At 38.9% G+C, this 144,179-nt stretch overlaps 1 protein-coding gene across 2 annotated transcripts; it reads left to right on the plus strand.

The window, feature by feature from the left end:
• Positions 1-2,333: 2,333 nt before the first annotated feature.
• PARP11 (poly(ADP-ribose) polymerase family member 11) lies at positions 2,334-71,293 on the plus strand. 2 transcript variants are annotated; one of them, XM_037064707.1, is made up of 8 exons: positions 2,334-2,528; positions 46,369-46,497; positions 47,332-47,452; positions 49,763-49,838; positions 52,870-52,942; positions 53,022-53,152; positions 67,864-68,015; positions 69,739-71,293. In XM_037064707.1, the coding sequence occupies exons 1-8, from the start codon at positions 2,511-2,513 to the stop codon at positions 70,053-70,055; spliced, it is 1,017 nt and encodes a 338-aa protein (XP_036920602.1). In that variant the 5' UTR covers positions 2,334-2,510; the 3' UTR covers positions 70,056-71,293. The 2 variants fall into 2 exon arrangements, with proteins under 2 accessions (XP_036920602.1, XP_036920601.1); XM_037064706.1 differs by lacking the exon at positions 2,334-2,528 and adding an exon at positions 26,691-26,818.
• Positions 71,294-144,179: the final 72,886 nt, after the last annotated feature.

A 144,179-nucleotide genomic window follows, 5' to 3' on the forward strand; every position in this document is an offset into this window, starting at 1 on the left:
CTCCGACCACCAACTCAGGCAACCCAAAGTCTTTTAGGAAATGAAGACTAGTCCCAACCACAAAAGGTTGAGGACCTAGTCCCAATCTTTCTAGTTAAACTTGCTTTGTAAAATTCCACTCCACCTTTGATGAAGAGCTAATTCCTAAATTACTTAAACTGTTACTGTTCACTTAACAGAACTTGCTTAAGACAATTTTAAAAAGCACCATTAACAATGGACCTATTTCATTAATTATGAATAAATTTTAATCCTAAATAAAAGAATAACAAATTGAACCCAGGAGCATAGTCAAAGACAAATGAATACATGATGGAGAGTTTATTTCAAGACTGTAAGGATACGTTGAACATTTGGGAATCTACTAGTATATATTTCATTATATTAATACGCTGGAGTAAAAAATAAATACAGTTATCAAGTTTATGAGAAAATTGATTAAATTTAACATCCTTTACTAATTAAAAGCTAATAATAAACTAGGAATGTAAGAAAATTTCTTTAAAGGCAATTTAAAGAATATCTAGCACCAAGGAGGGGCAAATGCTTATCTTACTGCATTAAAGACTGAATGCCCATTATCTGATCCTCCATCCTTCAAAAATTTTCTGAGGTTTCAGCCAATGCAACAGGTAGGTAGAAAACTGCATTCTTTGTAGGTGATGTGATTATTGACATAAAATTCAGAAACATCAGCTGACAAACTACTAGGACTAATAAGAAATTTTCACAGTATGGTAGGATACAAGATTACACAAAAGTCAATAGTTTTCCCTGTTCATGATAACAAAAAAACCCTATAAAATATCTAAGAACAAACTTCACAAGAATTGTGTAAATCTACATAAAAGTTTTTTTTGGTATTTAACATATAAAAGACCTAAGTACATCAAGACATGTGTTCCTGAATAAGAGGACTCGTGATTTTGAGAAATTGGAAATAGCATTAGGAGACTTGCTTTATGAGAGAACAAATATATTACCAAGTTATAATAAGTGTGGCATAGCACAGGAATTAGCAGAGAGCCAGTAAAATAGATGAGAATGTTCAGGAACAGATACACAAAAATTTAGTTTTTGATTGATGGTGGCATTTTAAAGTGGGGAAGGAATAGATTATTGAAGAATTGTTATTGGGGTGACTGGTTAACATTTGGCAAAAAGTAGACAAAAAAGTAAAATGAAGATTCTCTACCTCAATTCATTTGTAAAAATAAATTAGAGATTGAAAATATACATAATATTTTTAGTATAGTTTGGCAATATGTATCAAAGTTTGAGGTTTCCATAATTTCTTATTGAACAGTTCCATTTCTTAGAACTTGGTCCAAGGAGGTAAATGGACAAATGTACAGAAATGTTAGTACAAAAATGTTTACTGCTTAATTTTTATGAGATAGTAAGAAATTAAAAACCACTTAAATGTCTATCATGATGGATTACTTCAAATGTGTGTAACATACATACAAATTACGGAATGACATGAGTCTTTAAAATGACTTTACAATGATGAAATACATTTATGTGTATCAGAATGAAGACTATCCACATCATATTAAGTGAAAATAATGTCATGTTTTAAGTCTGCAGGTACTCTTTGATTTTTTTTTTTAACATGCGAAGGTATAGAAAAGCCCAGGAGGATCTATAGCAAACTGTTTCTTTTCCATTTCCAAAGGGTAGATTCTACTTTTTGCCTAGAAGATTCATCCCCTCTCTTAGCTCTTTTACCCAGGTAGCTTCAGTATAAGTACATCCTTAAACTTCTTATGGGGAGGAGGGGATGGGAGCAGACATCTCTCCTAGGTAAGCACGATCTCTTAGAACCCTGTACTTGCCATGTTCCCTATACACCATGCTGCACCTTTTTATTTATCTGCATTACTTTTTGCTTTTTTCTTTATACTCTAAGCTCCATGAGGGCATGGACTCCATTTTGGTCATTCTTATTCTCTGGAGAGCCTAGCAGTGCCTGACAAACAGCTGCCACTACTTGAGCTCTTGCTCTATGCCAAATACCGTGCTGGGTACTTTAGATTGTAAAGCTTGCCCCAATGTCACTGCGTGTACTGGGATCAATTACCAGGCCCTACGCTCAACCACGGAAAGAAATACAACCAACCGTGGCTTGGGGAGCATTTGACGGGGATGTTGCATTGGGGATTTAATAGTAAAACGGTGGTTGGACTAGAAGCCTTTTAAACTCTGTTACAATCCAGATACTCACAAGCCCCTCCCATTACAACCCGCCAGCAGAGTCCGGAAAAGAGCGGGGCGGGGCGGTGGGAGGGGCAAGCTTCCGGGGGGAGGCGGGGCGGGGCCTGAGCTTTGGGCGGAAGTCGGTGGTCCAAAGACGCTGGCTAGTGACAGGGTGGGGAGAAGGAAGGCCTGCCTGCGTAAAGGTTGCCTCTCCATCCCTTCGCTCTCGGGCACCCTAGGAAAAAACCAACACCTCGGACCCGCGGCTAGCCCCTTCCACCAGGCTCTCTCCGATCTATTTCGCCACCGTTATGTGGGAAGCAAATCCGGTGAGCAGCGGGGCGGGACGGGGCGGACCCAATGGGCGGGGTTGGTGGGAGGGGGTTCCCAGGAACTGCTCCCTAGCGTCTGCTTGGGGTTGGATGTTGGGTTCCGGGGTTCGGAGATCCCGGCCCTTGCGGCTTTCCACTCCTGCCCTTTTGAGTTGTGTAGATGGCCCGGTGGGTTCTCCGACGTTGTACTGCTTTCCTAATAGTTATTTTACTGGCTGTGTTTTCTCCGCCTACCTCCCTTCACCTTCGTAAACTTTGTGTTTTGCTTTCAATTGGAGCTTCGGACCTGTTACTCTTCCTTTGCCTTAGGTGTACTTGCCAGTCCCGCCCATCTAAAGCTAGGGTATTCGACCCCCGGGTCTTGAATGAGTCTACAGGGAACCGTCACTATTTCCCTTCTAGGTGGACAGTCATTTAAAACTTGGGGGAACCGAGTGTATGTTCTAAGCCTCTGGATAGTGAAGTTCTTAGATGTTTCTTTTTCAGTGGACAGAACTGGTGACCTGGAATGTTTCAACTGAAAGTTTTGTCTCCATCCTTGTTTGATTCCGGCATATGCATTATACCTGCATGTATTTTTGTTTGATTCGCTTTTATACATTTATTTAATGTACAGCCCTCAAAGAGTGCAGTCTGATTGCCAAAAATAATCCCTCAAGCTCTTGTCAGAGTTGAAATCGCTTAGTAACATGGCAAATGTACACTGTGCTGACTAGATAAATGGCAGAGTCACATTTCAGCAAATTGTTGGACTAAATATGTCAAACTACCCCATATACAGAGACATCTGCCTAAATTTACTTTATAACCCTGTTTCTATAATTGCGAACACTTTTTTGGTGTAATTAATACTTTTCTTCCATTTCTGGAATATATTTCCAGATAAATTACAGAGTTTATCGGTTAATTTGTTAATTTTTAAAGTATTTGTCCAGCAGAGACTGCTATATGTATTTGTTGGTTGCACAGTGTAGTTCCCTCCCAGTTCATCATGTAACAGTGATCATTTGAGATTTTTTTTTTTGGTTTATACGTATAGTCCTCTAGTATCAGGTTACATCAGAGGAAAGTAGTTGCTGGTATTTGATTTTAGCAAAAATCAAATATGATTTTTAAAATATGAGAAAGTGCTGTCTGCATATATATTAAGTTTCACTGTCATCAACAACCTTCATTTTGTATTGTCTGTGTGTGTATGTGTTCAGTTTTTGTTGGCAGTCTTCCTTGTCTTGATTTCTCTGTAACAAACCTTTTAGTCACCCAAGTTCATGTCTTGCTCAAAGTCACATGTTTTAAATCCTCCACTATGTCCTAAGCTCCATATGAGCAAGGATTTTTGTCTGTTTTGTTTATTGTGGTATTCTCAGTTTAGAGAACAGAGCCTGGCACACTTAATAGGCACTCAGAAAATATTTGTTGATTAACAAAGGTGATTGTACTGAAGAGAGGCCTTTGGTCTCACTGTTTATTCTCCATCCTCCATTACATATACATCAGCATTTGCTATTGGGTCATTTGTATGTTTGTGAGGATTATAAAAGCATTAATGAATGTGTCATATATTTGGTTTGTTATATCCTCTCTCTCCTTTGTAAGAAATGCTGTTTTCTCTGTTATAACCCTAACACTTTTGCTTGATTTCAATAGATTGATTTTTATTAAAAGTAGTGAGCCTTCTGCATAGAATCCCATTTCTTTTAACCCTTAACTGGAATGTGCCTTAAGGCTACTAGGTTTACATACTACTAACACTGTTTGTTTTCATATAACCATATAAATACTGACAACAAAGTTTGGTTTTAAAAATACAGACAACATTCCACATGTGGATTTCTCTCATAATTTGTTAGTTTCTTTTAGTAGAAGAGGCATTTGGATAGTCTCTCCAGATGCACTCATGGAATGAAAATTTATTTTAATGTTACCCTAAGCCAAACAACTGGGAAGGTTTTTTAAAAAACACAATGATCTTAAAAGATAAATGCAGGTGACTTTTGCATTACTCATCAATTTAAATCACTGTTTATCATTTTTTCCATTGAATGAGAGAATAAATACTATATGAAAGAAGGTCATTTGTAAACTGCCTTAATGAAGACTTCTGCCTAGTTTCTTCCTGTACCGTTTTGTTAGCATCCTTAGTATGCCACTTGTGATTTGCAAAGATACCTCCTATTGCAAATATACCTTCTGTGTAGTAGTATATTCCACTCACAAGTGCTTTGAGGAAATGTTACACTGGGTTATGTGTAGTTTCACTATAAACATCTTTGCCTCAAGCGTTTTTGTTACAAGCATTTTCACAACAAACATTTTCACCACACAGCTCATTGGCAGTAAGACAATTTCACCATAAAAGGTAAAATAATTACTTGACGTTTTGGTTTCATTTCTTCATGATGAATCAACCAACAATGTATTTAAGCTAGTTGTCAGTTTGGTTTCATTTCTCCATTGGCAAAGTTCTTGTAGTACTCCCATTTTTATATTATATAAATCTTAACTGGATTGCATACTATACTAGAAAATAATAACATATCAGTTTTTGCATATTTTTGGTCAGTATAACAGATCCCATCAAAACTACCCATCACAACCAAGTTTACTGAGCTGTGGCAAACATAACAGAGGCAGCTACTAATTCATAATAGTCTTTGAGAACGTTATTTATTCTCCAAGTTCTGGAAACAGTATCTCTCTTAATGAAAGAAGAAATTTTAGTGAAAAAAGAAAAAGTGCAATGCTGAATGAGGAGACAAATTAACACCAAAAAAATGTGTACTTGAACAAAACACTTGGACGACAATGTATTTTCATTTTTTGCAATGGTCTTTTTAATCTTATTGCTTTTTCATGTTTCATTATGTTCTTCTTAATGTCTCCCTTTTAGTTTTTGTTCTTTTATCTTTTATGGTGAAATTTCCTATGGTTAATTAGTTGTTCGGTGAAAATGCTGTGGCAAGGATGTTTACCATGAAACCTACTGGACGTGTGTACACTGACCCTGGGAATAGTAATATTTAGAGGCAGTCGCCCCTTTAGGTAGAAAGTCTCCTGACATAGTTTGAGTGTGAAAGATTACCACTGAACTCCTAGTATTTCCTTGGTCAGAGGGGAGGACCCAGAACAAGATAATCCAGGAGCTACAAAAACTTTATTTAAGTACACAATTTCATTTTCTTTTTGAAGAAAGTCATGAGGTCAGTGATGATTCTGTTGAAGCCAGTCCCTGACCTGACACCTTGAGGTAAGCATAATGTCCCTGCCAAGACAGACCAGATTGACAGAAGCAACACGCACACTCACTTCTTATATGAGCTCTTGGCAGTTCTTCATCCACCTGGGGGACGTAGCTCTTTACTAATATCCTCCAGTTTAGGAAAGTTGCGACATTTGTAGAAAGGAGTTGGAAGGGTTGCCATTGTTGCCTTGACTCTGTATACCCTGGCTTCAACCTACCTGTCTCTGTCTGTGATTGTCTTATCCCTGTTTATTGGGGTTGGAATTAAGTAGATCATTATTACATATGAGGGAGTTTCAGCTTCTCTCTGTCACACTGATGAGCAAAAATGAAAAATGAGCCCTGGCTGGTGTGGCTCAGTTGGTTGGAGCATTGTCCCGTGAACTGAAAGGTCAGGGGTTTGATTCCCAGTGAGGGCATGTGACTGGGTTGTGGGTTTGGTTCCCTGTCAGGGGGTGTTCAGGAGGCACTTGATCATCAGTGTTCCTCTCACATTGATGTTTCTCTCTGTCTGTCTGTCTGGGTCTGTCTATTTGTCTCTCTCTCCTTTTCTGGAATCAGCCGATATGCCCTCAGGTGAGGATTAAAAAAGAGAGAGAGAGAATGAAAAATTATAAACATCTGTTCAAGATTACAAACCATCTATTACAATAGTAAGGCTTTTACACAAAGTGGTAAGCCCTTCTAAAATTCCTTTATACTTACTAACTCATACGGTTAGAATAATCTGATAGGTTAGCTAAGGGAAGGGAAATGATTTTCCCAAGACCACTCTGGTAAGTAAGCAACAGAATTTGATTAGTCCCCATGTCCTCTTTCACCCCATTTCATTGCTTAGTGGTAGCAGTGATGACAGTTGTATGCTTGTGTCATGCTTACCTGCTAAGCCACCTTTTTCTCTGTTATTTTTATCTTCATACCTGCTTCCAAACTCCCTTGAAACTATGATTCTTTCTCCTTTTTTGGGGGGTCAAACTTCTTGAAAGAATAGTCATATTTTTTTTTATCATTCTTTACTCATACCTCAGCTGCAGCCCCACTTCTGTCCCCAAGCCTTAACTTGCTGGAAGGTTACCAGGAACCTTTGAATGACCATATACAGTGGCAGCCTTTATGTCTTCAACCTCTTCTCTCTTTCTGTAGCATTAATGCTTTTACGGGTGTTTGCCATCGCTCTCTTTTTTGGTTTTCCTGAAACTACACCTTTGATTTTTTTCTTTCTATAATTTATCATTGAATCATAATCTTGACTTGGCTGCACTGCTTTTTTTTTTTTTTATCCCTGAAATGTTCTACTCTAACCTTTTGTTTGTTTGTTCCTCTCAGCACCTTCTGTTTGTTGAGCTTCATGACTTTGGATACCACTCTGGTGATTACGCATGCCCAATGTGCATCTGTAGTCCTGACTCCTTTCTTGAGCTGGGTGGTGGACAATTCTACAGGCTGTCCCTCGGATATGTCTAAACCAGACTCAAGTTATTGATTTATTATTTTACTCAGTCAACAAATATTTAGTGAGGTAGCTACTACATATAAACCACCATTCTAGACACTAGGGAGGGGTTTATAAATATAGATCAAATCAGAGCCTAACCTCAGGGGTCTAGTATTATATGTTGTGGGTACAAAGTGATCCCAGAGGGTACCTGGGGTACTAGGAATGTTTATTGAAGTTACATTTGAGGTAGGAGTTAAGTTATAGAAGTAGATTTACAGGAAGGTCAAAATACCAAAGCCCACATAAGTGAAAGAATGGCAAGTATGGTTTGGACAAAGTGAAGTGGAGTGGACAGAATGCATATGTGATGAGCAAAGTCTCAGTATGGGTATCCTCAGAGAATGAGGATGAATAGTTGTGGGCAGTGGTAACTAACATCTATGTAATCTCTCTTTTAGTCAGGCAGTATATTTTATAGACATACTCTCAGGCTGGAGGGAGGATGAGGGTAGGATATGTCTGGAAATGAAAGTTTTGTTGAGGATATAGTGTCTATGAAAATGTATTCTTAGCATCAACATACAATCAGGGGCTCATATGCTAATATCTTTATCTTCTTGTCATTCTTTATAATTGTTCTAACAATGGAGTTAGTTTAGCCAAGCTTGGAGTGCAGTGTGACATGCCAGGGTTTGGTGCCTGGGGGCAGTGCTAAAAAAAGTACGCCCACACTTAGGTTATCTAATACTTTGGTGAGGTCATTTGGTGAGGAATTCATACATTATTAGCCTCATTTTTTTAGTGACAATAGAAGACTCAAAGTTCAGTGAACTTTCTGGATAAGGATAGAACCAGGTTTTAAATCTAGAATTTTCTGGTTCCAGAGCACATACTCTTTTCAGTCTATCATAGGACTTAGTATGAGTGAAAAAGGACCTGTGAAGTATGTCAGAGAGAGTCAGCAAAAAAGGAAGGATTCCTGAGCTGCAGGAAATCATGACCTTTTTGTGACATTAACTTCCATGTTTTTAGAACTTTTTTCTACTGATAACAGCACCTGAGCAGGGATAGAGAAATAAGGTAGTCTTCATAGGATTGGCATGGCAGGTACAGCACAGGGCCAAGGAAATAAGTCTAACAGTTTTTGGTTATCAGGGAGGAACAGAGTTTAGGAGGCTGGAGGCCCATGTTTGTAATAGAGGTTTGAAGGAATAAAGTGAGACAGTATGTTCAGTGTGACCCACCTGGCGTAAAATGGTCAAGTGAAATGTGGAGGTATATTGCTTATGCAACTCCCCCTGTCAGAGTTAGGCCTGCTTTTGAATGTCTGATGGCACTCATTGATTTATTGAGCACCTGCTATATGCCAGTCAGTTCTAAGTCCCAGGGTTTACAGTGGCGAACATAACAGACTAGACCCCAGCACTCATGAATTTGCTGTCTGATGCAGGGAAGCAGATGTTGAGCCAATAATTACACAAATAACATTTAACTTCGATTGTAGTGAAAGTTCTAAAAGAAAAAGTATACCATGACAATGTATAATGAGGGGAGCTAGGATAGTACCAGGCTGGGAGATCAGGCAAAGCCACTTTTACAGAGATCTGAAGGATAAACAAGAGTTAGTCGGGTAAAGGTTGAATGCAAGGTGAAGGGGTGAAGGGGACTTTTTTTTTAAGATTTTATTTGTTTACTTTAAGAGAAGGGCAGGGAGGGAGAAAGAAAGGGAGAGAAACATCAATTGTGCTTGCCTTTTCCATGCCCCCTGCTGAGGACATGGCTGATAACCCAGGCATGTGCCTTAGACTGGGAATTCTCAGGCTGGCACTGAATCCACTGAGCCACACTAGCCAGGGCGAGGGGTATTCTGACAGCAGAAATAGTATGAGCAAAGACCCTGAGGCAGAAAGCATCTTGGTGTTTGAGGAACAGAGAAACTGTGTTTGCCTGGGACACAGTGAACCAGAAGATGGCATCAGTAGGTTGGTAGGAACTAGGTTATGCCTGGCTTTGTGGCATATGTTTAGGATTTTGAACCTTATTCTTAGAGGAGTTGGAAGCCGTTGAAGGATTTTTAGTAGGAAGTGACATGAACATATTTGTGTTTTTAAAAAGATCATTCTGGCTCTGTGTGGAAAATGAGTTATGTATTAGACAGAGAGTGTGATGGGCAGAATAATGCTCTCCTTATCCCTGTCCTAAGCCCTGGAAACTGGCAATATGTTAGGTTATATAGCAAAGGAAAATTAAGATTGCTAACTAGCTGACCTTATAATAGAGTGGTTATTTTGGATTATCCAGGCAGGCCCAGTGTAAGTATAAGGGTTCTTAAAAAGTGGAAGATGCCCTGGCTAGTGTAGCTCAGTGGATTGAACGCGGGCTTACAAACCAAAGGATCACGGTTTGATTCCCAGTCAGGGCAAATGCCTGGGTTGCAGGTCAGTTCCCAGTGGGGGACCCATGAGAGGCAACCATACTTGATATTCCTCTCCTTCTCTCCTTCCCTTCCCCTCTAAAGATAAATAAATAAAATCTTTAAAAAAAGTGGAAGATGGAGGTTTAAGAAGTGAGTCAGATGTAACTCTGGGAGAATAGTCAAAGAGACAAAAGGGTGCTGGTTTGGAGATGAAGTAAAGGGACCACAGGGTAAGAAATGTGGGTAGCTCTTAGAAACTGGAAAATCCAAGGAAGTATATTCCCCTGTACAGCCTCCATAAGGGAATCAAGTCCCCCTTGATGTTAGCCCAGTAAGTCCCCTATCAGACTTCTACAGGAATGTAAGGTAATAAATTTGTGTTGCTTACATTTGTGCTAATTTGTTCCAGCAGTAATTGAACACTTTACACAGGTGCATCAGAAAGGCTGTCAGAAGACCATGTAAGAAGCTATGGTGTAGTCCAAAGTGGAGATGAAGGTGACAAAATGGATCAGTTCAAGTGGCACTTTGAATGGTGAATGTTAGGTTTCTTGCAAAGGCAGCCAGAAAGGAAATGTTTTCACTGAGATGGGAGGATTAGAAAAGGGGGAGAGATGGTAAAGATGAAGAGTTTGGAGCCTGTTACAGGTTTAATGTGCCTTTGAGGTATTCAAGTAATAAAGTCAGAGGCAATTGGATAGGTGAGTCTGGAGCTCAGAGAAGAAGGCTAGGGTAGAAATTGCAGTTTAGGTCTCAGCTTATATATAGATGGCTTTTAAAATCATGAGAGTAAGTGAGATCCCTAGGACAGTGTTTCTCAAACTTTCGACACCCATTTAAACCAACAATTTTAAGCAATAAAGCAGTATTTTAAAAATTAGTGATGTTTGGCCCTGGCTGGAGTGGCTCACTGGATTGAGCATGGGCCTGCGAACCAAAGGATCATGGTTTGATTCCCAGTCAGGGCACATGCCTGGGTTGCAGGCCAATTCCCAGCTGGGGATGCATGAGAGGCAACCATACATTGATATTTCTCTCCCTCTCTCTTTCCCTTCCCCTGTAAAGATAAATAAATAAATAAATATTTAAGAAATAAAATAAAATAAATTAGTGATGTTTGTATTATCATTGAAAAGTATGGTATTTTTGCAGCCTCTTACAAAGTAAGCAACTAGCTTGAGATATAGGTTAGACCCAGCACTTTGATTTTTTTAACATATTTTATTGATTATGCCATTACAGTTGTTCTAATTCTCTTCATTCCCCTCTACCCTGCACACCCCCTCCCCCACCATTCTCTCCCCCTTTAGTTTATGTCCACGTGTCTTACGTTCTTTAGATTCTATATTTTCTCTACTATTCTTGCCCTTCCCCCTGTCTATTTTCTACCTACCATCTATGCTACTTATTTTCTGTACCTTTTCCCCCCTTCTCTTCCTCCCACTCCCCTGTTGCTAACCCTCCATGTGATCTTCATTTCTATGGTTCCACTCCTGATCTAGCTGTCTTCTTAGTTTGCTTTTGTTTTAGGTGTGAGTTTGCTGTCCTTTCACTGTTCATATTTTTCATCTTCTTTTTCTTAGGTAATCCCTTTAACATTTCATATAATAAGGGCTTGGTGATGACGAACTCCTTGAGTTTGATTTTATCTGTCCTTTATCAGTCCTTCCATTGTAAATGAAAGCTTTGCTGGATAGAGCAGTCTTGGATGTAGGTCTTTGGATTTCATGACCTGGAATACTTCTTTCCGGCCCCTTCTTGCCTGTAATGTCTCTGTTGAGAAATTAGCTGACAGTCTGATGGGAACTCCTTTGTAGGTGACTGTCCCCTTATCTCTTGCTGCTTCTAGGATCCTCTTCATCTTAATCTCGGCTAATGTAATTATGATGTGCTCTGCTGTGTTCCTTCTTGAGTCCAACTTCTTTGGGACTCTCTGAGCTTCCTGGACTTCCTGGAAATCTATTTCTTTTGCCAGATTGGGGAAGTTCTCCTTTATTATTTGTTCAAATAACTTTTCCACTTGCTCTTTCTCTCCCCCTCTGGTACCCCTATAATTCAGATGTTGGAGCATTTAAAGATGTCCTGGAGGTTCTTAAGCCTCTCCTCATTTTTTTGAATTCTTGTTACTTCACATTTTTCTGTTTGGTCATTTCTTCCTTCCTTCTGGTCCACCCCCTTGATTTGAGTCCCAGTTTCCTTTCCATCACTGTTGGTTTCCTGTGCATTTCCCTTAATTTCAATTAGTTTAGCCTTCATTTGTTCCTCTAATATGTGACTAAAATCGACCAGTTCTGTGAGCATCCTGATCACCAGTGTTTTGAACTGTGCATCTGATAGATTGGCTATTTCTTGGTTGCTTAGAGTTATCGGCTCTGGGGCTTTGCATTCTTCTTGAGCCATATTTTGGACTGTTCATGCCTGTTACATATGAGGAGCGGAGCCCTAGGTGTTCACCAGGGTGAAGCAACCCAGTTGCTGGGTTGTGACGCTGTATGTGGGGGCAGGGTCCAAGAAGGGAAATGGTGGCCCCCCCTCTGCTGCTTCCCGCTGCTGGGCCTGTGAGGTCTGTCTCACTGTTCGCTCCTTTGCTGGTTTATCTGTGCGAATCTGTGACCGTGGTCAGCCTGCCGCCTTGCACCCTCACTGGGGTCCGCCCTTTACTACCCCACACCTGGGATCCACCCATGGCTACCTGGGTGCCTGGGTCAGGAGATCTTTTCTGCCCAACCCTGCTCCGCTGCTGGCTCCGCCCCTCTTGCCGGTCTGGCTGAATGATTCGTTGTTGTCGTTGTTGTCGGACTTCCATATAGTTCAATTTTCTGTGTTTTGGCTGCATTTTTGTTACTGAAACTTTGTTGACTTTAAACTTGGTGGTTCAAGGAGGCACAGTGTTTCCACCTACGCCTCCATCTTGGTGGAAGTCTCAGCACTTTGATTTTTTCAACCCGATATTTTTACTAAATTAAGAAACCTCATGCTTTAATTATAGATTTTCAAGATTTGCAACTGGTAACTGGTATTTGCTAACTGTCAGATGTTATGGAATATACCATATTTCTCAAGACTGAGAAATTAGGGGAAGACTTCTCCTTGAAGACTATTCCTAGTGCTCTATCAGTTGCCAAATTGACACACTTATAGTATTAAATAACTATAGGGATAAAGGTTTCAGCCAGCCTGAATGTTTGGAAGATAGGAGTATAGGTATCATTGGTGATTCTTAGATTATTTCAGTCTCTGGAGAGTATCCGTTCTTGCTTTGTTGTAACATGTGAGAGTATGTATATATCCATAATAATAATAAAATCAGTCTCCTCTGATGAGTAAAGAAAACCCTCAGATTCTGGGAAGGAATCATACTGTAGCAGTTGAGCTATTTGCTGCAGCTTAGTTTGGTGACTTTGAAAAACCTGGTGACTTATCATCAGTATCAAAAATTGGGGTACTTGGGGATATACAAGATGGTGGCAGAGTACCTTGCATCACCGTCTACTTGCTCCCAAACACAGACAGGATGAGCAGTTAAAACACAGAGTTCAGAGTTAGAGCGCCCGAGTTAGTTCTTATGCTGCTGAGAATGTGGGGAGTGTGAAGCAATGGGCAAGAACCAGCCTTCCTCCAGGGCACCTGGGAGTTGGCAGGCTGGGCTTTGTAAGTGAGCCAGCTCCCCAGCCCAGCACTTCTGGCTACACAGAGTTGGGACAGTGGCTGACTGTCTTAGTAGGCATAAGCTAGCAGAGAGGAGAGAGAAGCCATGGGAAGTTTGGGCCCCAGAAACTGTACTGGGGGAGCAGGTGTGCCTGAGCTGAAGTGCTCCAAATGGAGCAGGGTCTCTGCCACCACCCTGTTATATAGCTGCAGGGTTTCTGAATGCCATTCAGGAAAGATCCAGAGAGAGGCTTTCTCTAAAACTGCCTGAGGCTCTGAAAGGCAGTGGCCTTCCCTGACTGTGAGAGACTGCGATTTTTGGGGAGGGAGATGGTGTGGAGAACATCCCCCCAGGAACTGGTGCTACAGCATTGATACCGCACAGAAACTCCTTTTAAAGGAAAGCTGAGGCATGACCCAGACTCAGCAGTGACCTGGGGCTCCCAGGCCTTTGTGCTGGTGCAGTGGCTTTCCTAAGGAAAAACTCAGAGTGGTAGAGTATAGTGAAGGAATAGTAGGACTTGAACAGGGGGCTCAAGGATGGTCTGCGAGCAGGGGACTGTCCAGAGTGGAGAATTCTGGTGGAACCTCTTATGAGAGAGCAGCAGGATCAGGCCTGGAATCTATGAGCTGAATGCCTGAGATTTGCTTTAGCCAGCCAAATCCCCTCACCGACAGGCAAGCCCAACCCCCACCTTCAGGAATACAGGCTCTGCAGAGCAGTGAGTCCAGGCTCAGGAGTATCCTGCTGTGTACATATTGCAGGGGAGAGAAGAAAAAGCTCTGCCAGACACTGTGAGCTACATAGTTCCTCCAGGCTTGATCTACTAAACCCAGCAGAATAGAGAGAATAGAGTCAGGTGCAACACAGTTCTTTCTTCTCTCCTGCATACCTTCTTAACATTCATTTCATAGCCTTCAAGTTTGGGCCTAATATGTCACCAGGTTTCATATTATAGTTTATTGCAAACCCCATATTTTACTCTTCCCTCCTCCTCCTCCATTTTACCTTTTTCCTTCCTCCTCTTAGTTTTGTTTTAAACTCTATTTTCTCTCTTTCCACAACTTGTTTGTATTCTTCATTTTTACTATATTTTCCCCAATCCAGCCTCTCAGAACCATTTGTAATTGGTCATCTCACATTCTTTTTCCCAAATATATTGAAAATGTATTCTCTTTCTGCCAATATCAGTATTTGCTCCTTGGTTGTAGATAACGTGGTTGTTGCATTTCTTCAATCTTCTAGATAGTCCCTGTTGTATTTCAAATCTGTAATTTTTCTGGTCCCTTCTCCTACTCCATTTTGTCTTCTGCTCACCTTTTTTTTTAAATAAAGAATTATTTTTTACTGTTTCAGCCTGGTTTTCATTCTTCACTCAGTGTTGCTTCTCCCTCTCTTCTCTTAAAATAACTTCTCTTTCCTTTAGATGTGACTTAAACTTTTCTTTCTTTATTCTCTCATGTTTATATGCTACCTATATAAATCTTTGCTCATTTATTGTTGATATATTTATATATATTTTTATTATTGTTTTTTCTTTTCTCTCACTAAATACATAAAAATATTTTTGTTTGGTTCGCAGGCCCACGCTCAATCCACTGAGCTATACCAGCCAGGGCTAAAAATATTTTTTAAAATTTCAGTTTAATCCTAATACCTCATGCTTCCCTTTTCTTACTCCATTCTGCCTTCCCTCCTACCTTATTTATTTATAATGTAAATTTTATTTTCTTTCTGTCTTCACCTTATCTCTATTTCCTACTCTTATCACTGCTCCTCCCTCTCCCTCACAAAATCACTTTTCTTACAGTCATCTCATATTCATTTTTCCTTCCTTATAATGGTCTTAATCTCTTTACACCTTTACTAATATTGGCTCATTTGCTCTTTATAGTGTGGTTGTGGGTGGGGGCTGTTTTAGTGGGTGTAGGTTTGTTTCCTGGGTTCTTTGGTTTTGTTTTGGCAGCGCTTGTACAACAACACACAAGACATGATTGGCAGAGTGACTCTCAGCCAGCTGGAGGGAAGGACACAGTAAAGAATGACCCAACAACAACCAAAACCCAGTTGCAGTCAGAGAGCCTACATAAATGGCATTAAGGGCAGCCCAAGAGCATAAAGCTCAGGAGATCAAGGAGACTGCACCACTGAATCCCACAGGTCTTCTACTACAGAAGGTTACACCATGAATACAGGGAATCAAAGCAGATCAATCTAATATGGAGAAACAAACAACAGGAATCACCTAAAATGGGGAGGCAAAGAAACAACCCCCAGTTGAAAGGAAAGGAGGAATCCCCAGAAAAAAGGATAAACAAAATTGAGGCAAGCAAACTATCAGACATAGAGTTCAAAATAATGGTTGTGATCATGCTCAAAATGCTCAGTGAGAACTACAAAGAATTCCAGGGAAGCTACAAGGAACTTACTGCAAACTACAACAGAATGAAAAAGTACATAGAAACTATCAGTAAGAACCAGGAGGAAATGGAAAGCACACTATCTAAAATGAAGAACACAGCAGAAGAAATTAAAAGCAGACTAGATGAAGCAGAGTATCAAATCAGAGGCCTGGAAGACATGGTAGAAAGAAATTCCAAGACAGAACAACAAAACAAAACAAAAAAAACTTAAAAAGAACAAAGAAGGTTTAGGGAGCTACAGGACAACATGAAACATAATAACCATATCATAGAGATACCAGAAGGAAAAGAGGAACAAGGAATAAAAAAGAAAACCTATTTGAAAAAGTAATGAGAGAAAACTTCCCTAATGTGATGAGAGAAAAAGCCATGCAGGTCAGGGGAGCACAGAGGATCCCAATAAAGATGAACTCAAAGAGGCCCATTCCAAGATACATCATAATTAAAATAGCAAAATTTAAAGAGAGAGCCTTAAAAGCAGCAAGGAAAAAGCAAATAGTGACATACAAGGGAGCTCCAATAGGCTAGCAGCTGACTTCTCAACAGAAACACTGCAAGCCAGAAGGGAATGGCAAGAAATACTCAAAGTAAGGATAAGCAGAGGACTGCAACCAAGATTACTCTACCCAGCAAGGCTCTTATTTGAACTGAAAAGCAAAACAAGAAGTTTGAAAGACAAAAGAAGACCAAAAGAATATATGTCCACCAAACCAGCATTGCCAGACATGCTAAGCGACTGCTTTAAGAAAATGAGAGTGTTAAGAGAGTTGGGGCCCAGATGGAGGCATAGGTAGAAACCCTTTGCTCCCTCACACAACCAAAAGGAGGATAACAGCCAATCTAAAATCAATAACCCCAAATCACCAGAAAATCAAACTACATGGAACTCTGACAACCAAGAAGTTAAAGAAAAAATCAACCAGAACAACCAGACTGGGAAGGTTGTTCTGCGCTGGCTGATCAGAAAAACCACTGTGAGGTGGCTGAGGGGCAGGGCTGACTGCCAAGTTGGCAGAGCTGCACAGGAGGGACTGACTTAGGGGAAAACTGAGACTCAGAGCTGAGTGGTTGTCACGGTGAGAGATATTTCCAGTCTGGTACCAGAGTCTGTTGGAAAGTATGCTAAAGATAAGCAGCAAGCTGCATTGTTTCCTCTCTGGCCTCTCCCACATAGGCAGTGCAGCAAAGAGGGTTGCCCTGCCTGGGTGAATACCTAAGGCCCCGTCCCCTTACAACCTATCAGCTGCGCCAAGACAAACAAATATGGCCCAAATGAAAGAACACAGCAAAACCTCCAAAAGAGAACTAAGGGATGACGAAATTGCCAACCAATCTGACCGAGAATTTAAAGTCCTGGTAATCAAAATGCTCAAAGAACTGATTGAGCTTGGTTGAAAAATGAAGGAACAAATGAAAGATACCCAAAATGAAATAAAGCAAATATTCAGGGAACCAACAGTGACAAGAAGGAAACTAGGATTAAAAGCAATGATTTGTAACAAAAGGAAGAAATAAACATCCAACTGGATCAGGACAAAGAAATAAGAATCAAAAGAAAGGAAGGAAGGAGGGAGGGGAGGAAAGGAAGGAAGGAAGGCAGGCTGAAGATTCTCTGGGACAACCTGAAACAAAAGGAAGAAATAAGCATCCAACTGGATCAGAACAAAGAAATAAGAATCAAAATAAATAAATAAATAGATAGATAGATAAATAAATAGAGGCTGAGGATTCTGTGGGACAACCTGAAACAAAAGGAAGAACTAAACATCCAACTGGATCAGAACAAAGAAACAAGAATCAAAATAAACAAACAAACAAATAAATAAATAGAGGCTGAGGATTCTCTGGGACAACCTGAAACGTTCCAATATCCAAATTATAGGAGTGCCAGAAATAGAAGAACAACAGCAAGGAATTGAAAACTTACTTGAACAAATAATGAAGGAAAACTTCCCCAATCTGGCAAAGGAAATAAACTTCCCGAAGGAAGTTCAGGAAGCCCAGAGAGTCCCAAAGAGGTTGAACCCAAAGAGGAGCACACCAAGGCACATCATCATTAAGTTACCCAAGATTAAAGACAGAGAAAATTCTAAAAGCAGCAAGAGATAAGGAGACAGTTACCTCCAAAAGAGTTCCTATAAAGCTACCAGCTGATTTTTTAAAAGAAACCTTATAGGCAAGAAGGGGCTGGAAAGAAGTATTTGAAGTCATGAAAGGCAAGGAACTATATCCAAGATTACTCTATCTAGCAAAACTTTCGTTTAGAATGGAAGGGCAGATAAAGTGCTTCCCAGATAAGGTCAATTTCAAGGAGTTCATCATCACCAAGCCCGTATTATATGAAATGTTAAAGAGACTTATCTAAGAAAAAGAAGATAAAAATATGAACAATAAAATGACGACAAATTCACAACTATCAACAAATGAAACTAAAAGAAAAGAAAAACAATGAAAACAAAATCTAAGCAAACAACCAGAACAGGAAAGAACCAGAGAAATGGACATCACACAGAGGGAGTTCAGTGGGGAGAGGGAAGGAGGAAGGGGGGAGAAAGGTACAGGGATGACGAAGCATAATTAGCAGGCATAAAATAGACAGGGAGAGATAAAAATGGTATGGGAAACAGAGGATTTAAAAAACTCATGGACAACCCATGGACAACCTAAGGCAGGGGAATGCTGGAGGGTTGGTGGGGAGGAGGGATAAAGCGGGGAAAATTGTGAAAACTGTAATAGCATAATCAATAATAAAAAATACTTTAAACAAAGAAAGAAAATGAGAGTGTTAGAAACCCAGGTACAGAGGGAAAAAATGGCAGTAAGTATGTACCTATCAGTAATACCCTTAAATGTAAATGGATTTAGTGCTTCAATCAAAAGACACATGGTAGCTGAATGGATGAGAAAACATGACCTGCATATATGCTGTCTACAAGAGAGCCACCTCTGAACACAAGACCTACACAGACTGAAAGTGAAGTAATAAACAAGAATATTCCAAGCAAATGGACATTTTAAAAAAAGCCAGTGTAAAAATACTTATGTCTGACAAAATAGATTTCAAAACAAAGGCCATAAAAAGAGACAGAGAAGGACATTTTGTGATACTTAAGGGAAGAATCCATCAAGAAGATACAACCATTGTAAACATATATGCACCCAACAAAAGAGCTCCTGAATATATAAGGAAAATCTTGGAGGAATTCTAGAAAGATATACACAGCAAAACATTTACAGCAGGTGATTTTAATACCCTACTGTGAACAATGGATAGATCCTCCAAACAAAAAATCAAGTATATTGTGGCACTGAACAACACAGTAGATCCAATAGACGTAATTGATATATACAGAATCTTTCACCCCAAAGAAGCAAAATACACATTTTTTCAAATGCTCATGGGACATTTTCATAGATAGACCACATGGTAAGAAACAAAACTAGCCTCTACAAATTCAAGAAAATTGAAATCATATCGAGAATTTTTTTTCAGATCATAATGGCTTAAAACTAGAAACCAACCTCAAGGAAAAACCTCAAAAACATTCAAGTTTATGGAGACTGGATAACATGCTATTAAACAATGAAAAGATCGACAATGAGATCAAAGAAAAAATAAAAAAAATTCTGGAAACAAATGAAAACAAACACACAACAGCCCAAAACCCACATGACACAGTGTGAAGGCAGTCTTGACAGGGAAGTTCATAGCAAAACAGGCCTACCTTAAAAACAGAAAAATCTCAAAAAAGCAACCTAACCCTACTTCTACAAGAACTACAGGAACAACAACAAACAAAGCCCAGTGCGAGTAGAAGGAAGGAAATAATCAAGATCAGAGCAGAATTAAATGACATAGAGACTAAAAGAACAATTCAAAGGATCAGTACATCCAGGAGCTGGTTCTTTGAAAAGGTAAAATCAATAAATTTTTTGCTAGGCTCATCGAGAAAAAAAGAGAACCCAAATAAGTGAAATCAGAAATGAAAGAGAAATTACAACCAATACCACAGAAATACAGAGGACAGTAAGAATTTACCATGAACAACCATATGCCAAGAAATTTGACAACCTGGGTGAAATGGACAAATTTCTAGAAAAATATAATCTTCTAAAACTGAATCTAGAAGAAGAAGAAAGCCTGAATAGACTGATAAGAACTAATAGAATTGAAGCAGTCATCAAAAAGTCCTGGTATACAAAAGCCCTGGACCAGATGGCTTCACAGGCAAATTTACCAAACATTTAGGGAAGAGCTAACTTCTATCCTTCTCAAACTATTCAAAAATTTGAAGAAGGGGGAAGATTCCCAAACTCTTTTCATGAGGCCAGTATTATCCTAATTCCTAAAACAGGTAAAGATACAACAAAGAAAGAAAATTACAGGCCATTATTGCTAATGAACTTAAATGCTAAATCCTCAACAAATATTGCCAAATTGGATCCAGCAATACATTAAAAAGATCATACACCATGATCAAGTAGCATTCATCCCTGGGATGCAAAGATGGTACACTATTTACAAATAATAAATGCAATACATCACTTAACAAAATAAGAGACAGAAATCACATGATCATATCAGTAGATGCTGAAAAAGTCTTTGGCAAAGTACTACACCCATTTATGATACAAGCACTCAGCAAAGTGGTCATAGAGGGAGCATACCTCAACATAATAAAGGCCATATACAAGAGACCTACAGTCAACATACTCAACAGGCAAAAACTAAAAGCTTTCCCCCTAAGATCAGGAATAAGACAAGGATGTCTTCTTTCACCACCTCTATTAAACATAGTATTGGAAGTTCTAGCCACAACAGTCAGGCAAGAAGAAGAAGTAAAAGGCATACAAATTGGAAAGGAGGAAGTAAAACTGTCATTGTTTGCAGATGACATGATGGTATACATAGAAAACCCTACTGGCTCTACCAAAAAATTACTCAACCTAATAAATTAATTTAGCAGAACAGCAGGATACAAAGTCAATATTCAGAAATCTAAGGCATTTTTGGTCACCAACAATGAAGTCTCAGAAACTAGGGGGAAAGTCCCATTTACTGTAGCAACAAGAAAATTAAAGTATCTGGGAATAAACTTAACCAAGGAAGTAAAAAGCCTGTACTTGGGAAACTGTACACTGAAGAAAGAAATTAAGGTAGATACAAATAAATGGAAGCATATACCATGTTCATGGATTGGAAGAACTAACATCATTAAAATGTCTGTGCTACCCAAAACGATCTATAGATTCAGCAGAATCTATATTAAAATATCAGTGACATATTTCACAGATTTAGAACCAGTGTTTCAAAAAAATTTATATGGAACCAAAAATGACCCTGAATAGCCACAGCAATCTTGAGAAAAGGACGAAATAGGAGGGATCACAATACCAGGAATCAAACTATATTATAAAGCCACAGTAATCAAAACAGTCTGGCACTGGCATAAGACACACACATAGATCAGTGGAATAGAATAGAGAGCCCAGAAATAAACTCATGTCTCTATGTTCAAAGGGGTGGGAGCATAAAATGGAATAAAAATAGCCTCATTAATAAATGGTGTTGAGAGATCTGAAAGGTACAAGCAAGGAAATGAAATAGACTACCAACTTACACCGTACAGAAAAATAAACTCAGGATGGTTAAAAGACTTAAATATAAGTTGTGACACTATAAAAGTTCTAGAGGAAATATAGGCAGTAAAATTCCAATTATTTCACACAGCAATATTTTTGCTGATATATCTCCTAGAGTAAGATACAAAGGAAGAATCAACAAGTGGACCTACATCAAATTAAAATGCTTCTGCTCGGCTAGAGAAAATATCAGCAAACCGAAAAGGGAACCAAACATATAGAAAGACGTACTTGTAAATGAGACCTCGGACAAGGGTTTGATCTCCAAATTATATGAAGAACTCACATGATTCCACTCTAGGAAGACAAATAACCCAATTAAAAAATGTGCAAAGGACCTGGACATCACTTCTCCAAGGAAGATATACAGAGGGCATGAAAAGAGGGCATTTTTACAGTCATGAAAAAATGTTCAACATTACTAGCCATCAGAGAGAGGCAAAGTAAAACTTCAATGAGATACTATCTCACAACAGTCAGAATGGCCATCATTAACAAATCAATCAACAGCAAGTGCTAGTGAGGATATGGAAAAAAGGGAACCCCAGTGCACTGTTGGTGGAAATATAGACTGGTTCAGACACTGTGAAAAACAGTTGGAATTTCCTCAAAAAACTAAAAGTAGAACTGCCTTTTGACCTGGGAATTCCACCACTGGGATTATACCCTGAAACACCAATTAAAGAACCTATGCACCCCAATGTTCATAGCAATGTTACTTACAATAGCCAAGTTTGGAAACAGCCTAAGTGCCCATCAGTAAATTAGTGGATAAAAAGACTTTGGTACATTTACACAATGGAATACTACAAAGCAGAAGGAAAGAAGGAACTCCTACCCTTTGAGACAGCATAGATGGAACTGGAGAGTTATTATGCTAAGTAAAATAAGCCAGGTGGTGAAAAACAAATACCATATGATCTCACCTATAAGTGGAACCTAATGAGCAAAACAAACAAACAAGCAAAACAGAACTAGGAACATGGATATGAGGAACCAACTGACAGTGACCAGAAGGGAGAGAGGAGGGGGATAATTGGGGAAAGAAGGGTAAGGGCCTAGGTAAATAACAAGTATATCAATGGACATGGACAACATTGTGGGGGTTGGCTGTGGGAACGGGGTGGGTGGTCCAGGGAGAGAAATGGGAAAAATGTAGACAAGTGTAATTGGACAGTAATAAAATAACAAAAGCATATTTTTCTGAGGTTAAAAAATTGGAGGATTTTGGCCCTGGCTGGTGTAGCTCAGTGGACTGAGCTCAGGCCTGCGAACCACACAAGCACGGTTCGATTCCCAATCAGGGCACATGCCTGGGTTGCAGGCCAGTTCCCAGCAGGGGACTCACGAGAGGCAACCATACATTGATATTTCTCTCCTTCTCTCCTTCCCTTCCCCTCTAAAGATAAATAAAATCTTTAAAAAATTTAAAAAATGGAGTATTTTGGCCTTGATGTAGTAGGTTCAGGTTGTTTAAAATGCTAAATGTATTCCAGCTATACTCTTATGTAGGCCTCTGGAAATCAAGAAAGACCATATTGTTATTATTAGCATCATGAAGAAATGTTTTTATATTACTCCTCTTTTCAGAAACTTTTGTCAGCACTTTTTTCCTTCACAGCCAGTAAACCTCACCAGGAAGAGTAATTTTGCAAACTCTGCCATTTTTCCTCACAATATCTGAGAGTGCACATTCTCAGTAGTCAAGGTTTGCTAATATCTGCTCTGGCTGTTACAGCTCAGTGAAGTGAGTGTGGGCTTGGGAATCTAAGAGTCCCCAGTTTGATTCCCAGCTGGGGCACATGCCTAGGTTTCTGGCCAGGTCCCCAATAGGCAACCACATTGATGTTTCTCTCCTTTCTCCCTCCCTTCTCCTGTCACTAAAAATAAATAAATAAAATCTTTTAAAAAAGATTTTCTAATATCCAATTTTCATTATTTCCTTCAACGCTCAATTACCATTAGGAGTTGTTTGTGTACTTCTGTTACATTTATAACATCTTTTAGTGGTATAACAACAGCCTTTCTTGCTGCTTGTATAGCTTGCACCTTTTTGGCCTATATCACAGCTCGCAAAATCCTGTCTAAGTGAAAACTCATTTCCTACAGTAAAAACTACCAAGAGTTCTCATTGATAAGCAGAACAAAACATTGTTGAGTACTTCTGCCTCATTGCATAGTATACAGGGTGAGGCAAGAGTAGGTTTATAGTTGCTCATAGAAAATAATATAATAAATGATAATATAATAATAAATGATAAGTAAGAATAAACAGGAATAAAATGTGTTTTGCATGCTCACAACTATAAACCTAGTTTTGCCCTCCGAATTTTCTTTGATGAACTGTACTGAAATTTTTTGCACTTTGTAAAAAAAAATCGAACCATTTATCTTCTTATAACAAGCAAATAGCAAGATGATAAACCTAATCATATCCGTAATTATAGCATAATAAATGCTCTAAACACCCCAATTAGAAGGCAGATTGTCAGATTGGATTAAAAAGCAACACCCAACTGTAAGTTGTTTCCAAGAAGCACACTTTGAGTAGAAAGAGAAAATGGGATAAAAAATGGAAGGAGATGTACAGTTCAAACACTATTCAAGAGAAGGCTTCAGTGATATATTAGTGTCACAGGAGATTTCAGGCATGGTATTATCAAGGATAATGAACACCATTTCCTAATGATGAGAGGTCAGTTAATTAGTAAGAGTCCTAAACATTTTCACACCTAATAATAGAACCTCCAAATTCATGAAGTAAAACTACTAGAACTAAAGGAGCAGCAGACAAATTCCAGTATAGTTGAAGACTTTAATTGTCAATAATTGATAGAATAAGTAGGTAGAAATTGGCAAGGTTATAGCAGATTATTACACTGATAGCAACACTATTAACCAACTTGACTAAATTAATATTTCTAGACCATTACACCAAACAACAGCTAAATACACCTTTTTATTCAACGACACAGAACATTTAACAACATAGACCATATTCTGGGCCATAAAACAAGTATCAGTAAGTTTAAAAGAAATCAAGTCATAAGGTGTGCTAGCTGATAAAAATGCTATTAAATTAGAACTTAACAGAAGAAAGATTGGTAAAATCTCCAAGATTTGGTAGATAAATAACACTTTAAAATGACCCATTGGTCAAAGAAATAAAAAAGGAAAAAATATGAAACAGCATATGAAATTTGTGTTAAGCTATAAAACAGTACTTAAAAGAAATTTTATAGTTAAATTAATGCCTATATTGGAAAAGAAGAAATGTCACAAATCAGTGATCACAGCTTCTTTCTTAAGAAACTAAAAAAGTGCAAATGAAACTCAAGCAGGAGCAAGGAAATAAAGTTTAGAGTGTAAATTATTGAAGTGAATAATAACAAAGAAAATGAATGAAACCAAAAGTGCTCTTTGAGGAGAATATCAATACTATTTATAAGCCAGACAGATCAGGAGAAAATAATACAAATTACCAATATTAAGAATGAGGTAACATCACTGCATGTTCTATAAACATTAAAGAATAATAAGGGAATGTTATAAACAGTTTAATGTCAATCAATATGACAACTTAAGTAAGATGGACATACTGTTTCTAAGACACAATTTACCAAAGCTACCTCAAGAAGAAACAAGTAACACAATATCCTGATATCTGTTAAAGAATTTGAACTTGTAGAAAGAGCCTACTCACAAAGAAAACTCCAGGCACAGATGGTTTCACTGGTGAATTCTAAGAAACATTTAAGGCAAAAATAAAACCAATTCTACACAAACTTAGAAAATTAAAGAGAAGGTAATATTTTATAACTCTTAAAAAGCTGTCATTACCCTGATACCAAAAAAAGAAAAAGATATTACCTGAAAACTATACACCAATATTATTAGTGCACACAGGTGCAAAAAATCTGAACAAAATTTTAGCAAACTGAGTATAACGATATAGGTATAAAAGGAGGTTAATGCCTCATTGTCAAATGATGTTTATCCCTAGAATGCAAGGTTGGTTTAATATTTGCACAGCAATTAATATAATTCATCATATAAACAAACAAACAAATGTGATTTCAGTGCATGCAGAAAAACCATTTGACAAAATCCAGGAAATACTCAAAAACCCCAGAGGAGAACTTGCTCAACCTGATTAAGTAAGGGAAATAGTTAACTCAGCAGGCCTGTGTTGCTCAAACCCTGTACATCCTTTAGAAATGCCTGTTTCCAGGACTGTTCTTTGCCTAGCTGCAGGAAACACTTCTTGTAATATTTTGTCTAATGAGTGTATTTGCATGTTTGAGACCTGGAGCCATGTGCTGCCAGTTTGTCCAGATAGTTTATATGAACAGTGTGATATATAGTGAATACCTGTTTTTCCTCTGGAGGTCTGAAACTTCAGCAATAAAGGTCAGTCACACAGGTGCTATATGTTCACATGACTTAACTCTCGATAAAAACTCTCGACATCTAGGCTCAGATGAGCGTCCCTGATTGGCAGCACTTTGCACTAGTTGTCATACAAGTCATAAGGATTAAGGTGTGTCATTAATTAAGTCATGTGTCCTGCTTGACTGTCTTGGGAGGGGACACCACTCTGTATACTTCTACTGTAATAAACTATTACCATGATTAGAACAACATCTGAGTCCTGTGAGCCTGAGGGTGATCTTGGGGACCTCTGATACAAGGGGACCTCTGACACAAGGGTCATCTACAGAATACCTGTATTTAACATTTAACTTAATTGTGAAAGACTGAATGCTTTCTCCTTAGATTAGAAACAAAAATATGACGCCTATTCTTTATTTAACATTGTACCACAGATTATAGTCAGTGCAATAAGGCCAAAAAACCAACAACAATGATAAATCAATGGACTATATGTTAGAAGAAAGAAGTACAGCTTATATAGAGATAGATAAATATATAGATGTATCTATATATCCATACCTATGTATAGATAGATATATAGTACCTATATAAAAGATCAGATTAAATGTCTCAAAATGTCCTAGAACTCATAAGTGAGTTAGTTTAGTAAAGCTGCTGGATAAGGATCCATATAAAAAATCAGTGTACCTTTATATATTAGTAACATTCAGTTAGAAATTTAAATTAAAAATGCAATTTTATTTACAATAGTGTAAGAAATAGAAAATACTTAGGTACCAGTTTTTCATATGCAAGAATTTTGCTCATGAAATGTTTTGATGTGCAAGATTTGTGCACTAAAATCTGTAAAATATTACTGAAAAAGTTAAGACCTAAATAAGCCAAGAAACATCCTTCATTCGTGGATAGGAATTCTTGATGTTGTAAAGATGCCGGTTCTCTCCAGACAGATTGCTGTGCAACCCCAGTCAAAACTGAAATGACCTGGAATAGCTAAAGCAGTTCTGAAGATGAAGGAGAAGTTTGAAGTGCTGTCACTAATTGATTTAGAGATTCAGTACGAAACTCTAGTAATCAAAACAGTGAGTATTGGCATATAGAGAAAATTATTATTAAAACATAATAGAGAGTCCAGAAATAGACCTACAAATGTATAGACAACTGATTTTTTATAAAGGTAAAATTCAGTGGAGAAAAAACAGTTTCAACAAATGGTGCTAGAATAATTGAATATCCATGGGTAAAAAAGTGAACTTTAGTACATACTTTGTAGTACATATACATGCAAATTAAAAATGAATTATGGACCTAAATGAAGCTATACATTTTATAAATTTCTAGAGGAAAGCATAGGAGAAAACTAAATTTCTAGAAGGAAACAGGATAAAAATCTCTAACATTGCATAGGCAATGATTTCTTAGATACAACTGTAGAACCATGATCCATAAAAGAAAAAAATGATAAATTGGACTTCATCAAAATTAAAAATGTACAGCATAGATAATATAGTCAATGATAATGTAATAATTATGTATGGTGTCAGTTGAATACTGGAAATATCAGGGGAAACACTTTGTAAATACATGATTAACCACTATGCTGTACACCTGAAACTAATGCAAAATAATACTTCAGCAGTTCTGAAGATGAAATGTAATTGAAAAATAAAAGTGTTTGCTGTTCAAAACATACTATTAAGAGAAAGAAAAGCTAAGCCACGGACTGGAGAAAATTTTTGTAAAGCATGTATCTGAAAAATGACATATCCAGGTATATTAAGAATTCTCAAAACTATTTTAAAAAATGCAACCAAAAAACATAATAAAAATGACTAAAGATTTTAACAGACACTGCACCAAAGAAGACAGATAGGAAGTAAATACATGAAAAGATGCTCAACATCATTATTCATTAGGGAAATGCAAATTAAAACCACAAAGAAATATACCTGCATATCTGTCTATTAGATTGACTAAAATCTAAGAGTCTGGCTATGCAGAGTCTTGGTGAGGATGTGGAGCAACTAAAACTTATACACTGCAAATGGGAATGTAAAATGGTACATCACTTTTTAAGAGTTTAGTTATTTCTTAGAAATTTAAGCACACACCTTTCCACAGGTGTTCATCAACAGCTAAAGGGAGAAACTGATACATCCATATAATGGAATACTGATAAGCAATACAAAGGAATTAAGTCTTTATATACACAATACATGAATCTCAGAAAATCGTGCTGACTGAAAGAAGCCAGGTAAAATGTACTTACTCTATGATTCCTTGTATATATAAATCTTTAGACAAGGCAAACTGTAGTGACATGTTAGTGGTTGCCAGTACAGGGGAGGGGGCATGAAGAAACCTTTGAGGGTAATACATATGTTCGTCTTCATATGGTGATGGTTTAATGAGTGTATACATGTGTGAAAATATGAAAGTATATGCTTGAAATGCAGTTTATTAATTCTACCTCATTAAAGCTGTTTATAAAGATACTTGTTTCTAATACAATAGTCTAGAAAGTAAAACTGCAAAATCCTTCACGGTGTTCGGTGCCAAGTAACACTGTGGTTTTGAATGGAGGCACGTTCCTGACGGGATAGGAGCACAGGGAGGAACTCGGGAGACTTGCCCCTTGGGTTTCCCTAGAGACTTTACCTAGCCGTTATCCTGATTTTTTTAATATATTAAAGGAAAGCCTTTCAAGTAATTTATCTGTAATTTTTTATTAATTTTCTTTTTGTCTGCTGTCTCTGTTCAGGCTACCGACCTCTTCTAGAATCTCTTTCTTGTTTCCTTCAGAATCTTGTCTGTGAGAGTCTAATTCATTGTTCTTTAGCTTTTAAAAGGAGTGTTTTTATTTAAATGCAGTCCACATACCGTACAATTTACCTAAAGTGTGTAATCCAGTGTTTTTTAGGAGAGTCCCAGGGTTGTGCAACCATTATCACAATTTATTGTTAGAATATTTTCATCACCCCTCCAAAAAAACTCCTACCCATTGACAGTCATTCCACCTCCTTGCTAGCCCTCAGTAATCACTAGTGTCCTTTCTTGTCTTTATTTTTTTTTTAAGATTTTATTTATTTATTTTTAGAGAGAGGGGAAGGGAGGGAGAAAGAGAGGGAGAGAAACATTAATGTGTGGTTGCCTGTCACACACTACTGGGAACTCGGCCCACAACCCAGGCATGGGCCCTGACTGGGGATTGAACCTCGACCCTTTGCCTCACAGGCTGGTGCTCAATCCACTGAGCCACACCAGCCAGTGCTTTTCTTGTCTTTATAGATTTATCTATTCTGTACTATTCAATGGAATCTTCCATGGTGTGGTCTCTTGCATCTTGCATCTTCTACTTAGCAAAATGTGTTTAAGGTTCATCAGTGTAGTATTTATTAGTGCTTCATTCACTTTTAAGGCTGAATAATACTCTGTTGTGAAGTACCATATTTTTTCATCTGTTCATCACTTGATGGACATTGGATTGTTCCACTTCTCAGCTAATATAAATAATTTTTCTGTTAATGTTTGTATATTAGTATGAATGTACATTTTTTCTCTTCTTGGGTGTATACCTTAAGGTGGAATTACTGGGTTATATGTTAACTATGTTGAACTTTTTGGGGAACTGCAAATGTGTTCAAAGCAGCTGCACCATTTTACATTCCCACCAGGATGTATCATACAATGTGTGAAGGTTCCAATTTTTTCACATTCTCAACACCACTTGTTATTGTCTGCCTTTTATTTTATCTTTCAATTACAGTTTATATTCACTATTATTTTGTATTACTTTCAGGTGTACAACATAGTGGTTAGATAATCATATACTTTACAAAATGTCCCCCCTGATATTTCTAGTACCCACCTGGCACTGTACATAGTGATTACATGATTGAGTACAGTCCCTATGCTGTTCTTTAAATCCCCATGATGGTTTCGGAACTACCAATTTGTATTTCTAAAACCCTTCACCTTTTTCACTCAGTCCCCCAACCTGCCTCCCCTCTGGCAACCATCAGTCTCTGGTTTGTTTCAGTTTTGTATGTTTGTTTTACATAGAAGTGAAATCATATGGTATTTGTCTTTTTGTGACTGACTTATTTCACTTAACGTAATATACTATAGGTCCACAAATGCTGTTGCAAATGTTAAGATATCATTTTTTTCTTTAGCCAAGTAATATTGCATTGTATACATATGCCACCTCTTTTTTATCCAGTTATCCATTGATGGGCACTTGGGTTACTCCCAAATCTTGGCTATTGTAAATAATGCTGCAGTGAACATAGGGGTGCATATATTCATTTGAATTAGTGTTTTGGGCTTATTTGGATATATACCCAAAAGTGGAATCACTAGGTCATGAGACAGTTCCAGTTTTTATTTTTTAGCACCCTCCATACTGTTTTCCATAGTGGCTGCACCAAACTTCATTTCCACTAGCAGTGCCTGAGGGTTCCCTTGTCTCCATATACTCATCACTAGTTGTTGTTTGTAGCTTTATTGATGGTAGCTGTTCTGACAGGGGTGAAGTGATACTTCAGTGTGGTTTTAATTTGCATTTCTCTGATAGTTAGTGATGTTGAGCATCTTATATTTATTTGTTATCTGTATGTCCCCTTTGGAGAAGTATATTCAGGTCCTTTGCCCATTTTTTAAATTAGATCGTTGGGGTTATTTTGCTGCTGAGTTGTATGAGTTCTTTATAAATTTTGGGTATGAACCCCTTATTATATCACTGACAGATATGTTCTCTCATTCAGTGGATTGTCTTTGTTATGTTGATGGGTTCCTTTTCTGTACAAAAACTTTTTTAGTTTAATGTAGTCCCACTTGTTTATTTTTTCTTTTGTTTCTCTTGCCTGAGGAGATATATCAGAAAAAAATATTGCTAATAGAAATGTCAGACATTTTACTAACTGTATTTTCTCCTAGGAGTTTTATGGTTTTGAGTGTGAAGAGGTGATCTAGTTTCATTTTCTTCATGTATCTGTCCAATTTTCCCAACACTATTTATTGAATAGACTGTTTTTACTCCATTGTATGTTCTTGCCTTTTTGGGGGGTCAAATATAAATTGACCATATAGGCATGAGTTTATTTCTGCACCTTTATTATCTTCCATTGATCTATTTGTCTGTTTTTATGACAGTACCATGCTCTTTTGATTACTGCAGCCTTGTGTTATAGTTTGATATAAGGTGGTGTGCTACCTTCAACTTCATTCTTCTTTCTCAAGATTGCTGTGGCCATTTAAGTCTTTTGTGGCTCCATATAAATGTTTGGATTGTCTGTTCTAGTTCTGTGAAAACACCATTGGTGTATTGGTAGGAATTGCATTGAATCTGTAGGTAGCATTGGGTAGTGTGGACATTTTAATGATGTTAATTCTTCCTTTCCATGAGCATGGTGTATGCTTCCATTTATTTGTATCTTCTTCAGTGTCTTGCAATTTTGCGAGGACAAGTCTTTTACCTCCTTGGTGAAATTTATTCCTAGGTATTTTATTTTTTGATGGGATTGTTATCTTAGTTTCCCTTTTGGATAGTTCATTATTGGTGTGTTAAAATACAACTATTGCTGAATACTTATTTTGTATCCTGCTACCTTGCTGAATTAATCTTTCAGTTCTAGTAGTTTTGGTTTTGGGGGTTTTTTTTGGTGGAATCTTTGGGATTCTCCATATACGGTATCATGTCATTTGCAAATAATTTCTTCCTTTCCTGTTTGGATTCCTTTTATTTTTCCTTATGGTCTGATTGCTGTGTCTAGGACTTGCAGTAATATGTGGAATAAGAGAAGTGAAAGTAGACATCCCAGATCTTGTTTCTGATCTTAAGGGAAACACTTTTAACTTTTTCCCATTGAGTATGATATTAGCTATGGCCTTTATTATGTTGAGATATGTTCCCTCTATTCTTTTTTCTTAAAAGATTTTATTTATTTATCTTTAGAGGGGAAGGGAAGGAGAGAGGGAGAGAAATATCAATGTATGGTTGCCTTCCCTGCTGGGAACTGGCCTGCAACCCAGGCATGTGCCCTGACTGGGAATCGAACCGTGATCGTGTGATTCGCAGGCCCAAGCTCAATCCACTGAGCTACACCAGCCAGGGCTGTTCCTTCTATTCTTGTTTGTCTGAGACTTTTTTCTAGTTACTGGATTTTGTCAAAAGCTTTATTTTTTCACCTGTAGATATAATCATGTCATTTTATTCTTTGTCTTGTTTATGTGGTATATTATACTAATTGAGTTGTGGATATTATACCAACTTTGCATCCCAGAAATATATCCCACTTGATCATAGTGTATGATCTTTATAATATATTGTTGAATTCTTATTTTTTGGTAATATTTTGTTGAGGATTTTTGCATTTATGTTTGTTAGGAATATTGGCCTATAACTTACTTTTTTTGTAGAGTCTTTTTCTGAAATTAAGATAATACTGTCCTCATAAAATTAAGCTTGGGAGTCTTCTCTTGAGTTTTTTGGAATAGTTTGAGAAGGGTAGGTGTTAGTTCTTCTTTGAATGTTTGGTAAAATTCACCTGTGAAGCCATCCATTTCAGGACTTCTGTTTGTTGGAAGTTTTTGTTTACTACTTCAATTTTATTAGTTTAATTGGGCTGTTCAGGTTTTCTGTTTCTTCTTGATTCAGTTTTGGAAAAGTATATGTTCATAGGAATTTATCTGTTTTTTCCAGATTGTTCAGTTTGTTGGCATATTGTTGTTTGTAATATTTTCTTTTATTCCTTTGTATTTTTGTGGTGTTACTTGTTTTCTTTTGTTTCTGATTTTATTTTTAGGAATCCTTTCGTTTTTTTCCTGATAAGTCTGGTCAATCTTGTTTATCTTTTTAAAGAATCAGCTCTGGGTTTCATTGATCTTTTGTGGGTTTTTTTTAGAATGTATTGTTTATTTCCACTCTGATCTTCTTTCATTCCTTATTCACTTTGGGCTTTGTTTATTGTTCTTTTTTCTAGTTTCTTTAGGCATAAAATTACATTGTTTATTTAAGATTTTTCTTACTTCTTGAGGAAGGCCTATAATGCTATGCATGTCGCTCTTAGGACTGCTTTCACTGTGTTCCATAGATTTTGGGTTGCTGTGTATTCACTTTCATTTGTCTCAAAGTGTCTTTTGACTTCTTCGTTGACCTCATTGTTAACTCATTCATTTTGTAACATATTATTTAACATTCATGTATTTGTGTGTTTTTCAGCTTTTGTCTTGTAATTGATTTGTAGTTCCATACCACTGTGGTCAGAGAAGATGCTTGATATGATTTCAGTCTTCTTAAATTTATCAGGACTCTCTTTGTGTCCCAACATGTGGTCTGTCCTAGAAAATGTTTCATGTACACTTGAAAGAATGTGTATTCTGCCACTTTGGGGTGAGATGCTCTGAAAAATATCAATTAAATTAATCTGGTCTTGTGTGTCATTTACAGCTGCTGTTTCCTCGTTGATTTTCTCTCTGGCTGATCTGTCTATTGATGTCAGCGGGGTGTTAAAATCCCGTATTGTATTACTGTTGATCACTTCCCTTATGTACATCAAGATTTGCAAGATTTAGGTGCTTTTATATTGAGTGCATAAGTGTACACAAGAGTTATATCCTCTTGTTGAATTGATCTCTTTATCATTATGTGCTCTCCTTCTTGTCTCATATTATAACCTTTGTTTTAAAGTCTCTTTTGCCTGATATAAGTATTGCTACCCCAGCTTTTTCTTTTTTTTTGGTTTTCATTGGCATGAAATATCTTTTCTATATCTTTACTTTCAATCTTTCTCTAACTTTCATTCAGAGATGGGTCTTTTGTAAACAACATATATGTGGGTCTTAGGGTTTTTAAAATTTTTTATCCATTTGGCTACCCTATGTCTTTTGATTGGAGAATTTAATCCATATACATTTAAAGTGTTAATTGATAGGTATTTATTTATTGTCATTTATTCTTTATACCTCTGTTCCTTATTTTTACTTTCTTCTTAAATCCCTTTAACATTTCTTGTAATACTGGTTTGGTGGTAATGAACTCCTTTATGTTTTTCTTATCTGGGAAGCTCTTTATTTCTTTTTAAATTTTAAATGATAGCTTTGCAGGGGTAGAGTAGTCTTGGTTGTAGGTTCTTGCTTTTCATGAATTTCAATATTTTGTGTCAATTCTTTCTGACCTGAAAGGTTTCTTCTGAGAAATCAGCTTACAGACTTGGAGGAACCTGTCTTTCTCTTTCTGCTTTTAAGATTATCTCTTTGTCTTTAACCTTTGTCATTTCAATTATGATGTGTCTTGTTGTGGGCTTCTTTGAGTATCTTGTTCGAGACTCTTTGCATTTGCTGAACTTGTGTGTGTTTTTCCTTCCCTTGGTTAGAGATGTTTTTAATCATTATTTCTTCAAATACATTCTAAATCCCTTGCTTTCTTTCCTCCTTCTGGTATTCCTATGATGCAGGTGTTGTTATGCTTGATGTTGTCCCAGAAGTCTCTTAAACTATTCTCACTTTTTTTAAAATATATTTTTTCTTCATGCTTCTCTGATATGGTGTTTTCTGCTACTTTGTTTTCCAAATCGCCAATTCAGTCTTCTCTGTCAGTTAACCTATTGGTGATTTCTCTTAGTGTATTCTTCATTTCATATATTGTCTTCTACATTTTGACTGGTTCTTTTTTATTGTTTGTATGTGCTCTTTTATGTTTATTTTCTCTTTAAGTTCTCACTGAGTTTATCCATTATTCCCTTCAGTTCCTTGAGCATCATTATAACCGTTGTTTTGAACTCTGTATCTCATAGATTGCTTTCCTCCATTTCAGTTAATTCTTATTTGGGGGTTTTTTTTTTGTTTCATTCATGGTATGTTTCTTTGTCTCCCTATTTTGGCGGCCTCTGTGTAATTTTTTCTGAGTATTAAGTATATCTGCTGTGCTTCCCAGTATTTGTATGGTGGTCTTATATGGTCACCATACAAATAACTGGTGTTCTTATTGGAGTTAGTGATGCAGTCTCCTTGACCACCTCAGCTACTTGCTCCAGGAATGTCCCTTGTGTGGGTTTTATGAACCTTCAAGTTGTAGTTGAGTCTTGATTTCTGCTGGCCTCTCCATGGGTGGGGTTGACCCTGGGCCTGGCTGATTATGAGGATCCATCCTGACCACAGTGCATGGGCTGCTCTGTAGGGGCTGACCCCACAAACTGGAATTTACCCCAGCAGAGTCTGTTGCCTCCTGGGATCTCTCTTAGGGTGTGCTGCTTGTAGAGCTACTTGGGTTGTACTCTAATGTGGTCTAAATCCTGCCACCAGGTATGTTGGTTCTGGGGCTTCTTTGGAAGGACTCTGGTACAGGTCAATGTCAGGTGCTCCCTGTGACAAATCCTGGGCTACCTGTTTGTAGCTGTACAGTTTGTGTCTGTTTCTGCTGGGCCTGGGTATGTGTGGGACGGGCCATGTTGTGTAGCAAGACTGGCTTCCACCAGCACCAAGCCCAGGGGCAGGTCAGCAAAAGGCCCAAGGCCTCCCAAGATCTGCCCACACTTGCTGGCAGCGTGTTAGACTCAGTCACTGAAAGAGCTTCTGGTGGTATATAAGTTGGTTGAGGCAGGTTCTCAGTGAGTCACCGGATAGGGGTGAGTGGTGTTCACTAGACTGATACAGATTCACACTTGGTGCCATTGCTGGGACTAAGGTCACTCAGCAACATTCTCAGGGTACAGCAAAGCCAGCTGCTACCCTCTGGTTGCCCATTGACTTTTTTGTTGGGGCAGAGTCTCAGGGAGTCCTCAGGGTGAGGCCACAGAGTTAATGAAACCCAAACAGACCAAGATTTGGCCATGTGAAAAGAGGGCTCTGCACAAAAATGATAATACTGGTTGGGCATATGAGCAAAAAATGGCCCCACTCTGGACTATACAACTCAGTCTCTCTCTGCTTGAGAGCCTTGCAAGAGAGTCTGTACCCAGAGCCCAAACTAGCCATAGGCAGCTGATTCCTCTGCAGGGTGTGAACTTGGGGGGTGGGGCACCAAGAATTGGGTGGGGGGCATGCTCAACCTAGGAAAGATGTTATCTGTGGGCAGTGTGGGAGAGAGACTCAGCACAGGGCCCCTGGCAGCTATCCCTACAGTTCTCTCCTCAGAGTCACACAACCCAGTCTGTCTTCACATGACTCCAGTTCACTCTGATTTGTCCTCCCTCTGCTAGAGCCAAGAATGAATGAATGAGACTTTGTGCATTGGCCCTTTCAGAGGGCTTCTGTGTTTCTAACAGGCTCCCCTCTCTGCCTGGCAGACAGAATCCCCTCTGATTTTCACAGCTAGACATGTGGACTTCTCCTCCTGTCTCTGGCATTCTGGGCTGTGAAGCTTGGTGTGGGGTTGAGACCCCACACTCCTCTGGGGGGCCCTTAGCAGCTGAGACTATCTCTACAGATCCTCAACCACCACATGTGGGTATGGGGCCAGCCCTTTTTGTGCCTGTTCCCTTGCTACTAATTTTAATGTAGCTTTTGTGAATCCTTGATTATAAGACTTTTATTTAGCTCATCTTCACTTGGTTATACAGGCTGATTGTTCTATAATTTACTTGTAATTCCTGTTTGGACTGGGAGGAGGTTAGTGTAAGTTCCACCTATTCTGCAGCCATCTTGAATATCTGTTGTCTGCCTTTTTTGACTGTGGACATTTTAGTAAGTGTGAAATGGTACTGCCCCATGTGTATATTTAAATTTTTAGGTGCATTCTGTTAAAGCAGTTTCAGAAAGCAGGGCAGAAAGGTTACTTGTTTCTGCTGTTGAGCTTTCCTTAGTGCCACAAGTCTCTTTTGTCTGAGGTGTTCCAGTTCATCCTTGTCAAGCTGACCAGTGTCTGAATTTCAGCATCCAAATATTCTAGTTTGGTAGCCTGAAGCAACCAATTCTCCAGGGCCTTTTGCAAACATGTCAACAGATGCATTAGCTTCTTCCATTTACAGTTCAGCCTTGCTGCTGAGCTTTCAGTGATACCTGAGAAATGACAAACCAGCGGACCAGCAGTTCAGTATTGCAGCAGCTACTAGTGGCTACAAACTGGCCGTCACTTTACCCTCCAGATTGGCTGAGGCCCTTATGCTTTATAGCCTGTGATGCCTGAGGAAGTGAGGTGGGAAGAGGGCATACATGCAATCAGCTTTCATTGTTGTTTTGATGTTCATTCCTGATGACTATTGATACTGACATTTCTTCTTTGGAGAAATATCTATTCAAATCCTTTGTCCTTTTTTAAATTAGATTATTTGACTATTTTTTATTGAGTTGTAAATTTTCTTTATGTATCCTGGATACTAGTGCTTTATCATATGTGTGATTAGCAGTTATTCTCTACCTTTTTGTGAATTGTCTTTTCATTTTCTTTTTTCCTTGTCAGCTTTTCATTTTCTTAAAGGTGTCACTTGTAGTATAAAATTTTTAATTTTGATGTAGTCAAATTTATCTATTTTTCTTTTGTAGCTTGTTCTTGGTGTCATATCTAAGAAACCACTGCCTAACCCAAGGTCAGAGATTTTTGTGTATGATGTCAAGTGGGGGGTCCATCTTCATTCTTTTGCATGGGGACATTTAGTTGTTTCAAAACTACTTGTCAAAAAGACAGTTCTTTCCTCCTTTGAATTGTCTTGTCACCTTTGTTGAAGATCGATTCACAGTAAATGGCAGGGTTTGTTTCTGGACTGTCAGTTTTGTTTCATTGACCCCTATGTCTCTTTTCATACCAGTCCTACACTTTTTGTTTATGTGGTTTTGTATTAAGCTGTGAAATCAGGAAGTGTATATCTTCCAAATTTGTTCTTTTTTGAGATTGCTTGATTACTCTGGGACTTTGTCATTTCCATATAAATTTTAGGATCAGCTTGTCAATTTCTGCAATGAGTTAGAAAGAATTTTGTTAGGAATTACATCAGCTTTGTAGATCAATTTGGGAGCTATTGCCACCTCAACAATAAGTCTTCTGACCAATGTACATGGGATGTCTTTATTTATTTAGATTTTCTTTAATTTTTTTCACCAGTGTTATGAGGTTTTCAGTGTATACATCTTGCATATCTTTTGTTACATTTACACCTAAGCATTCTATTCTTTTTGGTGTTGTTAAAATGGAATTGTTTTCTTAACTTCATTTTTGGAATGTTTATTGTTAATGTATAGAAATCTAATTGAGTTTTGTGTATTTATTTTTTATCTTGAAATGTGTTGAACTTGTTTACTAGTTCTAGTAGTTCTTTTGCTAATTCCTTAGAATTTCCTACACAATGTCATGCCATCTGCAAATAGAGAATTTTCCCTACTTTTATTAAATCTGGATGCATTTGTATTTATTTATTTCTTGGATAGTTTCCCTGTTTGAACCTTCAGAACAGTGTTAAATAGAAGTAGTCAGATCAGACATCCTCATTTTGTTTCCATAAAGCACCCAGTTTTTCAGTAGTAGATATGATGTCAGCTATGGGGTTTTTGTAGATTTTCTTTATCAGGTTGAGAAAGTTCCCATCTATTTTAGTTTGTTGACCACTTTTATCATGAAAGGGTACTGAATTTTGTCAAATTCTTTTTCTTTGCATATAAAATGATTATATTTTTATTAATATAGTATGTTATACTAATTTTACTAATTGATTTTTATATGCTAAGCTAAAAAATATCTCACTTGATCAAGGTGTGTACAGCTTTTTATGTTTCTGGATTCAGTTTGCCAGTCTTTATTTGAAGAGTTTTTTCTTTTATATCCATAAGGGACACTGATCTCTATTTTCTTTCCTTGTGATGTCTTCTTTCTTTTTTTTTTAAATTTAATTATTGTTCAAGTACAGTTTTCTGTATTTTACTCCCATCCCAGCCCCCCCCATTTCCACCCCCTTAGTTGTTGTCCATGTGTCCTTTATACTAGTTCCTGTAAACCCTTCCCCTCTTTCCTCTGAAATTCCCTCCCCTCTCCCCTCTGGTCACTGTCCCCCTGTTCTCTATTTCAGTGATGCCTTCCTTCTTTTTCTTTCTTTCTTTTTAAATCCAGGTACCATCAGCTTCATAAAATGAGTTGAGAAGTATTCCTTCTTCTTTCAATTTTTGGAAGACTTTGAAAGCATTGGTATTTATTTTTCATTAAATATTTGGTAGATTTCACCAGTGTAGCCATTCGGGATTAGACTTTTCGTTGTGGGAAGTTTTTAAATTATTAATTTGGTCTCAGTATTTATTATAGGCCTATTTAGATTTCTAGTTTTTCTTGAGTCATTTTAATGATTTGTATTTATCTAGGAATTTGCTTATTTCATCTAAGTGTCTAAATTTCTGGGGTACAGTTGTTCATATGTAATAATATGAATTACAATTCATAATTAATATAATTCTTATAATTCTTGTATTTGTGTAAGATCAGTACTGATGTCCCCTCTTTTATTCCTTATTTTAGTAATTTGAGTTTTCTCTCCTTTTCAACTAAAAGGCTTGTAAATTTTATTTTTCTTCTATTAAGTTTTATTGATTTTCTCTATTTTCTATTTTCTACTTCATCTTTTTTTCTTCTGTAACCCTTTATTATTTCCTTTGTTTGCTTTGCATTTAGTTTGCTCTTCTTTTTCTAAAGTGTAATGTTAGTTTTTGATTTGAGATTTTTCTTCTTTTCTAATATAGGCATTTACAACTATAAAGTTTTTTCTGAGCACTGCTTTAGCTGCATCTCATAAGTTTTGATATGTTATGTTTTTATTTTAATTCATCTCAACATTTAAATTTTCCTTGTGATTCATTTTTTGACCCCTTGGTTATTTGTGTGTTATTTAATTTCAAATATATGTGAATTTCCTAAATTTTCTTATTATTCATATTGGTAATTCCATTTTGGTGGAAAAACAAACTTTGTATAATTTCATTCCTTTTAAAATTAGTGGAACTTGTTTTATGGCATAAATATGAGGGGGGACCCATGAAAACGTGGAATTTGTTTTTAAAAAAGAGTGTGTTTATTCTTACATGTTTAAACTTCAGTCATCTTCAAAGTACTCTCCATTTCATGCAGTACACCTTTAGAAACTTTTTCCACACTGCTCAAAACGGTTTTTGAGCTCATTGATTTGGGTATTGTTTAGTGCTTCTGCAGTTTTTTGTTTCACTTCTTCAACAACAGCAAAACGACTCCCTTTGAGGTCTTTTTCATCAGGGGAAACAAAAATAAATCACGTGGGGCACGATCAGGTGAATAGGAAGGATGGGGCATGAGGGTCATGTTGTTTTTGGTCAAAAACTGCTGAACATTCAGCGTAGTGTGGGTAGGTGCACTAGTAAGTCGCCCATCATGAAATGGGCAAATGTGTTGAAACAATCTTCAAGAAAAAATTCACTGAGGCTGAATGCAGCCTGTCACAACAGTGCCAGCTGGTATACTGATACAGATGGGTTCCTAGAACACTCACCTAGTAAGGAATGTTTGTTCTATAAGGGTCCAACTCTCCAGAAGAAAATCCCATTTTGGCGGGGGTCCCTCCTCCGATGGTTGATGACAATCCCAGGAGGCCTCTTGGCTGTCCCTTGTTCTCTATATTAAATTTCTGCCTGCTCTGCCATTCTGCTTCTTGTCAGAGCTTCAGGCTTCCCATAAATTGTTTTTATCAAGATTTCCATTTTTTTCTGTAGTAATCTTAGGCATGAAAGTCTCTGTTTTCTGTTCCGAATAAAGTCAGTCCCCTCAGGTAGAAATGTAAAGCTCTTTGTTCTTATGGCCTGCCTTCCCCTGGGTTGGAGTCCCTGTGCCACTGTTCCTGGAGCTGGGACTGGGGCACTTTTCCCAGAGTGAAGCCTCAGTCTTTCAGTGGACACAGGGTGGGAGGGGTGATGGCAGCTTCTGGTCTTGACTTACTCCTCCTGTCAGGAAACTGCTACCCTATGAGCAAACTGGGGTGGTAGCTATCAAAAAGCCCAGTCTTCTTTGCCTCATGGGCCTGGAGTTTCCACCAAATGAGTGGGGTCTGAATGGAGGAAGGGGAACTGGGGCTCTGTGTGCCTTCCCAGAATAGACCTCTGTAGCTCCCGGTTGAAGAGAATGAGAAACCCCAGCAGCCTGCTCCTTCCAAGGTAAAACTAGCCCCAGACTGGAAGCCGGAAGGAAAAGGAGTCCCTCTGCCTTCTTGGCTGCACATGCCAGAGGCAGAGCTGTGATACAGAGCTGGTGAAGTGGGGGCAATAGAACAGATCTTGGTTTAAGTGCCACAGACTCTTGCTTGTTCTGAGATTTAATAGATTTTCTTGAGTAAATGTGTCTCCATTTGCTGTATGCCCTTAGGACAATTTCCAGAGACTTAAAAAAAATGTTCATTAATTAAGCTGCAGTTTTGCTGGGGAGAGGGTCCACCGATTTCCTTACTCTGTCATTACAAATGTTCTACCCTTTTTTAAGCTTTTAGTATGAAGTTTTGGATCTTCTTCTATAAGAGACAAGCGAGTTTTCCAGACCAAATATGATTTCCTTGAGGTATTATGTTTATACTAACAAAATAAATAATATTTTATATATTGTAACAAACCTATCAGAAAGCTTTTAGCCAGTCTGGGAAGTGGTAGTATATTTTCTTCTGTAGAACAGGATTTTGACTTTAAATTCATTTTTCACATAGTCTTTCAGTTTGATGATTCAGACTAACTATTCAAAGGCCCCATAAATATAACCTTCGGAATAGGTAGCATTGTAGACAGGCTGCACTAGCATACTGCACTTGAAAATTTACAAAATGCTTTTCACTTTGTACTAACTCTTTTTCTTCACTCTCTGATGTGGAGGTAGTATCATTAACTGCCAATTAAAAACTGGAAAATCAATGCAGAGTTATGTATGGCATTGTGGGTGAACTAATTCATTCAGCTGACATTTATTAATTGCCCACTCCGTGACAGACAACTCGCACACATTCCTTTTATTGCCTATTAGTGTGTTCTAACCTAGATCTAGTATTACTATGGATATGGTATTTTAAAGTTATTAATTTGAACTTGATTACTCTATGAGTTTTTTGCAGAATAGTCATTCCCTTGGAGGGAAAATGTATTGTAGAAAACTGTTAAGATTTAGTCTTATGAACTGAGTCTGGAAAGAAAGCCATAGCATCTGTGAAGAAAAGCAACCAAATTAAGCTTTGGCAACAGAAGAAAGAAGGAACGACTGCCATATATGAAGATGAAGCAGTGGGTGTTGGCAGCTTAGGGAAGAACTGACACTCAGGAGGCCTTGGGTGTTTCTTTAATCTTTGCATTGCTAACTCTATGGTTCTAGACAAAATAATTATGTTTCCTCTGCTTTGGGTTTTTCCTAACTTTAATTGAAGAATACAGTGCTTAGACTTAATTTGTTCCAGAAGGTAGTTTCAGGAGCAATTTGTTCAAAAACTGAATCACACCTGAGAGATGCATGACTGATGATATAGGTATTGGCATGAATGGGTTGTCGGGTTGAAAACCGAAGTGTTCTTGGTTGACAATAGAGGAATTGTTGTCTGAATAAGTTGGTCGAGAACTGAAGGTTTGACTGTAATGACTTCTCCTGCACATTGTGTTATGTAGGAAAAAAATTAGTGTAAATTGATATATAATTTTATAAAATTTGAAGTGTTTTAGGAATGTTCAATACAATAGTACCTCTCTATAGTGCTGCCCTGTCTACAACAGGGATTAAATATGAATCAGTCCCAGGTCCTACCCAAAACTGTTGATGACAGGAAGTTCTGAAAGGACTTCGGTAAAACACTCACTTACAACCTGGCTTAATGAGTGATCTTAGGGACAGTGTGATGAGGCAAAGTATCCATGTTCCCTGTATGCTGAATTGCCTTTTCTAGTAGAGGTAAAACTCGTAAGCCAAATATTTGTCTTAACTATTACCTTCAGAGTCATTCTTCCAAATTCTTTCTATTTTCAGGAGAAAAACTGAAGTTTTGTCATTCTTGCTTTGCTTCTTTCTCACAGTAAAATAGCCAAATGATGTGAATGTTAATAGAAGGAAGGAGCAGAAGTTATGAATAGTTAGCATGTACAAATGATCCTAAATTTGAAATGATTGCCTTTATTATGTGGTTAAAATATATAAGATAAATAGGGTCTTAAACCTAAAGCTCCTGATCCTGGGGTGTTGTATTTCTTATTTTTTATTATCCAATCAACTTTGAAATATGAAGGGAAAACAGAAAATAATGATAAAGCATTTCTTGGTGAGAGACTCAAAACATGAATAGAAAATAACAGGTCCCCTTCATTGAGCTCAAATACTGTGCTTGGTACTTCATGGCCTTGTCTCATTCCTTTCTAACAACAACCCAGTGATGTAGGAGCCTTTAATCTCCATTTTGTGACAAGGAAACTGGCCTTGACAAGGTAAACAGAATCTCATCCCAGGTCACACAACTTCTGGAAACATCATGGACATTTAAAATAATGCAATTAAAAATAAGTATTTTAAAAATTACTCAAGTGCATATTCTTTTTAAAAAATCAGGTATACAGGAAATAAAAATTTTTAAAATCACCAAAAATTGTGTATGTTTTTATATGTGTATATGATAATACACCTTCACATAGGGAGGGAGAGAGAGGCGGAGAGAGATGAAAGATAAATAATAAGTCAATAGCACTGGTTAACCCTGGGGAAGGTAGGTGAGAAGATACAAGGAGTGGAAGTGTGGAAGTAATGGTCAAAAAGTCTCTAGTGTTATTTTGTGGAGCCAGTTCTTTTTGATTAGTTATATAAATTTAAACTAGTAATTAAAAATCTTTTTAAAATGAAGATAAAAAGCAACAGTCCAATAAAGTTTTATCTTCTTTGACCAACTTCTCTGCCCCTTCTCTGGTGACTTCCTCTTTATCACAATCCCCACCCAAGAATGTTTAAAACTTTTTAAAGATAGTTTGTATATGTTAGTTGATCAAGGCCTGTCCAGAAAATATCCAGCCGTGCATACGAAAAATAGAGACATTTATTGAAGGAGATACAAAATACAAGAAGCATTGTACATAGGACAGTGACACCTCAGTCCCCTTCAAAATAGGCAACTTGAGACTTCACACAATTCTCCCAGTAGCCATCAGCTACCCTATTGTATTTTCCTCAATCTCACTGAGGGCCTGAAATCTCTTCCCTTTCAAAGGTGATTTTAGTTTTGGGAAAAGCCAGACGTTGCAGGGCACCAAATCTGGGCTGTAGTGGGACTGAGTCACCTGGGTGATTTGATATTTTGCCAAAAACTCTGCAGGAGATGTGATGCATGAGTGGGCGCACTGTCATGGGGAAGCTGCCAATCACCATTGAGCCATAGCTGCACACTTCTTAATCATCCAGGTAGTTTCTGTGGAGGAATGTTCAAGCTTAATGCAAACTTTGATATAGATTCATTGCTCTACTCATTCAGTTTTTTAATTTATTTTATTTTAAAAAATATTTATTTATTTTTAGACAGAGGGGAAGAGAGAGAGAGAGAGAGAGAGAAAGAGAGAGAGAGAGAGGGAAAGAAACATCAATGTGTGCTTGCCTCTCAGACTCCCCCTGCTGGGGACCTGGCCTGTAACCCAGGCATGTACCCCAACTGGGAATCGAACTGGCAACCCTTTGGTTCACAGGCCGGCACTCAATCCACTGAGCCACACCAACCAGGGCCAATTTTTTTTTAAGTTTTACTTCGAGTAAAGTGACTTTATAATTTTATTTATTCAGTTAATAAATTGTTTTGTTTTTTTCTCTCTCTCTTTTTTATTGTTGTTCCAGTACAGTTGTCTCTATTTTTCCCCCATCACTCCCACCCACCCCAGCCATTTCCCACCTCCCACCCTCAGTGTTAATCCCTTTTGGCTTTGTCCATATGTCCTTTATCTATGTTCCTTGACAGCGCTTCCCCCTTTCTCCCCCCCATTATCCCCATCCACCTCCTCTCTGGTTACTGTCAGTTTGTTCTTTATTTCAATGTCTCTGGTTATATTTTGCTTACTTATTTGTTTTGTTGATTAGGTTCCACTTATAGGTGAGATCATATGGTATTTGTCTTTTACTGCCTGGCTTATTTCACTTAGCATAATGCTCTCAAGATCCATCCATGCTGTCTCGAAGGGTAGGAGCTCCTTCTTTCCTTCTGCCCAGTAGTATTCCTTTGTGTAAATGTACCATATGCGCCCCATTGTTCATAGCAGTACAATTTATAATAGCCAAGTGTTGGAAACAACCTAAGTGCCCATCAGTAAATGAGTGGATCAAAAATACTCGGTCATTTTTTTTAATGAGATGGCCACACAGTACACATGCTCACTCAACATCATCTACAGCCCCCACTTACTAGTACAGTGAAGTTGTCATTGTTCATGCATGTGCATTCCAGTCCACTCTCCTTGAATACTCGGTTACATCAGTGTTGCACGATCTGTTCTTATATTAACATGGTTGGATTTTTTTCTTGTAGTTAAGGAAAAAGGTTGGACAGACCTATCAATGATTCTGAAATCATTGATAATGAAGTATAAGGCAGTATACCATGGTGGTTAAGTGCACAGACCCTGGATCCAGACTGCTTGAGTTTGAATCCTGGCTTCTTCATTGTTTGTCCCCTCTGTGCCTTGGTTTCTTCATTCATACAATTGGGATAATAGTACCTATCTTATAGGGTTGTTGTAAGGATTAAATGAGTTATTATCTTTACAGAACTGAGCACAGTTATTTGGCACACAGTAAGATCCATATAAAGTTTAATAATTATTATCCTAACATTCAGGAAAAAGTACACTAAATTTTTGTATATCCAGCCAGACTTTTTCTGTGTGTATACGTATAAGCACATACATGTACATATATATATATACACACGCATATACATTCATGTGGGTAAATATAGAAATATTTTTAATTAAAATTGGCTTATATTATTTCTATTACAACCTTCTTTGTACTAAACACTATATATATATATATATATACATATATATATATATTTCATTTATTTATTTTCAGAAAGAGAAGGAAGGAGAAAGAGAGGGAGAGAAATATTAATGTGTGGTTGCCTCTTGCACACTCCATACTGGGGACCTAGTCCACAATGCAGGCATGTGCCCTGCCTTGGAGTTGACCTGTGACCCTTTGGTTCGCTAGCGGGTCAGTGCTCAATCCACTGAGCCACACCAGCCAGGGCCTGAACACTGTGTATTATAAACATCTTTTCATACCATTAAATAAAATGTTTAAAACAAAAACAAAATCAGATATATTTGGTCTAAATCAGATATGGTTCTGATAGCATGGACCCTTTTAACCAAAAACATGGATAAACATATGATGAGATAGAAGTTTTTTGGCACTATACTGAGAATCTGGAGAGTACTTATAGATTTGGATAAAACTGACTTAAATGGTTGAATGGGCATTGATATTTCCTGCCTAAGTGTATCATTATTTGTTTTATTTGGTAAGCAGTGGTATTCAACATTTTTATATATTTGTCTTCAGAACTAATATACAACATAGAATGCTGCTTTTGAAGTGTCACGGGAGATGAACCCTTGGAATACAATTCTTTGTAAGAAGAAAACAATGTGTAAAAAGTACACTGATTATTGGGAAAAATATTTTTTTTGACCTCTTTCTACCTTTCAGGAGATGTTTCACAAAGCAGAAGAATTCCTCTCTAAAACCGCAGACAGTGAGGTGGATGAGATGGACACATCAGACACCCAGTGGGGCTGGTTTTACTTGGCAGAGTGTGGAAAGTGGCACATGTTTCAGGTATTTCCTGTCCTTAAACATAGCAGAAGGGGCTTAGATCCACTCATGGTCATCTTACTGACTGATAAAATGAATGTGAGTGAACCTGAAAGAAATCTAACCCTAAGGAAATTAGATAGCTTAACTAAAAGGAAAAATTAGAAGTTCTAGTCCTTTTCCTTTTCTTTCCCCCAGGTTTTCACAGTACTTTATTTAGAAGAAACAGTCTGTGTTTACTGTGTGTACAGAAGGCGATTGTGACTGAGAGTTGCATGGTATCAGTACATCTGAGCAACTCCAAGTTTGATTTGGTGGACAAAGAAAGGGAAGAGAACAGCCTATATTAAACACCTTCTGTACACCAGGTATTATGTTAGGTGTTGTACAAATTTTTTTTTACTTTATCTTCATAACAACTTTGAAGCAGATGTTGACACTTGGTCTTATGGTCAAAGAAATTAAAGCTCAGAAAAGTTACTGTAATTCGTCCAGAGTCACACAGCTAGTTAATGATTAAAGTTTGTGGTCTTTTTTTTTCTTACAAAGCCACTTATAGAAGATTTAACTTTTGAGCCACTTAGGACATGTAATTATTGTCATGATTTTTGACAATTGTAATAATTTCAGAAATGGCGTTATAACCAGTTGTTGAAGTATCTTTGGTGGAAATCATTGAACTATTTTTAACATGCTGGCTTAGCTGTGATTCTCCCAGTGTACAGGGAACTAGAACAGGTGATTAGTTAGGTTTTCCTTGCCTCCCTGTCCTCTGTCTCTGTGACCACAGTACCCCCTCTGTGGCCAAGCCATTAATGTGAACAGCTGGTAAATGAAACTTTCTGGTTTGTCTTAAAGCCGGATACCAACATTCAGTGTTCAGTTAGCAGTGAAGATATCGAAAAAAGCTTCAAAACAAATCCTTGTGGGTCCATTTCTTTTACTACTTCCAAATTCAGCTACAAGATAGACTTTGCAGGTATGTTTTTTTTTTCCTAACAGTTGTATGTTTTTAGTATACTATATGGTAAAATCTACAGTTCTGAAGATCAGGATTAGTTGGTGACATTTGTAAACAGTGAAGTAAATCCTTTCTGAAATACATAAAAATGTATTCTATAAAAATGCAAGATTTAATATCTTCTTGAACAGTATTTTCTTTTCTAAAGGAATATTCATATCTTCTAGATAGTAATATATATTTGGACATGGTAGTATATTCATGTAATGTTTCTCTTCTAGTCAACATAAACACTTTAAGGTATTGTTTTATTCCTTATCACATCAGTCTTTTGAAATAGATCGGAACTTTTTTATTTTGAGGATCAGTCTGAGCAGTTAAGTAACAAAGTTGGTGATAGTTTTTTAAGACCAGAAGAGTTCAGAAGAATGATCCATCTCTTTGTACTTTTGCCAGAAACTATCTTTAATGGCCGTAGCCTTCTGCCATTTTCTGATTTCACTGGCTTTTTCACAGATTAGTTAGCTAATCTGAAAATCAGCTGCACTTTGGATTGTAATCATGATATATGGGCATAATTTGGGGTATCCCATGAAAAACTATTGTATTCAACCTCCTCATTTGAAGCTGCTGTAATCCCAGCTGTTTGCTACTTTGAGGTAAACACAACCTGGTTGGGGGAAGTTTCTTAACAAAAGTGTATTTTGGTTGCTACACAGCTCAGTCCTCTTAACTGTTCTCCCAGTTTCTGTGAGTAGTGTCTTCATGACAGTTTGTAGTGTGTTGTTATAGGACAGGGTATGGAAACCTTAGGAAATTTTCTTAGATGAGCTAAGGCCCAGAAATAGTGAAGGGGGTTTGTCCAGTGACAGGTTGATGCAACAGAATCTCTAATGATTACTATCCCTCCAAAGCTTTTTTTAAAATTAAGAGTTAAAACCATTAGATTCTTATTCCTGACTAACCATAACATTGTTTGATGGCATTAGACAAACAAGCCGCCTGCTTTTAAGGGGACCCTGACATTTGTCTTTTTGTCCTACAGTCTAGACAGAAGGTGCCTGACAGGCATTTTAGTCCTGTGTATAAGGGCCAGCTTTGAAGCAATACTGAGACATACTGACATGCACAGACATCCCTCCTACAGAGGATGAAGTGTATCAAAGCATGTGGTAGATAATTCTGCGAGTTACATGTTTCTGTACGAGTATTTTCTAGTAAACTGTATTTTGGGGAAGCTTTCTTTCAGCGCTTTTTATTAAAACTTTTTTTAATCAAGTAAGAGTCACCTATAATAACTCAAGTTCCCCAATCTATGTAATGATCATTTCGAAAGCCTAAGTATTAGTATTTCATATGTCCTATTTGCAAAATTAGCCCCAACCATTCTGCCACAAGCCAATTCAGGTTCTTGCTATAAAAATGATGAAAAGCAAACTCAAGATGAGGCAGCATGGAAGGCACCACAGGTTTTGCTACATGTGCTGAGATCTTGCTTTTCCCTGCACAGTAGTTAATGCCAGTGTGTGCAGAGTCCAGGAGAATACAGAAAGGGCGGGGCATAGTTTATACAACATTTGCCTAGGTGGTTGAATCCCTTTATTTTGAAATGGAATAATGCCAATTAATATAATAAACTGACTAGTGACTCACATTAAGACTTAGTATTCAACTTTGTGGGAATGAAGAAATGGTCCTGGTAAACACTGCCACTGCTGAGGCGGCATAGACGAAAGAAGAAAATGATACCTTTAGGTAATGAGTCCTTTAGCACTAGAATCTCTCATGTAAGTATGTATTGAGTCTAGCTAGGTTTTCTATGTTTTGGTTTAGGTATACAATTTAAAGAGAAGGCAAGAAATGTACAAATTTTTGAAATTCTGTGAGTAGTGCCAGTTTTGTAATGGTAATGTATTTTTTTAATCATTTCCAAAATTTTTGGAGAAATCACCTATATTTTCTTTTTAAGCCAACTAGAATATTCAGTACTATCATTCTTTTCTCCTTCTAGTACTCTTAATTTTCCTAAGTGTAGAACTCTTCTATTTAATGTCGGAAAAGAATAGACCCTGCATACTGAGCTGCACTTGAGGTGAGCGTTCTTTTGTGTGAGCATAGATCAAGCAATGAAGCCGTCCTCCCTGAATTGTACTTTTATGACATGCTAGATACAAAGGTAGTAAAGTATCTTTAATATACTGTGTTTGTCAGCTACCCGCAAGGCTCTGTGGTTCCTGATTATCATGTAGGGAAGCTATAAATCTTTGTAACAATTTGTAGCACAGTATGTTTCAATGACTCACCCAACATCTCTGTCTTTGTATGCAGAAATGAAGCAAATGAACCTCACCACTGGAAAACAGCGCTTGATAAAAAGAGCCCCCTTTTCTATCAGTGCTTTCAGGTACTGTAAAGAGCACAGGGGTAGAAAGAATGGACTTTTTCTTTTTCTTTCTTACTATTTGACAGAGGAACAGTTAGACTAAATATTTTGGTAGGTTGTTTAATGATCTTAATATTGATCCCTTCATTACTGAATTTCATTTTTCAATTCTTTAGAACAGTTTGCATGGTAGTTAAAAAGCACCTTCTAGTCTCTGCTTTGCATCCTTAAAATAACCTACTGAGGTAATTTTGAATTAACTTGGAAATACTCTCACAGAACCATCTGGTTATTTGGGCTGTAAATCCTAAGTGATTACCAGTCTTCCCCACCTCTTCTGATCCCCACTGGGCAGCTCCTAGAAGTAGTTCAAGTCTGTCATGACTAAAGGAGACCCACAGGGGTGGGAGTGCAGTGGGGCAGCGGTGCTGCTACTTGTTCCCTGTTACAAGTTTTGTTTTTTTCTGTTTCTGGATTGATTTGGCCTGAAAAGTGGTATAAATGCCAGAAGAGAATAAATATTTTGTATTACTTTGAATGGAATTGAAGGGGAAAATCTTACACTGTGTCTTCTATTTTCTGGAATGATTGCCCTCCAGCAAGTTTTAAAATTCTTGCTGTTCAAAGAATTGAAAATGAAAAAAAAAATGCTAACGTGAATTTTAAGAGATATTCCTTGCTCCTTCCAAAGAGATATATGGAAAGAATTAGATTAAGGAATGAAAAACTGTAAGTTTCTATCAGTTAGTTTTCTGAGACTTTTGGCTTATATTTTAGCATCCTGATACAAAAGTTATTTAAGTACTTATGTAGTGAATGCTCTAGTACTTCTATGGAACATAGAGAATATTATTTCCTTACCAACTATATCATATCCTCCTTTTCAAGTACAAGGAAATGTATGGTAAAGGAATTACTTATCTTCAAAGAGTATGTAATCTGGGAGAAAATGAGGCATAATAATGGAAAATATTATTGTAAAGGCATGTTATTATATCTAGTGTAGTTTGGTGGGGAGACGAAGCATAGTCTTTGTTCTCTTACAGACTGTACAAACCATAGAACAAAGATGGGAGAGGGAAATAATGAACCAGAATGGAGGCTAATAAGCTAGATAGTAAAAGAGGAAGAGTAGTTAGGTGGAATACAGAAGAGTGATAAAGATAAGTATTTGCTGATATAAAAATGTTTATTTATTTATTGCAGGAATATATAATATGAATATACACATATATTTACTTATTTATTCATATGTACATATATTTATTACATGTATTATTTATTGTAGGAATTAATTACATGTAAGGGGAATAGTACATATTTCCTATTGGCAATGAATTAATAGTTAACTAAGACTATGGGCTACAAAAATTTAAAAAACAAAAAACCTTTTCCATAGCTAAAAGATACTTTAGGCAAATTTTTTTTAAATCTGAGTGTGCTATTCCTCATTATCACAGTCAAAGGACTCATCTCTATAGCATGTGAAGTACGTCTATGCATCTCTAAGTAGAAGGCCAAGAGCCCTTTAGAAAAATGAGCAAAGAAGTTGAACAGTTCCTATAGCCTCACTCGAGAAATACAAATTATATCAGACTATTTTTTACTATCAGATTGACAAAAATTCAAAAGTTTGATAACACACCTTTTTGATGAGGTTGGAAATAGGCATTCTGTGTGTTTATGGTGGGAATTCAATGAGTACAACCTTCAAGGAAGGCGTTTGGTTAGTATCTGTCAAAATAATGAACAAATATATTCTATGACCGAGAAATTCCATTTCAAAGATGTTATCCTGCAAATTGACTAGTGGACACATACAGTGACAAATGGACAAACCAGTTCCTTGCAGCATTCTTAACAGCAACAAAAAGTTGAAAAACCTGAAAAACCCGAATATCTTCAATAAGGGACTTATTGAAAAATGACAGTGTCTCCATATCATGGAATTCTGTGCATCTGTGGAATAGAATGCCCTCATTCATTCAGTCAGTATTTATGGAGTATCTGCTATGTGCCAAGCTCTATGGCAGGGATTGGGAATAAGGGTACACTCTATCTACTAATATGGAAAGATCTTTAAAACTGTAGTAAATGAAAAATAAAAGCTACGAAAGACGTATGTTTTATGCTCCCATTTGTGTGTGGGGAAAATTGGCTTGTGTTAACCAAAAGAAGTTCAGGAAGAATACTCAAGAAACCCAAAACAATGGTTACTGGAGCTGAGGCAAGAGGTGAGAATTGGAGACCAAGGAGTGAAGTGGCAGGGAAACCATTCACTGTGTACTTTTAAAAATACTTACTAATTCTTAAATAATATGATTGCATGATCTTTTCAAAGTTGAAATGAATGCTTAAAAATTTAAAGAAACTTAAATTTTGAGCTTAAAGCTTGAAATTTATAATTTCTTCCAGTGACCTCTAGTCACCAGACAGAAGAATATGTCAGTGTCAGCCTTTTGCCATTGAGCTCCCCAGGACCATTTTGCTTTTCTGTGTTCACATCCAGTGGCTTAAACATGGGCGATAGTTTTTTAAAAAAGTTTTACTGACTGACTATACTAGTTAAGTTAATGTGAACTTTGTAGGGGAATAGTGGGTAGTAAACAGAAAGGTGTAGGTTCTATCTTGAAGGACATTGAACGTATGACTTAGGGGTTTTGATTTTATTTAATAGGCAGAATAAATCTGTTTAAGTGTTTGTTTTTTGAAATCAAGGACTTTTTTCTTCTTGAAATTTATTTTTACCTAAAATCTTCCTTACATTTTAAAGAAATTCTGGAAAATTCAGAAAAACGAAACAATTAAACAGCTGTTTTTGAAATTTTAATGGTATGGAGGATCAGGTATTTTCCATCCAAGTTCTCAATTCAGCACCTAAAGGGTAGTACACAAGTAGACAGCCAATACATGTTTCGAAATAAAGAAACCAAGGGTTACACTTAATTGCATTTGTTGCACGAAAAGTCTCAAGCACGAAAATTCAGCTTTGAAGAAAAGTCTAAATCACTTACAGATTCTAACGTTTTGCTTTGTCTTTTGCAATTTAAAGTTATATCTGTGAAAATGAGGCTATCCCCATGCCACCACACTGGGAGAATGTGAATACTGACGTACCCTATCAGGTAAGACCAGAACTGACAGACTGTACTGCTTTAGAGGTGGAAAAGGACACCAATAAAACTATCAAACTTCATTTTCCAGCTTATTCCTTTGCACAATCAAACACACGAATATAATGAAGTTGCTAGTCTCTTTGGGAAAACAATGGATCGCAACAGAATTAAAAGAATTCAGAGAATTCAAAACCTAGACTTGTGGGAGTTCTTTTGCAGGTGAGACAGTTTCTAATATGAACCCTCTCCTTGACCTCTAAGACTTTTGTAGTCTTAGACACGAAAGTGAAGCACAAATGTTTAATTGTATTAATTTTCACTGCTGCTGTGTTTTTCTCTTGCAATGTTTTGACCTGATCTCTCAGCTCTCTTCTTTGGCATTCTCAGGAAGTAACAGAGAGCTGCTCTGTAAGTAAATGCAAGGCATTGCTTATTGTACTGCAGTCTGGAGGTCGGTCTTCTCCGCACACCCCTACAAACTCTCACTGCTTTCAAGGTTTGGAGCTGTGCATCGTGGCATAATCAGCATTGCAGAGGGATCCGGAGAGCTGTTTGGTTTTGTTGATTGATTTGTTGGCTCAGACTTTTATGTTGAATTACAACTCTCAAAACATTGTTGAGTTCCTTTTTTAACAATTACACTATCTTCCCTGCAGTCATTTGCTTGTGTCGTTTTGATGGCCATTGATAAAAAAAAATACTTGCAAATTTCCTGTTTAGCCCAAAGTTTATGCTGTAGATTTAAAATCTCAATTTATTATTCAGTTTAGGTTGGAAATGACCCATTGGATTGCTCAGTGTTCACTTAACCTACAAATAAAGCCCATTACAAAAACTTAAAGGTATTGTCCAAATCTGTATTTTTTAATAACAAGTAATACCTAAAATACGTGTTTTTTGAAATGTTTTTGTTAAATTTGCAAATGAGATTTGATTTCTAATATTTATAATATAAGAAGACCTTTAATACTTATTCAAGAAAATTTTAAATAATAGAGTTGTAGAGGAAAATGGAAGACTCCCTCCCTTTTATTTTACTCTCTCAGTGAATAAAGTTTTTTCTCAAATGGTCTGGTGGAATCTTAGTTCATTATTTTTAATCAGGCTTCTGAAGTGGAGTTTGTGTTAGTCTCCCTCATAATTTGAGTCCTCAGTTAAATCATAGTGATAAAATATACAGTGACTCCCAAACATTTTATGTGAAGATTTTACGAAAAACAGTTTTGCCGTTGATACCCTTCATGATTTTTTGTAATATCAGCATCTAGAAATCTGTGATGATAAATGAACCTGTCACCTGCTGTGACAGTAGAAAATACTAAGTCTCATTGTGAGGATAGCCTGTCATTTCGTCATCTCCCTAAAGAACTGAGATAACCAAGTTAATTTCATTGTCATGTAATCTGTGACTCACTATACGGGCAGTGAGGTCCATGTGAGTCCATCAGACTTCAGTTTGCATGTTGTCGAGACCTTTCTTACTTCCTCCCTTCTAAAAATATATTTCAGCTCCTAGTTTGTGACAGGCTTTATTCTAGGCTCTTGGGATATAACAGTGTACAGGACCATAGCTCGGACAAGGAGCCAGGCCACTGAACCACAGAATGTAGAGGGGAGCTGTCACAAGCATATGCTTGTCATATAGTCTTTACTATAAGTCAGCCTGGCAAATGCTCCGTTTGCTGCCTACTGAGCAGCCTGACAGCAAGGAATAGACAAGAGTTATACACACTAACTATGCTGTTCACTCAACTTTTATTGAATGCAGGTTCACTCAAAGTAGAACATCAACATACATTAACATCTTACTCACACTCTAACAATGTATGAGGAATACAACACACACACTGCAGTCAATGGGGAATAATGAACCTGAGTCCCAGAGTCTCAGTCTGCAGGTCCAGGAGATGGCACAGTGGGCAAAGGAGTTGTCAGTGTCTTGCAAGGAAGGATCTCCAATGTCCTCAGTACCGCAGAGTAGAGTGTCCAGTGGCCGATGTCAAGGAAGATCAGCGTGGCATGAAACAGCACTCTGGTGTGTGGAGCTCAGCTGTCTCAGCAGTGGTCTGGAGCCTGCTTCAGTTATACCTTGAAAGTGGTGTACTCCATCCAGCTTTCTGGGTCTCTTACTCAGTGTCTTGGCACCCCTGACAGCAAGTGTGGAACTTTCTTAGTAGCCTATCTGTGGGTAGTTTCCCTCTGCAGACATGGCACTCTGATCACAAGTGTAAATATCTTAGGTGTGTCTCCTTGCCAAATGTGTCTAGCATCATTTAGGTAGTTTCCCTCTTGAACCAAAGTGTCATGGCTGACTGGCAGCCATCTTGGTTGATAGGTGACTCCACATTGTTTTATATACTTTATGCTATCTTGATTGGACCAATGCCATTTTATTGATCCTGCTCTCACAGGACTACAGGACATCATGGAGCACAAAGTGTGGGTGCATACTCACTCTTCCTGACAAAAGTAGGATATGTATTATATGGTGGGGAATATCAAGAAGCACTTCCTAAAACAGGGTTCATTTAAGCTAGGCGTAAGTAGGAGAAGTGAAGGGTATCCCAGACTTTGGGGGCAGCATGGGCCAAAGTTGATTACAAGAGAGACCATTGAACATTGAAACAATTTCAAACAACAGAAAGTAGGGTGAGTGGTTGGAGAAGAGCCTAGAAAGGCACTCAAGAGGTAGAGCATGTAGGAGTTTGTAGTAGAACCACTGCAGTATGATTTCTTCTGTAGCCTCGACTTGAGTTGGACTGATTACCCACAGGTGGGGTAGGGTATTAGCAGGGGCCACGCCATGCAGGGTTACAAGCCAAACTAGGGATTTTGATTTTTTCCTGCTACAGTGGAAAGCTATTGTAGGACTTTAAGCAGGAGATTGGTGGCTCTGATTTGCATTTTAGAAAAATAATGCATCATGTTGTGCTGTGGAGAAAGGGTTTAAAACAGTTGTTCTGCCCTGGCTGGTGTGGCTCAGTGGATTGAGTGCTGGCCTGAAAACTAAAGGGTTGCCAGTTCGATTCCCAGTGAGGGCACATGCCTGAGTTGTGGGCCAGGTCCCTAGAAGAAGCTGCACGAGTACAACCACACACTGATGTTTCCCTCTCTTTCTCCCTCCCTTCTCCCTCTGTCGAAAAATAATAAATAAAAAAATATATATATTAAAGTTGTTTTTTTAAAAGATTTTATTTATTTATTTTTAGAGGGGAAGGGAAGGAGAGAAGTGTCAATGTATGGTTGCCTCTTGTGAGTACCCTGCTGGGAACTGGCATGCAACCCAGGCATGTGACCTGACTGGGAATCGAACTGAGATCGTGTGGTTTGCAGGCCCGTGCTCAATCCACTGAGCTACACCAGCCAGGGCATAAAGTTGTTTTTAGTTAGGAGTGATTTTGCCCACCAGGTTGTATTTGGCATTGACTGGACACATTTTTATTGTCTTGCAGTGGGATGGGGAGTTCCTACTGACGTCTACTTCATAAAGGCCAGGGATGCTAAACATTTTACAGTGCACAAGACAGCTTCCCACAACAAGAAATATTTAGTACTAAATGTCAGTAGTGCTGAGGTTTAGAAACTCTGGTTTCTAAGTTGGAAGCAGGGAGACCATTTCAGGAAATTGTTTCAGTAATTAAACTGAGACACATTTGGTGGCTTGAACCAAAGTGCACCAAATGAACAAAGAAGACAATTTTGAGATATTAATGGTGTAGAATGATATTGCTTGGTGTTTAACTTAATGTGTGCAATGAGGTGGATAAGGGAGATGAGGAAGATGACATTGAAGTTTCTGACTTGTTTTCATTGACTAAAGAAAAATGGGTAAGAACAGGTTTTGGTCTGGGGAGGTTGGGGAGGGAGTAATAGTTGATATATTGGTTGGAAGCTTGACAGAGTAGTGTGGACTAGAGGTAAAGGTTTGAGGTTGTTAAACAAAATGTGGGTAAAAGAAGCCATATGAATTAATAAGATAACCAGGGACTTTTTGTAGCTAAGGAAATAAGAGGGCCAAGGACTGAACTCTAGAAGTGATAGACAGAGGAAGAGAAAACCCAAGGAAGAAACTGAGAAGTAATAACCAGAAAAAATGGAAGAAAACCAATGGAATGGGATCGCAGAAGCCAAAGGAAGAAAGTGGTTTACATAGGTAGGTGTGATCCTTGGTCACATGTGGAAAAGTTGCCAAGTAAGACAAATATTAAAAGTATCCTTTGTGTTCTGCCACAAAAAGGCCATTGGTACCTTTGATGAGAGCAATGTTGGTAGACGCTATAGAGGGTGGGGCAGAAGTAGGTTTACAGTCGTTCATATGGAAGGCAATACAATAATTAATGAATAATAACACCAGAATAAACTTTCACATACTCACAACTGTAAACCTACTTTTGCCCCACCCTGTACTTTATTTACAGCAAATGTTGATGACTCTTTCAAGAAGCTTGGCAGTAAAGAGAATGAGAGCTCTGAGAAGATGGGTAATGTGGAGTTGGAAAAGGTTGTTTGTTTTGTTTTGTTTTTTGAATTAAAAGATGGGAGAGACTTGAGCACATTTAAATTATAATAGGAAAGAACCTATGGAGAGGGAGAGTTTATAAGACAGGAGAGGGGAAGGGTAATTGATGTATTAAGGTTCCTAAAGAGAGGTGATGCATGGAATTCAGAGAACACATGTCAGGAGATAGACAAAGGTGGTCATGTCATGTCATGAATAAGCAGAGGTTGGAGATGAGGACAGGAGTTAGGCTGGGAGCTCCATCCTGGTACTTTCAGTTTCCTTCATGAAATAAGAAGTGAGGTCACCTGCAGAGAATGAGGTGTTGAGGTGTGGAAATGAGGGAGAGATAGAGGAAAAGTGGACATTTGAAATGGTCACTATGGAAAACAGAAGAGAAAGAGCTAACTTGGAAACTATAGCATTTCCATTAGAGCTGAGGGCTTAGCTAAGGTTGGAATGTGTGAATTTGCAGGGAAGATCAGGGGAATGTTGTTTGATTTAACTTCAGCCATTCAAATTTAAGAGCAAAGAGAAGAGGTGGTTGGGTTGATCCAGGGTTGGGAAGGAGAAGGCAACCAGGAAAAAAGATCAATGAAAGCTACTGTTTCATTAAGAATGTGGAAGAGCCCTGGCTGGTGTGGCTCAGTGGATTGAGTGCCAGTCTGCAAACCAAAGGGTCATGGGTTCACTTTCCAGTCAGGGCACGTGCCTGGGTTGCAGGCCAGGTCCCAGGTTGGGGGTGTGCAAAAGACAGCTGAACAGTGTTTCTCTCCCTCCCTCCCACTCTCTCTAAGAACAAATAAAATCTTTATTCTTTAAAAACAAATAAAATCTTTAAATTCTTTAAAAAATTTTTCTTTTTTAAAAGAATGTGGAAGAATTTGGATTTAGATCAGAGATTCGCAGCCCTAGCTGCGTATCAGAATCACTTGTGGAGCTCTTTAACAAGTAAAGATACCTGTCACCCACCCCTGATCCACAGAGTCAGAACCTAACGTTCTCACATTATCTTTCAAGTTATGCAAGTGATTCTGGTGTTCAGCCAGGATGGAGAACCACTGGTCTAAATCTATGCAAACTTATTTCAGTCTAGAGCGTGAAGATAGTCCTGCTGCAATTTAGAGTACATGGCATATCCAATTCAGCCTTTTGGCTCTGTAGTCCCTGAGATGGAGTGTAATTTTAAGAGATCTTTGAGAGGTGAATGCTACAATATTTTCAGTAGGTTCAGAAATGTGCATAGGGTTGGGCAAAGGTGGGCAGGATTGTGAAAAATTTAGTACAGTTTGAATACTATGACTTCTTTCAAAAGTTCGACTGAAGTCCAGGAGGCCCTAGAATTCAACACGACCCTTTCTGGACTACCAAGGTCATAGTATGAGAGTCTCCACATTTCACAGGTGCCTTAGCAGTGGGCACTAGAATAATTCGTGCTTTGGGGATACAAAGCTTTGACTCCCCTTTCCACTCTGCCTCCAACTGGTATAACATCAAATCCAGTGACCAAGCAGGTTTTTTAATGCCCACACACCTGGCTTTTTAACTAACCAACACTTCCTTTATAATACCTAAAAGAGACTGAAATAAATTTTCAACCCAAAATTCAATCTAATCTGTGCCTGAGAAGTAGTGATGAGTTGAACATCCTGATTTTAGAGTGGATTCTATTCATTACAGACCATGAAGCTTGACTTTAGAAGGATGTATATTAAACAATATTTACTTAGAAAAAAACCCAGTGTAGATTTATTAATATACAAGTAAAAGGATTACCATAGTAGTGGATGGGCAAGTCCTTTAGGGTAACTTGATTTTCACCAAGTAGTTGGAAAGTTTCTTATGATGAAGACAACTTAGAGAAATATGTGAGGTGAATAAGTATAAAGAAAACAATAACCAGTTAAAAGTCTTATGCAGTTAACTTGAATGGCATAACTTGCATGCTTTCTCCTTGAGCCCTTCAACATTTTTATCAGGAATTTGGATGGAAATCTGGAAGATTTACTTATTATACTTGTGAAAGATTCAATACTAGAATGGGTACTTTATTTGTTGTGTGAATGCATCAGGAATCAGAAAGACCTTAGAAGATTGAAACTGAGTCAAATGATATGATTATCTTTAAAATTTTTTTATTAGAAAAAGCAACAAATATGCATTGTTAGAAAAGTAAGTAGGTCAAGTTTTAGAAAAGAAAGTTGGCAAAATTTGTTTTTTTTAAAAAAGATTTTGTTTATTTTTAGAGAGAGGAAGGAAGGGAAAAAAAGAGAGAAACATCCTTATGAGAGAGATGATCAGTTGCCTCCAGTACAGGCCCCAACCAGGGACCAAACCCATAATCCAGGCATGTGCCCTGACTGGAAATTAGGCCAGAGACCCTTTGCCTGGGGGGTTGATGCCCAACCAACTGAGCCAACACTGGGCAGGGCTGGCATGATTTGTTCTTAGTGAAAACATACTGGCTTTTCCTGAAGTAAATAATTCTTTAATGCATGTCCTTCTAATGTCATGCTTTATGGTTTGAAGAGACTATCACCAATAGATCAAAGCATATACATTTAAATTTTGATACGTATTGCCAAAGGACTCTTGAAAAAGATCATACACATTTCCATTTCTTTGATCATTTAATGTAAGTGTATACCACCCCCCCCACGTAGTCGATAAGCTAGATGTTTTTTAATAAGTTCTGTACTTTATACATTGCTATATCAAGTTAAAGCTTAATTGAAATAACTGTACTGCATTGGGTTTGTAAATCATTTTTTGCAAATATATCAAGCTGAGAGAAGTCTAATTTGAGAAATTCCTGGGAGTTTTAACTGACTCAAGCGCCTGTAAGCCAGCAGTGTGGTGTCCCTGCTACAAAATGAATTCAGTGGTGTGCCGGCAGATCAGTGCAGTCTGGTAATATCTGGACTCTGTTCTTATTTCCTACCAACGTTTATAAACCAGGAAGTACCCAGCAGATTCTTGTCAACCAAGGGCTGTCCAGCACAGATAGAGAAAGGCCTGGAAGCTATGCTGCATGAGCAATAGTTGATGGAGTAATGTATATTTGAACTAGAAAAGAAAGCCTCAGTCAGTATTCATGGTTATTTTTGGATATTTGCAGAGTAGTTTTGTAATATAGTTTGATATCAGGTATTGCGATCCCTCCTACTTTGTTCTTCTTTTGTTCTTCTTTCTCAAGGTCTCTATGGCTCTTTGGGGCTACTTTTGTTCCATATGAATTTTATAAAATTTGTTCTAAATCTGTGATATGTGTCATTGGTATTTTAATAGGGATTACTTTAAATTTCTAGAATGCTTTGGCTAGTATTAACATTTTAATGATGTTCTTCCAATTCATGAACACAGTATGTGCTTTCATTTATTTGTGTCTTCCTTAACTTCTTTCTACAGTGTTGTGCAGTTTTCCTAGTACAGATCTTTACTTCCTTGGTTAAGTACTTTATTCCTAGGTACTTTAATTTTCTTGTTGCTATAGTAAATGGAATTTTTTCCTAGTTTCTAGTTTTGATATTTCATGGTTGGTGTACCAAATGCCTTCAATTTTTGAATATTGACTTTGTATCCTGTTGTTGAATATTGACTTTGTATCCTGTCGTTTTGCCAAATTCACTTATTAGGTTGAATAGTGTTTTTGGTAGAGCCAGTAGGGTTTTCTATGTACACTATTATGTCATCTCCAAACAGTGACAGTTTTACTTCCTCTTTTCAATTTTGTATGCCTTTTAGTTCTTTTTCTTGTCTGATTGCTGTGGCTAGAATTTTCAATACTGTGTTTAATAGAAGTGGTGAAAGAAGACACCCTTGTCTTATTCCTGATCTTAGGGGGGAAACTTTTAGTTTTTGCCCATTGAGTATGATGTTGGCTGTAGGTCTCTCATATATGGCCTTTATTATGTTGCGGTATGCTCCCTCTATGACCACTTTGCTGAGTGTTTTTATCATAAATGGGTGCCGTATTTTGCCAAATACTTTTTCAGTATCTACTGATATAAACATGTGATTTTTGTCTTGTTTTGTTATGTGATGTATTACATTTATTATTTGCAAATACTGTATCATCCTTGCATTCCAGGGATGGATGCCACTTGATCATGGTGTATGATCTTTTTAATGTATTGCTCGATCCAATTATCCAATATTTATTTAGCATCTAAGTTCATTAGCGATACTGGCCTATAGTCCTTGTGTAGTAATTAGGATAATACTGGCCTTATGAAAAGAGTTTGGGAATCTTCCCCCTCCTTGAAATTTTTGGAATAGTTTGAGAAGGACAAGAGTTAGCTCTTCCCTAAATGTTTGGTAAAATTTGCCTGTGAAGCTATCCGGTCCAGGGCTTTTGTGTGCCAGGAGCTTTTTGATTACTGCTTCGATTCTATTAGTTCTTTCTGCTTCTTCTTGATTCAGTTTTGGAAGATTATGTTTCTAGAAATTTGTCCATTTCACCCAGGTTGTCAAATTTCTTGGCATATAGTTGTTCATAGTAAATTCTTACTGTCCTCTGTATTTCTGTGGTATTGGCTGTAATTTCTCTTTCATTTTTTATTTCACTTATTTGAGTTCTCTTTCTTTTTTTTGATGAGTCTGGTTAAAGGCTTGTTGATTTTTTTATCTTTTCAAAGAACCAGCTTCTGGATTTATTGATCCTTTGGATTGTTCTTTTAGTCTGTGTCAATTGATTCTGCTCTGGTCTTGATTATTTCCTTTCTTTTGCTCACTCTGGGCTTTTTTTGTTGTTGTTCTCTAGTTCTTGTAGATGTAGGGTTAGATTGTTTATTTGGTCTGTTTTGTATTCACTTTCATTTGTTTCCAGAAATTTTTAAATTTCTTCTTTGATCTAATTGTTGATCTACTCATTGTTTAATAGCATGTTATCCAGTTTCCATAAATTTGAATGTTTTTGAGTTTTTTCCTTGAATTTTGTTTCTAGTTTCAAGCCATTGTAATCTGAAAAAATGCATGATGATTTCAATTTTCTTGAATTTGTAGAGGCTAGTTTTGTTTCTTACCATGTGGTCTATCTGTGAAAATGTTCCATATGCATTTGAAAAAAATGTATGTTTTGCTTCTTTGGGGTGAAAGGTTCTTTATGTATCAAGTAAGTTTATTGGATGTAGTGTCTTATTCAATGCCACTATATCCTTGTTGAGTCTTTGCTAGGAAGATCTACCCATTGTTGACAGTGGGGTGTTAAAATTCCCTACTATGAGTGTGTTGCTGTTAATATCTTTCTTGAAGTCCTCCAGTATTTTTCTGACATATTCAAGTGCTTTTATGTTGGGTGCATGTATGTTTACAATGGTTATATCTTCTTGATGGATTATTCCCTTAAGCATTTTGTAGTATCCTTTTTGTCTCTTTCTATTACCTTTGTTTTGAAATCGATTTAGTGTCATATAAGTATTGCTACACCACCTTTTTCTTTTTCATGTCTATTTGCTTGGAATATTCTTTTCCATCTCTTAACTTTCAGTCTGTGTAGATCTTTTGTTCTGAAGTGGCTCTCTTGTAGACAGTATATATGCAGGTCATATTTTCTCATCCATTCAGCTACTATATGTCTTTTGATTGGAGCATTGAATCCATTTACATTTAAGGGTATTAATGATAGGTGCATATTCATTGCCATTTTTCCCCTTTGTACCTGTACCTCCTGCCCCTTCATTTTCTTAAAGCAGTCCTTTAGTATTTCTGGCAGTGCTGCTGTGGTGGAGATATATTCTTTTCTTTCTTTTTTCTTTTCTTTTCTTCTACCTATCTATCTATCTTTAGAGGGAAAGGGAAGGAGAGAAATATCAATGTATGGTTGCCTCTCATGCGTCCCCTGCCAGGAACTGACCTGCAACCCAGGCATGTGCCCTGACTGGGAATCGAACTGCGATCATTTGGTTTGCAGGCCCGCACTCAATCCACTGAGCTACACCAGCCAGGGCGGAGATATATTCTTTTAGTCTTCTTTTGTCTTTCAGGCTTCTTATTTTATTTTCCATTTTAAATGAGAGCCTTTCTGAGTAGAGTAATCTTGGTTGCAGACCCCTGCTTTTCATTACTTGGAATATTTCTTGCCATTCTCTTCTGGCTTGTAGTGTTTCTGTTGGGTAATCCACTGATAGCTGATAATCCACTGATAGAACTCCCTTGCATGTTACTCTTTTTCTTTTGTTGCCTCTAAGACTCCTTCTTTGTCTTTAAATTTTGCCTTGTTAATTATCATGTGCCTTGGAGTAGCCCTCTTTGGGTTCATCTTGATTGGGACCCTCTGTGTTCCCCTGACTTGCATGACTTTTTTCTCTCATCAAGTTAAGGAAGTTTTATGTCATTACTTTTTCAAACAGGTCTTCTTTATCCCTTTTTCCTTTTCTTTTTCTGGTATCCCTGTGACATGGATATTACTACATTTCATGTTGTCCTGTGGCTCCCTTAAATCCTCTTTTTTCTTTTTAAGTTTTGTTTTGTTGCTCTGTGAATTTCTTCTACCATGTCTTCCAGGCCACTGATTTGATACTCTGCTTCATCTAGTCTGCTTTTAATTTCTTCTGCTGTGTTCTTTATTTTAAATATTGTGCTTTTCATTTCCTCCTGGCTCTTACTGATAGTTTCTATGTCCTTTTTCATGCTGGTGTAGTTTGCAGTAAGTCCTTGTAGCTTCCCTGGAATTCTTTGTGGTTCTCTTTGAGCTCATTGAGCATCATCATAACCATTATTTTGAACTCAGTGTCTGATAGTTTGCTTGTCTCAATTTTGTTTAGCAGTCTTCTGGGGATTCTTCCTTTCCTTTTGATTGGGAATTGTTTCTTCATCTTCCCATTTTGGATTATTCTTCTTGTTTGTTTTTGTGTATTAGATTGATGTGCTTTGATTCCCTGTATTCATGGTATGACCTTCTGTGATAGGATACCTGTGGGGTTCAGTGGTGCATTCTTATTGACCTCCTGAGCCTTATGCTCTTGGGGTGCTCTTTATGCCATTTATGTGGGCTCTCTGGTTGTAATTGGAGTTTGGTTGTTCTTTGAGTTGTTCTTTTGTGGGTACTTCCTTCTGGCTGGCTAACAGTCACTTCACCCACCATGTCTTGTATGCTGTTGTACAGGTGCTGCAAGGACAAGATCAAACAGCCCAGGTAATAAACCCACATCTGCAAAAATAACCCACATCTGCAAAAATAACCCCCATCCACAATCACACTGTCAACAGCAAATGAGCTAATATTAATAAAGGTGTAAAGTGATTAAGACTGTTATGAGAAAGGAAAAATGAACATGAGATGGCTACCTGAAGGAAAAATGATTCTGGGATAGAGAGATGAGCAATAATTAGAGTAAAGAATAGAGACAAAGTGAAGAAAGAAAGTAAAATTTACATCATAATTAAAGGGAGGGGAGAAGACAAAATGGAGTAAGGGACAGGAAGTGTGTAGTATTGGTTTAAACAGAAATTTTTTAAAAAACCGTATATTTTTAGAGAGAATAAATAGGAGCAAAAATAGACAAAAAGATCTACCACTGCACTATCAACAACAAATGAACAAAGATTAATATAGATGGATGGGAATAAGAAGGAATAAAGAAATATGTCTAGAGGAAAGAGAAGTGATTGTGAGAGCATAGAGGGAGAAGAAATATTAAGGGTGAGGAGTGAAACCAGGTTAAGACAAGGAATAATTTAAATTTGAAACAAAAATAAAGAGAAAGGGAAAAATGGAGTAGGAGAGGGGGACAGTAAAATTTGAGATTTGAAATACAAATATAGTATTTATACAAATACAAATATAAAAGATCTAGAAATAAAATTGAAGAAATGCAACAACTACCACCATATCCACAACCAATGAGCAAAGACTAATAAAGGTGGAGAGAGATTGAGGGTATTTTAAAAACAGGAAAAAGAATGTGAGATGACTAATGACAGGAAAAGTTGTTTGAAAGGCTATGGGGGGAGAAATAATAAGAGTGTGGAATGGAAAGAAGTTGTAGCAAGAGAGAAAACAAAATTTAAGATGAAAATAAGAGGGAAGAGGGAGGTAAAATAAGAGGAAAGAAGGAGAAGGGAGGAGCAAAATATGAGATTTGAAATAAATTATATTATAAAAACGAGTGACCTAATAGGCACAAACTTGCAGAACAAGAAATGAATGTTAAATAGATACGCAGGAGAGAAAATAATGTAAATCATAAAGAATGCGGTGTTTTCTAGTATGGTAGAATCTAGTGTTTACCACCATCTTCTCTTTCTGGATTCACTCCTGGTGATGTGTGATGTTGTCCTAGTCTGGCCCTCGGTAGCCTATTTGATACTACCAGAGATCCACAGTCTGTGGCTGTCTCCTTAAATTGTTAATCTAGTCAATCTATGACCACCAGGCAGGTTTAAGTGCCACAGGATGGGACAGTGTAATTCCTGTGGGCAGGGCTATTGCTTCCCCTCAGGCTGTGATGCCACTTGGAAGGGAGTGCTCTGTCTGAGAAAGATGGTTCCTGCAATGTGGGAGATAACTCAGCACCAGGATACTAGTGGCTGTTCCCTCAGTTCTCTCCCCGAAGCTACCATTGCCAGATTCTCCTCAAGCATCTCTAGTCCACTCTGCCCTCCCTTTGCCGGAGCCTAGGGTAAGTGGCTGCAAGTGAAATTTTGTGCATTGGCCCTTTAAGAGGCTCTCTGTGGCCCTGGCTGGTGTAACTCAGTGGATTGAGCACGGGCCTGTGAAGCAAAGGGTTGCTGGTTCGATTCCCAGTCAGGGCACATGCCTGGGTTGCAGGCCAGGTCCCCAGTGGGGGACATGTGGGAGGCAACCACACATTTATGTTTCTCTCCCACCCTTTCTCCTTCCCTTCCCCTCTCTCTAAAAATAAATAAATAAAATTAAAAAAATAAAAAACAAAATAAAACCTCTTTTTAAAGAAAGAGGCTCTCTACAACTACAGTCATTTGTCCTTGGCAGAGAAACACTGCTGCTTTTCACAGCTGGTTGTTATCTGGGTACTTTTGGGGCTCTGGTGTTATAGCCTGGGGAGTCCAGCTTAGGGTGTAGACCCCACACTTCCCATGGGGGACCCCTTTTGCCACTGAACTATCCCCCCAGCACTACAGCTGCTGCCCATGGGAGCCCAGCCAGCCCTCTGACATCTCCTCTGCACTCCCTACCAGTCTTGTGGTGGAGAGCTTTCGTCTGTCTGTCTGCGGTGGTAAGGCTCCTCTCCAGCTAGTGTTCAGTTGGTTATTCAGGATGATTTCTTTACAATTCCGTTGGTAATTCCAGATTGGTCCTGGGAGGAGGTTAGCGTATCTTTCACTTACTCCTCCACTATCTTGGATCTCCTTTATTTATTTTTTAATATACAAATACTTATATATAGGTAAAATGTTTACCCCATCTCCATCTTGTTTTCCTTCTTCCCTCTTGAGGTTGGTGTGCTCTCTTTTTGTCCTTGTTTTTATATTTTTTGCTATCTACACATGTATACTTATACAATATGCAGTATTATTTTGATTTATGTGTCCCATCTTACAACATTCTTTTTACGTTCAATATTATTTTAATAAGTTATCTATTTTAATACATGCAAATCTAGTTCATTACTTTTAACTTTTATGTATAAATATGTAATTATTCATTTTTCTATGAAGGAATTTTTAGCTGATTTCAATTTGTTTGTTTTTATCCTGTTATAGTCAGTCCTACCTTGTTACAAGGGATTTGTCCATTGGGAAGAGGTTGAATGATGGCTTAATGTCCTTCCAGCCCTAAGATTCAAAAGTCAGTTCAATGCAACCAAATTTTTTTAGCCTCTGGGAATACATCAATTAAGGCGTGGTCCTTGCTCAAGGAATCCACTGTTTAAAGACTCTGAACTTTGTATTATTTAATTGTGTGTGATGTAATTTTTAGGTATCTGTAAAACTTGACTGGCTTAGGCAATCACCTTTACTGTAATGGGGCATTGTCTGGGATGTCTATAGTTTTGGGTATAATTTTCAAACTTTAAGTCTCAGTGTTAGCTAATGATTTTTGATGAGATGATTTATGTGTTCAAGAGCATTTGAGATTCTTCAGAGCTGCTTTGTCCACTCTTCAGAGCTGCTTTGTCCAGTTATTATTTGTTAAAGAAATATTTTCTGGGCCTGGCTGGTATAGCTCAGTGGATTGAGCGCAGGCCTTAGAACCACACGATCGCGGGTTGATTCCCAGTCAGGCCACATGCCTGGGTTGCAGGCCAGTTCCCAGTAGGGGACTCACAAGAAGCAACCATACATTAATATTTCTCTCCTTCCCTTCCTCTTTAGAGACAAATAAATAAAATCTTAAAAAAAAAGAAATATTTTCTGGATCATGCTTTTTATTGAATTTTGCTTCTTGAAAAATTAATAACTGTCACTTATATTTTTGTGTGTGTTTTGTCTGTGTATATTGTGTTTTTAGGAAAAAGGCTCAGCTCAAGAAAAAAAGTGGTGTTCCTCAGATTAATGAACAAATGCTATTTCATGGTACCAGCAGTGAATTTGTGGAAGCAATTTGCATTCATAACTTTGATTGGAGAATAAATGGTATACATGGTGCTCTCTTTGGTAAAGGTAATTATCAGAATTCCAGGTCCAATTTGAGTCCTGGGAGCAAATCGCCTCTTTTTGGAGACAATTGATTGTTTTGTAATTCAGGGGTTTGATAGTCATTCATTAAGTTAAAAGTTACTGTGTTAAGTACCCTGCACACCCTTAGACCCTTAGATTTTCTGAGCCACAGAAAAGCCATTTCCCGCATGTACAAGATAGAAGACCTTTCCTGGATTCGGCCACACCCCACTCTTAGTCACTCATACGAGGCATCCTGTCCATGTTAGCTGGTTTTGCACTACATTTAATTTTCATGTGTTAAGTCCTCTAAGTGGATAAAACTAAAACTGTTCTATGTCAGATATAGAGAGAACTATAAAAATAAATTAATTACATTGTACACAGGTCTAGTACTGGTATTTTTTGTTTGGTTTGTTTTTTAGAAAAAGATAGGTAAGAATATTAATGAGCAATAAGGAATAATGGGGGGAATCCTCACCTTTTTTCTAATGTTATGAAAGACCAAGTTCTCCATTTTATGCCTACTACTCAAGCAAATTAAGGAAAGAGATGAGGGGAAAAGGTAAGGGGTGGACATTTATTTTGCTGGCTATTACTTTGTACCTTACCTTCATGAAGATGACTGATTACCGCTTAGGATCAGGATGTGCCATAGTTTTAAAAAATTAATTAATTTTTAAAATAACTACTGAAAAGGCCATTCCATTTATTTAACTGTGAGAGGATCAGAAAAGTGTTACATACATCCTGTCAGTATTGGATAATGTGAGACTTTGAAATTCTTTCAAAATATTTTTAAAGTAAGTATTCCTATAATGATGGCAGTTTTGTAGGCCTGACTCCTTGGAAGAGTCAGAGGCTTTACTGAGTTTTCATACTTAGGCAATCAACCAATGGTATTGTTCTTTTGGGACGCCAGATGTGAAGATAATTACACTTTCCTGGACATAGAGTTCTATTATTCTCGGAAATATTATTGACTTCTTACTCCTTATCATAAAATGTGTTTTGCGGGGTGGGTTAAAATCATCTCTGTAGAGAATAGTTTTCATTGCTGTACAGTGTAGCAGGGTGGGGAAAGTGATGGAAGAAGCAGAAATGGGAGGGAGTCCAAACAATTAAAACTCAGGTCTACCCTGGCTGGTGTGGCTCAGTGGATTGAGTGCTGGCCTGCGAACCGAAAGTCCTTGGTTTGATTCCCAGTCAGAGCACATGCCTGGATTGCAGGCCAGGTCCCCAGTTGCAGGGGGTGAGGGTGTGCAAGAGGCAACCAATTGATGTTTCTCTTGCACATCAATGTTTCTCTACCTCTCTTTCTCCCTCCTTTCCCCTCTCTCTAAATATAAATAAAAATCTTAAAAAAAACCCTCAGGTGCTCCCACAGTTAGTTTGTATGTGTCTCACATATTGGATTTCTTTGTAAGATTTCTTTTGAAAATAGAAGTCTGGCAGCTACATTTTTGAGTGGGTGAGATGGTTTTGGTGTTGGGGACTGGTCCATACAAACATATCTGTCCCTGTGGAAGCCTGAATCCCAGCCGTCCTTACGGAGGAATTCCTATTCTTTTCTTAAGCATCTGCATAGAGGAAATTCCACATCTGTTTTAGTTATAGAATTCCATGTGTCTATTCCCTTAACAATTAGAATGTTTTTGTTTCTGTTTCATGTATTCTTCAGAGTAATCTTGGCTTTTTTTTTTTTTTTTGGTTCTTTTTGTTTAAGGAACCTATTTTGCTAGAGATGCTGCTTACTCCAGTCGCTTCTGCAAAGATGACATAAAACATGGAAACACATTCCAAATTCATGGTGTAAGCTTGCAACAGCGGCATCTATTTAGAACATATAAATCTATGTTTCTTGCTCGAGTGCTAATTGGAGATTATATAAATGGAGACTCCAAATACATGCGACCTCCTTCCAAAGACGGTAGCTATGTGAATTTATATGACAGCTGTGTGGATGACACCTGGAATCCAAAGATCTTTGTGGTGTTTGATGCCAACCAGATCTATCCTGAGTACTTAATAGACTTTCATTGATTTGACTTCCAAATCTCAGTGGTCAAAGAAGTTTATTCTTTTTTGCAGGAAGATTTGCTCTCCTGTCATCTAGCCACTAAATGTTAATTATCTGACACTTTTGAAACCCATATGAAAAAAAAGTGGCCTCCATATAAAGACATACTGACTTTAAGGTTGGTTTTTTGTTGTTTTGTTTTTGTTTGTTATTCAGTCTTGTGTGTTAAAAATCGACACCATTGCCATTTTAACACCTTACAGTGAAAAATAACACTCAAAATTGAATCAGCTGAATCTCAATTAATATGATCATTTAAAGTTTTTAAAGTTTATGTGTGTGTTATCAGAATGAATGTTTTCAGTTCAGATAGACTTATTCATATATATGTTCAGAAAATACATGTATAGACATAGACATAAATTTGTTCCTTCAGAGGAACTGATTCACTGTAAATTGAATTATGATATTACTGTCCACCGAACAACATGTTGCTTTGTTGGTCTTCTGAAGGGGCAATATGAAATGTTGAAGCGGTCTGAGTACCTTAAGAGAAGTTAGAAATAAAAAAGTATTTGCAGTGCTACTATACAAGCCGGAAGGAGAAAGTCAGGGTAGTGTGTCCTGCTTTTGAGTGCCAGGGACAGCAGGCTGCAGTCCCAGACTTGCTCTTGTCACTGTCTTGTCACCTGCCTCTGAAGTGACAGATGCTGCAGCTGTGATTATGACTCCACCGAGGCTCTGGAATTCTTGTACCAAGACTTGTGCACAAGGCGTTTATAGCAGCTTTAAAGTGAAACTTTTATTTATTATTCAAAACATTTACTTCCCCTTTGTTTTGGAGTACAGATATTTTTATCTGTTTTCCCACGCATGACCACAGGCAACACAGCTGTTCAACAAGGGTTTGTAAAATTCTCATTTCCACATTTTGAATCATTGTCAAAAGCATGGGATAAGTAGAACAAATCTGGTGTATTCATCTGAGTAGCAATTGAAAATCTGCTAAGTCTCTTGAAAAGTTAGACAAAATTCATAATCATGTTTAATGAAAGTTTGTTTACCTGTTCCGTCTGCTTTGCTATCCTATTCTAAGGAGGAGTGAATAGTGTTGCAACAGCTTCCTACCCCCAAAGGTATTTTAGCAGACAGTGGGCAACATCTGGGCAGAAGCGTTGTACAGGAGTTAAGGTGTCAAATAGGGGATTGGCCATACAATTGTTAAGAGTTTTTCCAACCTTGACTCTACCAGGAAAAAAAACAACAACACTTGTATCCAGTCTTTCTCAGAAAAGATTTTTCTGATTCAGTCTAATACTGAATTCTCTCTTCATTATCATCACCCAGTTTGACTGAGAGGCAGTGAACATAATTTAACTTCTCAAGAAAATTACCCAATAAAAAACCCAATAAATGTCCATGTCTGTATTGTTCAGTGTAGTTATTTGAATTGGGAAAGCATCTCAGGAATAATAAAAATTGAGAGTATGGAACAAGGTTAGGTGTGGTAACTCTTTACTTGCCACACATCCCTACTTGTTCCTTACAGCCCAGAGTCCTCGTGGTTGTGCCATCAACAGTAAGCAGTCTGCAGGAAATTGCATGTATAGTACTCTGCAACCAAGTGACAGGACACAGTGCCTGGCTCAGATGTGCAGACTGACCACCGGTTTTGACGAAGTGCTGTGAATATTTAGAAAGAGCACATTTTAGAAACATGCAGAGAACATCATGGACAGATGGGAGAAAAAGCCCCCAGGCTGCCTTGTGAGTGGTAGCACACCATGCTCTAGCCTTGTTCACAAAAAAATGTGGTACAACAAACATTGGGAATTTAGATTTTGAAGGTCTTTTTGTGCTATTTATTTCTGTCTACATACCAAAAATGTTTAAATAGTCTCCTCTTCAACATGGCCATCCTTTTCCTGATTCAAGATGATTGCCTCTGCCATCACTTGCCTGGAATAACAGACTGTTGTGGCGTTGGGCTGTTTTTCTTTTAGACGCGTGCAGATCTTGTCTCAGGGGGACTAAGAGCCCAGAGCTGTGTATTCTGTCTGAACTCTGAACTGAATTAGTTGGCTCATATGTACTAAGTAGAGCGCACTTTGGTGGACGTTATAAGAAAGAACTGTTTGAGAATTTACTGTCAACTCACCTTTTATTGGAAAGAGAGTTTTGATAAATTTTTTCATGTGATAGCTTTGAGTAAATTGATACTAGAATTCGATTCCTTTGTTTTGACCAGTGGATTGAGTTGGGAATTGTGATGGTCAGTATGTTATATATTGCTGGACTGGACACAACCATTTGTCATCTGTTCCCCCTGTCATTACTTAGCATGGGCGGAAGAGTGAAGAGAAAGCCATTCAAGGTTAAAGGATAAATGATTTAAAAAATTCTACACTGAATCAATTTCAGCCGATAGTGACTTTTCTTTTTCACTTTGGTGATAATCAGCCTCAGGGTTAAAAAAATGTGTTTATAAGAAAGTTTCATAAATCTTGCAGTTATGAACAGGAAGGTTTTGTGTTAGTGTAACTTTTATTTCTTGATTTACAGTGTTGATGATAAAGAATTTGGAGCCATTTTGATATGTGAAAATATTATTTTTACATGTTGTGATTAAAGCTTTCCATAGCAGGTCTTGGTTGTCTGTTTATACCATACATTGGTTTCTGTGATTTCTGTGTCTCATCCCCACATTGCATTATTTAAACCTAAGTTTTCAGTTTCAACTTAATGGACTCTTAAGGACTCTATTGCTTATAACTCTTATGTAACCCACTTGCACATGGGAAAAGTCTTGTGTTCTCAGTTTGAATGACCCTGCACAACAGCTCATCAGATAACCTCTGAAGAAAATTATTTACTTCGTGCTATTGAAAGTTCCCAAACAGACCAAGGCCTAATCCCTATGGCCAACATCCTTTGCTCTCAGTGTGCTCCCCACTGGCTCTGAGGAGCCGTTGGGGGGGGGGGGGTGAGCATGCTTCCTGCCATCCATCCTACCTTCAGCTAGCCCCTCCCTGTATGGCAACATTAATTCCTTTTACAGCGAGTTAGACATTTCATTTAATCTTTAATCTTTTATTGGCAAATGGGAAGGTATCAGAAGAGTTTGATTTTAGAGCTGAGAGACAGAATAATCAAGGCTTGCCTGTGGAACAAATCAAGTTTTCCATGTACTAAACTCATGTCCCACTCTGTCTAAATGTCATACTATTATTAAGGTTCTTGTGATGGAAATTCAACTGTGTTTTGGTTAATGATGTAGAAAAGTGACATTCTTACAAGTTTTGTTTTTTAGGCCATAGGTCCTTGAGGTCCCCTCCCAGGTCACAGGAGCAGCACTGGGGACAGCTGTCATGGTCCTCATGGTATTTTAGTTCTAGATTGTCCTCTCTCCATGGGAGGATGTTGGCTTTTTTCTCCAAATATATTTTATGTTTCTTGAAACAGAGATAGTTCATTTCTACATGAAATTACAGGTTTTGTTTTTGTAGAAGAGAACATTAAAAGGGAATGAAAAATAGTATGGAGAGGAAAAACAAAAGCCTTGTCAAAAAAGATTTTTGGTTAGAAACTTTAGCAGTAATTTTACTTATCTTTAGGCCTTAGCCCTTGTACTAAGATGCAGGAAGAGGTTTGGTGAAATAAGCTGTCCTGCCTCACTTCCTATGAATAATTTTATGATGTTGTTTGGGGCAACAGTGATGGAAGAAATGAGTATCTCAAAGAAATATGAAGTAAACGATTATTTGGGGGCTTCCTGGTTGTGTGAGTAATAAATGTAGGAGCAGTGAACCCTAAGTATTTAGGAAAGATGTCCAAGTTCATTCATTAACCTTCGCTTTTTCACAGAGGTAGTTTACTTCTCATGTTTTCAAAGACTCCAGGCTGGACTGTGGTTTATGTAGTCTCTCTCTTCCCTTCCCCCCTTCCTATCCTGACTATACTTGATCTATCCCAGGTAAAAAGATGTCTTGTGTATGCCCAACACCCAGATAGTAACTTCCTGGCTGTAACTGATCTCCTTGATATAACTGAGTCTCCTACTCTAAGATTATGTAATCCATTTTCCCAGCTCTAGTCGCTTGGCTTTCATTTGTCAGCACTACTGGCTAAGCACTTGGCTTTTATTGAACTTTCTCATTGTGTGGCTGTGTATCTAACGATGTGACATTGGCTTAATTTTTTTTTTTTTTAGATTTTGAGGGTTTTCTGAGCGCTTTTTAAAAATTTATGTTTTAAATATATTTTATTGATTATACTATTACAGTTGTCCCATTTCCCCCCTTCATTCCCCTCCACCCTGAACACCCTCTCCCACCCACTTTCCCCCCTTTAGTTCATGTCCATGTGTCATAAGCTCTTTACCTTCTACATTTCCCATACTACTCTTGCCCTCCCCCCGTCTTTCTGCCTACCATCTATGCTACTTATTCTCTGTACCATTTCCCCCTCTCTCCTCCTCCCATTCCCCTGTTGCTAACCCTCCATGTGATCTCCATTTCTGTGGTTCTGTTCCTGTTCTAGTTGTTTGCTTTTTTTTAGGCCTGGTTGTTAATAACTGGGAGTTTGCTGTCTTTTTACTGTTCATATTTTTATCTTATTTTTCTTAGATAAGTACCTTTAACATTTCATATAATAAGGGCTTGGTGATGATGAACTCCTTTAACCTGACCTTATCTGAGAAGCACTTTATCTGCCCTTCCATTCTAAATGAAAGCTTTTCTGAGTAGAGCAATCTTGGATGTAGGTCCTTGCATTTCATGACTTGGAATACTTCTTTCCAGCCCCTTCTTGCCTGTAAGGTCTCTTTTGAGAAATCAGCTGACAGTCTGATGGGAACTCCTTTGTAGGTGACTGTCCCCTTATCTCTTGCTGCTTCTAGGATTCTCTCCTTCATTTTAATCTTGGCTAATGTAATTATGATGTGCCTCGGTGTGTTCTTTCTTGGCTCCAACTTCTTTGGGACTCTCTGAGCTTCCTGGATTTCCTGAAAGTCTATTTCCTTTGCCAGATTGGGGAAGTTGTCCTTTATTATTTGTTCAAATAAGTTTTCCACTTGTTGCTCTTCCTCTTCCCCTTCTGGTACCCCTATAATTTGGATGTTGGAATGTTTAAAGACGTCCTGGAGGTTCCCAAGCCTCTCCTCATTTTTTTTGAATTCTTGTTTCTTCATTCTTTCTGTTTGGTTGTTTCTTTCTTCCTTCTGATCTACTCCATTGATTTGAGTCCCAGTTTCCTTCCCATCACTATTGGTTCCCTGTGTATTTTCCTTCATTTCACTTAGTGTAGCCTTTCATTTTTTCATCTAATTTGTGACCAAAATCAACCAATTCTGTGAGCATCCTGATCACCAGTGCTTTGAACTGTGCATCTTATAGGTTGGCTATCTCTTGGTCACTTAGATGTATTGGCTCTGGGACTTTGATCTGTTCTTCCATTTGAGCCATTTTTCTTTGGTCTGGTCACACCTGTTACGTATGAGGGGTGGAGCTTAGGTGTTCAACAGTTCAGGGCAACCCAGTTGCTGGGTTGTGATGCTGTATGTGGGGGCAGGATCAGAGAGGAAACAATGGCATTTGCTCTGCTCTCTCTTGTACTTCAGTCCCTTCTGCTGCTTCCCACAAGCAAATTGGGCCCTTCTGCTGCTGGTTTCCAGGTGTGTGGGCTTGTGTACATTCTAGGACCCTGTAGGTCTCTCTCCTTTGAGGCTGGGAGTCTCTCCTGGCACTTCACCCCCCACCAGTGTTTTCAATCAGTGCTTTTAGGCTTTATTTCCAGGTCTGGAACCCTGGGTTGTGTGGTCTGTCTCGTTGCCCATTGTTGCCTGGTTTATCTGCTCGCAAATGTGTGACCGCGGTCAGCCAGCAGCCTTGCGTGCCTCATTGGGTCTTCCTATTGCCGTCCTGTGCCTGGGGTCTGCTAGCTGCCGCCTGCACACCCAGGTCCACCAGACACTGCTTTTTCCTGCTGAAACCCCTCTGCGCTGGCCGCTGACTCTGCTCCTCTTACCAATCTGGATGAATGGCCATCAGACTTCTGTACAGTTCAGTTTTCTGTCAGCTTTGGTTCTTTTTTTTTTGTTTCTAAATTTTGGTTGTGCAAGGAGGCACAGTGTGTCTACCTACACCTCCATCTTGGCCAGAAGTCTGGCTTCATTCATTTTTAAGTGGCTTCTGATGAGATTGCAATACAGGGTTATGCCAAAGACATTTGGGTATTCTCCACCTAATAAGCCTTACTGTATTTTCTACCAAGAGGTTATAAAATAAGTTGTTTTGGACTCTGGCTTATGCTAACTTTACTTTGGTAAGCCAGTTTAGGAGAATCACAATCCAGAGTTTAGTTAAAATTATTTTGTAATACTAATTATAAATCCAGATTGTACTTCTTGTGTTTTTCTGTTCCCTTTTTAAAAATACCATTTCTTTTGGGATGGGGCAGTGTTAAAATATATTTATTTATTTTTAGAGAGGGAGGAAGAAAGGGAAATGAGACCAGTGACTTTTCTCTTTGTAAGATGATGCCCAACCAAATTATCCACACTGGTCAAGACCAATTCAGTAGTTCTTAATGTATTCACATGTTGTTCAATTATGACCACTAATTCCAGAACATTTCATCAACCCCAAAAGTAACCCTGTACCCATCAGCAGCCATTTTCCATTCTCCTTTCCCCCTTGGCCCTGGCAACCACTAATCTCTTTTCTTTTTCTATAAATTTGCCTATTCTGTACATTTAATATAAATGGAGTCATTCACTAGGTAATCTTTTGTGTCTGGCTTCTTTCACTTAGTTAATATTTTTAAGGTTCATGATACATCATGTGTGAGTACTTCATCCCTCTGAATGGTTAGATAATATTCCATTATATGGATATATTGCATTTTACTCATTCATTAGTTGATGGTCATTTAGGTTTCCACTTTTTGATTATTATGAGTGATTTCCTGTGAATATTCGTTTACAAGTTTTTGTGTGGATATATGTTTTTAGGTGACTTGGGTCACCTAGGTGTAGGATGGCTAGATCACATGGTAACTCTGTTTAACTTTTCGAGGTACTGCCAGCCTGTTATTATTTTTTATTTTTATGTTTAAAGATTTTATTTATTTATTTATTTTTAGAGGGGAAGGAGAGAGGGAGAGAAACATCGATGTATGGTTGCCTTTTGTGCGTCCCCTGCTGGTAGTTAGCCTGCAGGGAACCAGCCTGCAACCCAGGTATGTGCCCTGACTGGGAATGGAACCGCGATCGTCTGGTTCGCAGGCCCATGCTCAATCCACTGAGCTACGCCAGCCGGGGCTTTGCCAGCCTGTTTTTAGAAGTTGTATCATTTTCATTCCCAATAGCAGTGTATGAGGGTTCCAGTTTTCTCCACATTCTCACCACCAGTTGTGTCTGTCATTTTCATTATAGCCATCCTGGTGGGTGTGATGTAGAATCTTAGTGTGGTTATTTTTTAAAATATACTTTATTGATTATGCCATTACAGTTTTCACAATCCCCCTCCTTCTTCTCCTTCCCACCCAGTACCCCTCTTCCCTCCAGCAATCCTGCCTCCCTTAGTTCATGTCCATGGGTCATGCATATAAGTTCTTTGGCTTCTCCATTCCTATACTATTCATAACCTCCTCCTGTCTATTTCGTACCTACCAATTATGCTTCGTATTCCCCGTACCTTTCTCTCTATTCTCCCCCTTCCCCCTCCCCACTGATAATTCTCCAGATGATGTCCATATCTATGATTTTATTCCTGTTCTAGTTCTTTGCTTAACTTGTTTTTTTTTGATTCAGTTGTTGATAGTTGTGAATTTGTTGCTCTTTTAATGTTCATAGTTTTGATCTTTTTCTTAAATAAGTCCCTTTAACACTGCATGTAATAATGGCTTCATGATGGTGAACTCCTTTAGCTTTACCTTGTCTAGGAAGCACTTTATCTGCCCTTCCATTCTAGATGAAAGCTTTGCTGGATAGGGTAATCTAGGTTGTAGGTCCTTGCTTTTCATCACTTTGAATACTTCTTTCTAGTCCCTTCTAGCCTGCAAAGTTTCTTTTAAGAAATCAGCTGGTAGTCTTATGGGAACTCCTTTGTAGGTAATGTTCTACCTTTCTCTTGCTGCTTTTAAGATTCTCTCTTATCTTTATTTAATCTTTGGCATTTTAATGATGTTGTGTCTTGGTGTGGTCCTTATTGGGTCTACCTTGTTTGGGACTCTTTGTGCTTCCTGGACTTGTATTTCTATTTCCTTCACCAAATTAGGTAAATTTTCTTTCATTATTTTCCAAATAAGTTTTCAATTTCTTGTTCTTCCTTTTCTCTTTCTGGCACACCTATGATTCAGATGTTGATAAATTTGAAGTTGTCCCAGATGTTCCTAAGCCTCTCCTCATTTTTTTGAATTCTTGTTTTTATCCTTCTGTTCTGATTGAATGCTTTTTCCTTCTATATTCCAAATGGTTGATTTGATTCTTAGCTTCATCCTCTCCACTGTTGGTTCCCTGTAGATTTTTTTTTATTTCACTTAGTGTAGTAACCTTCATTTCTTCCCTTATGTTTTTGCTGTATTCAGTGAATTCTTTAAGCATCCTGATCACCAGTATTTTGAACTCTGCATCTGATAGGTTGGTTATCTTCATTACATTTAGTTCTTTTTCTGGGGTTTTGTTCTATTTTTTCGTTTGGGCCATATTTCTTTATCTCCTCAATTTGGCAGCCTCCCTGTGTTTATTTCTGTATATTAGAGCTGCTCTGACTTCCTGTTTAAGAAAAGGCACCTGTAAGTTGTGTGGGGCAGACAGTTTTTGAATTAAGGTCAACAAATACAGTAGAGCAGTCAGGGGTCGTGATGCATTAGGAAACGAGTTTAAGATAAGAAGGGAAAGAAATTGACTTGGTTTATTCCCCAAATCTCTACTGCTACTCAGTCCCCTTTCCCCTGCAAGTTCACAACTCAGTTCCTGCAGTATATCAAGCAGTGAGCAAGTCTGACATGGCCTCTGCCCTCATGGAATTTAGAGTCTAGCAGGGCGGGGCTTATACTGAACTGTAGAAAGTGATAGGCTTTACCCAAGGGGGAGTGCAGGCCAATATGAGTGCCTCTGATGAAGGGACCTAACTTATCCTAGGGGATCAGAGAAGGCTTCCCTGAGAATGACATGTGAGTGTGGAGACCTGAAAGATAAGTGAAGGTGGAGGATTGGTTTTAGTCCCCTCAGCCACCCTGAGGTTATACCATATGAGACTTTGGGGAGATGAGAAAAGCTAGGTGTGCAATGAAGGCAGATTGGAGCAATTTTAATCATTAAATTAAGGTGACAGAATCCAAGCCCCATAAAGAACCCCAACTAATACACCTGGCTGTGGGGTCAGCCCCAAGGGAGCCAGGACCAGCACTAAAGGGTACATGGAAGGAAGACAGGGTTTTTGTAGATTTTTAAAAAAAATTAAATCCTTACCCAAGGATATGATTATTGATTTTAGAGAAGAAGGGAGAAAGAAACATCGATATGAGAGAGAAGTATTGATCATCTGCTTCCCATACATGCCCTGACCAGGGATCAAACCCACAACCTAGGTATGTGCCCTGACCAAAAATCAAACATGCAACCTTTTTGGTGTGTGGGAGAATGCTCCAGCCAACTGAAGCACCCAGCCAGGATGATTTTGTAGATTTTTATACAGTTACTGAGAATTCAAGATGCTTGTTACATAGAGACATTTCTTTACCCTTGTGCTCATGCCTTGCTGCCTGCCCTCAGAGCACATACTCATCTAGCTCTCTATACCTTCAAAGTCATATCTATTGGAAACATGGGCTTGGGAGTCAGAAGACCAAATTGAATCCTGGTACCACAACTTACCAGTTGTCTGAACTTGAGGAGGCTACTTTCTGTGCTTTAGTTTCCTCATCTGCAAGTAGGGATAATGATAATGCCTACAACATGTGATGAAATAATTCCTGTAAAAGACACAGAGTAAGCCTCAGTAAGTGTTAGTAGTATTAACATGAAAGACCCCTTTTGGGGGGTTTCTGTAACTAATACTATCCTCACAGATCTTGGATTCCTGCAGGATTCATACTGCACTGGAGTTAAGAGCATACATTTTTTTCCTTGGCATTTACTTCTTCAATGCCCTTTATTCAAAGACCACCAGAAGCAGAACTGTAGTTAAACAAGGTAGGCTATAGTTGTCAATGTGAGAAATAACCAAACCTGTAGGAATTTTTATCAGTTTATTTGAGTCAAACTGACAACGATGGCCAGGATGGAAAATCTCAGTGGATTGAGAAAATGCTCTGGAAAAGGGTAGTTTTACCCCTGATTTTATACATCAGAATCAAAGGGGAAGACAGACAGAAGAGGGTTACATGAAATTTGTCAGTGATAAATTAAGGAGGTAGGAGAAAGCAAACTGGGAGTAGGGGGTGGGGAGAGGGCGAATCTCTGGGACTGGATAAAAAGTAAAATGAATAGACACTTCTTTTACATGTGTGTAAAAGTTAATAGTCAGTAGTTAACATAAACAGTGAGGAGATGTGTGGTCTCCCCCTCTGGTGGTTGTGCTTTGAAGGAGTCTAGAAAAAAGGAAATACTTTGTTATTCCAAGGCATGTTACCAGGTATATTATCCTAGATGTAAAAAACCCAAAAAACAAACAAACAAACAAAAACAGGTTTAGTTAAGGTAAAGATTGACCTTTGTTGGGGAAAAATATAGGCCTCAGACTGTTGTTAGTGAGAAAATTAATTTCAGACCATCCTCTGTGGTTCCTTTCATTCTCTGAGTTTGTAAGGCCACCATGCAGGCCTCCCCTGAGCTTGCTGGGTTCAGTATGTGGCCCGTTTTTGTCCATACAGCGAGGGAGGACACAGACCATGGGGACTGTGGAGTATCTTAGTAAGAGGGTGTTAGAAAGAACTTATTTCAGGATTTGGGTTTTGGTTGGGTGATTTGGGGGACCATCTAAGGAAATGGGATTCTGCCTTCGATTGGGTGCTGTCCAAAAACAGGGCGAGTCTGTGATTGTGCATGTCAGTCTCATTTATAGGGAGGAAGACTAGCTGGAGGAAAAGCTGGCATTTGTAAAGAAGCAGCAGTTACTTGTTTTGGCTAAGAGCTGGGTGGTTGGGTATTCTGTGGTGGCATAGTGAGTTTATTTTTATCTGTGCTTAGACAAAATTATGAAGTGACCTTGTTTTGTCTCGTGTCATCATAGTCTCCAAGTAAGTTTCAGGTTGGTATTCTGAGAGTTTATGTTCAATAGGAGAATAACATAATAGTCTGGGTGCCAGGCCAGGGGCTGTGTTTTTTTTTATTTCTGGTTAAGTAACTCTTTTATTTGGGCTAGTTTTCTTCCTTCAGGGAAATGGTCAGTGAATACATTCATTCATTGAACAAAACACTGAGTATCTATATCTACTACATATCACACAACTTGCTGAACGCAGGATACAATAGTAAGAATCTTGTGTTCAAGGAGCTCAGAGTCTAGCGTAAGAAGAGAAAGAAAGGTTGTCTGCTTCAGTCAACCATCTTTTCTTAAATGCCATCTTCAACTTTGCCACAAAGTACTGCAGGCTGTGCCTGTGCACTCCAGTGACAATCCACCCCACTGGGTGGCGGTAGAGACTCGGCGTTAGAGAGTCTGTCCCCACCTTGATCTGTAATTTCCTGCCCAGTACTCCACTACCTGGCCTATGTCTTCCCCTTCAAACACGCACAAGTTTTCTGCACAGTCTCTGTTGCCCCTTTACGTAGTCAGCATGTGGAAGGTATTAGTTAGCTCTGATTCCCATCTCAATACTGGTCTGACTATTCCTTTTTTCCTCAAAAGAATGCTTTAACTCAACAGATAATGCTGATTCTGTGTTAATGTATACCTTGCTATTTAGGTCTATTTTGTTTGACTAGATGGCAGAGACCATGTTATTGGGAGATTTCCAAATTACAGTGAGAGCAGCAAACACTAGATGGCAGTGTCTTACTCCAGAACTGTCGTTACAAAGCTGGGTGCTAAGTTCCTCTCTTAAATTTTAGTGAACTGAGTCAAAGGATGAAATTATCCAGTCTCTTTTTTGCCACCAGGTGGAACAACTCTGGTCAAATTCTCCTGGGTATGAATTTATCGTATTTGTGATAATTGCTAGGGAAAATGGGCCCCTTCCCACTGGTTTAGAATCTTGCCTGTCTGAAAGTTCCTCCTAAACAACCCTTTCACATACTATTATTTCATATTATTTTCTTTCCTTTTTTCATGGGAAGTTGTACTTAACCCAGGAAATGATTATTGGTTACTTTCTGAATCCATAAACACAGAGCTAGTTACTCTTTAAAACTTATCTTTTCAGACATAAAATGAAAATCTGTAATTCTCAAATTATGGAGACTCAAAGTTTTGCCATCCTCCTTGGCACAAATAAAATACTCAGTTTCTTACCATTGTAAAATTAATATCTTAGAACACAATATGCATATTCTGTGCTCTTTACAAAATGTATACCAGGCCCAGGCCAGTATGGTTCATTTGGTTGGAGTGTGGTCCCATAACTGAAAGGTTGCAGGTTTGATTCCTGGTCAGGGCACATGCCTGTGCTGTGTGTTCGATGCCTAGGCTGAGTGCCTGAGGGAAGCAACCAGTCCATGTTTTCTCTCTCCCTTCCTCTCTCCTTCTAAAAGCAATGAAAAAATATCCTCAGGTAAGGACTAAAAAAAATGTATGTCAGAAAAGATGGGCCATAAATTTAGCTTAAAACTGGAATCTGTGACACATCAACACACATGTTTCTGAATAAAATACTTCTTTCAAGTCTAAGGAGCTGAACGTGGTACACTAGAAATTTTTCAAAGGTATAATTTCATACTGCTTCTATGAAACTGCAGCAGGGTCAGATAATAGTATACCACTGTGGAGGACAGGAAGAATTGACTCCCTGAGGTTATGTTTCAGTGTCAGAGCCGGGGTAGACCCAGGCATTGTGATTTCCAGTTGAGGGATTTATTTTTCAATGAGCTTTGTTGCAATGTGGCTATATATTTGCCTGATCTTAGCAGCGATATCCTTCGCTATAAAAAATGTGTATTATAAGATCAACATTTAAAAAAGATGTGTCATGGGATTAGCATTTTGTATTTGAAAAGCTATGTGCTATAATGAAATCATGGTTTTGGAGTCATGCAGCCTAGGTTACAGACCCAACTTTGCCGCCTTTGAGCTGCGTTAGCCTTGGGGAAGTTACCCAGCTTTTCTGAACTGCTGTTTCCTTGTCTTTTAATCTTGTTATGAGAATTACTTGAGGCTGTGTGAGTTATGAAAAACACTTAGCACAGTGTCTGACATATGCTAGTTGCTCAACAGGTAGATGCAGTTATTATTAATTGAATTGTTCCACGATGAGGGAATCTCTAAGGTCATGAAAGGTCCAGATGGCCCTGGAGGTCATACTGGGATAATCGAGTGTCAGATCTCAACACTGTTCTTCACCTCTCAGAAAGCACCAGAAATGGATGCAGGAGACAAAAACCAAGGTGTAGAAAGGCCAAGCAACATAAATAAGAATAGATTTATGATCGAAATTCTTTTTCTAAAAGGATTTTATTTATTTATTTTTTGAGAGAGGGGAGGGGAGGGAGAAAAAGAGGGAGAGAAATATTGATGTGAGAGACAAATATAGATCATTTGCCTCTCATTCTACTGGGAATTGAACCTGCAACCCTGGCATGTGCCCTGACCAGGAGTTGAACTGGTGACCTTTTGGTTTGCAGGACAATGCCCAGCTAACTAAGCCACACCGGTCAAGGCTATGATTTAGATTCTTTAAGCAGGGTTGTGGAAAAGGGTAATACGATTTTGAATATCCCTTCCAAGCTGATGACTTTCTGTTAAGAATTCTTTGTACATTTTTTTCATAAAAGAATCACAACAATAGCACCTAATGTCGTGGCTATGTCTATATTATCATGGACTGAATTTAAGTAATCTGCCATTATTCACCGTCAAGTCTTCAGAGCCAGGTCATAATCATTCTTTTCTTGTAGCTCCTAGCTCAGTGCCTCAGATATTCACATTTATATTTGCTGAGTTTACAGCTAAGTGCATTGGCGTGAAGCTAGTTTTGGTTCTTCCACCAACTGGGCAAGTCACTTCCTCCTTCTGGGTGTCAGTCCCACATCTCTGAAGTGAGAGGGTGGTCACAAGGCCTCTTCTAGTTCTCATTGTCTGTAATACACAGCTTTTACTCTCCCAAAGCTGCCACAAAGTGAAAATAAGATCAATTCTGCAAAATGATTTATGTTCACAGTTCTCCCAGCTTTAAATAGACTTGGACCATAAAATGGATGATAAATAGAAAAGTGAATAATAAGCAAAATGTACTAAAATAAAAAAAGGATAAAATAGCAGAGATTGAGGGTATTTTTAGTATAGTGAAGGTTCCTTTAGAGAAAGTTGACCCTCTTGCCAGATGACCTTTGAGAGTCCAATCTATATATTTTTTATTAAATTTATCAGGGTTACTTTGGTTAATAAGATTGCATTGTTTCAAGTGTACAATCTATAATATATCATCCATATATTAACACAAAGTTTAGTTTCCTTTACCCTCTTTAGTCTCCCCTAACCCCCTCCCCTCTGGTAACCACCATACTGTTGTCTGCGTCTGTTAGGTTTTTTGTTTTGTTTTGTTCATTTGTTGTTTTTTGTTGTATATTCTACATGTGAGTAAAATCATATGGTTCTTGTTCTATTCCAGCTGACTTACTTCGTTTAGCGTGATATTCAAGATCCATCCATGTTACTATAAATGGCGGTATTTCATCTTTTCTTATGGCTGAGTAATATTTGATTGTATATATATATGCACCACATCTTCTTTATCCAACCATCCATTGAGGGACACAGGTTGTTTCCATGTCTTGGCCACCATGAATAATGCTGCAGTGAACATAAGAATGTATTTCTTTACAAGTAAAGGTTTTCAGATTTTTTCAGTAGATACCCAGAAAAGGGATCACTAGATCATAAGGTAGCTCTATTCCTAATTTTTCAAATAATCTCCAGACTGTTTTCCATAGTGGCTTCCCCATTTACATCCCCATCAGCAGTGTACAACAGTTCCTTTTTCCCACATCCTTGCCAACACTTGTTATTTTTTTGTTTCTGGATAATAATCATTCTAACAAATGTGAAGTGGTATCTTATTGTGGTTGGTATTCTTATTTCCTAAAGGAAAAAACCCCAACTAGTTTGGGTAATATGTGGTTTCACTTATCTAAAAATAACCAAACAGAATTTAAAATTAGACATTTTAAGTTACTGCTTTAGTCTTAAACATTTATCAACTATCCTCTATGCGCCAGGTGAAAGCCATTCACCTCTCAGGCACTTTACTAGCACTGACTTCAAAGAAAAATAATGTATGGTTCTTGTCTTCCAGGAGCTCTTGGCCTAGTGAGAAGATGTGAATTCATGTGTTATGGGAGTTACAAGGGGCTATACATACCTGGAGAGTAGGATAGGGTTAATCTAAGGGTAAGGTAATGTTCTGTGCAAACCTTGAATGAAAATACTAGGTGACAAAAGTAAGAAAGGATAGTCCAAGCCGTCCAGAGATGAGCATGGGCAAATGTGTAGAGTGGGGAAAGGGATCTGGATGTCTGAGGGCTAGCAAGCAAGTGTGGCAGCACTGTGTAGTTGTGTGGGGAAAGCCGGGAGTGGGAGATGCACAGAATTAGAGGAGTTTTAATTAAAAATGGATCTTCTCTTTGACCCAGTGATCCCACTTCTGGGATGAAAAAAACCCAAAACACTAATCTGAAAGAACATAAACACCCCTTTGTTCATTGCAGCATTATTTATCACCAAGGTAGGGAAATAACCAAAGTGTCCGTTGGTAGATAAGTGGTTAAACAACTATAGGACATGTGCACAATGGAATACTACTCAGCAATAAAAAAGCAAGTTTTACCCTTTGAGATGTCATGGATGGACTGGGGAACATTTTGCTAACTGAAATAAGCCAGTCATAGAAAGACAAATACCATATGATTTCACTCACATGTGGAATCTAATGAACAAACTGAACTAACAAGCAAAATAGAGACAGCCTCTTGGAGAGCAGGATGACAGCTATGGGGGAGGGGTAGTGAAGGACTGAAGGTGTTGAGAAAAAAGGAAAAGGGACTAATGGATGTAAACAACAGTGGTGATTGTGGGGTGGGAAGAGATACAAGGAGGATAAATGGCAATGGAAAAAATACAATAAAAAAGAATTAGAGGAGATAAACCTGTAATAGGTCAGGCCATGTTGGGAAGAGATTTGTATTTAAGTTAAGGTCTTTGGAGTTTGTTTGGGGAACTGACCAGTGTTTAAGAAGCTGAGGCACAGTTTGCAAAACTTGATAAGTAGAGATGTCATTAGTAGAGATTAAGTGTGAGGAAGGACCCAAATACCCTAAAATTTATTTATAAAAAATTGTGTATTTATGCTTACATGTTTAAATTTCAGTCACCTTCCAAGTACTCTCCATTTGATACAGTAAACACCTGCCAAGATGTGTTTCCCACTGCTCAAATCAGTTTTTGAACTCACTGATTTTGATGCCTTTTAGTGCCTCTGCCATGTTTTGTTTCACCTCCTCTACAATGGCAGACTGTTTCCCTCTGAGGACTTCTTTTCATCTGGAGAAACAAAAAAGTTGCTTAGGGCGAGATTGGGTGTGTAGGCGGGTGGGGCCCAAGGGGCATGCCATTTTGGTCAAAAACTGCTGGACACTCAGCACAATGTGGGCAGGTGCATTTGTAAATCACCCATCATGAAATGAGCTAAGACAAGAAAAAGAGTGCTCAAAAAAAAAATTTCACTGAAGCTGAACACAGCCTCTCACAACAAAGCCAACTGGCACACTGATACAGATGGGTTCCTAAAACACCTAGCAGAAGAAGCCTGTACTTACAAGGGACCTGCTATCCAGAAGATAATTCCAGGGTTTTTTGCCCTCCCGCCTCATGTATGGAAGACAGAACATTGCTGGACAGTGCAGTGCTCAGTAGTGTTTTATTTACCTGACACTGCTCCCGTTTCTTGGGAACAGCAGACATACCTGTTCTCCCTTGTCCCAACTTGCGTACAGAACATAATGAGAACAACCTTTCTTTTTGTTGACATGACCCCATCTCCTTAGCTATAATAATTTTTTTAGGGCTGGTTACTAGATACAAGTTGGTTTAGTTGTAATATCTTACTCTCTCCACCATGTCCAGAGTGTTTGGCCAACACAGGGGTATGTGACCCAATCTTAGGCCTCCAATAATCTGAATTTTGAATAGGCACTAAGGGAACTGGGCTTTTCTTCTCAGGTGGTGAATCTGCAAAGTCGGAAGTGTAGAGGTGCTAGTGGTTATGTCTCATGTGAAAGAGGCTGGTCTTCAATAGACAAAAACTGAAACTAGCACATGGAAAGGAACAGATATGAGAAACATAAGGAAAGTGAGTTCTAGTGGCCTTTCAGTCCTTGGTCTCAGGCATCCTGAAGCTAATTTAATCCCTGCTTGTCCTATCATTTGGTGGATATGAACCAGTAAGTTATCCTTTTTGCCTAAGGTAGTTACTGTTGTGTTTCTGATACTTGCAAACAAGAGTCCCGACTACTCAAGGCAGGAAGATAATTGTGATCTTGATACATTACAGTTTAAAAGATTTTTCTTTTGGTGATAATGGAGTACAGGAGATAGGTCAGGACTAGAGAGAGAGATTTGAAAGGTATGTTTAGGTAAGTGGTGGTCAAAGCCATGGAAGTAGGTGAGCTTGCCTAAAGTAAGCATAGAAAGTGACCAAAGACTAAGGATGGAACCTTGAAGAATGCTAACATCTAAGAGGGTAAAGAAGAGGAAACATCTGTTTCCTACCCAGGCCATTCCTGAGCTTACCCAGCTCTTCCATTGGTCCTCAGTGGGGAGAAAGCAATCTGTTCAAGTCTATGAAGGGAGCACCTACTTTCTTTTTCTTATTTTAACTACTCTGGGTCACATCTTCTGAAACATGCTTCTTAGAGCTTTTGGGCATGGGAATAATTCTAATTGTTCTTTCCCCAAATACTCTTTTGTACATTTAAAATCTGATCTCATAACCTTAGATCTCTCCTCTTCAGAGTTAAGCTCTCACTTCTTTTAGCTTGAATTGGCACTCATCTGATAATTATCAGATTTTCTCGAACTCTTCTAAATGTCTGTGTCGCAAAGGGTGCAGGGTGATGCCTGGAATAGGGACATGTTATTTGAGATACGACGTTTCCAGTTCAGAGTAGAGCAGGACAAATACTTCCCTGTACTGAACACCATCCTGGTTGCACTCTTGGGAAATTTGGCACTTGTGAATAACCAAATCATCCTAGGTCTTTTTCTCCCTAGAAATTTCTGAGAAACTAGACTAATAGAATCTGTAATTATGATTAATATTGAACTTAAAGGCCTTTACATTCATTTCTGTTAAATTATTTTTATATAAAAGGATGATCATTGTAACATTATTTTAAGATAAAAATAATTGGGACCAATAAACTTTGTCGAAATAGAAAAAGTTAAATATAGTGCGTACATAATTTGAGTATCATGCGTTTATCGAAATGATCTTCCTGACACGTATTTAATGACATGGGAAAATGCTTATGGCATGTGTTAAGGAAAATGCTGGGTTTAAACCATACATAATAAGAAATTGTTAAAAGTTTCTGCTAGCAAAGGGACTAGGACTCGGTGGGAGAGTGGGGGGAGTGTCCCTCTTCAATTTAATCTTACTGTTATTACTTCACTTTTCTGACTTCAAGAAATTATTTTTATCCTCATTATATTGCCCAACATTTTCGTCATTCAGAAATTTATTTGCCACATGGGAGATAAAAATGTCATGTTGGAAAACAATAGAGGGCTGTAGTAATTACCCTGAATTACTACAATTATTATTCAAAATGCACTGAATCATAGTAACCCTACATGGATATATGATTTAATCACTACTTTGATCTCTAATGACACATTCGTAGAAAATACATTCAGACTGCAAGGCATCTAAAAGATTGTTTCATTCATCTTTCCATCTCTAGCCAGACTTGGGGTTCTACCTTTTAAGGAAGAGCCCAGTAGCCCAGGATCCCCATTGGTTGCCTGGAAATCAAAACCGAATTCATTTTGTGGCTCAGTGTATGATTTTGACCAGAAGACATAACGATGACTTGCTTCCCCTGTCTGCAAAATGGGATTTGCTTTATATGAAGGTCCTCGTGTTTATGTAGTCTCCAGAGACAAGATGTAACTCAAATCAGGAACTTTGGATTCAGCTGCAGCAGAGGGATGGTTGATTAGGACAAAAGTATGTTCATCTTAAAGAAACTCAGGTAGAAGCTGAGGATCACTGACAGCACAACATGGGAAGTAAGAGAAATACATCAAAAAAGGAGAAGATGGAAATTCTGACACAGAAATGATTTGAGTTGCAGCCAAGATGGAGGCATGGGTAGAAATTCTTCACTCCCTTGCACAATCAAAACGAGGATAACAACCAGTATAAAAATAATAAACAACCAGAAGTGCCAGAAAATCAAACTGTATGGAACCCCAACAAGCAATGAGTTAAAGAAACATTCACCTAGATTGGTAGGAGGGGCAGAGCCGGGTGGAGAGGTCTCGGGGCAAGGCTCAGGACCATGCAGGTGAGGCAGGGGCTGGCTGAGAGGACTCACAACAAGGCAGCAGACTGCATGGGCAAGGCAGGGCTGGCTGAATGGGACACTAAGGACTCAAAGCTAGCTGTAAACTACTGCAGGGGTTGCCATGGGAGAAACTCCTAGTCTCTTATGAGAGTTCATTGGAAAGTGGGGCTAGAGCAGAGCCAGTGAGTGACATTGTTCCCCCTCGGGCCCCTCCCCCACAGACAGTGCCACAACGCAGCAAAGAGGGTTGCCCTGCCCTGGTGAATACCTAAGGCCCCACCCATTAAAACATAACAGGTGTGCCAAGACAACGAAATATGGTCCAAATGAAAGAACAGATCAAAACTCCAGAAAAACAGTTATGTGATAAGGAGACAGCCAACCTATCTGATGCAGAGTTCAAAACACTGGTAATCAGGATGCTCACAGTACTGATTGAGATGGGTTGCAAAATGAAGGAACAAATGAAGGCTACCCAAAGTGAAATAAAGCAAAATATATGGGGAACCAACAGTGAAGAGGAAGAAACTGGGACTCAAATAACGATTTGGAACAAAAGGAAGAAATAAACATCAACCGGAATAGAATGAAGAAATAAGAATTCAAAAAAATGAGGAGAGGCTTAGGAACCTTTGGGGCAACTTCACATGTACCAATATCCAAATCATAGGGGTGCCAGAGGGAGGACACATGGACAATAACTAAGGTGGGGGGCAGAGATGGGAGGGGGGTGGGGAGCACTGGGGGGGCAGGGCTGGGAATACAAGAAAGAAAACTGTACTTGAACAAAAGTTAAATAAAAAAATAAAATATATATAAAATATTAATTTAAAATAAAAAAAAAGTTGAAAACGTATTTGAATAAATAATGAAAGAAAACTTCCCCGATGTGGCAAAGGAAATAGACTTCCAGGAAGTCCAGGAAGCCCAGAGTCCTAAAGAAATTGGATTCAAAGAGGAACACACCAAAACACATCATCATTAAGTTACCCAAGATTAAAGAGAGAATCCTAAAAGCAAGAGGAGAAGAGACAGTTACCTACAAATAAGTTCCCATCAGACTGTCNGTGGGAATACAAGAAAGAAAACTGTACTTGAACAAAAGTTAAATAAAAAAATAAAATATATATAAAATATTAATTTAAAATAAAAAAAGTCGAAAACGTATTTGAATAAATAATGAAAGAAAACTTCCCCGATGTGGCAAAGGAAATAGACTTACAGGAAGTCCAGGAAGCCCAGAGTCCTAAAGAAATTGGATTCAAAGAGGAACACACCAAAACACATCATCATTAAGTTACCCAAGATTAAAGAGAGAATCCTAAAAGCAAGAGGAGAAGAGACAGTTACCTACAAATAAGTTCCCATCAGACTGTCATCTGATTTCTCAAAAGAATCCTTACAGGAAAGAAGGAACTGGAAAGAAGTGTTCCAAGTCATGAAATGCAAGCACCTGCATCCAAGATTGTTCTACCCAGTAAAGCTATCCTTTAGAATGGAAGGGCAGGTAAAATGCATCCCAGATAAGGTCACATTAAAGGAGTTCATCATCACCAAGCCCTTATTATATGAAATGTTAAAGGGACTTACTAAGAAAAAGATGATGATGACCTACAGCCAACATCATACTCAATGGGCAAAAACTAAAAGCTTTTCCACTAAGATCAGGTACAAGACAAGGTTGCCCACTTTCACCACTTCTATTCAATATAGTATTAGAAGTTCTAGCTGCAGCGATCAGACAAGAAAAGGAAATAAAAGGCATCCAAATCGGAAAGGAGGAAACAAAACTGGCATTGTTTGCAGATGACATGATAGTGTACATGGAAAACCCTATAGCCTCTACCAAAAAACTGCTGGAACTAATAAATGAATTTGGCATAACAGCGGGATACAAGGTTAATATCCAGAAATCAAAGGCATTTTTGTATACCAACAATGAAGCAGCAGAAGCAGAAATCAGGAAAAAAATCCCATTCGATATAGCAAAAAGAAAAATAAAATATCTGGGAATAAACCTAACCAAGGAGGTAAAAGACCTGTATGCAGAAAACTACACAACACTGAAGAAAGAAATCAAGGAAGACACAAATAAATGGAAACATATACCGTGTTCATGGATTGGAAGAATTAACATCATCAAAATGTCCATACTACCCAAAGCAATTTACAGATTCAATGCAATACCTATTAAAGTACCAATGGCGTATTTCACAGACATAGAACAAACACTTCAAAAATTTATATGGAACCAGAAAAGACCCCGAATAGCTGCTGCAATTTTGAGAAAGAAGAACAAAGTAGGAGGGATCACAATACCTGATATCAAACTGTATTACAAGGCCACTGTAATCAAAACAGCCTGGTACTGGCACAAAAACAGGCACATAGACCAATGGAATAGAACAGAGAGCCCAGAAATAAACCCAACTCTCTACAGTCAATTAATATTCGACAAAGGGGGCAATAACATAAAATGGAGTAAAGACAGCCTTTTCAACAAATGGTGTTGGGAGAACTGGACAGCTACATGCAAAAAAATGAAACTTGAGCACCAACTTACACCATACACCAAAATAAATTCAAGGTGGATAAAAGACTTAAATATAAGCCGTGAAACCATTAAAACCCTAGAGGAGAGCCTTGGCAAGAAAATCTCAGATATTCTACGCAGCAATATTTTTACTGATACGTCCCCTAGAGCAAGGAACATAAAGGAAAGAATAAACAAATGGGATCTCATCAAAATTAAAAGCTTCTGCATGGCTAAGGAAAACAGTATCAAGATACAAAGAGAAGCAACAGCTTGGGAAAACATATTTGCCAATGATACCTCAGATAAGGGTTTAATCTCCAAAATATACAAAGAACTCATTCGGCTCCACTCAAAGAAGACAAGCAACCCAATCAAAAAATGGGCAGAGGACTTGAACAGACATTTCTCCAAGGAGGACATACAGAGAATCCAGAGACACATGAAAAGATGCTCGATATCACTAGCTATCAGAGAGATGCAAATTAAAACCGCAATGAGATACCACTTAACACCAGTCAGATTGGCTATCATAAACAAAGAAACAAACAACAAGTGCTGGAGAGGTTGTGGGGAAAAGGGGACTCTAGTTCACTGTTGGTGGGATTGCAGACTGGTACAACCACTATGGAAAACAGTATGGAATTTTCTAAGAAAACTAAAAATGAACGTACCTTTTGACCCAGCAATTCCACTCTTGGGAGTATATCCTAAGAACCCTGAAACACCAATCCAAAAGAACCTATGCACCCCGATGTTCATAGCAGCACAATTTACGATAGCCAAGAGTTGGAAGCAGCCTAGATGCCCATCGGTAAATGACTGGATCAAAAAACTATGGTACATTTACACAATGGAATTCTATGCTGCAGAAAGGAAGAAGGAACTACTACCCTTTGCAACATCATGGATGGAACTGGAAAGCATTATGCTGAGCGAAATAAGCCAGGCGGTGAAAGACAAATATCATATGATCTCACCATTAACAGGAATCTAAACAAACCAAACAAGCAAGCAAAATACAACCAATGACACTCAAATATGGAACAGGCTGTCAGGGCCCAGAGGGGAGAGGGGAGAGAATCATAGGGGAAAAGGGAATGGACTCACATGAACAAGTATAAAAGACACATGGACAATAACTAAGGGTGGGGGGTGGAAAGGGGAGGGAGGCGGGGAGCATGGGGTGGGGGGTGGGCAGGGTTGGGATTATAAGACAGAAACCTGTACTTGAACAAGAATTAAATAAAAATTATATTAAAAAAAAAGAAAAAAGAAAAAGATGATGATGAAAAACTATAAACAGTAAAATGACAACAAACTCACAACTATCAACAAAGGAACCTAAAAAAATGAAAACAAAAACTAAGCAAACAACTAGAAGGGGAATAGAATCACAGAAATGGAGATCACATGGAGGGTTATCAATGGGGAGGGAGAGAGGAGAATGGGGGAGGAAGGTACAGAGAAGAAAAGCATAATTGGTAGGCATAAAACAGGGAGAAGTTAAGAATAGTATAGGAAACAGAAGTCAAACAACTTATTTGTATAACCCATGGACATGAACTAAGGAGGGGGAATGCTGGGGGGCTGGGAGGTACAGGGAAGAGGGGAGATAAAGGGGGAGAATTGTGAAAACTGTAATAGCATAATTAATAAAGTATACTTTAAAAAAGAAATCAGAACCCATGCTTATTAGTGTCTTTCGTTTTGATGATAGGAAAAGGTGATATATTTGCATACCACATAGATACTGTGTATGCTTAACAAAAGCCCTATTTCCCTACATAGAGTTCTTGAAGGACAGAAGAGACTCATCTATCTAAACACCAGTAGACAGGGAAATTTTTAATGAGCTACCTTCTAAGTACCTCTTAAATCTGGTGTTTATAAAATACTTGAACTACTGGGAGAGAATAACAAAATACAAGGAACTTAATGGTAAGTGTAAGGGAGGGAAAAAATTCTTTCTACCATCTGAGTTATTGGCTGAGACTCCTGTAATGGAAGACAAATTAACAAGAGGAGAAAAATCCAGAAGCTTATTAACATTTATACCTTTATATACATGAGAAAGAGCCAGGGAAAAAATGAGTAACTCCCCAATGTGATTTAAGATTCAGACTTTATTTTAGGATTCTTTCTTTATTTCTTAATAAAGAAATGTGGTGGTGGGTGGGATAGAGTAGAAGAAATGCATGCCTCTTATGAGGCAGTCAGTGATTTTTAGGGAGTATGAATGAGTTCTTAGGAGAATAGATGGGCAGTAAGATAGTTTGTGACAAACTTTGTGTGTGGCAGTGACTTCTAATCTACTCTCCTGTGATAAGAATTAATCCTCCCTGGCCAATAAAACTCCTAGGGAGGGGATTTATAATAACTGATTTTCTTTTGGAGGCTCTGCCCTCCAAAAGTACTAAATGGGGGTGGAGTGCTGGGAGCAGATAAAGGGTGTTCAGAGAAAACCTCTCCCTGCATTGACTGTTTTCAAGTGCCTACAGCTCAAAACGATCAAAATACCAAAGTTACATACTTTTGGGTGGTGTGCCCTGAACTTCTACAGTCACATTCTGCAGTGGCATATTCTCCCACCCTTCACTTCCATGGGCATACCTAGGAGACGTTACAGGTTTGGTTCCAGACCACTGCAAGAAAGCAAATATGATAAAGTGAGTCACATGAATTTCTCGGTTTCCCAGTACTTAAAAAAGTTAAGTTTATTTACACTATACTGTAACCAAAGACACTGAAATAGAGAACAGGCTGACAGTGACCAGAGGGGAGAGGGGAGGGAATTTCAGGGGAAAGGGGGAAGGATTCACAGGAACAAGTATAAAGGACACATGGACAAAAACCAAGGTGGTAGTGGGGGGGAATGGGAGGGAAGTGGGGAGCACTGGGGTGGGCTGGGATGGGAGTAGAAGACAGAAAACTGTACTTGAACAACAATTAAATGAATAATTTTAAAATGGGAAAAATAATGTACATAATTTAGTTAAAATACTTAATTGATAAATAATGCTAACCATCATCTGAGCCTTCAGCCAGAAATAATAGTTTCTTGGTGGAAGATCTTGCCTCAATGATCAGGGTGGTGGTTGCCGAAGGTTGGGGTAGCTGTAGCAATTTCTTTAAACAAGACAATAACGAAGTTTGCTCCCTCAGTTGACTGCTCCTTTCGTGAATGTTTTTTTCTGTAGCTCATGATGCTGTTTGATGGTATTTTACTGATGGTAGAATTTCTTTTAAAGTTGGTCAGTCCTCCCAGACCCTGCTATTGATTTATCAGCTAGGTTTATGTAACACTCTAAATCCTGTTGTCATTTCAGCAAGCTTCACAGTATCACCAAGAATAGATTTTATCTCAAGAAACCACTCTCTTTGCTCATCCATGAGAAGCACCTCCTCATCCATCCAAGTGTTATCATGAGATTGCAGCAGTTCAGTCAGTTCAGGCTCCACTTCTAATTCCAGTTCTCTTGCTGTTTCCCCCACATCTGCAGTTACTGCATCCACTGGAGTTCTGAACCCCTCAAAGTCACCCAGGAGGGTTGGAATTGACTTCCTCCCAACTCCTGTTCATGTTGGCATTTTGACCTTGTCCCATGAATCACAAATGTTCTTAATGGCACCTAGAATGGTGATTCCTTTCAAGAAGGTTTTCAATTTACTTTGCCCAGGTCCAACAAAGAAGTCACTATCTATGGTGGCTATAGCCTCATGCAATGTATTTCTAAATAGCACTTGAAAGTCAAAATTACTCCTTAATCCATAGGCTACAGAATGGGTGTTAGGTTAATAAGCATGAAAACAACATTCATCTCGTTGTATATCTCCATCGGAGCTCTTGGGTGACTAAGTCATTTGTCAGTGAGCAGTACTATTTTGAAAGGAATCTCTTTTCTGAAAAGTAGGTCTCAACAACAGGGTTAAAATATTCAGTAAACCATGTTTTAAACAGATATGCTGTCATCCAGGATTTGTTCCTTTTATATGGTCCAGGCAGAGTAGATTTAGGATAATTCTTAAGGGTCCTAGGATTTTCAGAATGGCAAATAAGCATTGGCTTTAACCTAAAGTCACCGGCTTCATTAGCCCCTTGTAAGAGTGGCAGCCTATCCTTTGAAGCCAGGCATTGACTTCTCTCCTCTTTAGCCATGAAAGTCCTACATGGTACCTTCTTTCAATATAAGGTTATTTCATCTACATTGAGAATCAGGTGTTTAGGGTAGGTAGCCACCTTCATTCATTATCTTAGCTAGAACTTCTGGGTAACTTGCTGCACCTTCTACATCAGCACTTGCTGCTTCACCTTGCACTTTTATGATATGGGATGGCTTCTTTCTTCAACCGCATAAACTAACTTCTGCTAGTTTCAAATTTTACTTCTGTAGCTTACTCACCTTTCTCTGCCTTTCTAGAACTGAAGAGAGTTAGGGCCTTGCTCTAGATTAGGCTTTGGCTTAAGGGAAAGTTGTGGCTGGTTTGATCTTCTACACAAACTGCTAAAACTTTCTTCATATCAGCAATAAGCCTGTTTTATATTTTTATCATTAATGTATTCACTGGAGTAGTATTTTCCGAAGGGAAAGTTTTTGAAGGAAGTTAAACTTGGCTAACTGGTGCAAGAGGCCTAGCTTTCAGCCTATTTCAGCTTTAGACACATCTTCCTAACTAAATTTAATTGTTTCTAGCTTTTGATTTAAAGTGAGAAGTGTGTGACTCTTCATTTCACTTGAACACTTAGAGACCTTTGTAGGGTATCGGCCTAATTTCTTTTCTTCTCTTTTTTTAACAGCTTTATCAATATGTATCCAATACCATATAATTCACTCATCTAAAATGTGTAATTCATTGGCTTTTGACATAATATATTATTGATGTTTTTAATTGTGATAAGTGTATATAACAAAAGTTTGTCACTTTAACAATTTTATATATGCAATTCAGTGGCATTAATTACATTTACAATGTTGTATCACCATCACTACTATCTAGTTTGGCCTGATTTCAATAATCTTGTGTCTCAGAGAACAGGGAGGTCTGAGGAGAAGACACACATGAGTCTGGCCAGTTAGTTGGTAGAGCAGTCAGGACACATACATTTACTGATTAAACTCACCATCTAATATGGGCATGGTTTGTGGTACTTCAAAACTATTATAATAATGATATAAAAAATCACAGATCACCATAACTAATATGATAATCATGAAGGAGTTTGAAATATTGTAAGAATTACCAAAATGTGACACAGAGACACAAAGTGAGCAAATGTTGGAAAATTGTGTTAGTCAACTTGTTCAATGCAGGGTTGCCACAAACCTTCAATTTATAAAAAAATGCAGTATGTCCAAAGTACAATACAGCAAGTGCAACAAAATGAGATATGTCTGTATTTGCAAATAACAAAGTATTTCTTGAATTGGAAGCTGGGGGCACTATTACCCCAACAGTATTCAGTACTTTGTAATTTAAAATTACTATCATTTGAGATATATTATCTGAGGATTTAAGAAGTAATAAATGAATGTGCCTTTTTCTGACCAACTAATAGTACACCAAATTAATTAGGATCAAACTAAAATACAATCTTGATTTCTCTCTTTACTCTTCATTTTGCCACTTGGTTCTCCCTAAGAAGACGATTGATAATCTCTGGATGGGGGGCAAACTTCCCTTGTTTTCTTAAACTGATGTTTTAAAGTGAACTTCTGTGGGTTGTCATAGTGATAAAGTGTTTCTCAGGATGCATCATAGTCTATTTATTGTCCTTGGGAGAAAATTTCTGACCACCTAGCAGCTATTTACCCCAACATCTTGTCCGTGGCCAAAGGCAACTTGCACTGTCCTCCATGTGTCTAAGTTTCCACAGAAGCTCACTTGCCATGAAAATGAAGAACAATGTCTGCATCTTGCTTTCTCAGTTAGCCCATGATAGGTAATTACATCTGGAGCTCAAAAGGAACTTAATAACAGTCTTCAATCCCCTAAAGAGTTACTGTGCAGAAAATGGCAGCCACTGCTCTTATCTTCTCTGAGAACAAACTGCAGGGACTGGATTTAAGCTACAGCACTAGATCTTTCAGTTAGTCATCCAGAATTGCCTATTACGGTTTTAAGACACAGAACTGATGACCAAGGGCAGCTATGAAATTGCTTGCCTTGAGAATTTGTAACAACAGGAAAGGCAGGCAGATGGATGAGGCAACCTGCCAGGGTAGAGGCTATACAGAGGTCACCCATCATTGATGTCCCTCTAGGCAGACATGCACTCAGCCTTCGAAACACTCTTTTATGAGACTTATGACAAGGTCGGTTCACACCTGACCTCCGTCACTAGACTCCAGCATTGTTCAGGGTCATGAGAGTGTTTGACATGGTGCCCTGTGCATAGAAGACACTCAAGAAAGATTTTGGAATGAATTAGTTCAATTCAGATGACATGTGTCTTTGGAGTAACTCAACTCCTCAACTTTTTCACTCTCTTCCTCCTTACAGCACTCAAGTGAACTCCAAAATCTCTTCCAGCTCAGAAGTTTAAGTAGGCTGTATTTCCTTGTGTTCTTACAATATCATTGCATCTGTCTTTGGAAACACAGATCTTATAAGCTATCTGTGAATGTGAATTCTTTAATAACAGAACAGATTTCCAATTACATATACATAATAGTTCACAATTCTGTGGATGGGCATTATTAACCCCATTTTACAAATAAGCAAGCAAGTGCTTAGAGAGATGGCGATATATCCAAGGCCAAATAGCTAATAAGGATGTAAACTCACACCTCTAAAGCCCAGCACTTAAATACAAGGCCACACAAGTTCTCATGCCCAGGAACATACAAAATTTATATCTGAAATATAGCATATATCTATTGCAAGAAGAAGAGTGCAAGATGTAAATTTTCAACGATAGCAAATCCTGTTCACTGGAGTGAGAGAGACATAAACTGCACAAGGAACTAAATCCCTACCTACATTCAAGACCAGTCTGCATATCTGGCTGCCCAAGCCTGCTGGGCCCTAGCCCAGCCACTGTTCAGTTCCTGCACAAAGTGGGCCAGGCCCAGCTGTCCACTGAGACGGCAGTGTCTCCAGGGGGCAGAGGCTATGGAGGTGCTTAGGGTCCTGATATTTGAGTTTATGTTACTGCCTTGCAGCCCTGGGACTCTAGCATTTCTTCCACCTTCAGAGTTAATAGTCATCCTTCCTTTTCTGGCTTCTTCACCACTGGGAATAGGACCTCTCTGTCAGTAGTGCAATTTGACGGTTCATTTTTACTCCTTCAGTTGCTTTGAGTCCTCTTATTGGATCATTAATCCACTGTGGGAGAACTTCAGATCACCGAGGACCACAGCTGTGATGTGCTTAGCAGCTACATCAGAAAGAGTGAATACTGCAACTGTGCCACACAGAGCCCACAGGGCTTGTGTTTTGTGTTCTCCCAGCAAATCTCTTTTTTTTTTTGACCAGATGAGTTGATCTGCCCAGACTTCTTCTTTTTCTTTATCTTCACCCAAGGACATGCTCATTGATTTTTAGAGAGGGGGGAAGGAAGGGAGAGAAACATTGACATGTGAGAGAAAAAGAAATTCATTGCCTCTTGCACACACCCTGAGTAGGGATCGAACCCACAACCTAGATGTGTGCCCTGACTGGGGTGGAACCCACAACCTTATAGTGTATGGGACGGTGCTCCAGTCAGCTGTGCCACCCAGCCAGGGATGCCCAGACTCCTTTTAAAGAAAGTTACAGATTTCTTCCTTGCAATTGTAATGTAATTCCCTGGGAAAGCATGGTTTCATTTGTACATAATATTCTTGGGTGGAGTAAATCACCATAAAGCAATTTTCCATTGAAGTTTTGTTATTACATAGCACAAGAAAATGATGCAATTATCATTTTGTGTGGAAATTGGCCTATTCTACAGTGAGAGGCTGAACAGGCCGTGTGGGCTTACTTTCAGTGGCACTTGTCTCAGTTTACAGCAACTGCTTCAGAAGTGACAGGGCAGGAGGAGCTTGAACGTGGATCCCAGTTTTGAAAGGAATAGTAAACTGGCAGTGCACACCCTAGACTGAAATTCTCTGAGGATAAGGCCTATGCCATACATTTGTATCCAGTCTCCACAGTATAGTGATTAGGAATATCGACTCTGCAGCCAGGCAGCCTGGGTTCCAATTCTGCCATTGTCACCAGCAGGTTGTGTGACACCCCCGTGCTTCAGTTTCCTCGTTGGTAAAGCAGTACCTGTCTCCCAGGGCTCTCATGATGGTTAAATGAGTTAGTCTATGTGATGTGCTTAGGACACAGCCTGGAACGTAATAAGTACATTATGTTTGACACAGTGTCTAGTGTCTAGTAGGCTCAGTTAAACATTTGTGAATGAACAGCAGCATTCTGTGCCTCACCTGTAATAATCTCTGCATTGTGTTATTACCACTCCATCAAGAAAAATCGTGAGGAATTGGAATGACAGAGCAAGGAGGAAGTGACATATTTTTCTCTGGGTTTTTTACAACAATAATGACTCCTCAGTGTATAGTACTGCACATTTACAAGGTGCTAAAGGCCTTGGGAAGAGAGCAAAAGAGTGAGTTCCTCAACAAGGGGAACAATTGTCCTCCGCTCACATTATGATTCTCTAGTCCATGTTGCCAACAAGCCACTGAGTCCACTAGAGGGCACACAGAGGCTGACATGTCCTGAGCCAATAAATGCTGAAGACCTTCCCAGTGAGTTAGCTAGTGCCCCCCCCACTCCCAGGGGGCCTTCTAACTGGATTTCTCAAGTGTTGCTCTTGGTCTCTGGTGTATTTTTACCTCCTGGTGCCTTACACTACCAGTTTCCCAACTTGTCATCCTTTGTCCTCTTTCTTGTGACCCTGCTGATTAAGAATTACATAATTTATCAATTCACAATATTTAGATACCATGGGAAACACAATTCTTTGACCCAGAGGAAGGGAGCTGTCTGGTGGTAGTCTCAGCATTATAGCTGTGGCAGGTGCTCCTAACTTCAGTATGTATCTAATATATGTTTGTGTGCATGTATGCATGTGCATATATGCACACATGTATGGAATTTATAAGTAATCATACATGCATACACTTTTAAAAATATGATGTTTATACTCATGTTAGCCAAAACTATAAAATACCTTGCTCCTGCTGCTGCCTGAGGCTTTTTGGCTTTCTGTGTTCCTTCTGTCTTTCTGTGATTGTAATCTCCAGAACACTCACATGACACCAAAGATGAGGTGTAGTTCGATGCCTGAGAGTGAAAGAAAACGAATGAAGTATCTGTCCCATCTCATACTTTGAAAACATGAGAATGCTTTGCATTTTTCAGAAAAAAATAACTTTATAGCAAGTTAACTGGTAATTCCTACAAAGTCCATTAGTTGACTATATTTTATACATACTTCAGGTATGACATTTACTTAGTGTGTTGTTCCTTATCTCCATGTAAGTCCTGCCTGTATTCCTATCCTCCAGACTTTGGGGTCTGCAAGGGAGGGGATGGTACTTCTAACTTTGTATCCCTACCTTCCCTAACAGCACCCAAAATGTAATAATATGTTAAATGAAGTAAGGATGTTGATTTACTTGATAGACTGATTGTACATGGATGCATGCGTGAGAGACCATGTGTGAGTGTGTATGTGTGTGTGTGGTTTGCAAGGAGCAGAAACCCACTTTGGCTATGTCAAGAGAAAAAGGGTTTATTGTAGGATTATGTGAGAACTGGAACTGGAAAACGTAGTAGGATTTCAGGAGTTTTAAAACACCTGCCCTCTTTATCTCTGCTTCAAAGTCTCTATCATGACAAATCTCATCTCTCTATATATGCTCTTCTTCCCTTTGGGCTTCAGTGGCCCATCTTCTCTATATTCTTCAGCCCCAATTCTGACTGGCTTAGCTCATTCTTACCACTCCATTGGACAGTATGCTTTTTGCTGCCTGCCTCATGGATTGACACCAACCAGTCTCTGATTTGGGTACACTGGGTAGTTGCATACTCGGACCTACTGGCCACTTCTGCCAGTAGCAGGGATTGCCTGGCCCTGCTACTTTGAAGGATGGAAGGTAAGGCTATGGGCAATGTGATTAAATGGGAATGCTTTGCATTCCCATTAAATGAAGCAGGAACATTACAATTCATAACAGAGTATCCCTGACAAAGGGTTCTAGTACATGTAGCAAACAGAAAATAACTAATTGTTGGATGTTGTTATGTTCAAATTTGTTTCACGCATAATCACTCATTTAGCCTTTTATGATGTAGTATTAGGGTTGCCAGGTTTAGTAAATAAAAAAATAGCATGGATGTCCATACAATATTTGGGGCATTCCTTTTTAAAAATATTTTTTTTATTTATTTTTAGAGAGAGGAGAAGGGAAGAAGAAAGTGAGAGAAACATCAATGTGTGGTTGCTTCTTGCATGCCCCCCACTGGGGACCTGGCCTGCATTCCAGGCATGTGCCCTGACTGGGAATTGAACTGGCGGCCCTTTGATTTGCAGGTCGGCACTCAATCCACTGAGCCACACCAGCCAGGAAATATTCAGGGTATTCTTATACCAAGAAATTATTTGTTGCTTATTTGTTGTTCGTTTGACTGAGCATATTGTATTTTCTCTGGCAACCCTACTTATCTCCATCACATAGGTGAGGACACAGATGCAAGAGACAATTTGCCCAGGGACACCCAGCTAGGAAGGGGCAAAGCCAATTTGGCCTCAGTTCCTGTGCTCTTAACAACTGTGCTGAACTGCCACTTTAAACCTGTATCAATGGCAAGCGCATGCAAATACATGCACTTGTGTGTGTGCACACAGTCCTTTGTTCCTTTCATGTTTCAAAAATAAACACTGATGCATCCTTAAATGGGTATCAGTCAGAATCCAGGCAAGAGACAGAAATCACAGCAGAAATTCAAACAGAGAAACTTTAATATGAAGACTTGTTAACTATTCAAAGCATTGTTAACTATTAAAATGGGTACAGAATGCTAAGGGGCAGAGAGGCAGGAAGTGTGAAAGGTAGCTACAACACCTAGGACTAAGGAAAAAGGGAACAAGGAAGAAAGTTAGAAACTCAGAGAGAAGGGCCGTGAACTGCTGGGCAGATCTCTGAGGAATACACTGCCTGCAGCACAGGGACGAGGAAACTGTTTGGAGGACACTCACTGTTGAGCCACCAAGTGCAGCCTGTGTCCCCAGAACATACTGCCAGGACACTGCCATCCTGACCTGCTTCCTGCTGCACCGAAGAACAGGAAACCAGAAGACCCTTTTTTCTCTTCCAGCCTTGCTTTGCCCCCCCCCCCCGCCCCGCCCCGGCCCCATCCTGTTCTCAAAGCCTAACATCAAGCCAGCTGGCAAAAGAGAAATATAGCACAGAGAGTGCAGCTCCAGTATTACAAAGCAAGATGAAGGTGGGTTTGGAGCTGAAAGACATTAAATTAATAAGTGGCACAGATGGAAAGTACATTTTTCATCATAAGGAAGGAAAGAAGCCCAAAACATCATCATGCAAAAAGAAGATAGATGGACTAAGAGAAACATTTGGGCATAAAAAACTTGACAGTCTGCATGTAAACATCTCTGAGTAGAGCTATAAAATGCAGCCTGCCGCCAAGATACTGGATAAGCAAGACAAGGTGTTTTAAAGCCTCTTGTGGAAAAAAACACAGAATGCAGAGAGAGGTTTTCAACTGAGCAGATGTCCAGTGTGGAGATGCTATAGCTGCAAAATTCTGTACAGTACTGAGTAAAAAAAAAAAAACAATTATTAAAAGATAGATGACTCTTTAGGGAATCTCCTTAGTTCTTACTTACAAAAGGATGGTGGTAAATATTTACTATGTAAACTATCGTTTCCCTTCCAAACACAGCATTTCTGGACCATCTAAGACTGATGTTTATAGAGGCAGGGGTGTGGACTTGATGAACTGTGAAGACCCTGTTCACTGCCAGAAGGGAATGAGTCTGAGGGTGATGGAGGGAGACAATCCTCTCAGCGCGGTGCAGAGTAAGTTGGGTGTTAGATCTGTTACCTTTGCTTGGGAGATAGTAACCATCCCAGGCAGTCAGCAGGGGTTTTTTCTATAGAATCCTGACTTCCTTGCCTCCATATCAGTTTCTCTAATTGCAAAGTGTCCTCTCTGATTTGCTCTCCAGACAATTACCGTATGTCTGTCTTGCAAAGTGCTGACTCTCAGCCTTGTTGGGCAAATTGAACACATTGTTCTTTGAAATGCTGATGATGCCAAGGTCAGTCCAAGGGGGCATTCTTCTATATTGGAAGCATGCTTCACCCTCCCGCCTACATGGCCAGTGATGTCTCTTAGTATTTATGGAACATTTACCCCAGCTGCACTGCCCAAGCCAATCTGTAGGCATAAAAATACCTCCTACGTGTAGCCCATGCCATGCATTTATCCTCTTCCTTAAATCTGAGATCAGGGCTACATCCCATTGCTTTTTCAAATATCTAAGTATGCATTAGAGACTTTTATATTCCTAATACTTCCTTGAAAATCAATATAGTGCAAAGCTTAAAAGCATGGGACAGAATTCCTGGGTTCAAATACCATCTCTAACCTTTACCAGGTATATTAATTTGGAAAGAGAATTTTAACTTCTCTATGTCTAGTTTTCTCACATATAGAATGAGCACAATAATAATAATAATACCTATTTCAGAAGGCTGTTATGAGAATTAATGTACCCATAAGAGACTCAGAGTAGGATCAACTTGCCTTGGGAATTGCCTTCCTGCCGTAAAGAATTAGGAAGCGTTAGACAACAGGCAGTGCAGAACTGTGCTCTCGGAAAGAAGAGAAAAACTATATGAGCCCTATGATTGCCCCAGCTCACTGACTGGAGGCAGTTTACAGGCTGTAAAACAGGTCAAAGGAATCCAAATGAAAGTCTGCAGTCTCATTAAGTTGATCAGTACTTAGAGATTGGGGAGTCCAGGGAAGCTAGACTTTATGGTATACAGAAGCTGCAGACAGGTCTTAGGCTAGTTATCTGAATTTGTGTGGGAAAAAACTACACAAAGTTGAGGAAATAATAACCAGAAATAAGTAGGCCAAGAAATTCCCAGAGCTCATGCAAGACAGGGGATAGTTCCCATTCCATTGACCAGACCGGAAAAAAATTATGATACACAACACTGGGCAGAGTTCTTAGAAGGGTTATCCTTTATAGTAGAGCTCTGCTTAGACCCACTTTATCAAGATTAAAAGAAAGCCCTAAAGAAATAAACATATCTTACTAGTAAGTGAATTATTTTCCGGGACAAAAGACCCCCCAACTTTATAGGAGTACAGTGAAATTCAGCACTCAATATCATAAAATTCACAATGTTTCTCCTAAAATAAGAAATTACCAGGTACCCAAAACACAGAGAAAATATAATTTTTAAATCATTATTAGTAGAAAATAGTAGAAATAATTAGTAGAAAAATAAATTACAAGAATAAATTTAAAAATGAGAAAATGATGGTATTACCAGATAAAGACCTTGAGCGACTATTATAAATCTGCTAAAAGATGTAAAAGAAAACATGAACATGATGAAGAGTGAAAAATGTAATATAGACACAAATAAAAGTTCTAGAGATGAAAAATATATCTGAAGTAAACAGTACACTGATGACACTAGCTGCAGATTGAAAATGGCAGGAGAAAAAATAGTGAAATCAATAGTATAATATAGAAATGATCCACAATGAAACTCAGGGAAAAAAAAACTAAACAAGAACAGAGCCTCAGTAAAATGTGAGGCACTATCTAACAGTCTATGTGTAACTAGCATCCAAAAGGAAGAGAATGAAAAAATTCTTGAATAAATAACAGCCACTATAGTTTACCACTATAAATCCACAGGTCCAAGAATCTCAACAAATGCCCATCAGTGTAATCATAAGAAAAGATTCACCAAGAGGCACTCTTATCACATTTCTGCAAACAAATGATAGAATGAAAAAACCTTGAAGCAGCCAGAAAAAGAGACACATTATCTTATCAGAACAAATGAAGAATGAGAGCAGACTTCTTGTCATAAATTACGCAAATTAGAAGACAATGCAACATCTTAAAGTGCTGAAAGGCTTAAAAAAATTGAACCACCATTTATATAGCCAGGGAATATATCTTTCAAAAATTAAGACAAAATAAAGCCTATTTCTCATATGACTAAAAGTCAAGAGAACCCCTCACCAGTGACTTACACTGAAAGAAATCTTAAATGAAGTTCTTCAGGCAAAAGGAAAGTGATAACAAATGAAGATATGGGTTAGAAAAAATAAAGTAAAGAATGCTGAAAGTGGCAAATATGTAGGTAAATACAAAAGATAACTTTTGTCACATTTTTAAATTTCTAAAGATGATCATGTAAGGCAAAAATAAAAATGCTATATTGTGGAATTAATAAAATATGTAGCGATAAAATGCATGGCAACACAAAGGTGAGGGGAGGAAGGTGAGAGTATCATATGTTTCTTTCACGAGCAGGTAAAGGATAGTGTTATATAAAGACAGAGTGTGATAAATTGGAGATGGATATGGTAAATTCTGGAGCAAATTTTCTTTAAAAAGGGGGAGTAGTTAATTCATTAATGAAAATAAAATAGAATTATAGAAAGTATTTAATTAACTCAAAAGAGGGCTAGAAAAGAGGAGAAAGGGAACAAGAACACAGAAGACAAATAGACACTCTTGGCAAGATGGCAAATTTAAATGCAAAGAAATTAAATAAAATATAAATGTCTAAACAGCCCAGTTAAAAGCCAGAGGTTGTCAAATTTGATAAGGAAGCAAGACCCAACTATATTCAAGAAAACCCCTTTATACTGGAAGACACAGTTAGGTTAAAATATAGAGATGGAAAAAGATACATCATGCAAACACTAATTAAAAGAAAGCTGGAATGGCTATATTAATAATGGACAAGGCATATTCTAGAATGAATCATGTTATCAGAGATAAACGGACATTTCATAGTGAGTAAAAGTTGAATTTATGAAGAAGACAAAACAATTATAAATTTAAATGCACCTAATAATAGAGATACAAAATACATGAAGTAGTATCAGACAAAACTGAAAGGAGGTATTGACAAATATACAATTATAGTTGGAAATTTCAATACTCTTCTTTCAATAATTAACAGTGCAAGTAGAAAATAACAGCTGAGGCTATAGAAAACTCAAAGGAGCTGTACAACCTAACTGGTATTTTTGAAATTTATTTTTAAATTTTTATTTAATTTTTTATTTTTTTAAAATTTTATTTTAATTGTTCATGTATAGTTTTCTGTCTTTTACTCCCATTCCAGTCCACCCCCCTCAGTGCTCCCCACCTCCCTCCCATTTCCACCCCCCTTAGTTGTTATCCATGTGTCCTTTATACTTGTTCCTGTGAATCCTTCCCCTTTTCCCCTAAAATTCCCTCCCCTTTCCCCTCTGGTCACTGTCAGCCTGCTCTCTATTTTAGTGTCTTTGGTTATATTTTGCTTGCAGGCCGGTGCTCAAACTACTGAGCCACACCAGCCAGGACCAACCTAATTAATATTTATAGACCATTCCAACCAACATGAGTACAACACATTTTCTTAAAGTCCACATGAAACAGTCACCAACAGAGACCATTTGCTGGTTTATAAAATTAGTCTCAATAAATTTAAAATAATTGAACAGAGGGTGTTCTTTGGCCACAATAAAAATGTAACATAAACATATCACAAAATCCTCAAATTATTGGAAGTTAACCCACAATCCAAAAAGAAATTTAAAAGAAAATTAGAAAATGCTTTGAGCTGAATAAAAATGAAACATTCATATTAGAGTTTGTGAAATATGGTTATAACAGTGCTTAGAGGAAGATTTATTATTTTGAATGATCACATTAGAAAATATAAAAGGTCTTAAATTAATAATCTTCCACCTTATAAAACTGAAAAGAGCAAATTGAACTTGTAGTAATCAGAAGGGAAGAAATAATAGATAAAAATAAATTGATGATACATAAAAACATAGAGAAAATCAATAAAACTAATAGTTTTATTTAAAGAAATCAATAAAATTGATTGTAGAGGCAGGGGCGTGGACTTGATGAACTGTGAAGACCCTGTTCACTGCCAGAAGGGAATGAGTCTGAGGGTGATGGAGGGAGACAGTCCTCTCAGCGTGGTGCAGAGTAAGTTGGGTGTTAGATCTGTTACCTTTGCTTGGGAGATAGTAACCATCCCAGGCAGTCAGCAGGGGTTTTTTTTTTCTATAGAATCCTGACTTCCTCTAAAAAATTGGATAAACCTCTAGCCAGTCTGATCATCAAAAGGAAAGAAGACACATTACCAATATCAGGAATGAAAAGGAGGACATTACTATAGATCCTACAAATATTAAAAGAATAATCAGGAAATATGAGCATTTTGTGACAACTTAAAATGACATGAAAAACTCCTAGGAAAACACAAAGCCTGTTAAAGAAGAAACAGATAAGTTGGAAACTTGTATAACTACTTAAAATTTTGAATCTTTAACTTAAAGCTTGCCCACAAACTTCAGGCCCAATAGCTTTACTGTTGACCTCTAACAGGTATTTAAGGAAGAAATAATACCAATCTTACACAAATATTTTTATAAAGCTCTTGAAGAGAAGGAATTCTTTCTAATTTATTTTATAAGTTCACCAGTATTCTGATGTCAAAACCACACAAAGTTATAGACCAATGCTTCTCATGAACATACATGCAAAATACTTAATGGTACATTAGTAAATTAAATTCAGCAACATATAATAAAAAGAAGTGAAGTTTATCTCAGGAATGAAATATTGATTTAATCTTTAAAATCAGACAGTGTAATTCATCACAATAATAGACCAATAAAAACCTCATATAGTCAGGTCATCTCAATAAATGCATGAAAAGAATTTGAGAAAATTCAAATCCTCATTCATGATAAAAATTCTCAGCGAAGTAGGAAAAGAATGGAACTTCCTCAAACTGACAAACAGAATCCATGAGAAACCAATAGCTAACATCATATTTATAACATCAGCAAAAAACCATCTGCTACCTTCTTAAGTTTCAAAAGAGATGGGGATGTCTGCTCTCTTCACTCTATTCAACGTTATACCAGATCTCTTTGGCAATGTAGTAAGGTAAGAAAAAGAAATGAAAGGAAGGGGATGGAAGAAATAAATTGGAAAGGGAGAAATAACACGATCCTTATAGTGGACTCGATCCTGGCATATACAAAAAACAATCTACAGTAAGCAAACAGAAGTACAAAAATGTGAATATAACTAAATTTTAGCAAGATTGGACAATACAAAAACAATACACAAAATATCAATTGTATTTCCACATACTAGCAATGAATAATTGGAAATTGGAATAAAGACAATATAATTTACAATACTGCCAAACAACATGAAATACTTAGGAATAAGTTTACCAAAATATGTACAAGACATTGACACTTAAAGCTGTATGCTTATATATCAGAAAACTCAATATTGTTAAGATATCGGTTATCCTCAAATTATTCTATAGATTCAACACAACATTAAGCCGATTCTTAAATTAGTATGGAACTCCAAATGTCTTAGAATAGTGAAGACAATTTAGGAAGAAAATTCTGAATGAGCTTGCACTCCTCCATTTCAAGACATGTTAAAAGCTAAATCAAGAGAGCACAATATTAGAATAAACAAGAAAATCCAGAAATAGACACCCACAGATTTTGATTTTTATCAAAGCTGCCAGTTCTATTGGAGGAATGATAGTTTTTTAAATAAACAGCATTGGAACAATTGGATAGCCATATGGGGAAAAATGAACTTAGATTTTTATATCATACCACACATAAAAATTTTGTAATATTGTATACTTAACTGTAGAGCTAAAACTTTACAACTTCTAGAAGAAACCACAGGAGAGAAATTTTGGACCCTGGGTAGGCATAGATAGGACACAAAAAGCACAAACCAAAAGTACCAATGAATTAAATTTCAGCAAAATTAAAAATTTTTGCTTTTGAAAAGTGTCAAAAAATAAAAAGTCAGGTCATAGACTAGGTAAAATATTTGTAAAACATATCTGATAAAGGGCTTGTATAAAAAAAAACCCTCAACAAATATAAGAAGATAAATGGCTCATTTTGTTTCTTCTCACTTCAAAAGTGCAGAAGATTTAAGTAGACAGTTCACCAAAGAAAATACAGGGTGGGGCAACAATAGGTTTACAGTTGTGAGTACATAAAACAATTTATTCTTATATTATTATGCATTAATTATTATATTATTTTCCATACAAATAACTAAACCTTTTGCCTCCCTCTATGTATGTATGGCACATAAGCACATGAAGAGATGCTCAACATTATTTAGACATTAGGGAAAGGCAGATTAAAGCTACAGTAAGATATTATACAAGGTCTGTCCAGAAAAAGTCCAGCTATTGTTAATATAATGAGAAGGGTTTGTGCGACAGTGTTGTAACCTGGCAGCCAAGGAGAGTGGACTGGAATGCACATGCATGAACAATGATGACTTCACTGTACTAGTCAGTGGGGGTGATAGACGCCATTGAGTGAGCATGTGTACTCTGTGACCGTGGCATTCAAAATTACTGAGCAAATAGAGCAATGAATCTGCATCCAGTTTTGCATCAAGCTTGAACATTCCTCCATGGAAACTATTTGGATCATTCAGAAGGCCATGGCTATGAGCAACTGGTGATTGGCAGTTTCATCATGGCGACGTACCTGTTCATGCATCACATCTCATGTAGAGTTTTTTGGCAAAACATCAAATCACCCAAGTGACTCAGTCCCACTACAGCCCAGATTTGTCACCCTACAACTTCTGGCTTTTCCCAAAATTAAAATCGCCTTTCAAAGGGAAGATAATTCAGACTGTCAATGAAATTCAGGAAAATATGGTGGGGCACCTGATGGTGACTGGGAGAACTGTGTGAGGTCCCAGGATGTGAAGTCCTTTGAAGGGGACTGAGGCATCATTGTCCTATGTACAATGTTTCTTGTATCTTCTTCAATAAATGTCTCTTTTTCATGGTACATGGTTGGGTACATTCTGAACAGACCTCTGGAATGGCCAGAATTAAAGAGGTTGGCAATATAAAATGTTGATAAGGTTATGGAGCAACTGGAACTTTCATACATTGCAGATGGGGATGCAAAATTGATACAGCCAATTTGGAAAACTGTTTAACAATTTCTTAAAACATTACTATATCACCCAGCAATCCCAGTCTTTTATCTTTATCTAACAGAAATGAAAACCTGTGTCTACAGGAAGACTTCATTTTACATGAATTTTCTTAGCAGCTTTATTCAAAACAGCCCTAACCTGAAAACCTCCCAACTGTCCATCAGTTAGTGGATAAACAAATTGTGGTATATTTATTCATTGGAAAACCCCTGATACATACAACAACGTGCTTGAAGTCAGAAACATTATGGTAAGTAAAAGCAGACACAAGACTATACAATGTATGTTTTCACTAACATGAAATTCTAGAAAAGTCAAAACTATCGTGATAAAGACAAATAAGCAGTGCCTCCAGTCATGAGCGTGAGGAGGGATGATGGTGGTGAACAGGCCTGCAGGGACTTTGGGGGGGTTGGGAATGTTTTGCGTCATTTGGGTGGTGGTCACAGGGTACATACAAATGCACCAAACTACACTCTTAAAGTGAAGATGAATAAATAATGGAATACTAGTAATAAAAAGATACAAATAGGTAACAATTTGGATCAATCTCACAGCCATTATGCTGAGTGAAAGAAGCCATACGCACAAGAATACACATTATCCTATTAAATTGAAGTTCTAGAATAGGCAAAAAATCATCTACAATGAAAAAAGACTCAGAAATGTGGTTGCATCTGAAGCAGGGCAGGGGGGCATTTACTGGGAGAGGCCTGTGTGACTTTTGGGGTTCTGGTAATATTCTGTATTTTGAATGAAGTGTGGGTTATACGGGTATATGCATTTGTCAAAACTCACTGAAGTGAACGTTTAAGATCTATGAATTCCACTGTGTGTAAATTACTCCTCAATAAAATTTTCTTAAAAGTAAAAAAAGCTTTTATGTACATTATTTCATTTGTTCTTCACAGCATCCTGAGAGAGGAGTGCAGTGAAAATTCTCCCCTATTTTATATTTCAGAAATCCAATGTTTGAATGAAAAACTATATGACTTGTTTGAGATCACACAGCTGGGAAAGGAGTCTGGTCTCTTCACTCCTGTGCCATTCTTCTTTCCATTTTATGTGCTATTCAGTGGTTGTAACTGAACCACGGCACACAGTGTAAGGTAGGTCTTTAATAAATAAGCAAGTGGAATGTGATGCTCTATATATGAACCAAACCTGTATATTTCCCACAAACAGTAAGACTCAAATAAAAACAGGAACGGTAAAAATATTCTCTGCAGCGACATTCACATGGGCACAGTACAGTGTTAAAATTACCATCCATGTCCTATAATTTTCTCATTGTTAAACTGAAAACAAAAACGCAAACAATAACAGACAGAGATCACTGGTTGGCAACTTCCAGCTGATCAGCAGAGTTGCTGGCTGTGGCTGTGATCTGCATGCATTTGCTGGGAAATTCTGAGATGTCACTATCAGTCACCCGCTGCTGCAGAGTGCTGGTGCCCACAGCGAGGGCCTCCCTCCTGCCTCCTGGGCTGTTCTCCTGCAGTGCGGTCATGCTGGGAGCCGTTGACTTCTTCAGCTCGAGAGCATCATTGTTATCACTGATGTGATGTGATATGAAAGGAGCTAGAATCTCCTAGTAAATTCTCAAGGTCCAGTTGTATGAAGTCACACGTATGGAGAGCTTTATTGTCAGAGGGGAATAGCAATTTATTACTTTGCCAGTTCAGAGGTCAGATGGCTCAATGGTTTTTCATTCTGATTTGCCTGTGAAGAATTTGTGAAATACTCTTTATTGTTAACTGATTTCTAGATATCATTACTGCTGATTGGCTTCTTTAAAAGGTTACTTTGGTGTAAGTTCCAGCTTTGCCTGCTCAGTGGTTAATATTTCTGGAAAAAACTTCAGAATGGATCTATGACTATATCTTTCTACCTGTAGGTGGGGCTGTTTTCATTTCAAACCAGATTTCATCTCCAAAAATGCCAGGGAAGATGGCACAGACATTAATTGCCACATATTCTTTTTGAATGTTCTCACACAAAGACTCCTTCCGTCCTTCCTTCCTCCCTCGTTCCCTCCTTCCCTCCCTCCCTTCCACCCCTCCCTCCCTTCCACCCCTCCTTCCTTCCTTTTCCCCTTCTTTCCTATTGTACAACAAATGTCATTGAGCACCTACTATGTGCCAGGCATTGCAAATTCAATGTTAATAATGGCATAATCCTTCTCCTCAAGTTACAGGTAGTAACAGAGACAGACATGTGCCAAGATAACCATAACACAATTCTAAGTGTTATGATAAGAGGGGCAGGGGCAGTAAGGAGGACAAACCTGCAAGCAATGTTAGGTCTAGATGATGAAGGGTCTCGTATGTGATCTGAGAGGTTAGATTTTCCTGGAAAGACAATAGAGAACCTCAGAGTTTTTCAAGCAGGGATGAGTCATGATCAGATCAGGATGCTGCAGAGCTCACTTTGACCTCAGCATGAAGGATGGATTAAGGTGGTAAAGATTAGAGTCTCTCTGCTGGCTCTCCCTCTTTTCTGACCTGTGTATCCCAGGCCTTCTCTGCTCTCCCTTTCTCTTCTCTTCCCCCCCCCCCCAACTATATCTCCCTCCACTGCTGTGTCAGCTGATCTCCCCCAGTAGTCCTACTGCTATAAATGGTATCTCTTCGGGGATGACTCCCAGTTTTATGCCTCCAGCTTGACCTCTCTCCTGACCCACAGCATCCCATATCTAAAAGCCGTCTTAACTTCTACATGGCTGTCTAAAACCTGTTATTCCTTCATCTTTCCCAACATAGTAAATCATCATCATCCCTCCAGTTAGTTACCCAATCCATACCCCATTCGACATCCTCTTTTTCCTTTATGCCTCTACACTAATCCGTTAAGTCTGATCTGTCACCAAAATATATCCCAGATCCATTCACTTCTCTCTATTCCCTCCACCATCACTCTAGCCCAAGCCACCATCCTCTCTCATTTTCACCATTGCAGTCACTTCCAAACCTCCTGCCTCCACTTTCCTTAAGGGAGCTCTCCACTTTCCTTATGCCCCTCCAATCCATTGACCAGACACTAATCAGAGTGATTTCCTAGAAATATGAGTCAGATTATATTACTTCCCTGCTCAAAACCTATCCATTAGTACCCACTGCACTTAGAAAAATTTCCCAACTTCAATCTGTGGACAAAAAGGCTTTCCAGCCCTTGGTCTATCACCCTCACCCTGAGCTGCTGTCCCCTGCTTGCTGCACTGAAGCTTCTGTTCTTCCAGTCCCTCCAACACTTGCACTTAATCCCCCTGGGAAGCTCTGGGCAAGCCCAGCTTCTTCTCCCCATTCATACCTTAGCTCTCATGTTTCCTCCCCTTGCCATCCCATGGTCCCTTTATCCCCGGTTACTCTTTCTTTTTCACTTCACTCATTTTCCTCTTAGAACTTAACATAATTTATAATCATCTTATTTAATGGTCTGGCTCCCCCACTAGAATGTAAGCTCCACAAGACTACAGACTTCTCTTTTACTCATCACAGTATCATCAGGGCCTAAAAGAGAGCCCAGTATGAAATGCATGCCTTGAATAAATGAACACGTTACATTTAGGGCACGGGTGTCACACTCATTTTCACAGGGGCTACATCAGCCTCAAAGTTGCCTTCAAAGGGCTGAATGTAATTTTAGGACTGTATAAATGTAACTACTCCTTAACAGTTAAGTGAGAGCTCGGTGCTGCCTCCAGGTACAAACAAGGTGCCGGACCAGATAAAACAAGATGGAGGGACTTCCATCCAAGATGGAGGCATAGGTGGAAACACTGTGCCTCCTCACACAACCAAAATTAAGGACAACAAAGATTTAGAAACAAAAACACAACCAGAACAGACAAAAAAATGAACTGTGTGGAAGTCCAACAACCATCAGTCCAGACTGGTAAGAGGGGTGGGGTCAGCAGCCTGCAGAGAGGGGTGGCGGCAGGAAAAGGCAGTGGCTGGGAGACCTGGGAGTGCAGATGGCATGGGGCTGACTGCAGTCTTACACTCGCGCACAGATAAACCAGGCAGAAACAGGCAGCGAGACAGACTGCATAACCCAGGGCCCCAGCAACAGGAAATAAAGCCTAAATGCACCAATTGAAGACACCTGGAGGGGTGTTGGGACTCCCAGTCTCACGGGAGAATTTGTTGGAGAGACCCACAGGGTCCTAGAACATACACAAGCCCACCCATCTGGAAACAGCATTAGAAGGGCCCAATTTGCTTGTGGGAAGCAGCAGAGGGGACTGAAATCCAAGAGAGAGCAGAGCAAGTGTCATTGTTCCCTCTCTGACTCAGCCCCCACATACAGCATCATAACCCAGCAACTGGGTTGCCCTGCACTGGTGAACACGTAAGGCTCCGCCCCTCATATGTAATAGGTGTGACCTGACCAAAAAATTATGGCTCAAATGGAAGAACAAATCAAAGTCCCAGAGCCAATACTTTTGAGCAACCAAGAGATAGCCAACCTATAAGATGCACAGTTCAAAGCACTGGTGATCAGGATGCTCACAGAATTGGTTGATTTTGGTCACAAATTAGATGAAAAAATGAAAGGCTACAATAAGTGAAATGAAGCATAATGCACAGGGAAACAATAGTGATGGGAAGGAAACTGGGACTAAAGTCAATCAAGTGGACCAGAAGGAAGAAAGAAACAACCAAACAGAAAAGAATGAAGAAATGAGAATTCAAAAAAATGAGGAGAGACTTAGGAACCTCCAGGACATCGTTAAACGTTCCAACATCCGAATTATAGGGGAATTATAATTCCCCTATAATTATAACTATATAAATTATAGGGGAATTATAGCTACCAGAAGGGAAAGAGGAACAGCAACAAGTGAAAAACTTATTTGAACAAATAATAAAGGAGAACTTCCCCAATCTGGCAAAGGAAATAGACTTTCAGGTAGTCCAGGAAGCTCAGAGAGTCCCAAGGAAATTGAACCCAAGAAGGAACACACCAAGGCACATCATAATTACATTAGCCAAGATTAAAATGGAGAGAATTCTAGAAACAGCAAGAGATCAGGGGAAAGTCACCTACAGAGGAGTTCCCGTCAAACTGTCAGCTGATTTCTCAAAAGAGACCTTATAGGCAAGAAAGAGCTGGAAAGAAGTATTCCAAGTCATCAAAGGCAAGGACCTACATCCAAGACTGCTATATCCAGCAAAGCTTTAATTTAGAATGGAAGGGCATATAAAGTGCTTTTCAGATAAGGTCAAGTTCGGGGAGTTCATTATCACCAAGCCCTTATTATATGAAATGTTAAAGGTACTTATCTAAGAAAAATAAGATAAAAAATATGAACAGTGAAAGGACAGCAAACTCACAGTTATTAACAACCACACCTAAAACAAAAGCAAACTAAGCAAACAACTACAACAGGAACTAAATCACAAAAATGGAGATCACATGGAGCATTAGCAACAGGGGAATGGGAGGAGGAGAAAGGGGGAGAAGTTACAGAGAATAAGTAGAATAGGCGGTAGGGAGAAAATAGACAGGGAGGGCGAGAGTACTATGGGAAATGAAGAAGCAAAGGAACTTATGACACATGGACATGAACTAAAGGGGGGAATGTGGGTGGGAGAGGGTGTGCAGGGTGGAAGGGAATGAAGGGGGGAAATGGGACGACTGTAATGGCATAATCAATAGAATATATTATAAAAAACAACAAGGTGGAGGGTCTGATTCGACCTATGGGCCTTGTGTTTGGCACCTGCGGTGTAGGGACTGTGGCCATAGTTCAGATGAACAATTATGAGGGCTTGAATGACAGCAATAGAGGTCAGAGTGGGAAACAGAGGAGGTTTCCATCAATGCACGTCAAAAATTGAATCAGTAGGATATGGTGACTGAAAGAGTGTGGGGTGAGAAAAAGGAGTAAAAGATACAGTTCTCGCCTTGGTGGATAGTGATGCTGTTGATATTGTGCAAAACTCAGGAGACGCAGTTGGAATGAGTGAGCGTTTCCCTTGTGTCAGAGCTGATTATGAGGTTGGAGGGGGGTGAGAAAAACATGACTTGAGCTGTACAATTGGCTAGGATTCTAAGAAAATTTTACAAGTAGAATTAAGTTGTAGATACTTTCATTTGAAATCCATGTTTTTGCAGTTTGGGCATATATTAAGATATTTCTGAGTCTACATTCTTTCTCTATTTCTGATTTATCTCCTCTTCTACCTTTAGAAATGGGGTATTTGTGATACATCAAATAAAATTTCAGAATGTGAATATTTCAATTTAACTTTCTGATCAATATTCTGCACTTTTTCTATTTTCTAAATATAAAGGTTTGTGGGGATTTTTGCTTCAAAACATTTAAAGTCTCCTGAACCACTTGACTTTTTCAGATTTGTTATATACAGGGTGGAGCAAAAGGTGGTTTAGAGTTGTTCATATGGGGAGTAATACAATACTTAATAAATAGTAATACAAGAATAAACTCTGTTTTTCACATACCCACAACTGTAAACCAACCTTTGCCACACCCTGTACTTTGAGCCCAGGTGGTGAAATTTACTGAAACAAAGAAATGGAGAGTTTTAGAGGTAGGTGGGACTTCAGTGGTCATTTAGTTCAGCTGAAGAAAAAGGTATCCAAGTTCAATATAGCTTGTCAAGTGGCTGAACCCGGAGAAGAACCCAGTGAGTTAATTAAATTCACTCAGTTTGAACTCTGCTTCTAACTGCTGCAGCAGCAGACGTCTTCAGAATCCTGACTTTGCTCTGGCTCTCCCTCGTGTCCACGTTAGCTCCATTCAGTTTCCCAGCTGCCACACACAAGCACTTAACCTCATCATTTTCTATTTCAGAGACTTTAGATGCTGCTGTTGGATTTGTGAAGTCACTGTCTTAGCAAAAGTTGTGTTTTGTTTTTTTTAATGACACTATTAGCCTCCTCCCACTCTCATCCCACCTGCTCTTTTAAAGTATCAGTGTCTGACTTTGACTATCTGACTATCAGATGTCATAATCTCCTGCCTCTCCATTCCTCTTCCTGAGACGCAAAGTCCCCCTCTCCCTTCTGCTGCAAGGCACAGGGCTTCAGGCCTCAGCAGGTGTTTTGTATCCATCACACCAGCCAGCCCAAGTAGTCTAGGGAACCACAACTGGAGTGAAAGTGAATAAATATTTTGCATATTTGTCAACCTTCTCAAACTCCTCTGAAAGTCTGCCTGGGGCTTCACTGTTCCTCCCTGGGGTTTTTCTTAAGGATCTTTAGCTCTACAGTGGAATTAATTGTGATCAGACAGATCCTAAAACAGCAGGGGGGCACACCGGGTGTTTGCCCATCATTATTCTAGCAGTGGTGACCAGCCCACCTGGTATTTGAAACAGTAGGTACCATGTGTTATGCAACGGCCATTCTCATTTTCTTAGCTTCTGAGGGGACTGACTTCTGAGCAAATCACGCCCTCGGCACCTCTTCAGGAGGCCCTGAGCCATGTGTGGCTCTGCTCACGCAGGGCGCCAAAGACAAGAGTTCATTTTCTGTTCTTGGGCTCTCAGAGACCACTGAGCTTCACAGTGTCAGACTGGAAGGGGCCTAAGGTCATCCAGTACAACATTCATATTTTTGTAATCATACTGGAACGTTCTCTGGGTGTAAGTTATAGATCTTGTCAAGATGAAGCCTGAGTCTGCATCTCCCTTACTTAAATGCCTTTGGAGTCAAGAAGGTTAACATGTCCTGTCTGAAGAAGAGCCAAAATCTTACCTGCTATGCAATGTCCTCACGGTTTGACTCCAGTTTACATTTACAGATTTACCTGCTCCTGCTCTGTAATACGACTTCTGTGTTTCAGCAAAATGATATTGTTTTTCTCCCAAATACTCGTGCTTCCCATTTATAAAATCCTCTTTCTCTAAGCACATGTCCTTCTTTCTACTTTTAGTTTCCACATTCCTTCAGCTCTGACACTCAAAGTCGTCCCCAGGGCCACAATTTCAATAAAGACTTTCCTGATTGCTCTGGCCAAAACGCTTCTCGCTTCCTCACAGCTCTGACAGCTCAGTTTGCATCTCTGGCACCTGTTACCTAACAGCTCAGTCATTTGTGTACACACCTTATCTACCTCCTGCTCTAATTACGCTGTAAACTCTCCGAGACAGGGTCATTCATTGTCTCCACATCCCCCCAGAGCATGTAAGACAGGCTTTGACACTTAACTGGAGCCTAACAAACATCTGTTGTGAAATGAATGAGAATCAAGAAATGAATAGTTAAGGAAACATGAAATGAGTAGTTACGGAATTTTGGAGCCCTGAAACACTCAGCTAGTGCCTGGGGGTCCAGACTGAAAGAAAGGCAACAGCAGGGAATGTACTGGTCTGATCTCTCTTTGAAGCAGCCAGCTGCAGTCCCAAAGAAATTCTTTCCGTAAAAAAAAAGTTGGCAGAGGAAGTGATGACGTCAACCTTCCATTCCTACATACATGTGTCACTCAAGTAAAACTCATTAGCTCAGTCTCTGAGTTATTACATCCTCACCCTCCTCATTTTCCACATAGGTTTTCTGGAACACACACATACACACACTCACACTCATTCCTGGGGGACAAATACCAAGTGTGTTCTAGAAGCTTGGTAAGTATTCTTGGTAGAGTGTCATCCAGAATATGTTAGACTTGTAACACATGTGGATGGACTGTTACTGGTTTTGGTGGTAACTCTGTACCACAATGCTGACAAGAACTGAGCAGGTGGCTGGAGCCTGGCACACAGTCCCAGCGATCCTAGCAGTGAAATCAGAGTCCACAGGGACGATGGACAGCTAGCTGAACAAGACGGGCTTTGGCTAAGGCTACTGCAGTCAGTCAGGGTAGGTCAGGAGGAGGGAGAGAGAATTTATCATGGCAGGATGTCACTGTCTACACAGATGAGCAGCTTGTCGCTCTGGCCTTTGATCTTCCAGAGGTCACATCTCTCTTGCTGAATCAATACTGAACATCAGATTTTCTTTTACAGACTTGTTGATGTATAATTTACACACCTTAAAATGAACCCATCACAATCGTACAATTTAATTATTTTAAATAAATTTATAGAGTTTTGCAGTCATCACAACAGTTCAGATTTAGAACATTGCTATCATCCTGAAAATTCTATTAAGTTTACTTACATACCCACTGCCTCCCACTCCCCCACTACAGGTAATCACTGATCTTCATTCTGTCTCTATAATTTCCCTTTTCTAATCATTCAGTATAAATGAAATTATATGATATATATAGTTTTTGCATCTGGTTACTTAAAGCATTTTTTAGGTTCATCCATGTCGTAACATGTACTGGTATTTTGTTCCTTCCTATTACTGAATAGTAGTCCACTGTATGGATATACCAAACTGGGTTTATCCATTCACCAGCTCAGAGACATCTGGATTACTCCCAATTTGGGACTATTGTAAATAATATTGTGATGAATATTCACTTACAAGTCTTTTGTGAATATGCTTTCATTTCTCTTGCATAGATTCCTTTGAGTAAAATTGCTGTGTTTGGGGGAAGTTTATTTTAATTTAAAGAAAAAAAAACAGTTTTCCAAAGTAAATATACCAATTTTATTCCTGCCATGAATTTGTGAGGGTTCTGTTTTTCCATATCTTCTTCTGGATATAGAACTCTAGTGAGTATGTAGTGGTATCACATTATGATTTTGATTTGCATTTCTTAATGATTAAAGAGGTTGAGTACCTTTTCATATGTTTATTAGCTATTGATAAAGCTTCCTTGGTGAAATGTTTATTTCAGTCTTTTATCCATTTTAAATCATTTTGTCTGCTTATTATTGAGTCATAAAAGTTCTTTTATATTCTAGATACAAGCCCTTAATCAGATACATGTTTTGCTGGTCTTTTTATTTTGTTAAGGTTGTCTCTTAAAGCACAAAGATTTTTAATTTTAAGAAAATGCAATTTATCCATTTTTTACAGCTCCTGTTTTGAAGCCGTAAAGATTTCTCAAGGTTTCTCAATGGGTTTTCTTCCAAAAGTTTCCTAGTTTTAGCTCTTACACTTAGAGGTATGATCCATTTTGAGTTTATTTTTGTGTATGATGTGAGAGAAGGATCTAAGTGTATTTTATAGAATATAGTCATCCCCTATTGTTGCAAAGATGATCATATCACCATTGACCTGTCAGGTTACTGTGGTTGAAAATCAATTAGCCATAAATACAAGGTTTTGTTTCTGGACTCTCAATTGTGTTCCAATAATACACATGCCCATCTTGATGCCAATACCACATTGCCTTGATAAATGAAGTTTTTAAATAAGTTTTGCACTCATGTAGTGTAAACCCAATTTTTTTCTTCTTTTACAAAATTGTCCTGACTACTCTAGTTTTTTGTGTGTTTCCATATAAACACACAAAAAACTAGTGTATCAACTCACTAGTATCAACTCGTTAGTATCAATTCCTTATTTCTACCAAAAAAAGCTGATGGGATTTTAATGAGTTGATTCTATACATCAAATTATGGAGATTTGACAACTTAAGAACATTATATCTCCAATCCATGAAGATTTTTGTCTTCATTTATTAAGATTTCACTTTAAATTTAAAATTTTGTTTTTCCTCTTCTAGATTCCTAAGGTAAAATCTTAGATTATGGATTTTAGGTCTTGCTTCTTTTGTAACATATGCATCCAATCCTATAATTTCTCTGTAAGCACTGCTTTCTCTGCATCTCACAAATTTTGATAAATTGCATTTCATTTTCATTTAGTTCAAAATATTTAAAATTTTTTCTTCAGACTTCTTTCATCCATGTGTTATTTAGAAATATGTTTTATCTGTAAATATTTTTGTTTTTTCAGTTATCTTGCTGTTATTGGTTTAATTTCGCTGTGGTGAGGACATACTTTGTATGATTTCTATTCTTTTAAATTTGTTAAGGTTTGTTTAATGGTCCGGAATGTGGTATATCTTGCCAAATATTCCATATGAGTTTGAGAATGTGTATTGTAATTTAGTTGGAGTATTATAAAATTCCAGTTAGATGTAGTTGATTAATTGTGCTATTCAGTTCAACTATATCCTTATTGATCGTCTTCCTCCTGAATCCATGAATTACAGTAAAAGGAAGGTAAAGTCTCTAACTATAAAAGTGGATTTGTCTATTTGTCTATTTCTCCTTGCAGTTCTCTAAGTTTTTGCCTCACATATTTGGCAGTCTGTTGGTAGGTACATGCAGGTTAAGGACTGTGACTTTTTGGAGAAATGAGCCTTATTTATCACTATGTTATGCCATTCTTTATCCCTGATGACTTATCTTGTTCTGCAGTCTGCTTTGCCTGAAATTAATAGAGCAACCACAGCTTTTGTCTGATTAGTGTTAGCAAGGTATCTCTTTATCCACCCTTTTAACCTAATGAACTGGTGTCTTTACATTTAATGTGGGTTTCTTACAGACAAGGTACGAGGTCTCTCCAGAAAGTATCCAGCCATGCAATATGAAAAATTGAGACATTTACTTAAAAAGATTCAATATACAAGAAACATTATCCATAGGAAAAGACACCTCAGTCCCCTTCAAAGTACACACTTGGGACCTCACACAGTTCTCTCAGTTACCATCAGCTGCTCTGTTATATTTTCCTTGATTTCATCAATAGTCTGAAATTTCTTCCCTTTCAAAAATGATTTTCATTTTGGGAAAAACCAGAGGTCACAGGGCACCAAATCTGGACTGTAAGGGGGCTGAGTCACATGGGTGATTTGATGTTTCACCAAAAACTCTGCACAAGATGTGATGCATGAGCGGGTGCGTTGTCGCGATGAAACCACCAATAACCAGTTGCCCTAGCTGTTGCCTTCTGAATCATCTGAATACCACATTTTGTCATGTATAGTGTGTACCCATGTTTTTGGCCCAAACTTTCAGGGAAAAAGTATTTTGTTTTAGTTTTTTAATTCAATTACATATTTATTTATATTTAGATACTTGTTTTTTGTATTATAAATGAATTCTAGCACTTACTTTGGAACATACAGATATTGTTATTGCTTTCTAGAGCTATGCTTTTAACATGTAAGCATAAATAAAAGAATTAAAACCATTTATATAGCTAAGGTATTAGTACTACCCATGTATAATGTGCATCCTTATTTTTTCCTCAAAAATTTGGGCAAAAAAATTGTGCATTATACACAGCAGAATACAGTACAATGTTCAAACTTAGTGCAAAATTGGATGCCCATTCATTGCTCTACTTGCTCCGTCATTTTGAATTTGATGCACATTCGATGGACACACAGTACACATACTCACTCAGCCGCATCTACTGCTCCCTAGTACAGCGAAATCGTCATTGTTCACACATGCTCATTCCAGTCCACTCTCCTTGGCCACCTAGTTACATCAGTGTCAAGAAAACCATTTCATTATATTAACAGTGATTGGGCTTTCTCCAGCCAGACCTTGGTATAGTTTGGTCTTGTGGAGTTTTTTTCCCCGCATCTTTGTGTTTTTTTCCCATTTTTTAAAATATGTTTTACTGATTATGCCATTACAGTTGTCCCATTTCCCCCCTTCATTTCCCTCCACCCTGCACACCCACTCCCCCCATTTCCCCCTTTAGTTCATGCCCATGTGTCACAAGTTCTTTAGATTCTGTATTTCCCGTACTATTCTTCCCTTCCCCCTGTCTATTTTCTACCTACCATCTATGCTACATAGCCTCTGTACCTTCTCCCCCACCTCCTCCTCTCACTCCCCTGTTGCTAACCCTCCATGTGATCTCCATTTCTATGGTTCTGCTCCTGATCTAGCTGTCCACTTAGTTTGCTTTTGTTTTAGGTGTGGTTGTTAATAACTGTCAGTTTTCTGTCCTTTCGCTGTTCATACTTTTTATCTTCTTTTTCTTAGATAAGTCCCTTTAACATTTCATATAATAAGGGCTTGGTGATGATGAACTCCTTGAACTTGACCTTATCTGGGAAGCACTTTATCTGCCCTTCCATTCTAAATGAAAGCTTTACTGGATAGAGCAATCTTGGATGTACGTCCTTGCCTTTCATGACTTGGAATACTTCTTTCCAGCCCCTTCTTGTATGCAAGGTCTCTTCTGAGAAATCCGCTGACAGTCTGATGGGAACTCCTTTGTAGACAACTGTTCCCTTATCTCTTGCTGCTTCTAGGATTCTCTCCTTCATTTTAATCTTGGGTAATGTAATTATAATGTGCCTTGGTGTGTTCCTCCTTGGGTCCATCTTCTTTGGGAGGGACTCTCTGAGCTTCCTGGACTTTCTGGCAGTCTATTTCCTTTGCCAGAATGGGGAAGTTCTCCTTTATTATTTGTTCATATAAGTTTTCCATTTGTTGCTGTTCCTCTTCCCCTTCCGGAACCCCTATAATTTGGATGTTGGAATGTTTAAAGATGTCCTGGAGGTTCCTAAGCCTCTCCTCATTTTTTTGAATTGTTGTTTCTTCATCCTTTTCTGTTTGGTCATTTTTTTCTTCCTTCTGGTCCACTCAATTGATTTTAGTCCCAGTTTCCTTCCCATCACTATTGTTTCCCTGTGCATTTTGCTTCATTTCACTTAGTGAAGCCTTCACTTTTTCATCTAATTTGTGACTAAAATCAACCAGTTCTGTGAGCACCCTGATCACCAGTATTTTGAACTGTGCATCTGATAGGTTGGCTATCTCTTGGTCACTTAGAATTATTGGCTCTAGGGCTTTGAGCTGTTCTTCTTGAGCCATAATGTTTTGGTCTGTTTGTGCTTGTTAAGTATGAGGTGTGGAGCCTTAGGTGTTCACCAGGGCCAGGCGACCCAGTTACTGGGTTGTGATGCTGTATGTGGGGGTAGAGTCAGAGAGGGGCAATGATTTTTTCTTTTTCCTGCTCTCTCTTGGACTTCAGTCCCCTCTGCTGCTTCCACAAGCAAATTGGGTCCTTCCGATGGTAGTTCCCAGATGTGTGGGCTTGTGCACTTTCCAGATTCCTGTGGATCTCTCCAATGAACTCTCTGTGAGCCTGGGAGCCTCTCCCAGCACCTCCACCCCTGAAAGTTTTTCCAATTGGTGCTTTTAGGCTTTATTTCCTGGCACTTGGGCCCTGCGTTGCGTGGTCTCTCTCACTGCTAGTTCCTTTGCCTGATTTATCTGAGTGTGAATATGTGGCCTCAGGCAGCCAGCCACCTTGTGCCCTCACTGGGTCTGCCGGATGCCACCCCACGCCTGGGATCTGCCAACTGCTGCCTGCACACCTAGGTCAGTCTGGCTGCTTTTTCCTACGCGACCTCTCTCAGCCAACTGCTGGCTCCACCCCTCTAACCAGTCTGGATGAATGGTTCATTGTTGTCGGACTTCGGTACAGTTTAATTTTCTCTGTTTTGGTTGAATTCTGGCTTTTAAATATTTGTTGTTCATAAGCTTGGTTGTGCGAGGAGGTACAGTATTTCTACCTACGCCTCCACCTTGGCCAGAAGTCTCGTCTTGTGTTTTTATTCATAGTGACAATCTCTGTCTTCTAATTTCTGTATTTACCATTAACATTTTAGGTGTTTTTTTATATAGTTGAATTATTATATACCATATTTATAAAGTCTTTTATTTGTTGCACTTGCTTCATTTTTAAAATCTTTTCTTGCCTTTTGTGGTTTTTATTGACCACTTTATATGATTCCATTTTCCTCTTCTCTTAACATCAGCCATACTTCCTTTAAAAATATTTTAAGTGGTTATTGTAGAGTTTACAACTAATATAAGTTTATTTTCAAATATATCTATATTTGTAATTCTCAATTGCTCCCTTCTGTTCCTTATAATATTGCTGTTATTCACTTACCTATATGTAATAATCACCCAATACATTGTTACTATTATTACTTGGAAAAAGTAGTTATCTATTAAATTAATTAAGCATAAGAAAAGTAAAAGGTTTTATTCCATTTCACTTATTCCTTCTCTGATGTTCTTTCTTTAATGATATAGATCCAAGTTTCTGACCTATGTCATTTTTTAATCTCTCTGAAGAGCTTCTTTTAAAAAATGTCTTGGAGGACAGGCCTACTGGTGATAAATTTCCATAGTTTTCATCTTTTAAAAAAAGAATCCTTCACTTTCGAAGAAATATTTTGCTGAGTACAGAATTCTAGGTTGGTAGGTTTTTTCTTTCAATGTTTAAAATATTTCACTTCACTCTATTTCTTGCATGGCTTCTGATGAGAAGTTCAAGATAATTTTTATCCTTGTTGCTCTGTAGGGAAGTCGTCCCTCTCTCACCCCACCCTAACTTTTTTCAACACGTCCTTTGCCTTGGTTTTCTGAAGTTTAAATATCATACACCTATGAACAGAGTTTTGGGTATTTATGCTTCCTGGTGTACTCTGACCTTCCTGTAGTTTGGTGTCTGTCATTAATTTTGAAAAATTCCTAGCCATTCTTCTCAGACTTCTTCTGCTTCTTTCCCTCTGTCTTCTTTATGTGGTACTTCCATTACACACATATTATACTTTTTGTAATTGTCCCACAAATTCATGGAAATTCTGCTCTGTCTTTTTCTTTCTTTTTTCTTTCTCTTTGTATTTTAATTTGGGAAGTTTCTATTGACATTTTCTCATTCTTGCCAGTTTTTTTTTTTTAGCTGTATTGCTCCAGTCTGCTGATGAACCTATTAAAGGCATTCTTCATTTATGCTGCAGTATATTTGATTTTTAGCATTTCTTCAGATTATTTCTTAGAATTTTTTTAAAGATTTTATTTATTTATTTATCTTTAGAGGGGAAGGAGAGAGGGAGAGAAACATCAATGTATGGTTGCCTTTCGTGCGTCCCCTGCTGGGATTTGGACTGCAGGGGACCGGCCTGCAACCCAGGAATGTGCCCTGACTGGGAATCGAATCACAATCCTCTGGTTCGCAGGCCTGCGCTCAATCCACTGAGCTACACCAGCCAGGGACTATTTCTTAGAATTTTTATCTTTCTGCTCACGTTATCTTTCTGTTTTTGCACGTTGTGTACTTTTTCATTAGAGCCCTTAACATATTAATCATAGTTATTTTAAATTCCCTCTTTCAGAATTTCAAAATCTGTGTCATATCTGAGTCTGATTCTGATGCTTGCTTTGTCTCTGCAGACTGTTTTTTCTTGCCTTTTGGTGTGCCTTGTACTTCTTGTTGGAAGCAAGTATAATATATTAGGTAATAAGAACTGAGGCAAAGAGGCCTTTAGTGTGAGGTTTTATGTTAATCTGGCTAGGACTTCGGCTGTGTTTAAAATTTATTGTAGCTTAGTGCCAGAGGCTTCAGTTACCTCTAGTGACCTTGGGTTTTTTTTAGCTCTTTATCTTGTAATCTGTCATTATTCTACTGGAGCACTGTTGAGGTGGTGGTGAGGTGTTGGGACAGGGAAACTTTCTATAATCTTGTGATTAAATCTCAATCTTTTAGTGTGTCTGAGTCTCTGGGATGTGACCTTCAGAAGTTATGTTTTTCTCCTTGCCTCTTTTTTCTTCCTTTAGGTGAAAGGCAATAGGGAGACAGGCAGGCTATAGGGAGCTGGAGTTGGCTAACTACCCTTCCCCCCAAGTCAATGAGGCTCTGGTTACAGAGGACACTCTGACCATATATACAAATGGTTACTTTCCCCCTCACCTCTGCATGAAACATGAGGGAGTTTTTGTTGGATCCTCACCTTGAGAATCTGGTAGGGTTCCCTGAATGTAAAGCTCATGAAATTGTACCACCAGTAGTTTCTGGCTCTCAAGCAAATCCACGTTCAGCCTCCAGCAATTCATCAAAATTATCACTTAAGTGCCCCTACCATTTTATGGCTGCAGGGGCTTCTTCTCTAGGTAAACTGATTGAGGATGTAAGTTCTGTATATTCACCTGTTTCACCAGATTTTAGTGTGGTGCTTTTCACTGGGACATCAATTTTCTTACGAGTCTAAGAAAAGTCATTTATTTACCATTTATTCTACTTTTATCATATAAGGATGGTTGTGATGAATTTTAAGCTCATTACATGTCATAGCTGAAACCAAGATTCCTCCTTTCTTTTGCTTTTAATCTCTTTGTTTCTCTGAATCCAAGCTGCTTTTTCTGTTGATAGCATATAGTTTGGTTATGCTCTTTTTTATTCAGTATGACAATCTGTGTCATTCAAGTTGTGGACAAAAAACCTGACAAGCTCAGGGAAGGCCTATGTGTGGCGTTACAAACTCAGAGACTAAAAGTAACCACATAGGATGGTCTGAAATTAAAACCTCCGAATACAAGGTGAGTCATGGCGGGTAGTCATGTCCTAGGCTGGTATTTTCCTTCACAGAGGTCCATCTTTACCTCAGCAGAGCCTGTCTATTGTTGTTTGTTTGTTTGTGTGTGTGTGTGTGTGTGTGTGTATGTGTGTGTGTGTTTTATATTCATGATAACATACCTTTGGAATGTCAAAGGAATCCTCTTTCTCCAGAACCCTCAGGGGACAATCTCCCACCAGAACACAAGACCACTGAACCCATCATTGTTGTCCCATTCTTCCACGTACCATCTCTATGTGCTGTAAATGTGAATTTTTAACTATCTTATACCCACCAATGTAGAAGTATGTATGTGTCTGTCCATTTTCCTTTTTATCCAGTCTCAGAGATTTCCCTGCTTTGCTTTTTCCTGCCTCATTAATCTATCACCAATGAATTTCATACAATCCCCTTATGTTGTCTCCTTTGATTCTGATGTATAATAAAATCAGTGGATAAACTGCCATTTTCCTGAGCATTTTTTAATTTGTTGAGATTTTGGTTTCCAGCAATTTTTCATCAGTTTGGCTCAAATAAACATAAAAGTTCTCCACAGGTTTGGACATTTCTTACATCGGCAACGTGGAGTGTTTAGTTACAATCCTGCAACCAATTCTGATAAGTGGAAATTTTTACCCGTATCACCAACCAATTCTCCAACACCAGCTGGGTGTCCTATAATTCAACTCAATCCTGACAATATACCCAGGGGTAGCATCAGATTGCACAGGGTAAGTGCTCCAGCCTATAAGACTGCCCTCACTTCAGATGCCAACCACAAGTCTAGGTTGTCACCTGTGCTTCTGACTGACTGGTGTAAATCAGAGGTTACCACAATCCCCTTCCTGGGTTCAATTAATTTGGTAGAACAGCTCACAGAACTCAGGATGCAAGTTTACTCACTACATGACTAGTTTATTACAAAGATTATTAAAGAATACAAACAAAGGAACTTGTCTGTTGTTTACAACAAAGGAACTTCTGTCCTTGTGCAGGGTGGGGCCTAGCATGGTTGCACATGGAAGTGTTCTTGTTTCCCAACCTGGAAGTTCACAGTGTGTGATTTCCAGCCTCCTTTTGGGGTATTTTTTTGTAGGCATCATCACACAGGCATGATTGATGAACTCACTGGCCATGGATGATTAATTCAATCTCTAGGCCCCACCTACCTCCCTGGAGCAGGTGGGACTGAAAATTCTAAACTCCTAATTGCCATTGGTTTTCCTAGACACCAGCTGCCCTATCTTTTAGAGATTTCCAGAAGTCCCCTTGTTTACCAAAACTCATTTGTGGTGGAAAGGGGTTTGTTATGAGTAACAAGATACTCATTTCACTTTTATGACTCTACAGCAATTTCAGAAACTGAGGACAAGGAGGACCAGGTATTACTTTAAAAAGATGTTTCCATTACTCTGATCACTTAGGAAATTCCAAGGGTTTTGTAAACTCTGAGTCAGGAACCCTGGACAAAGGCCAAATGAAAAGTTATTATAAATCACAATATTAGAGTAGTCTATTTATATTTAGTATAGTTATTGATATGGTTTGATTTACATCTGAGATTTTGCTATGTTTCCCATTTTTCTCTCTTTTTAGTCCTCTATTACTTCCTTGTCTGTGTTTAAAAAGTATTTTCAATGTATCATTTTAATTCCTCTGTTGATTTCATTGTTATATTTTTAGTTACTGTCTTAGTGGTTGCTCTAGGTATCAAAATAGGCATCTGAACTTATCACAATTTAATTCAGAATAATACTGAGTTAATTCTAGAAATTTGGTTCCAATATAACTTCTTTTCCTCTCCCCTTCTTTGTTCCATTACTTTTTTCTTTTTTTAAAATTTATTTAATTATTTTTCAAGTACAGTTTTCTGTCTATTACTCCCATCCCATCCCACCCCCCCGTGCTCCCCCCTCCCTCCCATTTCCACCCTTCTCAGTTGTTGTCCATGTATCCTTTATATATGTTCCTCTAAATCCCTGCCCTATTTCCCCTGAAATTCCCTCCCCTCTTCCCTCTGGTCACTGTCAGCCTGTTCTCTATTTCAGTGTCTTTGGTTATATTTTGCTTGCTTGTTTGTTTTGGTGTTTAGCTTCCTGTTAAAGGTGAGATCATATGGTATTTGTCCTTCGACGCCTGGCTTATTTCACTCGCATAATGCTTTCCAGTTCCATCTATGATGTTGCAAAAGGTAGGAGCTCCTTCTTTCTTTCTGCGGCATAGAATTCCATTGTCCCCTAGAGCAAGAAATATAAAGGAAAGAATAAACAAATGGGATCTCACCATTATTTATTTTAAGTATATTTTATTGATTATGCTATTACAGTTGTACCATTTTATTTCTCCCTTTGTTCCCCTCCACCCTGTACCCCCACTCCTTTCAGCCTGCCTCCACCTTAGTTCACGTCCATGGGTTGTCCATGTAAGTTCTTTGACTTCTCCAGTTTCTGTATTATTCTTAACCTATCCCCTGTCGATTTTGTACCTGCCAATTATGCTTCTCATTCTCTGTACCTTGTTTTCCCATTCTCCCTCCTTCCCCTTCCCACTGATAGCCCTCCATGTGATCTCCATTTCTGTGATTCTGCTCCTGTTCTAGTTATTGGCTTAGTTTATTTTTCTCTTTTTAGGTTTAATTGTTGATAGTTGTGAGTTTGTTGTCATTTTACTGTTCATAGATTTAATCATCTTTTTCTTAGTAAATCCATTTAACACTTCATATAATAAGGGCTTGGTGATGATGAACTCCTTTAACTTGACCTCACCTGAGAAGCAGTTGATCTGCCCTTCCATTCTAAATGATAGCTTTGCTGGACAGAATAATCTTGGATGTAGTTCCTCGACGTTCATGATTTTGAATACTTCTTTCCAGTCCTCTTCTTGTCCGTAAAGTTTCTTTTTCTTTTTAAAAATATTTTTATTTAATTGTTGTTCAAGTACAGTTTTATGTTTTTTACTCTCATCCTAGCCCACCCCAGTGCTCCCCACCTCCCTCTTATTTCCACCCCTGTTAGTTTTTGTCCATGTGTCCTTTATACTTGTTCCTGTGAATCCTTCCCCTTTTCCCCTGAAATTCCCTCCCCTCTCCCTTCTGGTCCCTGTCTGCCTGTTCTTGATTTCAATGTCTTTGGTTATATTTTGCTCGCTTGTTTGTTTTGTTGTTTAGGTTCCTGTTAAAGGTGAGATCATATGGTATTTGTCTTTCACCACCTGGCTTATTTCACTCAGCATAATGCTTTCCAGTTCCATCCATGCTGTTGCAAAGGGTAGGAGCTCCTTTTTTCTTTCTGCTACGTAAAATTCCATTGTGTAAATGTACCATAGATTTTTGATCCACTCATTTACTGATGGGCACCTAGGCTGCTTCCAACACTTGGCTATTGTAAATTGTGCTGCTATAAACATTGAGGTTCATAGGTTCTTTTGGATTGGTGTTTCAGGGTTCTTGGGGTATAATCTTAACAGTAAAATTGCTGAGTCGAAAGGCAGGTCCATTTTTAGTTTTCTGAGAAAATTTCGTACTGTTTTCCACAGTGGTTGTACCAGTATGCAATCCCACCAACCGGGAACTAGGGTCCTCTTTTCCCCACAACCTCTCCAACATTTGTTGTTTGTTGCTTCGTTTATGATAGCCATTCCGACAGGTGTTAAGTGGTATCTCATTGTGTTTTTAATTTGCATTTCTCTGATAGCTAGCGATATTGAGCATCTTTTCATGTGTTTCTGGATCCTCTGTATGTCCTCCTTGGAGAAGTGTCTGTTCAAGTCCTTTGCCCATTTTTTAATTGGGTTGCTTGTCTTCTTAGAGTGGAATCATGTAAGTTCTTTGTATATTTTGGAGATGAAACCTTTGTCTGAGGTATCATTGGCAAGTATGTTTTCCCATACAGTTTTTTTATTTTATTTTTTTTATTTTAATGCTGTTTTCTTCAGCCATTCAGAAGGTTTTTATCTTGATGAGATCCCATTTGTTCATTCTTTCCTTTATATCCCTTGCTCTAGGGGACATATCAGTAAAAATGTTGCTGCATGAAATATCTGAGATTGTCTTGCCAATGTTCTCTAGGGCTTTAATGGTGTCGTGGCTTATATTTAAGTCTTTTGTGTACCTTGAATTTATTTTGGTGTATGGTGTAAGTTGGTGCTCGAGTTTCATATTTTTGCATGTAGCTGTCCAGTTCTCCCAACACCATTTGTTGAAGAGGCTATTTTTACTCCATTTTATGTTACTGCCTCCTTTGTCAAATATTAATTGACTGTAGAGACTTGGGTTTATTTCTTGGCTCTCTGTTCTGTTCAGTTGGTCTATGTGCCTGCTTTTATGTCAGTATCAGGCTGTTTTGATTCCAGTGGCCTTGTAATACAATTTGATATCAGGTATTGTGATCTCTCCTACTTTGTTCTTCTTTCTCAAAATTGCAGCTGCTATTTGGAGCCGTTTATGGTTCTATATACATTTTTGAAGTGTTTCTTCTATGTTTGTGAAATATGCCCTTGGTACTTTAATAGGTATTGCATTGAATCTGTAAATTGCTTTGGGTAGTATGGACATTTTGATGATGTTAATTCTTCCAATCCATGAACACGGTATATGTTTCCATTTGTTTGTGTCTTTCTTGATTTCATTATTCAGTGTTGTGTAGTTTTCTGCATACAGGTCTTTTACCTCCTTGGTTAGGTTTATTCCCAGATATTTTATTTTTCATTTTCCTATATCGTATGGGATTTTTAAATTTCTGCTTCTGCTGTTTCATTGTTGGTATACAAAAATGTCTTTGATTTCTGGATATTGACTTTGTATCCCACTATTTTGCCAAATTCATTTATTAGGTTGAGCAGTTTTTGGGTAGAGTCTATAGGATTTTCCATGTACACTATCATGTCATCTGCAAACAATGACAGTTTTGTTTCCTCCTTTCTGATTTGGATGCCTTTTATAAACTTTTCTTGTCTGATTGCTGTGGCTAGAAGTTCCAATACTATATTGAGTAGAAGTGCTGAGAGTGGACAACCTTGTCTTGTTCCTGATCTTAGTGGAAAAGCTTTTAGTTTTTTCCCATTGAGTATGATGTTGGCTGTAGGTCTTTCATATATGGCTTTTATTATATTGAGGAATACTCTCTCTATTCCCACTTTGCTGAGTATTTTTATCATAAATGGGTGTTGTACTTTATGAAAAGCTTTTTCTGCATCTATTGATATGATCATGTGGTTTTTGTCTTTGCTTTTGTTTATGTGATGTATTACATTTTCTGATTTGTGAATATTGAATCATCCTTGCATCTCTGGGATGAATCACACTTGGTCGTGGTGTATGATCTTTTTGATGTATTGTTGGATGTGATTTGCCAATATTTTGTTGAGGTTTTAGCGTCTATGTTCATCAGCATTATTGGCCTGAAGTTTTCTTTCTTGTTGTGTCTCTATCTGGTTTTGGGATTAGGGTGATGCTGGCTTCATAAAAAGAGTTTGGGAGTCTTCCATCATTTTGGATTTTTTGGAATAGCCTGTGAAGAATAGGGGTTAGCTCTTCCTTAAATGCTTTGTAGAATTCTCTTGTGAAACCATCTGGTCCAGAGGTTTTGTGTGACGGGAGTTTTTTGATTACTGCTTCAATTTATTCTCCTGTTGTTGGTCTGTTCAGGCTTTCTGCTTTTTCTTTACTGAGTTTTGGGAGATTATATTTTTCTAGAAATTTGTCCATTTCTCCTAGGTTTTCAAATTTCCTGGAATACAGCTCTGCATAGTAATTTCTTACAATCCTTTGTATTTCTGTGGTGTCACTTGTAATCTCTCCTCTTTCATTTCTGATTGTGTTTATTTGGATCTTTTCCCTTTTTTTCTTGATGAGCCTGCTTAAAGGCTTGTCTATTTTGTTTATGTTTTCAAAAAACCAGCTCCTGGATTCATTGATCCTTAGAATTGTGCTTTTAGTGTCTATGTCATTTAATTCTGCTCTGATCTTGGTTATTTCTTTCCTTCTACTTGCTCTGGGCTGTCTTTGTTGTTGTTCCTCGAGTTCTTGCAGGTGTAGGGTTAGGTTGTTTGTTTGAAATGTTTCTATCTCCTTCAAGTAGGCCTGTATTGCTATGAACTTCCCTCTTAGGACTGCCTTTGCTGTGTCCCATAAGTTTGGGTTGTTGTGAGTTCATTTTCAATTGTTTCCAGAAACTTTTTGATTTCTTTCCTAATTTCATTTATGATCCATTTGTTGTTTAATAGCATGCCATTCAATCTCTATGATTTTGAGTGTTTGGGGTTTTTTCCTTTGGGGTTGGTTTCCAGTTTCAGTCCCTTGTGGTTGAAGAAAATGCTTGGTATGATTTCAATTTTCTTAAATTTTTTGAGGCTCATTTTGTGTCCTATCATATGGTCTATCTTTGAAAATGTTCCATGTGCATTTGAAAAGAATGTGTATTTAGCTTCTTTGGGATGAAGGGCTCTATATATATCAATTAGGTCCATTTCATCTAGAGCGTTGTTTAATGCTGCAATATCTTTGTTGATATTTTGTTTGGAAGATCTGTCCATTTTTGACAGTGGAGTGTGAAAATCCCCAACTATAATTGTGTTGCTGTCAATATCTTTCTTGAAGTCCTCTAAGATTTTCTTTATATATTTGGGTGCTCCTATGTTGGGTGCACATGTATTTACAATGTTTATGTCTTTTTGGTGGATTCTTCCCTTGAGTATTATGAAGTGACCTTCTGGGTCTCTCTTGATGGCCCTTTTGTTGGAGTCTATTTTGTCTGACATGAGAATTGCTACCCTGGCTTTTTTTTCCTGGCCATTTGCTTGGAAAATTTGTTTCCAGCCCCTTACTTTTAGTCTGTGGTGGTCTTTTGTCCTGAGGTGGGTCTCTTGTAGGCAGCAAATGTGTGGGTCATACTTTCTTATTCATTCAGCTATCTATGTCTTTTGATTGGAGCATTTAATCCATTTACATTTAAGGTTATTATTGATAGGTACTTATTCATTGCCATTTTTGTACCTGTGTTCCTCTCTGCCTCTCTTTTTTTCCTTCCTTAAAGCAGTCCTTTTAGCAGCTCTTATAGAGCTGATTTGGTGGAGGCATATTCTTTTAGACTTTGTTTGTCTTGGAAGCTCTTTATTTGGCCTTCTATCTTGATTGAGAGCCTTGCTGGGTAAGGTAGCCTTGGTTGCAGGCCTGTAGTTCTCATTACTTGGAATATTTCTTGCCATTCTCTTTTTGCTTGGAGCATTTCCATTGAGAAGTCAGCAGCTAACCTTATTGGGGCTCTCTTGTATGCTATTTTTTTTCTCTCTTGCTGCCTTTAAGATTCTCTCTTTGTCTTGGAATTTTGCCATTTTAATGATGATGTGTCTTGAAGTGGGCCTCTTTGGGTTCCTCTTGATTGGGACTCTCTGTGCTTCCTGGATTTGTGTGACTTTTTCTCTCATCAAATTAGGGAAGTTTTCCATCATTTCTTTTTCAATAGGTTTCTATCCCTTGTTCTCCTTCTTCTCCTTCTGGTATTCCTATTATTTGGATATTATTATGTTTCATATTGTCTTGCATTTCTTTTAATCCCTCTTCATTCTTTCTGAGCCTCTTTTTCTTTTTTTGCTCTTGCTGGGAGTTTTTTTCTACTTTGTCCTCCATTCGACCTTCTGCTTCATCAAATCTGCTTTTGATTCCTTCTACTGTGTTCTTCAGTTCAGAAATTGTATTCTTCATTTCCTCTTCTCCCTTGCTGATAGTTTCTATTTCCTTTTTCATGCTGATATAGTTTGCAGTGAGTTCATTGTAATTCCCCTGTAGTTTCTTTTTTAAAATATTTTATTTATTTATCTTTAGAGAGGAAGGGAAGGAAAGAAGGAGAGAAATATCAATGTATGGTTGCCTCTCATGAGTTCTCTGCTGGGAACTCACCTGCAACCCAGGCATGTGCCCTGACTGGGAATCGAACTGCGATCATGTGGTTCGCAGGCCCGCGCTCAATCCACTGAGCTACACCAGCCAGGGCTCCCCTGTAGTTTCTGGTAGCTCATTGTGAGCTCTCTGATCTTCCCAATAACCATTGCTTTGAATTCAATATCTGATAGTTGACATGCCTCTATTTCATCTAGCATTCTTTCTGGGGCTTCCTCCTTTCCTTTCATGTGGGGATTGTTTCTTTGTCTTCCCATTGTTTGTGAGACTCTTCTTGTTAGCCTCAGCTTCTTAAATTGATTTGTTTTGGCTTTCTGGGTTTATGGTGTGAACTTCTGTGCTATAATACCTGTGAGATTCAGTGGTGTAGTCTCCTTGATATCCCCAGCTCACTGGTATTGGGTTGTCTTTTACATTGGCTCTGAGTTTGTCTTTGGGTTTTGGTTGGTTTTGGGTCTTTGGTTTGTGTTTCCTTCCCACCAGCTGGTGAACTGATGGTCTCTCTGTCCACCACCCATTTTAAGTTGTTGTGCTGGTGAGGGCGGGTTGTGTTGAAGCTAGTTCTTCTGTGTGTTTTGAGGATTCTCTTTTGCCCTTGTTCAGTTGTTTGCCCTGGGTATAGTCTCCACTTTTTAGTTGTATTTCCAGATAGGTCTTGGATTGAGGTTTGTGTGGTTTTCACTCTCTCCTTCACCTTCTTCTGTTGTTATCTGTTGGTGGTTCCTTTGTTGTTGGGTTTCCTCTCCCATCAGGTATCCTGATGTTCACCACTTCCACCTACTCTTTTTTGTGATCATTTGGAGGGGAAGGCAAAATGGTTTATGATAGCAGGAGAGTATTCTATGATATTTACAGTAACAACTGGTAGAGAAGAGATAGGAGATCCTTTGGTTATGTATATTGATACCCGCTTCTTCAACCCAACTAGCCACTTTTTAGAAAGGATGGACACAAGATAAGGCTCTTGTTGGGGAGGGAAGGATTGTGAGTTGGATCTAGAAAGGAGTGAGGTTGGGGAGGTCAGATTCTGAGGTAAGGTGAGAATAAAGGATGGTAAATAGGTGTCGTGTGAGAGAGAATAGAGTTAACCAGTACAGTATTATAGTTCAGAAAACAATGAAGTGGGCTAAGATCTGGGAGGGGTGTTGTGAAGTATTTACAATAGTGTGGAATATCTATTATTTACATAATATTAGAACAACAATCATATGACAGAATCTATGAGATACCAAGATTAGGGAGTATTGGACTTTCAGTAGTGTGCTATTGGAACAAGGGGAAGTAAAGGACAGTAAAATAGCAATACACTATGAGTGAGGGGGCAGGGGAAACCTGTCAAATGATACAATATAACCAGCCAAGGCAAAGAAGACTATACAGAAAGAGGAGGAATGCAAAGATACTATTAAAATAAAAGATGTAAGAATAATGAAAAAATAATAATATAAATGTGCAGTAACTTGTAGTTTCTCGCTATAGGAAAGTGAAATTTGTCTCTCTGTCTCTACTGTTGGGATACCCTCTCTTTGGGTCCAACTCTGGTCTTTTCGCAGTTCCATGTTTTTTGTCTCCCTTGTGGTGGGGGGAGGCAGTGGAAGGGAGGAAAAAGCAATAAGTTTGGAAAGAAAGGAAGAAGGAATAAAACAAGAAAGAAGGAAAAAGAGGTAAAAAGTATTGAAAGGTAAAACAATAATAAAGTTAAAAAAGTAAAAGATTACTTTTTAAAAAAACACCTCTTGTTGGTTTCCAGCTGGTCGAACCAGTTTTTCTGGTCTCACTGGCTGCAGCAGGCTGAGGGGCAATTGGTGTGGCCTTTCTCCCTTCTCGTTGTACTCAGCCGGTCTCACAAGCACTCTCCCAAGATGCAGACTGGCGCCTCTCCTCAGTTCCCCACTGAGGGAATCCTGGTCCTCTTCAGAGCAGTGTTTCTCCTGGAGTCACTGCCATGGGCTTGGGTGTGGGCACATGCTCCCAACCAGGCTTCCCTGGTCCCGCAGTCTTGGGCATGAACCTTTTCCAGTACTACAGGAAACGCAAGGGCGACTCTCAATTCTCCCAAGCCAGCTACCACAGACTCCACGGGTGATCAAGGCCCCTGTGTTTGCCTCCTCGTGTCCATCCCTCTCTCCGACACTTCAAGCAAACAGGTCTCTCCCGGTATTTTTCAAACTGCGCCTGCCTGGCTGGATAGGGAAGGACCTGATGACCTGGCCCTCTCCCAAGGACCTTGCTGCCAGCCTTCAGCTCCCAAAGAGTCTGAGGCAGACCCACCCGGGCCCCTGGTCCCCAGCCCGACAGAGGCAGCAGCCTCGGCCTGCAGCCTCGGTGCTGGTCCTTCAGACCTTATTGACCTGCAGCCGTCACCTCACCATCTGGTCTTTCAGTGTCCTCTAGAATTTCTCCACTCCTATTTTCCTAAATGCTGGGGTACTGTTGGCTATTTGCTGTGTTTCTCCACAGATCGGCCAGGTTTTTCTCCCATCTAGTCTTATTTTTCAATAACAACTATGAGCTTGTGATGCGTATTCCAGCCAGTGGGGTCCGTGTGTTGTGGCTGTGATGAACAAATTCACACAGACTACAGAAGCCCTGTGGAGAAAATGGAATGGCATGGCCACTCTCTCAAGGCTGACCCCTGCCTGGACAGGCTTTTATTGCTTTTCTGAGCACATTACATCACAGAAGAAGGATATTTGCAAATGCAAAGGGAAAAGTAGTTGAACGGGTTACAATCATCCTCGGGAGATTTAGCATAGATTTTAGGAAGTTACTTTAAAAATTTGCAGTAAACATTTTCTGCCTCAATTCAGGTTGAAAGAGTTTTACCAAAAGGAAGCCACACAGCAACCTAGGTACAATGCAGGCCTGATTCCCCATGGGAAAACCTGTCCATGAGCATGTGTGCTGTGTGCTGGACCTTGCTCCCCATTGGCCTTTCCAAGTAGGGGCTGGGCTACATTTCCCACTGCCACATGGAATGGTCCCCTATAAGCTTGTAATTAACCTCTGTGTTCTCATTTTTTTAAAGATTTTATTTATTTATCTTTAGAGGGGAAGGGAAGGAGAGAGTGAGAGAAATATCAATGTATGGTTGCCTCTTATGTGTCCCCTGCTGGGAACTGGCCTGCAACCCAGGCATGTGCCCTGACTGGGAATTGAACCCCATCCTCTGGTTGGCAGGCCTGTGCTCAATCTACTGAGCTACACCAGCTAGGGCTTTCTGTGATCTCATTTTAAAAAATGTCTCCTTCCCATCAAAGCTGAACATATTCAAGGAGGAGAAAGACAATAGGTAAGAGGCTACAGAGCAATCTCCCTCCAGAGTAGAGTGGCCAGACCTTTAGCCCTGGGCAACTGTTTGATTTGGCCTTTGCTGGTGAGGCTCTGGGAGGTAGGGCAGATGCTGCCAGCTTGATGGAGCCTGGGAGAGTCAATATTGAAAAGCCTGTTTGTTTTTTTGGCCTCCACCTGTTGAAAACACTGTGATTGGACCCACTGATAAAAAGGAAGAGGGACAGCAGAGGAATTCCTGTACTGGAACAGTGAATGTTTTTACTGTTCCCTGGGAGACTTGCACAAGAGAAACTGCCTTTCAGTTATAGTTGGGAACAGCATGCAAGCAGGAAAACACAGTCAGAAATGCCAGGAGGAAGGGTGCCACCAAGGGTAAAGGTGATTCAGGAAGCACACCTCCTACAAAGTTCTCTGTACCCTCCAAGCCACTTGCTACTCTCCCCTACTGGGTGGCCCCCCATCACCCACCCCAGAGGAAAGGCAGCAACTTACTGCATAAATGTCTAATGCCACCCACTTCACAGGATGCCACCCACCTCACCGGTCTATCCAGACACTGTAGCTGTTACCTATTTTCCTGTGTTGAACCGAAAAGAGGGCCCATATTCTGGGAACTCCATAATCTGGGAACTTTCCTCCCATGCCTCACTCTTCATCCTCACCCATCTTTATCTTCCACCTCCTGTGTCAGGTACTGAACCTGAAACCTAGGCACATGCCCTGACTTCCAGGAATCGAACTGGCAATGTTTTGCTTTGCAGAATGACATCCAACCTACTGAACCAAACTGGTCAGGGCCCTCGTGCTTCTTGAACCAGGGCCTTTGACCCTCCTCTCTCCCTATCCCTTCTCTTTCCATCAGGTTCTGGGTCTCAGTCTACAAACATCTTCAAGGCTCCTCTGTGCTTCTCTTCTTCTTTTAGCTCCCACACTACCTCCTTCCCTTCCTGGCTAATCCCCTTGAAAGTGGTCCATCCTATTCCTGCATTCCGTCACTTCCCATTCACTCCCAAACCATTGCGTTGAGGCTTCCAGCATTATTCCAAAGGAAAAAATGAAAACAGAATGAAACACAACAAAATCCCCTCTCCACAGTCCAGTGGACTTTGAATTGCTTATTCCAGGTGTCATCATAGGCATTTACCCTTCATACTCAACTATCATGAATTAGATGCCCATTACATGTCAGGCATGTAGGCTGGAGAATACAAAAAAACATCTCTAATAAAATCCAAGTGCCCTTTGGATGAAGAGTCCATTATGTTTTAGCTTCCACTTGCTTTTCAGTGTCAGTGACTTTATTTACCCTTTTCCTGATGTAGGTTGGGTCTGGAAAGGCAGAGGGAAACAAAGGCCTGTGGGAGTCTGGGTGGAAGGTGAAGTGTGGGTGGGGGATATGTGGAAGGCTTAGGGCTCCAGCAACTCACATTTTCTGGTATTGCCAAGACATAGCAGTTGTCTGCCAGGTCTTCAGGCTTGCAGCAGCTATTTGGGACTATAAGCTTTGGTGCCTAACCAAGGCCACTGTCCCAGCACAGAGCACTGTAGCAAGCAGGTGGTGGCAGGGTAGGCTAATGTAGCTGCGGAAGGTGGCCCAAGCAAGCTCAATACTGGCCATGTTCTGCCTTATACTCCACAGCTCCCCTGCCTGTCACAGCAACCATCCATTTCCCAGATGACTCCCTAGAAACCTGAGAGCTCTAGGGAAGACCTAGGTGCAGAACCAGCTGTATAACTTGCAGGATCTAGTTCAACATAAAAATGCCGGACCCCTTGTTAAAAAGTTATTAACAATTTTAAGGAGGTAACGTCAGGTATTAAACCAAGCATGAGGCTCTTCTAGTGTTCAACTCCATGTGTTAAGTGCCCAGGAAGCTGGTCCTGCCTAGCTTTTTATTCGTCACCTGTGGTTGCTCAATCAATACTCTTTCAATGAATGAGTTTGGGTTTCTCCAGCCACCTGGATTAGGAGTCATGCAGTTCTAGGGAAAGAGGCTTTCCCCAGGAGATGAAGGATGAGGAGAGAAAGAGGGAGAGGAAGGGGGTCTCATATACCATATGTTAGCATGAGAATGCAGGTTCACCAAGAGCCTTATCTACTGGGGCCAGTGTCTGGGGAAGGATTCACTGAGGAGGGGACATTTCAGTGGGGTCTGGATGGATGAGTAGTATGTCGACAGGCAGAGAAGCAAGGGAAGGGCGTTCCAGGCACGGCAAGAACTCCCAGCAGCTGGTATTTGGCAACAGCCTGTCTTCCTAGAGTAGGGTGCATATGTGTTTGGGAGACACACGGTGAGGCGGGAAAGTTGGTGGCCAGAGAGTGGGCATGAAGGGCCTTGTGTAGCAGGTTGTGTGTTATCCTCAGCCTGAACGCCTTGGAAGCTCTTTGAAGATTTATTTAAAGCGTTATTATATATATATATAATATATATATATAATATTTTAATTATATAAGCATTCTTGCCAACAGAAGAATATATAGAAGAGACAGAAAAGTGTAGGAAGGACAAAATCCACAGCTAGAGTCGACCTGGATGATGCAGGTTCTAGGGTGTCCACCCACACCTCTCTCCAGTGGGCCCTCGAGGTTCCAGGCTGATTCCTCTCCGTTAAAAAAATGCTGGGCTCTGCAACCTGTTAATATTCTGGAAGCAGGGCAAGGGGTTTAGGGGGACTCGGGAACAAGGGGGCCCAGACAGCGGGACCAGTTAAGTAGACTAAGTCTGTCGCATCCCCACCCTCGCTGCCCGGGCTCCCTGGCCACCTACGGTCTCCCCCGATCGTCCCAGACCTCAGTGCACGGAGGATCATGCAGATACCGGAGGGCGCCCAGACGGTGGCGGCCCGGCCCGCAGCGCGGGCTCCTGGGCGCCGCCTCCACTTCTGCGTCGCCGCTGGGGGCTAGTCCAGCTCGCGAGGTTCCGGGCGGGGAGAGTCGGGCGGAGCAGTCCGCAGGACAGGCGGTTAGCTGACAGCTGTGAGCCAGGCGGTGGCGTTGGCAGCTAGGAGGGAAGGCGGTGACTTCCGAGAGGTACGGTGGTGGATGGTCGAGGGGTGGGTGTCTTCCCAGACCCCTCTGCCCCATGCAGCGCAGGCTGGGAGGAAAGCGCGTCCTGCCTGCTTCCCCCAGGCAGCCAAGTGCGCATATGTGTGTGCAGCACATGGGGTTCCTGGGAGGGCCTGCTGGAGACTCCACTCAGGTGGGGAACAGCTCGGGCCTGACCCCTGTCCCCACCCAGGCTGGGTCTGGCCCCTGCTCCCTTCCCTTAGATACCCCTGTCACTGAAAACCCTGAAGGGACTGAAGGAGGGCTGAGATCAGGAAGGGACTCAGAGATCCTTTGGCCAATTCAGCCTCTTCGTTTTACAGAGTGAAGTGACTGGCCCAGGGTCACAGGTCTAGAAACCAGACCTCCTCACTTGCAGATCAGCACTAGGAGCTCCTGCCACGTGGGCCAGGACCACAGCACAGCCGTTGCCATGCGTAGAAACAAAGAACCGGGAGAGGCAGTCAGAAAGTCAGAAAGAGAGAGAAAGCCTCCCAAAGCAAAGGAAGAAGCTCAGGAAATGGGCTGCTGCTGGGGCTGCACTTCCTCCCTGGCCCCAGTGGTGCTGTGGTCTGGCGTGTGACTCAGCCAGCCTTGCCAACTGTGGCCCAGGTGTGTGAGTGTGTGAGTGTGTGTATGAATGCACGGGGATGCGGTGAATATGCCTGAGTATGTAGGAAAGCCCTCTAAATCTATATGTCTGTTCACTTAAGATGAACTTGTTGGGAACCTGCCCTGTGTTTGGGTCTGAGGAGGACACCAGAAATTCTGAATGAACTAGCTTTGTGTTACTCCAGAGGGCAGAAAGGGCCCATGGGTGGAAGTCCCCAGGAGTGATAGAGTTCCATAGGAAGAATCTGACTCTTGAGATAGTGAGTTCTGTGTCTCTGGAAGAAGCCACCCTATAATAGAGAATCTTCTTATCAAGGATATGAGCATAGGATATGACAGCTTACTGTCATAGAACAGCTTACTCCTTATAGAATCAGAGTTTTAGAGTGAGGGGCCAGGGTTCACCTCCCTTTTCAGGTAAAATCACCGTGTACATCCTCTTTGGGTAGTGTGTGCCCATAAGAGCTACTCTGCATGTTTTGGATGATAACTGGGTAGCTTCTCAGATGACCTGCAGTCCCTTCACCTCTTAGTACTCTACT

Source organism: Sturnira hondurensis, unplaced genomic scaffold, assembly GCF_014824575.4.
Source record: "Sturnira hondurensis isolate 20B ecotype Veracruz unplaced genomic scaffold, ASM1482457v3 Scaffold0015509, whole genome shotgun sequence".
NCBI lineage: Eukaryota > Metazoa > Chordata > Mammalia > Chiroptera > Phyllostomidae > Sturnira > Sturnira hondurensis.

Excerpts from the sequence above, each read along its gene's own strand:
- PARP11 (XM_037064706.1), top strand. The coding sequence starts at position 26,747 with ATGAAGGAGAAGTTTGAAGTGCTGTCACTAATTGATTTAGAGATTCAG. Across the intron at positions 47,453-49,762 it reads CTACAAGATAGACTTTGCAG|AAATGAAGCAAATGAACCTC; the intron begins GTATGTTTTTTT and ends CTTTGTATGCAG. Across the intron at positions 68,016-69,738 it reads TGGTGCTCTCTTTGGTAAAG|GAACCTATTTTGCTAGAGAT; the intron begins GTAATTATCAGA and ends TTTTTGTTTAAG.